Source organism: Hyperolius riggenbachi, chromosome 10 (genome assembly GCF_040937935.1).
Source record: "Hyperolius riggenbachi isolate aHypRig1 chromosome 10, aHypRig1.pri, whole genome shotgun sequence".
Classification (NCBI taxonomy): domain Eukaryota; kingdom Metazoa; phylum Chordata; class Amphibia; order Anura; family Hyperoliidae; genus Hyperolius; species Hyperolius riggenbachi.
This window is the reverse complement of record NC_090655.1, coordinates 183,138,861-183,260,756: the sequence shown is the minus strand read 5'-3', so window position 1 is coordinate 183,260,756 and position 121,896 is coordinate 183,138,861. Positions and strand designations below refer to the sequence as shown.

General features: G+C 43.6%; 2 protein-coding genes across 2 annotated transcripts; both read right to left on the bottom strand.

Moving 5' to 3' along the window:
• Positions 1-1,213: 1,213 nt before the first annotated feature.
• On the bottom strand, positions 1,214-71,826 carry ADAM8 (ADAM metallopeptidase domain 8). Its single transcript, XM_068255359.1, has 25 exons — positions 71,763-71,826; positions 62,654-62,757; positions 57,928-58,004; positions 53,047-53,125; positions 42,127-42,203; positions 31,833-32,025; positions 30,952-31,017; positions 30,794-30,862; positions 29,786-29,955; positions 29,612-29,693; positions 25,398-25,546; positions 25,112-25,289; positions 24,815-24,904; positions 22,364-22,559; positions 20,532-20,634; positions 20,214-20,397; positions 19,874-19,951; positions 17,500-17,584; positions 16,355-16,472; positions 12,392-12,572; positions 9,323-9,385; positions 7,418-7,486; positions 6,075-6,122; positions 5,011-5,094; positions 1,214-3,602 (listed from the first exon to the last, which is right to left on the bottom strand). Exons 1-25 carry the CDS (start codon positions 71,803-71,805, stop codon positions 3,567-3,569), a joined length of 2,622 nt encoding a protein of 873 aa, XP_068111460.1. The 5' UTR covers positions 71,806-71,826; the 3' UTR covers positions 1,214-3,566.
• A 13,047-nt stretch (positions 71,827-84,873) lies between these two features.
• Positions 84,874-85,521, bottom strand: LOC137536162 (uncharacterized; the record flags this gene model as incomplete). The annotated part of the gene is made up of 1 exon (XM_068258249.1): positions 84,874-85,521. A coding segment is annotated over one exon (648 nt), but the record flags the coding sequence as incomplete, so codon positions are not given.
• Between the last annotated feature and the right edge of the window lie 36,375 nt (positions 85,522-121,896).

Genomic DNA, 121,896 nt, shown 5'->3' with positions numbered 1-121,896 from the left:
ATTAGGAGTACTCACTAAAGGCTCGTACAGACGTTTGCCTAAAGTCGGCTGATGTGACCGAAAACAACCCGTCAGCCGATTATCAAGCGTGTGTATGGTAGCCCCTGACCCCCAACCCATGAGTGATCCGCCTGGCAGATCCATTCACTCGACAAGCGACCAAATTCTTTGAAGACGCCGCTCCCCTGCCTGCTGCGTGATGTCATGCATGCGCCACTCCTTCGCCCCCCCCCCCCAGTAGCAAAACAGCTGACACACATCTGTATTGGCCCGCCCCTGCAATGTCTTCCATGGGAGTGGGATCCCGATCGACATACATCATAGGCATGTATGCACCTTTACTCCTAATCTCAGCTCATTACCTGCATACAGTAAAGACACCTGAGAGCCTGAAATCTTGATCTTTTGTTAAAGTGAACCTCTGGACTAAAAATCTACTCAGCAGAACTAAAAGGCCTGGTGTTTCTTTAACAATTTCACAACATCAGAACTTTGTTTTTCTTACCAAAACATCATTTTTAGCTGCATTTTAGATAAGCTCCACCCATCAAAGAAAACTGCCCAGGCTTTTTTTCCCTGATGCTGTGAAAAACATGATGGGATTTCCTATGTTGTTATTCGCGTTGCCTAGCAACTGGGAGGGGTGATCAGCACACAGGACAGTTGGAACTGTGTCTCACACTCCCTGTCACCTTCTTTCAACCAAAAAGATAGCTGCCCTCATGAAATCAAACATTTGCCTGTTTTTTTTAAAACAGGGTGGTTAAGAGATTATATTACCTATCTATTTTAATTAACATAACTAATGTAACTTAATGACAGTATGTTTGTTTAGGCTGAAGTTCCTCTTTAAGGTAACAAATACCTATTTCACTCATTACAATGCACATCAAGCTCTGACTTTGGGGCCTTGTATTTTTGAATTTTTTCTTTTGTTTATCTGTCTCTCACAGCTACAATAAACCTACCATTACAGTTATGGACTGGTCATTTCATGGTCAGAGGGCAAACACGCAAAATCAGCAGGGGATCAAATACTTCTTTCCCTCGCTGTACACATGTTTAGATACTGTGCATTACTTCAGCACACAGTCGTAGCTGCTCCAGAAGTAACTTCTACTTTCAACTCACAACGACTCACACAAATTACCAAACTTTGTACAGTTTTATTTTTTGAAACAGAATAATAAAATACTGCAATAATATTACCAGTAATTCCAACATCCCCAAATTATTTGAAAAGTTTATATAATGAGTGTCATTATTTTATCTGCGCAAAAACCTTCCAGTTTGGTGCTTTAACATTCACTGAGAGATTCTTTGCAGCGAAAGAAAAAAACAAACAACTAAATGCAGCAGCATATAAACAGTTCACATAAGAGAAAAGGAGTGTCTTCACTCCAGCTACAGAAAGTAAATGTGCGTGTTAATAAATTAACCCTTCCTGAGCTGGTCCACACGACACTGCAGCAGGAGTGAGATGTCACATGGATTTATGGAGAAAGCACCATTGTGTTTGCACTAGGCGATAACCCAGTCTAAACACGTTTTTAGGCTGTGTGTCTGAACTCCAAACACTTTTGTGTAAGCAAACTTCTGAGTCGCAGAGTTACAATGCTAGAATCATGACTATGAGTCATAAGAAATCCTGTGACTTCAGTTTTTCATGGTACTTATGCGTTTCTAATTACATCCTGCAGTGGAAACGTTAGACACAGTCTGGCTTTGAGATGAAAGGCAATGGTGTGTCTTTAATTCCAAATGCCAGCTACAATGTATGACATGTATAATCGTGGCAAAATGCTGCAAGGTCATATTAAAAAGTAGTTTATGATTTTAAAGGCACCCAGGATGAGGCACGTGCCAGCACAGCAGTTTGGATCTGCATAGAATCTGTACCTGTAACCCAGTGCCCAGGAATGATTGGGATAGTGATTTACCTCGATTCCTCCAACCTGAAGAACACCAGAGACTATAAGCAATTCTGCTTGGATTTATTTAAACCGATTCCCAGACAGGGATCTAAACATATCATCTACTACCTCAGTAATCAGCGAGGTAACATGCTACCTTTTTGTGTGAAATTAGGCTTATGCAAATACATAATAATAAAAAAAATATGCATCTGTCTTAAAACTGATAACATGACCAGAAGCAGAAAAGCTCTATGAGTCAGTTTTAATGTTCTTCTGGTGGAACTGCTGCTGATGTCTGGAATACATCAATCCTACTGTTCAGACTGCAAGGAGGAAGGCACAGACTAAATCTGTCTGAGAAGAGCACTGCCTACAGTACTAAAAGTTTGGCATGCAGCGAGTTGGCAGTGTCTGAGCACCTTACCAGCTATGTTTCAAGTGACTTATTTTACATCAGCTTATGCACAGATGAAAACAAGCTCTGCAGGGCCTACACGAATCTAGGAAAACACTGCACCACTAACATGGCTTTAACAGTTGTCAACTATTAGCTGGCACAAGTTTTGTAAGCCTAACCTGGGTCATATCAGACTGTAGAGAAGGTCGCTGTAAGGTAGATGACGGCTGAAAAAACCTGATGCCTGACATCAGCTGCCATGAATAAATACAGGACAGATTTGCTGGATCAGTAATAATTTTCTGATGCTCTCCAGTTTAGGAGAATCTTAGTAAATCAGACCCTTAGTAATGTACCGGTACATACACATGTACCAAACATTGTAAACAAATGCCTCCTCCAATATGGTGATTAGCACAATTTATAAATATCAATACAATAATAAAAATACTAGTACAGTACACTTTTAGTAATCGTCATAAAGCAGCTCAGAACATAAAGCATTGTCATTTCTCAAATCTGTCTTATTAATTACACTGAGTTCACATTGCCGAAGTCACGTAAAGTTTAGCAGACTCCATATTCAAATGAAGTTTCCAAATAATTGCTTGATTTGAATGATGAACATTATGGAAAATGTGCAGACAGAAAATACCAAGGTTGGTACTTTGATGATCGGAATCCCTTTTTCCCCTAGAATACAACCAGTCAATGTGTGCAAGAGGCAGTGCAAGTAAGCCGATACATCTCTGCTGTACCATGCAGGAGGATTTCTCCCGGATGTGCACACATTGTAGTGCAAATTGTGCTGGTCGGCAAAACCACAGGTCCAATGACAAACTGAAAGGTAGCTTGTTGTAGTTCCTTTCTCTCTCTGTCTTCGTCTTGTAGCTCCAGTCATGGCACAAAAAAATTCCAGATGCTGGCAATTACTCTCCACAGGTAATCTCCATGACAGTTTTGGAATCACTAGTTGGTTTGAGATAAATTTTCTTGCAAAATGCATATTTTCCTTCCTCTGGATGAGATTGTGGAAAAAGGAGGTGTGCAGCCATTGCTCTTTGTACTTCATTAACAATGAGCTCTGTCATGCTTATCAATAGTATCCTTTATCCATCTTCATGTTATATGCAATAAGGCACGTCCAACATTGCAATGGCAGTGTGGTCACTGTTACCGAATCAGCTATAAATGCCAATGTAACCATGACTGATGCAATCTCCATATATTTGGCTGGTAAGCCACGAGTATCATCATCTTTGTGGAATAGGAGGTCTCAAAGCAATTTTCTGAAAAAATAAATAAATAAAGCAAATTTAGTGTTAAAGCAATTGAGAAAAGGTTGCCATTAAAGTGGGACAACATTTAAGTAAGTTCTCTTAGTTACATTAAAAAAAAAATTGAAAGCATTCCCACACTCCCAATGTAAAAACCTTTATTTTCCCTGCAGAGAGCAGCTTATAAGCTTGCTTATCTCTGGCTATCTGCAAATGTAGTCATTGCCAGCTTAAGCTCTCTGAGACACGTGTCTTCACTCTGCTTCTGAAGTGACTCAGCTGTTGCCAGGGTGATGTGTCTGTGCAGCAGAGGGAGGGGGACAGAGCGAAGACACATGCCTCTGAAGATTCAGCCGGCAATGATTACATTTGCCTTTGCAGATGACAAGAGAAAAACAAGCATTTCCTGCTCTCTGCAGTGAAAATGAAGGTTTTTACACACAGGGAATATATGGGAATGCATTCATTTTTTTGTGTGTTACTAAGAATAGTTGCTGAAATACTTTTGGGAGTATAATCGCACTTTATTTACTTATGTATGATGCATAGCTGGCCTGTTCAATTTTTATTTATCTGTTACTCATTGCCTTGTAACTGTCTGTAATGTGCATTCACTATAGTAATTAACTACAGAAGATGAAAAATAATGATAATAATTTATTGGACTGCAAAAACGCAATCTCTACTGGACTCCAGACAGGAAATGACGTACCGCAATAAAGTTGTTGGTGTGGAGGGGGGTTAACACGTCCTCACTTTTGTTTATTAGTGTTTCTGTTTGTTTTGTAGGGATTATACACTTCCTGTAAGGACAGGAAAGTTCTCTCAAAGAAAAAAAGACAATGTTTACTGCATTACTCCGTTTCAGTTCACTTAACGTAATTGAATCTGAGATGCTGACTGCAAAAAGGCCAGCACAGATATATTTTTTTTTAATGGAAAAGAGCCAGGAGACCAGACACAGGCTGCTTCATGGTATCATATGGTTTGAGAACATAATCTTGTGCCTCCTTTTAATCCTTTGTTTGACTTTTCTAAGCCATGCAGACTAAAAGAATTTTCCTTTGCAGGATAAACACAATTACATCTCACATCAAACTAGCAGTGAACTATAAAAAAACAGCACTAGCAAGGGAGAGTTGTAAGCCTGTAGGCAAGTAAGCAGAACTGTCAGCATGGGGTCTTTAATCTTTTTAAGGTCTAGTTAAAGAGTTTAGCATGCATGTGTTACAGAGCCTGCTGAGTTTCCAGGCTCATCCCTACTGCATAAAGCAATAGGCCACTTTTAATACACACCATGTGGGTTGAAATCAGGGCTCTGATAGTAAAGTGTATTTTTCAAATTATGGACATTGTTAAGCACAATACGATTGTCTGGGTCTCATAAACCTTTATAACAGACTGTACTTTTAATACTCACTTGCAATGGATGAGGGTTGGCTTTCAGTTCTGATGGTTTAAGTGGTCGTATAGGAGCAGTAGGGGCTGGCTTCTGTTTAATTTCCTAAAATTGTATTGTAGCATTAGCATTATTTGAGAAATGATACATGCCATCTAAAAAAACTCCCTTCCCCCTATTGGCAACTAACATCTTATTCCACCACAGAATAGATATTTCAGGCGGTATAAATAATACATATGTATGCAGTTTAGAGACCTGCAGCATAGCAATATATATGGAAGGTTAAACATGAGATATCAGGTGCGATATGAACAATGGTGGCATAATCCAGCAGCTAGCTCTTGGTGTATGAAGTCCTAAGAGATGCATTTAGAAACTCATATCCAAACTATGGATAGTTGTGTTGTCGGAGAGGCCTGCTCCTGTACTTAATGCAGAGCAGCAGCAAAATATTATACTTTACCTGCTTCTCTGGTCGGGAAGATCCTCCTTAGGGCCTTTTTCCACTAGCCTGCGATTTGCGATTTGCTTCTGATCGCAAATCGCAAGGTACATTAAACTAATGGAAACTGCAGCAGCAATTTCCATTAGTGCGATCCGATTGCGATGCGATTTTGGTCAAAGCGCAATCGTCGTCCTGTCGCGTTTTGTATGCGATTGAGCTGTACTATAATGAGTATAGTAGCTCAATCGCATGGTGGAAATTGAAACGCGATTGCAATCGCGATCGGAATCACGATCGCAATCGCGATCGCATTTCATAGTGGAAAAGAGCCCTTACTCCTCTTCAGAGTACAAGCGTCGTACAGCCAATCACCATGCGGCTAAGGTAGCTGCATGATGATTAGCTGTATGCCGCTTGTACATAAAAGAGGAGTGAGGAGGTCCTTCCTGCTGCTAGAAGCAGGTAATGTATAACGCTCTTCTGCCGCTCTGCATCAGGTACAGGAGTGCCCCCAACCCCAGTCCCCCCCTTTGATGGAGGTTAGGTAAATGGAGGAGGGGAGGGACCGTACAGGCATGTAGATATACTATATAGGTACATAAGAATCTCGTATAAGGTTTGCAGAAGAGATAGTTACCGGTTTAGGTTTCAGCACTGGCAACGGTTTGTTTGGAGGTGTGGGTTTCTGAAAAGAAAAGAATTACAAAACTTAAGTTTTATATATTGTCCTAGTAATTCTCTTTTCAGATGAATGAGAGCTTTCAAAGAAACTGAGAGAAGATAAAGAGGACTTCTTTTCTGCGCCTCTGAGCAATCTCATGACTGCAGTGTTCACGCCAAAGGGCGCCTAAGCACTGGCAAAGGAGAGGGACTAGAACTCTGATGATATGCCCCAGCAGGAAAAAGGAACTTGATCTTCTGCTGTTAAGCTATAATTGCAAAACGATCTAACAAACAATTTCTTTAAACTATTTAATTTAATCAGATCTAAAATTTCTCGCTCTCCGATTTGATAAAATCATGCCACAGGATCTATAAAACCTGCAAGTAATGTAGTGGTCTGAGACTTCCGGTTCCGTGGCCTTGCAAATGTAGCTGCAAACCGCAGCACTACGTCTTATGCTGGGGATACACGGTACGTTTCTGTACCGTATATTGAGCCGCTGATGCTGGGAGCTGATAATTTCCATCCTGTTCGATACCCGCGCGGATCGATTCCCCGCTCGATCCCCGCGGGCGGACAATAGCGGGGAATCGAGCGGCTGATAAGGAAGCGCCCGCGGGGACGAGCAGGAATCGATCTGGGTGGCCGCGGGGATGCAGCGGGAGTCGATCCGGCGGCTAATCGAGCCGCCGGATTGCTCTGTGTATGCCCAGCATAAGGCTTTCTCTGACCAGCTTAGTGCTACAAAGTCACCTAGGACTACTGATCTTCCTCACTCCCCAACCACTACTATCAGTTTGATTTTGAATAGATACTTTTAGATACTTGAATAGAATGCTTTTATTGGATTTTAAGTTGCCATGGGTTGCTAGTTTCCACTACTGCCGCGCGATTTCGACAAGAAAATCGCGGCAACGAATCTGCATGCGGTTTCGTTGGCATTCTATGTGGATTTTCACGTGGAATTGCTCGCAGTTTGCGCAACACGATTTTAACCATGTCAATGCTGGCATGCATTGACATGGGTTTGTAAGCGAAAACGCATGCGGAAACACCGGGAATACCGCAAGACTAAAATGCTTGCAGTTTTCCTACTTAGTTACATTACCGAGGAATCGCGTGCGGGTGTGCGAATTCTGATGGGTCTGTCATGCAGATTTTTTCTGCACGACAAACTGCACAGAATCCTGTACAAGTGGAAACAGGCCCATCCATTTCTATTGCTTGTGCGAATCTGCATGCAGAAAACGCATGCAGATTCGCTGTAGTGGAAACGGGCCTTAACATCTACACTGATATAAGAAGCTTTCTCTAACCTGTGGTCTGGCTGGTGCTGATACTGCTCTGCGTGGAGGCCCAGGTGGAGCTACTTGAGGTTTTGCCACCTGAAACAAGAGAAGAGAATGGTCAAAATGCATAGTATTTCTATCATCATTAATTTCTACATTTCTTTCTACTGCTAAATTCTAGGCAAAAATTATTTCATAGCATTTTATTTAGAGCAGCAAATACCTCGCAACTACTCATCAGGCTGAAATCTTATGTGAAAGTTGCAGCCTTGCTCTTAAAACCACTTAACGACTGGAAACGGAGGTCGTAAGTGGTTTTCCATGTCAGTTCACGGAGGGTGTCTCCGTGAACAGCCTGCGAGCCTCCGATCGCAGCTCGCAGGCTAAATGTAAACATGCGGGGAAGAAATCCCCTGTGTTTACATCATACGGCACTGCTGCGCAGCAGCGCCGTAAAGGAGATCGGCGATCCCTGACCTCTGATTGGCCGGGGATCGCCGGCATCTGATAGGTTGAAGCCTATCAGAGGCGGCGCAGGACGGACCGCCCAGAGAGAGGAGGGGAGGGAGGGAAAGAGAGGGAGGGAGGGAAAGAGAGGGAGGCTGGGAATCGCTGTGGAGGGGGGCTTTGAGGAGCCCCTCCCCCTCGCAAAACACATACAGCCGGCGGCGATCAGACCCCCCCAGCAGGACATCCCCCTAGTGGGGAAAAAAGGGGGGAAGTCTGATCGCCCTGCGTGACTGCTGATCTGTGCTTTGGGCTGGAGAGCCCACGCAGCACATATTTCTCAAATACAGCCCAGTCCTTAAGTGGTTAACATCCTTTTTTCTGGACCACTGATACTTATAGAGCACCAGTATAGCTGCATGGTGGTCTGGGACATGCCTTCTTGATCCTCTAGGAATACTGAATATACTGATAGGATGCACTCAGCATAACACTGGTGTTACTTGGAGCATTGTGGTCACCTAGTAATGCTCACTAGAAATGAATGATGGCACTGTAATCAGCTGAAATTAAGCACCAAACATGGGCAAACAGTTCTCCTAAAGACTGCATCTCTCACTGCCTGGAGTTGTGCTCAACTCCCAGTGTGAGCATAGTGGCAATGGAGGTACCACCAGAAGTTACAGCTCTAAAGAGGCATGCTACATCACTAGATCATTAGGTACCAGTATTGTGTCTTACATCATCCTCTCGAGTGTGCAGTAATGATCTTGTGCATTTTTAACAAAGAAAGAAATTGAAGCTTTGGCTTCATTAAGTATTTGTCTTGATGAACATATGTGAGTTAGATTACTAATCGTATGTAAACTATACACAGTATGTACACCCAGAAATTTAATTTCATGATTTTCTCTTTCTGTGTTGAGAACATTGCAGTGATTCATGCTTAGCTAACTTTTAAACTGACGAGTATAGCCATATATGGGCAGATTTCACATTGAGTGAGGAACTGGAACCTGCTGCAATCTGGTTTAAGCTGAATCCACACAATTTTTCATAATGAAGAGAGCAGATGCAAAGCAGCTACATAGCTTTATGTTTGATATCTGTCCCTTCAATGTTTAGGACCATTCTTTCTATTCACTAGTTAACTTTTAAGTGGCCTGATTGCAATGCTATCCAGCTTTTATGTAGCCTTGTATTACCATCTTTAGCCAAGGCATACACACACTTAAAAGGCACAGTGATTGACCACATATGCAGATTGTTCACTAATGAGACAGGACAGGATCATTAGCACATACTTGTTGTTTGTTATGCTAACACACACACACAAACAGAAAACAATAGTGAAGGAAATCATTTCATTGCTTGTCTGGGAAATACAATCTACCAGGCAGAGGAAGACTTCTGGTAAAACACCTGCAGGTTGTGTATTGTTCCAGTAAATTAGCTTCCATTAAAATAAACAAAAGAGAAAGTTACCTGAGGGGATCTGGGGACTGGTATAGGTGATCTTGGCTGGGAAATGTGGATGAATGGGGTGGCCTGTTAGGACAAAAACAAAATATTTGTCAAGACAGGAAATAGTCTGAAGTGACAAAATCCCTTTTATTTAATCAGAAGTAATTTGTCAAGACAGCAAATACCGTATATTCCGGCGTATAAGACGACTGGGTGTATAAGACGACCCCCCCAACTTTTCCAGTTAAAATATAGAGTTTGGGATATACTCACCGTATAAGACTACTCCCCTCTTCCAACGCACACCAAATTAAAATTAAAATAAAAAAATCATGTACTGGTGCTATGTATGAACAGATACTGGTGCTGTACTGTATGTGTTACCCAGTATATAGTCAATTGACTTGTTGCATTGGTCAACTCTCCTTAAGTAGACTGGTCAGCTTTACCTGTTTATCAGAGCGGTATGGAAGAATAGATTGCGCTCCCTCAGCAAGGAGATCTGAGAGGTGGTAACAGGATAGGGTGTATCATCCGGCATCAATGACACCCGGCGTATAAGACGACCCCCAACTTTTCAGAAGATTTTCAAGGGTTAAAAAGTAGTCTTATACGCAGGAATATACAGTAATCTGAAGTGACGAAATCCCTTTTATTTAATCAGAAGTAATTTGTCAAGACAGCAAATAATCTGAAGTGACGAAATCCCTTTTATTTAATCAGAAGTAACTAGAAGGTTCCACTCTAGAAGATCCATCCTAAGAAAGTACATGGGTCATTCTGAGGAAAGCATAAAGAACATTTGCATTTAAAGTGAGTACATTTAGGGCTTGCTTCCCTGTGCAGTGTCCCATATTAGGCCAATAAAGCTTTTTACATCCTCCCACTTACTGGTAGGTAAAACATATGGTTCCAAAACCAACTAAACAAACAACAAACAAACAAACACAGAACATTTATATCGCGCTTTTCTCCTGGCGGACTCAAAGCGCCAGAGCTGCAGCCACTAGGACGCGCTCTATAGGCAGTAACAGTGTTAGTGAGACTTGCCAAAGGTCTCCTACTGAATAGGTGCTGGCTTTCTGAATAGGCAGAGCCAAGATTCGAACCCTGGTCTCCCATGTCAGAGGCAGAGCCCTTAACCATTACACCATCCAGCCACTAGATTGTTTGTGACTATAGAATTATTTTCCTGTGCCTGAATTTAAATATCTGCATATGCATATTACACTACCATCAAAAATATTGCTAGAAAGGAACCTTGCTACTTTCATACTATATTTTACAGATACATGCCTAACATGGAATTCCCTTCCCTTATCAATAGCTGACCATTGCAAATTAATCAGAATGGTTTTGTTTCCTAAGTTACTGTATATTATGGAACATCTCCAAACTATTGCTCCAGATACATTTTCAAGGAAGTGAAAGTCACATTAACATTGTTTATCAGGGAGACATTCTATACGCAAGCAAAAGTTGTGTACGCCAGAGCTTCCCAAAGATGAAGACAGTTTGGTCATGGTCTAATTCATTCTAGTATTATTAAGTAGGCAACAGTAGGTACATAATGTATTAAGTTGCTGCCTGGATTTGGTTATCCTAAACTCTTTTTAGTATGCTACTCAAAGGTAGATTCCTTAATATCAGTCACTACTTATACATACATTAGCATTATCAATCTGGCCCCACCTTAAAGGGAACCTGAAGTGAGTAAAATTATTTAAAATAAACACATGACGTAGCTGCAAATGAATATTACATACTTACCTCACCATCAGTTCCCCTCAGAAGCTCACCATTTTCTTCTTACAGTGATCCCTTCCAGTTCTGACAATATTTTGTCAGAACTGAAATATACCAGTTGATGTCAGTTATATATCAGTTGCTGTCAGTTACAATTGAATGTGTAAGGTAATGTCCATATTTCCCTATGGCTCAAGTGGGTGATATTACAGTTTAACAGTGTGCTGACCAGGAAGCTTTTATGGCGTAATGGTCAATTTTAAAATGGAGGATGGAGAATTCCATTGATCACAGTGGACAAATGGGACACAGGAGAGGAGAAAGAGATTGAGGAGTAGAATACACAGGAGGTAAGTATGACCTGTGTATGGTTATTTTGGCTTTTTATTTTCAGTTCAGGTTCTCTTTAAAAAAGCTTTACCTGTTTTACTTATCTGGAGAAAGTCAAGTCTGCATGAAGTGCATTAAACAGTAAAAGTGTGACATCGTAGCTGATCAGTGCTCGGTTATATACATAGTCTGTTCAGGACCAGGGAACAAAAACAAGACAAGGTCTTTGCTGACCCCCCGCACACTTGTCTGCTGGTGGGGTGTAGCCATTTGCCAGTTTGGCTTTCTGACATCCCCCAAATCCTACCAGAACCTGTATGAGCCAAAACCAATTCTGGGTACCACCCCTATCCCCCCCCCCCTTCTTTTGCACTTGGCGAAATAAATTATTCTGATTCTGTTAAGCCGTATGTAGTCTTGTGTCCTGTAACACCTTAAATGTATGGTAATGTGGGGGCAGTGGGTGAATATCAGCATTGACTGCAATGCAAAGGTAAAGTGTGTCCAGAAAATGATGGACACAGCAAGGTAAAGTGCTTGAACCCAGCTGCAAGCCCCACTTCTTCACTGAAGGACTAATGGATAAACGTGCTGGAAACCAAACAAAGGGACGGAGTGCAGGATATTTACAAAGTGCTGTACATAAACTCTATCAAATATTTTGAGTGCTTGCTGGAGAAAGGCCCTGTTTTTTCCTGTTCCCAGTAACATTGTCACTGGAACATGAAGTGAGGAGAATCTCAGTGAGTATACTGCCAACAATAAAAACCTATCAGATGTTGTAACAATTGTATACATTACTACAAAAGTGTCTTTATTGCTGTCTGTGGCCTTGTCACTTGGATATAACGTGAAGAGAAATCTCCCCAGACAGCTATTTAAGCATAGCCAAGTATCAAACCCTTCCACGCTATACAAAAACTTAAAAGGAAAAAAAAAAAAAAGATTGTGGAAGGACTTCCACTCTGCCATACCGCTGAGCCAGTTTTAACTCATGCTTTTCCAATTTCTCACCTTCTCTGTGTCTTCACTGGGAACTATGGTAATAAATGCTGATCTGGAGTCTTGTAAGTTAGAGGTACTGGCAATGAGTTGTGGACGTCCAATCAAGTTATTTTTGGTGTGCAGTTTGCTGGCCATACTTTCTTGAAACAGAGGATTGGATAACCCAGAGCCAGACCCAGGTGTGGTCATCCTAGAACAAACATCAGTGTTAACATGCAAGAGCAGAATAAGAACAAAACAAGTGGCCTTACAAATAAATGTCCTAAATAGGAAGACAAGCAGGCTGTTCATTTTTACTAGGAACATTTTCTTATATTTGATATGGCACTCAAAAACAGCAGCTTCAAAATTCACCATATTAAATGTTTAAAAATTTCAGCAATGTTTATCTACTTAAATGAATTATTTGTTACAGGCAACAGCAGTTTGTACTGTCATATACAGTACATACATTAAAGACAACTGTACTGAAATGTATAAAATTGCTTTTTTGCACCATTACTTTATTAGTATTAAGTATTAAGTCAGTGTTTGCCCATTGTGAAACCTCTGTTCACCCTGATTTACATTTGTAAATGTATCACGGGTGGTGACATTTTTAGTGCAGCTCTGTGGAATGTTTGTATAATCAGTGTTCCGAAGCCAGTAGGAAAAATACCTGGTCTTCCAGAATGCTCTGGGAGGAGAATTCCACATAGCTAAACAGCCTAGGCTGTGACATCACTGGGAAGAAAAGGCTACATACCAATATATCGATATAGTAAGTGTTTCTGATGCTGAAACCAGGATAATGAATGTAAAAGTGACAAGACAAAATTATGCTAAGTGGAAGAAACAGGGAGCTTGATTTAACTGCAAGTGAAAAAAAACTTGCTTTAGGCAATGAAATGCACTCAATTTTGCGTTTAAAGGACAACTATTGCAAAATATTGTAAAATTTAAACTACATACATATAAATGTAGATCTCTCTCAGAGTAAAACGCAGGGGCGTAGCAATAGGGGTTGCAGAGGTAGCCACCGCATCAGGGCCCTTGGGCCAGAGGGGCCCCGAAGGGCCCTCCTCAACTTCAGTATTAGCTCTCTATTGGTCAGGTGCTCATAATAATCACTTCTATTGATGCTTTAAATAGTGGTAATCATTAACAAACTGTTCCCCATCCCCTTTTTTGCACCTCTGACACTGTAGTTGCCATTGGCAGGTTTTGGTGCGCCGTATCAATTGTTATGTATAGAGTGCTTGGGGGGGGGGGGGGCATTGTAAAACTTGCATCGGGGCCCACAGCTCCTTAGCTACGCCACTGGTAAAACGCACTCTAAATTACCTTTATCCTATGTCAATTACAGTAGGTAGAGAAAATCTGACAGGTTTTGGACAAATCCATCTCCACATGGGGGATTCTCAGCTATTGGTTTATTTACAAAGGCACTTACTGAATGGCAGTTTGTCAGTCCAACTGCCAAAATAGTGTGCAAATGAGTAGGAACGGTGGCCTGCTTCTTTGTATAGATCTTTTTCAGGGAGTGCTTTTGTTAATAATAAAAATAATACTGAGAATATCACATAAAGAGATGGTCTAGTCCAAAATCTGTCAACTTTTTCCTACCTATTGTAAGTGACAGCAAAATAGGAAAAATTAGAAGTCAGGAAACAGTTTCTACCATAAATATTTATTCACTATACACCTGTAGATAAATCTTGCATTTGTATCTACGCAAACAAGCTTTATACGCCAGGCCGGATTTATTATAAGGCACTGTAGGCACATGCCTACGGCGCCTGATGGAAAGGCGGCTCACACCCCTCCCTTAGCGCCTCTCTCCTTTCCTATGCATGAGTCCCGAGCAGAGCATAAATGTGAAGTTACTAACCCAGCTCTTGGCATTCTACTGATGAGATCTCAGTTTAGTTGGGGGCACCTCTAGCTACTTAAAGGAATTCTATGAAAGTTGTACTATTTTCTGGCACCAGCATGAATCAATATGGCAAAAACAGTATGAATGGTTTCAGCATATGTTTTTACTGTTCAGTGCTGTTTTTTTTTTAATCTACCTTCCTGACGCCGTCCCCTTAAGAAACTGACGGCGACGGATCATGGGCCAGTTCATTATTTGAGGTGATTCCTCTTTTTTAGTGAGGCAGTGAAATCACCAGAGCGCGTTATACAGCGCGTGTCCCTCCGAACTAATAAGTTGCTATGAGGAGCTCTCGCTCTTAATCCTTGTTGTGAAAGGAACTTCTGTGTGCCGCTGCTTCATTGGTTAAGCAACGGCAAACGAATGAGCTGGAGGTGGGCGCGTTATTGCTCCGAATGGAGCAGAATGAAGCAGCGGGCCAGCGGCACACAGAAGTTCCTTTCACAACAAAGAGCGAGAGCTCCTCATAGCAACTTATTAATTCGGAGGGACACGCGCTGTATAACGCGCTCTGGTGATTTCACTGCCTCACTAAAAAAGAGGAATCACCTCAAATAATGAACTCGCCCGTGCTCCGTCGCCGTTAGTTTCTTAAGGGGACGGCGTCAGGAAGGTAGATTAAAAAAAAACTGCACTGCACCGTAAAAACATATGCTGCAACCATTCATACTGTTTTTGCCATATTGATTCATGCTGGTGCCAGAAAATAGTACAACTTTCATAGAATTCCTTTAATACTTAAGCTACCTCTGGCTACCTAATGCTAAGGGACATCTGTAGTTACCTATGATGGGCAAGAGAAGTAAGGGAGAAGTAACAGCTGGGCCAGCTAGAACACCTGCGGTGCAGTTCAGCGGGGGTTTGTAGATTCATGGAGGGCGAAGTCTGGGGTGCCAGGACATCTGTACCTATAGGCTCCAGTGATGTAAATCTGGGCCTGTTTATACTCCTACTGATGAGTTAATTTGGCAGTTCCCCATTCTCTGGAATCCAACAGCCATGCTGCATTAGTGTAGCATACATCTGTATATAACCATACAAATAATTCTCCTGTAAGGAGGAAGTAATACTGCACATCTGCAGGATGTGGCCAGGGAAGGGAAACGGATGTCGGTCAGAAAAGATAGTGAAAAAGCACTTTTCCCTTACTGGACAATTAAATCAGTGCTGTATTTTACATTTCCTTTTTCATTTATACAAGTTTTCAACATCAGGCACTCCTATATAGATACTCCTTCATACAGTACATTGTGAAAACATTAATCAAATATTTTACTTTCAGATTAAGATTTATTTTTTTGCAGTATAACCTAAGTGATGGAAGGTGTGATCACTGTTCACATATGACAGAGCAGCTATGGAAGAGGTGATGGGGTACAATGACTCAGTGGATGAGAGGGGAAGGAGCTTAAAACAAAAAACCCGACTTTTCATGATGTTATTAACCTGAAGAAGTTCAGCTCCAAATACCAGGGGAGATTCTACAGCCCTATGATTGTTGCCCCACTTAACCATAAACAATCCTATCGGGCAGCAATGCCTTTCTCTGCACATGGAATGGAATAGCAGAAAACAAAAACATCCACAACAGTAGACAGAATCCGATAGCTTTCATTATGCATCAGAAAGAACTAGGATGATAATGATAACAGCTGCCACAATGACTCATACAACTGTATAAGCAGCTGATTACCACTGGTGGATCATCTGCTATGACGTAGGCTCTAATCAATAAATGGTCACAAAGCAACAACATAAAAGACAGCTTGTCCTCAGCTTCATAATTGTGTTGTTGTTTTAGTGCTTTTTATAGAAACAGATGCGGCAGAACATTTTCATGTCCCTGCTTTCAATTCAATTTGCAATCTAGCGCTGCTTACATCTGATTTTCAGCATACTGATTAACGGGATGTTCAGTTCTTCAAAAAGACACATCAGGTCAATGCGATGAACCTCCACATAGAAGGATTGCTAGATTGCTTCTCTCACACCGTAAACCGTGGGATTACTATACACACTTTTTTTTTTTAATTTCTAAGAAACTCTGATCTGCTCACCTTTTCTGTGGAAACTTTCTTTGCCTCTTCTTGTAATAGAACATTGCTCCGGCAGTAAGGACAGCAAACAGGCAAACTGTGACCAGGATTCCAACAATCAGAACTCCTCTGGCTTGGTCTTTAAAATACAAAGAAAAACAAAAAAGTGACATCATTTATTTCTTTTAGCTCAAAATTCCGAGTTAGGAATTTTACATACAACAGAAAAATGTCATTCTGCTGATTACTAACAAGAATGCTATTATGGCTTGCTGAAGAGCTTTTGGAGCTCAATTGAAAAGGGGTGCTGCTTACGGGCTTTTTTTCACATGTACAGCATATCGCATCTAATGAAGGGCTAAGTTCAAATCATGTAGTGTGGTTTTTACTTTCATGCAGTAGCTCAGTAGCATAGCCTGTGGTGTGCGGCCTCCTGTTTGTGAGATTGACCAGGTGTGGTAAACCAGGTTGGGAGGCTGGCACTGTCACCACCTATTGAGAATAGTAGGTACGGAAATATCGTACATAATGAACTGAGTTACTCGTATCACAGTTTCCCATTCACATCTATAGACCTTATATTCCATATTACTTAAATAAAAGCAATCTTTGAGCAACATATAGCTGCCAGTTAAAAAGTACAACATAGTGGATAATAGGGAAACTAATATCTTAGAGAAGTAACGAGTAATAAATCCAGCACATGGAGAGATGTATGTTGTCAAGGCTGCCAATCTTCTAAATCTAATGGTGCCAATACATGGTACAATAAAAACATTTGATTTTCACGTTTATTTGACCAAAACAATCGAATCAAATGAAAGTCAAAAAGAGTCAAGAAAAACAAACAATTATCCAGTTTTGTGAATAAAAATCTGACACGTTGGAAAAATCTTTATATTCGATCTAACGAATAATCAAAAGAAATTATCTAATCGGAAAAAAAAAAAATTGTACCATGAATGGGCACTGTAAGAAATGAACAGGACTTGAGCAAGATCACATACAGTATACAATGTATACACACATTTCAGGGCAAAGTGTCTATAGAGGGTAAAGGGAGCCAATTTGCTACTAATATTAAAGTTTAAAGTCACATTTCTGATTATATCAGGTAGTTTGGTAACTACTTGTACGTAACTGAAATGACTATACTAGACCGATACCTGCAGTGTTCTCTGTAAACTTGTGGTCACAGTAAGGAGGAGCCCATCCAGGGTCACAATGGCACTGTCGCTTGTGGTTACAACCCTGTGAAAAGAGAAGGTGTCTTTATTTGAACTGTCAAAGTCAGTTGAAATGGATACTAAAAAGTGTATCATATAACCATTACATATGATGTCATATAACCATATTACAGGCAAAAAAAAATTGTTATCATTTGTACATTTTATATTTGTAAGGCTAACTGACAACCCAGAAAGCTGTGGATAAATTATGACTCATTTGTGCTGTAAACTTCCTGCATCTGATAAATAATAAAGGAAGCACAATAACAACACAAAAGGACCTGCTTTATATACATTCACTTTATATATACTGTAGTCGTATTCCTAAAATAACTCTAAAATAGCTCTAAGGTAACAACGATTTACATCATTCACCAATCGCTGAAGGGTATCACTGTCCTAGTGGCTCTATCAGAGGTGTAACTATGGCTAATGATGCCACCCTGCGAAACTCGCATGGGGCTCTTCTTAGTATATTTAAACTACCCTTATTGTGCATCCTGGTGTGGGGGGAGGAGAGCTGGACTTCTTCATTCTGCCTCCACCAGGGCCCCCCTCCTATGCTCCCCTGGCTCTGTCCACTCATCCACACCCACAAAGTAGCAAGGCGGCAGTGACGGACAAACTTACCTCTTCCACTATCGGCTCCCATTGCAGCCACAAGGTGTCCTCTGGTCTCTACCTGCCTCTTATGGTGCCCATACATGGTACACATCTTTTCATCCAATCTTACCATTTCCATGTAATATAAGGGAACTGCCTAAATTATCCTTTGAGTATATTCACTTAATTTACCCTTATACTATATAGAAATGGTAAGATTGGATGAAAAAATTGTACCATGTATGGGCACCATAATTCAGAGTATCTGCAGATTATGCGAAAATACTGAGAGGAGGACAGAGCGGCAGTAAGGCAGCAGGAGCACCGGAGAGACCCAACGGTAAAAGAGATAAACCCCATCACTGTCGTCGCACTGATCTATGGGTCTGGATGAGTGGAGAGAACCAGGGGAGCATGGGAGAGGACCCCCTCTGCACCGGACCCCTCCTGCAACCGCAGGGGTTGCTTCCCTATAGTTACTGGTATCTATCACATTCAGTGGACAATTTGGGGCAAAGGCAATTCATTTATGTATGTTTTATGGTTTTCGGAGGACTCTGGAGCCCCACAGAAAAACAGGTTAGAATATAGCCTCAAACCATCCTTTGTGAGATACAAATTCAGAAATCAAGATTTGCCAAGCAAGAGCATTTACAGCATGACTGGACAAAGCTCAGGTAGCTAGGGCAACATAATAATTACAGTTTGTTCCTAACTTTTGAGTTTTACTCTTTTATTGTTATTGTGGAGCGGTCTCTGTAGCTTCTGGATTGGAGAGGCCTGATCCTGAATTCCATATTAGTTCGTCCACCTCTGAGTTAGCCATCATGATGCTTAAAGAGGAGCTGTTAGGTATAAGGTCTCAGAGAAAATAAACACATATATCAGTAGCTAAATATAGGCTGTACTGCATTACATATGCATTTCACTGTCCACGTTTGGATTTCACAGAATTTTTATATAGTATATGCAGAGAATGATGCTCCTGACAGCTCATGGCAGGCTCCATGTTTGTCTGTCTCCTATGAAGCCAAATGTGTCGTCATTTCCTCCCTGCTTCCTGATCACAGAAAAGTTTGTACTGAATAACACTAGTGTGCAGTGAATATTAATTAGCCATGTGGCTAGGAACAATAGCGGACTCCTGCAGTGTACTCTGCCGGGAGATTTATCAGTGCTGTGCGCTGGACTGAGTTACATGCTATTGTTACTTGACCCTGTGACTTCTCATTAGCAGCCGAGGGGAGAGCCCCAGAATGCTTTGCAGTATGGTATGCGTCTTGCGTCTTCTTAAGAGCTTGGGAATAACAGCTTTGCTGATAAGCACACATCAAATGTAAGAGAGATTTTTATCTTCAGTAATGCCTTTTTGGCTTCCTTCTAAACTGTTTAACACAGGAGAATAGAGGTTTAAATTAGCTTTTGTAGCCTGACAGTTACTCTTTAATAAACCTACCCACTATATCATCCATGTCCACTGTAGTATTCATACCATAGCTAACAGCCACATAAAAATATATGCTGGTCCAGGCATATGTATTTGACAGGGAAGCAACATTCTAATTTCTTCACTGAAATGTAGAATACTGGAATGTCAATTTAACATTTTGAACCATGAGGAAAAAGTACCCCACCTCTCCACCTGTCTGAAGAATAGTTTTGTGCATTTCTATTTATGTACACTGTTAATGGTAACATATTTACGTACCCCTCTATTGTTGCACTTTGCAGAACAGTTCTTCTCTCCATAGACTGATAAATTCTGACACTCCCCTTCAAAACACACCTGCAACAGCAAACATTAATATTAATATTAGTTTTCCTGGTTGAACTTGATGGACAGATGTCTTTTTCCAACCAAACTACTGTATATACTGTATGTAACTATGTAATTCAGCTATTATTGATAGTATAATTAACAGAGCTTGTGAAATATACAGTAAGTTGCATTTTTCCAGATCATCGAGAGCAGAAAATGGGGGCTGTGTTTTATGCTCAGGTGGAATGATATAAGGTTATTACAAGCGGAATAGGTGCATGTCTCTTACCATGCCCATGCCACACTTTGTGCCAGTTGGTACCATGCCGGGGTCAGCTGATATTTCCATTTCTTGGTCAGAGAGCTCAGCCACCTTACACTCCTGTCCACCAAGTAGTTTGATCATGTACTTGTTGTTAGTAATTGGGAATTCATTTCCCTTTACACAGTGAATTCGGCCACATTTGACATCTCTGTTATAAAAGACAAAAATAAATTGTTAATCCATGTAAAAAAAAAAATCCAAATAACAGCTGCAAAATAGCCATTTGATTTATTTGTAAATCATTTTTCACTACTAATGGCACCCCTCTTCCGTTTCACTTACTTTGTTCTGCAGCCACTATATCCTTGTGTAGTCTTTTTACAGTGCAGGTGTTTATTGCCTTGAACATTGCTTTTAAAGCACACATCAGGTGCAACCTGAGCATCTAAGAACAAAGAAAACACAATGTCTAAACAAGTGCTGCCAACACATTTATATGTTTCTAAACACAAACCTTTTATCAACACAGAAAGATGTACTAAATGATGTCATCTTGCATGCTAAAATATAATCTCCCTTGCCTGTCATGATTTGAAACACACAGTAGTTTGACATTACAAGGGAGACACAATCCACCTTCTGTAGTATTTTGACTGAAGCAGAGAAGGATCTTGGAGCTAAACTGCAATAGTATCTGCTGCCATGACTGTATTGTACCCAACTGAATTCTTCTGATATATGCCAAAGAAACATCATGCAGTGATAGTGTCAATCAGCAGGCCCTCAAATGAGCATTAAAGTTAGTCTAGCCCCAAATGAGCACCTCAGTACTATTGGCAACAACTACTTAGGCACTTTTATTGGCCTGATGAAGTGGGCTTACACCTGCGAAACGTGTGGCCTGTTCATAACACAGTTTGACGCACATGACTATAGTTATTGAGGTAAGCCACTTCATTTATTCAAATTTTATTGGTTTTTAACCTAATTTTATTCTATCTGTGCACTTCTTTACCCCACTTCTTTACCCCTGCTTTGTGTTTGATACCCCACACCCCTGTTGAGAGTGGAGGAGACACCTCTGATTATGTATGGTTGATATTGATTTTGCGATACTTTTTTGGTTTTTTTTTATCGTGAGAGTGACTACATCCAGGCCCATTGGGACACGCTGAGTGAAGTCTGGTCTATTGTCTCCACCTGCCTCAAGTGATTGGTTGCCCCCACTGCAACCCACCTTTGTGATTGGTTTTATTTACTCTAAATACCATATTTGAGCTACAAACGTGCTACACTATCTGGTCTTCCATTGTCTCTGTGTAATTTTTCTCTCTAGAGTGTTCAGACAACCCACCCCCTTACATTGTTACCCAAGTGTTCTTCAGTAAAGATGATCAATGAATTATACAGTTTTATAACTTGATGCAAATTTGACCTTAACTATGTACAGCTTGAAACTGGACCAATCCAAATTAGCATATGATTGATCCAACTCTCAGCTGCATACAAATTGCAAAGAAATTTGCATGAAGTCTGAAAAATTAGCACCTCTTAGACCACTGATCTGCATACTTGGCTCTCCAGCTGTTAAGGAACTACAAGTCCCACAATGCATTTGCCTTTATGAATCATGACTTTGGCTGTCAGACTTCTGCAATGCATTGTGGGACTTATAGTTCCTTAAAGGGACTCCGAGCTCAAAAAATAAATGAAGTTGGTACTTACCTGGGGCTTTCTGCAGCCCACCGTAGGTCGGGAGGTCCCCCGGCGTGGTCCTAGCTCCTCTCCCGTTCCCTCCACCGCATACCTCACCGCCGGGCTCCCACTTCCTGAACTGGGACGCTCTTCGTCATCACGTCGGCCGCTGTGCTGACGAAGAGTGTCCCGGTTCAGGAAGTGGCGGTGCGGTATGCGGCAGAGGGACCGGGAGAGGAGCCAGGACCACGCCGGGGGACCTCCTGACCTACAGTGAGCTGCAGAAAGCCCCAGGTAAGTACCAATTTTATTTTTAGAGGTCAGGGTCCCTTTAACAGCTGGAGAGCCAAGTTTGCAGATAACTGTCTTAGACCATCTCTATTCTTCAGATGTAGATGACCTTGGAAATGTAGACTCCATGCAATCCAAATGGAATATTTCATATTTGTCTTTAGGCAGTTTAAAGTTTTTGATGGTACCTGATCCCCAAAGTGTCTTGCAGTGCTGACCAAGGGATGGACATGCTCCATTAAAACAGTATCCACTGTTGGAAGCACAGGAAAGGCCATTCTCCTGAAAAGCATCCTCAGGGCACTCAGCTGAAACTCCTGTACAGTATTCTGGTAGATCACATTCTCCTTTTCTTCTCCGGCACATTTCACCAACTGCACGTAACTAAAGGAAGGCAATAGATGGAATCATCTGTATACATGTCATTGACTATCATAGAAGCGTTAAGTGTAGTTCTAGTTCATGCTTATTTGAATGCATGTTGCGTAGAACATATCATTTGCAATGCATATACTGTACTTTTGGTTACTGCACATGAAAAAATGTTTATTACTTGGTTAGCTGGGTTTACAATGCAGACTTTCAATGTTAATTTTAGATACTGCTTAGCAGTGTTTGTCCAAACTCCTCCCCTTCCCTATCATCACCCACATGAGCTAATCAGAGAGAAGCTGGGAGGTGGCACTAGTCCGTCCTTTACTGGATAGTGTACTGGTTAAAGGCTCTGCCTTTGACATGGGAGACCAGGGTTCGAATCCTGGCTAGGTCAAGTACCTATTCAGTAGGGAGTTCAAGGCAAGACTCCCTAACACTGCAGGGTGGCCTCCTGAGCGCGACCCAGTGGCTGTAGCTCTTGAGCGCTTTGAGTCCGACAGGAGAAAAGCGCTATACAAATGTACGGATTATTATATTATTATACTGTAAGCTGTCACTGCCCAACTTTTCTGCTGCTGAAAGAATAAATATCTGTGGCAGAGATCATCAATGCGAAGCAAATTCCTCCTTACATTCAAATTTCATGTAAATTATGAGCAGTTTCAAATTGGACCAATCAGAATAACCTCCTGTCAATTTTGATTGGTTCAAGTTTAAAGAGACTCTGTAACAAATTGTTTATCTTTATTTCTTCTATGCTATAAGTTCCTATGCCTTTTCTAATGTGGTCTGGCTTACTGCAGCTTTTCCTAATTGCACAGTAGCTGTGTTATCTCTGTTATATGATCTAATCTTCTCTCTATAGTCGGCACAGTCAGGCTGAGGCAGTCAGACTGGAATGTGCAGGGCTGCTTGTGATTAGCTAGAAGCTGTACACACCCCCTGCAGGCTCTGTGTGACTAACACACTCTGCTTAGCTGAGCCTATTAGAAGCTGGTTAGTTTGTTTGTAAACACTGCCTAAAACTGGCAATTACAAGCCAGGTTTGCAGCAGAGAATGGCAGAAACAGCACAGAGGGGACCAGGAGCACATAATGAATAGAATGGTATGCTTTTTATTGTAAGAATTTCAGAGTACAGATTCTCTTTAAGCTGCACAACATTTAAATGCAGGGAGAAATAATTTGCATCTAATTGATCATCCCCAATCTGTGGCCAGCACTGCAGCACAGATGAACCTATCATCAGTTCCTAACTAGTTCATCTCGGCTCAATGTGTAACAAAGAATTTACATTTATAAATTTACCCTTCACACACCCTCTATAAAAGGCCATATCCTATTAATGATAGAATACTCATGTGTGTGTATATATATATATATATATATATATATATATATATATATCAGTAATGAAATACTATTTAGTACTTTTTCAATTGCTAAGTACTGAAAAAAATATTTTTTTTTTTTACATAAAATGAAATCAGGAGAAAAGTTAGTAGGATGTGGCCCATGGTATCTTTATGAAAAGGTTTAACTAGATGAGTGAAAACTGGTTTCCTACTGCAGGCAAAGCTACATGTGGCTTTTATAAACACAACTGAGGTAAGTGGATATAGGGTTAGGTGCATTATTACACAGTAGGCTGAGAGGAACTCTGCAGAGTTGTAGGTGCGGCACTGGCCACAACGAGCTACTGTATGTGTTAGTAGGAAGAGAAGGCAGGCATGGACCCTTATTCAATTCTTCTTTTCTTCTGAGTTCTCTCATAGAAGATCATTTTTCATCTTCACTACAAACTAACTTTTCAGCAATTTGCAATGGATAAAGTACCAACAAGTAGGTAAAAAAAGTTGTACTAAACTTATTTTGGGCACATTATTAATTGCTTTGTCAGCTAAACGAGTATTTCATTAATAGAGTATGAAAATATCTCCTGTGAAAAAAACAATCAAAAAACGTGTGTGTGTGTGTGTGTGTGTGTGTGGGGGGGGGGGGGTGATGGCTCTGAGGATAGTAAGATACGCTCACTTTGTTGGCAACTGTGTACTTAGTGCACAGAACTCTGGGTCATGTGACTGACTTTTCAAGAGAGAATTCCCCTGTAACAGCTGTATCAAATATTAAAATTGTGTGAATAATTGCACAGTCCCTTATTTCACTAAACATTAAAAATCCCTGAGGGTAAACTAGTGCTTTGAGATGATAGAATCAGTGATACCAATACTGCTATAACCATTTACACTGACATAGTAGGAGTACCTTGCACTGGCGGCAGCATTCTCCTTGTGCACACTCTGCGCCTTCCTTCAGTTTGCATATTGTGGCATTACAGCATTGGTTTGTGCATTCCTGAAATTTTACAGAAAATAATTGGTGCAAAGTACATTATAAAGGTCAAGATTTATGAATTTGCATTAACTATCATTAAATAATATTGTAAATTAAAGACAAAGTGAATGGCATATGGTTTATTCCCTGCCTACAGCCTCCTGTGTGAAAGATGCCTAACAGACTTTACTTTCACCTAGTCATTTTAACATATATTTAGATTTTTACCTCTGGTGTTCCGCAGTCACACTCCTCTCCTTTTTCAACAAACTGGTTTCCACATACTGGACCCCCATATAGCTGAGTACTGTCAGGGACATTGAGAAGACATGTAGGGCTGGCATCACTTAGGAAAGTTTGCAGGTCTTGTCGACTACAGCTGCTGAAAATCTTTGGGTAAATTATGCTGCACAACACAGAACATGAGGACGGTTTTAGACATTAAAGACATTAGAGTACATGTGTAGACACTCTGTACAATAAAAATGCATGAATCTAATATACTGGCACTCACCCAACACTCTTTGACATGACACAGCCTCCTTTCTCCCGGGTAACTGAGCAGCTACATTTGGCTACATCTTCATCGTGGGACATGCCAAGGTTGTGTCCCATCTCATGCGCCATGGTGGAAGCGGCACCAATGGGGTTTGGGCTGTGGTCCTGAATTTTGAATACAATAGGATTCCAGTTTTAAATTGACGACAGAAACAGTATTGATTTCAAAGCAATGTATCAAACTACTGTATATACAGTCAAGCTTTTGAAGAGGTAAGTAGTTGCTTAGGTAGATGATGGCTGTAGTAGCAGTGTTTACAGTATATACTTTGCAAAAGCATTTGGAGCAACTACTTACAGAAGGGAAATGTATAACTATTAGGGCTTATGTACGTGAGCATCCAACCACATTTGAGCATAGGGTGAACTACACTTGCATTGAGTTTTTCTTGACACAGCTTTTTCTATTCTGCTGAGCTGGGAGAACTGTAAATGCTATATAACAGCATTATGAATGCAGTACAATTGTGGTTTGCAGTTGGGGTGAGTTTGTACTGCAGATCTTGTACACTTGCTCTTAAAGAGGCACAGTCATAATATACAATAGAATGCAGTAAATGATTCAAAATACCAATTTTTATGTTCAATTTCCCGGGTTGAGCATCATAAACACTTCTTATAGCTATATATTGCTGTATATTGTATGTAACACAGCCATCTCAGTGATGCTTAGCCTAGGTTTATTAGGTATGCAGAATTCTCAGCCTCAGAGTATTTTGGGAGACCGGAATTCTCAGAAACAAATATTCTGAAGAGATCACCAGTCAGTACTAAAGATGTTGTCCCCTGTGATAAATTTCAGAGTATAAATCAGGGAGAGGAAAGATTTACAGTAGGACAACCTGAACTAAATCATTTTTAAAATATATATATATAAAAAAAAAAAAGTAATTTTATTCATTACATTATTTTAACTACAGTTCCTCTTTAAGGTCTGTTGATTTAGAAAATACAGAATAGAACACTGGCTTATAGGCTTTGTTCAGAGAATTTCATTGAATCATTCATACTCTGATTGGGCTAAGAGTGAAAATGAATACTAGAGATGGGCCGAATGGTTCATACGCGAACGGTTCCAGGCGAACTTTGGGTGGTTCGCGTTCACCAGCGAAGGCGAACTTTTACGGAAATTCGATTTGCCCCATAATGCTCCATTACGGTCACCTTTGACCCTCTACATCACAGTCAGCAGGCACATTGTCACCAATCAGACTACACTCACTGCTGGAGCCCCCCCTCTCAAGCCGTTTTACTCACTCGTCTGCCTACAGTAATTGGTAAGGGACAGCTGCTGACAGACTCTGCTAGGGAGAGTTTAGTTAGGCTTGTTAGCTTGCTCCTAGGCTGATTGTTATTCCTTATATTGCACCCCACAACAGCTCCCTCTCTCCCTCCTCCCTCTTCCTCCTCCTCCAGAGGAGGGTCTTGTCTTCCAGGGAATTGTAGGATTTCAAAAGCCGGGAATCGAACCCAGGTCTAGTGTTTGGTAGGCAGTTCTCCTCACCACTATACCACCACCAACACTACATGCTAAAGCAAGCCTAGCATGTACCATTATGATATATCCAAGAGAAAAATTACCCTCCTCCTCCCTTAAATCCAGATTTTTTTCCGGGACTTTTGATGTCTATTCCACTTAACCATGTCTCCCTCCAGGTATTTGTCCCCTTGAAACATCTTTTCCATCACTTTTGTGGCCAGGATAATTTTTACTAAGTTTCCAAGTTCGCATCTCCATTGAAGTCTGTTGCGGTTCGCGAACTTTCGCGGTAGGATCGCGAACCTAAAATCGGAGGCTCGGCCCATCTCTAATGAATACCACTAGATTTGTTTTTCATACCTTAGCGATTTAATTTGTATATACAGTAAGTGGTACTGAGGCTGACATTAAAGTACTGTCTGTTTTTGCAGATAACCCAAAATTGGTATTGTAACATCATCCAAAGAAGATGTTTTCAGTTTACCTGGGAAGTCTCACAAACTAAATGATTGGGATATTACATTGCAAATTATATTTATTGTGGATAATTTCCACGGTACACACTTATGAAAACTTGCATGCTGTAGACCAAGGGTGTCAAACTCAAGTACAAAGTGGGCCAAAATGAAACACTAGTACTAAGACTCGGGCCAACCTCAATGTCTAGTGGCCACTTCCCTCCCTTGTAAAGTTACCTGGGCCCATATGCAATTCACTTTTTCACCAGGGTTTTCTCCTAGGAGATAATTTTCCAAAGTCTGTTTAAAATAGATTTTCAGCATTTTGTAATAAAAAAAAGTACCAAAAAGTAGGTGAAAACTACTATCAAAATTATTTTGAGTATTTTCTTGCTTGCTGGTGGCTTAAAAGGCATGTTATTGACAAGTTTAAAAATATTACCTTGCAGAAAACTCAGGAGAAAAAGTTAATTGCATATGGGCCCTGGTGTCTAATGGCACCCTACCTCCCCATACAGTTCCCTGTTGTCTAGTGGCCCACCTCCCTACCCTATACAGTTCCCTGGTGTCAAGTGACCCCACTCCCTCCCTTATACAGTTCCCTGGTGACTGCTTTCATCCCTCACTCCTCCATATGGCTTCCCTGGTGATCTAGGGCTTTACCCCCAGTATAGCTTCCCTGGTGGTCTAGAGTGGGCCAAACATAATGCAAAGTGGGGAAATCACTTGAGGGCCAACTTAGATGAGTCTGTGGGTCAGATTTGGCCCACGGGCCAGAGTTTGACATGTATGCTGTAGATTAGTTAGAGTGATGGAAATGGATCTGGGTGTCCTGGTGGAGTAGAAAGTCAATAACAGCATACAATGCTTATCTGCCGCATATAAGGTAAGCAAAATTATTGCATGTTTTAAGAGAGGCAATAAACGCAAGGAAAAAATTAAGCACACTATTTGTAAGAGCACATCTTGGTTATGCTGATTAGTCATGGGCAGCTGGTCACAAAAAGAATATTCTGGAACTGGAGATTGAAATCAATTGATCAATGCTTTTTACGTATTTTTGTATGTTCATAGGATAATATACTGTACTTTTGAGAAGTTTACCCCTGTGGAAGAGCATGCCCTCATACAGGATTTTTTTTTCTTTTAGTAGAAATGAATAGACATTTGTCTTCATATCTTTTTCAGCCAAACAATGTAGCTATATATCACTGGTAGATCTACAAAGGATTGACATCCCTCTAAAGTTTCACATAAATTATACAATTTTGACTGTAAATTCTTACTACTTCTATGTAATATGAGTGACTATCTAAAACAGTGCTTCCCAACCCTTGTGTTGCAACACAACACTCCCCAACAATAGGGGCATCATTGAAACCAAAAAACAACCAGATTTCTGCAGTATTAACTTATTGTGTATCGTCTTTGCTGTTGGCAACAGCTCCGAGGCATGCGCCATGCATTGCTGTATTGCGTTTATATCATTAGGTGATGGATCATAAAGATCAGAATGTTTGGTGTGACGTGTTATTACTTGAAAAAGTTTAGGAACCACTGACCTAAAGTATCCATCCAAAATAGATTTACTCAGTTTACCTTTCTGCTATATAGGTTTGATAAGATTGTACAAACAAGATTGTATCATCTATGGGCTCCTTAAAGAGGAACTGTCGCTAAAATCTTACAATGTAAAACACATACAAATAAGAAGTACATTTCTCCCAGAGTAAAATGAGCCATAAATTACTTCTCTCCTATGTTGCTGTCACTCACAGTAGGTAGTAGAAATATGACATTACCGACAGGTTTTGGGCTAGTCCATCTCTTCATAGGGGATTCTCAGCATGGCCTTTATTCTTTATAAAGACATTCCCTGAAAAAGACTACTACAAAGATGCTGACCAGCCTCCCTGCTTACTGTACACTTTTTTTACAGTTAGACAGAGCAACTGCCATTCACTAAGTGCTTTTAAAAATAAAGAAAACCCTGAGAACCCCCCTATGAGAAGATGGTCTGGTCCAAAATCTGTCGGTAATGACAGATTTAGACTTCTTATTGTAAGTGACAGGAACATAGTAGAAAGGTAATTTATGGCTCATTTTACTCTGGGAGAAATGTACTTCTTATTTGTATGTGTTATAAATTTGATGATTTTCGCGACAGTTCCTCTTTAAGCAGCCAAATAATAAATAAGATGACAAAAGTCTAATTTTACTAATTTTACTCACTTGGTTGACAGCTCCAGAATCTCCTGTACACATTGCAAGTTTGGTGGCCAGACCTACAGTGCTCCCTTCAAAGTCCACTCCGCTATATAGTTAAAAAAAAAACAGTAAGGAAGTAGAAATATATAAAATGGTTTCACTGTAGAAAGAGAAGAAGCAAGAATAGCCTAATCTTACGTGATAAACTGGGCATTGTCATGTATTTTCTTTCGAAGAAGGTCACTCTTGCGCCAGTTCAGGAAATTATCTAAGGTCACGCCAGCATTGGAGCTCACTACTATTTTGTCTCGGTTTGTCCAAACCTCCATACCGATAAGAGCAACTCGGAAATTTAAAGATCGGTAAAGCTGTTAAGAAAAAAAAGATGATTTTAAATTATGTAATGTTCTTTTAAATTATAAGGGATATATCCCAACCAATGCAGTGGTGCTAGGGAGCATTGCTTTTTCCCTGCCATAAAAGTAGAGTTTCCCTTTAAAGAGACTCCGTAACAAAAATTGCATCCTGTTTTTTTATCATCCTACAAGTTCCAAAAGCTATTCTAATGTGTTCTGGCTTACTGCAGCACTTTGTACTATCACAGTCTCTGTAATAAATCAACTTATCTCTCTCTTGTCAGACTTGTCAGCCTGTGTCTGGAAGGCTGCCAAGTTTTTCAGTGTTGTGGTTCTGCTATGAACTCACCCTTCCAGGCCCCTCTCTGCGCACTGCCTATGTGTTATTTAGATTAGAGCAGCTTCTCTCTTCTCTCTTACAAGCTGGATAAATCGTCCTCTGAGCTGGCTGGGCTTTCACATAGTGAGGAATTACAGACAAGGGCAAAGCTGTTTGCAGGAAGAAACGAGCAGCCTGAAACTTTAGTGCATGAGAACAGGGGGAAAAAAACACACAAATGATCTCTTGAGATTCAAAAGGAAGGCTGTATACAGCCTGCTTGTGTATGGATGTATTTTCTATGTGTGGACATACTGTACATCAACCTACTTCCTGTTTTGGTGGCCATTTTGTTTGTTTATAAACAAACTTTTTAAAACTGTTTTTAACCACTTTTAATGCGGCGGGGAGCGGCGAAATTGTGTCAGAGGGTAATAGGAGATGTCCCCTAATGCACTGGTATGTTTACTTTTGTGTGCTTTTAACAATACAGATTCTCTTTAATGCTGCTTGAGGTGCCAAAACTCTCACCTTGTCCACATGGTTGACAATTTCCTTCATGCGGTGCTGGACTGTAGACATATCTTTGTAATTTAAATACTGCAACAACATAATAACAGATGGTATAAAAACCTGCTCTGCCAAGCAATATGATAGTGACATTTCTTTGTCTGAAATCAGATACATACCTCAGTGTTGTCAACCACCAGGAACAGTTCCACATATCTAGTACCAGTCTGTAGTGGAGCAGATCGCTACAAGAGATTTAAAATATAATTTATTTTTCCATACAATTTGAGTAGCTATAGAAGTCTTATTTCCTTTCTTTTAAAATTAATATTGCAGCTGCCTTTGTTTACACCTTCCTTGAAATACTGTCTAATATCTGCCTTATGTTAACATAACAACCTTCAATTGTTGACATGTCAGAACTGCTCTGTATTTTACAGCCCATCTTTATGCACAAAAATTGTAGCCCTCACTAAGCACATCTAATTAACTTGCACTTTTCTAATAGTTAGTAGCAAAATACCAAGCTACATTCTGTTTTTGGTTTAAAATGGTATATTCAAGTCTTTCTCATTTGTAGCCTCTATCTTCTCAGTCATGCTCAACCTTCCAAGGCAACACAGCTGAACAAAACTCACCCCTCCAGCAAAAAAAGTACCAAAATTCTTCAGACAGCGGAACAAGGCTGGTTCACATGGACGGCTGCCAGCGGCTCATTTCACTGATGTCAAATGCTTTTCTGCTGCTGAGCATAAAAGAGTTTGGCATCCAGACATGGAACCACAAACACAGCCAATGCTGGACACAACATGCAGCGTCTTGAAAAATGTAATCGACTGCAGTTCTAAGGCAATCGACGGTAACGCTTTCATTCATCTCAATGCAGGACATTGAGGAGCCCAGTGGTAAATGATGAGGAAAGACGCTGGAAGTCGCCTGTTTAAAGCAGCCCAAAACCTCACTAAAATGATCACCAACAGTTAAAGATTTTGGTTATGTGTTGGTCTTATACCATTGTGAGAATTGCCACCATCAGATGCACTGTAAAGCATGTACTCACCCACGGCTGGGGCTTCAGCACTGTTGCTACTTTTGGTCCATAGTCATACACAGTACTTGTATTGTTGTCTTGGCAGGTTCCTCTCTTCATCCTCAGATGTTCATGTCTGTAGATGGCGTGTGCTCCCTGGTCATCATCAGATCCTGGGAGAGGTTCTATCAAGTACATCTGTCCATCAACCTGTAAAAACCCACTGAAAATATACAAACCAATGTAAATGCTGCAGCTGATAGCTGAACATATATTTATCCAGAATAGAGTATTGTATGCGAACAAAATTGCTTTATTGATGAAAGGTGGACAATTATCATATAGGACTAATATTAATAAACCTACACATGAAAGATAATAAGAAAACATCACCAAGCTTACTTGTGACTAACAGTGATTTACTAAGCTGGGAAAGTTGTCCTTCCGAGGACTACCTAAAACATGCTTGAAATGTAATATTAGTGCCACTGCTATATACCGTATATACTGTGCAGATAAAGAAAGCCCCGTTTCCGCTGAGTGCAATGTTCGTTTACCGAGACAGACACGGCACTCATGCTGATGCGAATCCGAATCCCCCTGACCTTCCAATGCGTGGTAATGGGAATTCAGATGTACGAACAAATGCAGCAAGTTGCTGAAAGGTTGTAATAATGTGCTGCTTAAATCACCCCGATATTAAAATATATACAGCACATCACAATTTCTTAAAAATGACATCATTGCTTCAACTAGTCAGCAGCACATTCCTCCAGACAGTGCTTTACAGATACATTAATAATTAACACTCTAGAAGTTCCAGGCACCTAAATACAAAACCTGTATTTCAATACCCAGTTGGTATATTACCATACAAGCCACTGTGACAGAGATCTGAAGACTCAGACCTATTCATGCATTGTTGTTAAAAAAACCTGGTCTATTGAGAAATTAACACATGTAACAAAGTCTACCTCTGCCAGTTGTTTACAGAATAACAAATCCTATTGTCTCTGCTGTCTGTACCATGTCTATGCTATTGTTTCAAATATTTTCTATGTGCACTCCGGTCTAATCTGGTTTTTCCCTAACATCAGGGTGTATATAAGATTGACCTGTAAATAAAGATTTCAGATGCTGTTCCACCAATTTAAGTGTTTGTGGTTCTGTATCTCCCAGCTGGAAGAGAGGGTATTCACTTGGATTGGGGGAGAACTTTAACCTGGGTTGCAGATTATTCTGCTAAGTCATCTTGTAGCTGCCTCCGCTGAAATTGAGCTAACAGTTTGGTGTCGAGAAGTTGGATCCGCCATATACAGTATCGGGTGAGTAATTCTATTTTTTGATTACCACCCTATACTGTCAGAGCGGATTAATAGAACCCGGAGGGAAAGTGCTTCTGTAGCGCCTCTCCCAGGAATCTGATATTCCTAAAGTAAATAGCGGGTCTGATGCCCCAATTAAGAAAGCAGTACTGTGTGTCTAAGTGAATATTCTCTCTAAACCTTGTATATTGTTGTATAGTCGCTTAAGTGAATTTTAGTTATATAAGATTGCATGTTACTGTATAGATTTGTGTAGATTGTATGTGAGGTTAAGCTGAGATTGAAGGTATAAACTTGTCCACAGAGGATAGTTAAAATTCAAACCATAAATCGGGTGTAGATAAACCTATAGAAACTATAGAAGAATCACATAAGCTGGAGACCAGGTTTGCCAGTAAAGTCTAATACTGACGTCACCATCCCTAGATAAACCTTCAAACTCAGCTAATCTCACTCAAAGTCTCAAAGGTAAGGGGACTCCCAAGGGTTATTTTTGATTTATGATGTATCATATTCTGTGATGCTGTTTAATGCGGATATATAGATTTGTAAGTTTTAGAAAAAATCATGTTCCACAATTTGCTTTGAATCTTATTTCTGACTAACTCTATTTAGGAGTTTCATTTTTTTTTCTCGGAGACACTCAGCAGTTGCAGGTGTCTCTCTGGACCAGGACATTTTGAATGGGCATTGCGGCCGCAGGATAACTTTTTTTATCAGTCCCTCCAAAATGTTCTGGCCTGGCTACTAGATGTTTCTGAGCCTTTTCTTCTAATTACTATAAATGTGTTTGTCTATCTCCTCTCACTGTAGTTTCTGTGGAACTGTGATTTAAATTGCTTGTGTATGACTGGTTGCACTTTTTCAGCTAGGTTGTACTTTAAATATGCATCTCTGGACATCTGCTCAGAGTTGTTGCAGGTTTCTACCCCCTCCCTCCATGTATTGGGAGAGACTTGTGTTAATGCTTTTGTTTTTTCTCTTTCCTCTTCCCTGAAAAGACTGGGGGCAATGAGGAGAGTGTCAGGAAACAGAAACAAAAGAAGATCCCAGCTATATGTTGTTTGTCTGTTTGTGTATGTGTCTGTGCACAGAGAGTATCCAAATATTTTTTTTAGAGTTAGGAATAAACCTCTAAATTTAATTGATCATTTTTTTCTACAGTCAGAAAAGTCAAAAGCTAAATTATTGTTGGAGTCTAAGGTATGCGGACTGTGGTTATGTAAATGTGCATGTGTTGTCTTTCTTTGTCTACTATAGGAGAGGGTTTGTAAATTGTCTTGAGGCAAGGCAGGTGAGATTGAATGTGTAATTGGTTTTCACCTCATATAATGAATGACCCATGCACAAAGTTGCTGGCCATTGTGATGCTTTGAATTTAGTGTTTTGCAAAGGAAACAATTTATTTCGGGTGAACCAGATGTAACATGTCTTAAAATTTGTAATTTAAAGTTGGTTATAAAAAATTAACATACGGAAAGGCATGTTCCATCTGAAGTTTTTTGTTTTTCATGTGGGTTTTTTTTTTTGTCAGGTATTTTTGCATATACCTGAGAATTCAAAGCACACAACAGTTTTGCTGTCAATGGGTGAATTAGGTTTGTAAATCTTCCAGTAGGAATTAAGTTGCTGTGAATGAAATGTAATCATTTTAACTTGAGCTTGCACTCATGCCGATATGAATGTAATGTAGAGATTGTGTCCAAAATCATATTGCTCAAATTACTAGAAGTTATGCTCATGCCAGGTTTTCTGTTCATATTGCCAAGAATAATGCAAACAATTGTGTGAATGTTTGGGTACATGTATAATATTAATGGTGATGAGTCCCTTAAGCAAAGTGACATACTTATATTTTTTCACTTGTAATTGTGTAAAATTCTAACAAATGCTTTTACAGCAATTTCTTTGTTGGTTTCTGGTCTGTCTCTGGTTACAATCTGAGGGGTGTGGGAAACAAACCCTGGTGTTGGTGCATTTGGGGAGGGTTTTGAACAGCAGACGTTGACCCCCTGTACCACCTACTGTGCACAGGGTGAGATGGGGGGCCAACTAAACCTGCAAGTGGCTGAATCACACAGCCTCATAACCCGGCCCACATCAGTGTTCTAACATGCCTGGAGAGGGTGGAGACAAATATGTCATGTAAAATACTTATTGGTTGATTTGATTGTAATTGTCTCCATATGTCTGTTTGTATTGATACTGTGCTGTATAAAGCAAGGTCAGAGAAATGTGTTTAAGTGTCAGAACTCTATAGTACTAGGATTTACAGACAGTATGATGTTAGTAAAAGAAATTTGAATAGAGAGAGTAACCTTTGTCAAAAATATTGTTACATAGCTACGCATGTGGTAAATAGGTTGCACACACCCACTAAGCTGTTTAACTTCTTATTACCATTGAGGACCTCTACATAACTGCTTTGATTGAGACTGAGCTATCAATTACTTGGCTCATGCAGTTTGACAAACCTTGAACTCTTGTCTGATTCATCTTTACTAATTTGCCTGCACAAGTGTTCTTTATTACCTGTTCACTTGGAGACCTGCCTGTGATATCACCTGATTATGGAATACTTTGGAGATCATCTGATATGATTCTCCTGCACTGATGCAGCCCTAGAAGGATGACCCTCTGCTGTAAGGATGAGCCCTTCCTGCACCTGCCCTCCTCCTGTGTTGGTGATGGCTGCTTCAAGCCTTTCTTTTGTGTCATCCTTTGGGAAGAACTCCGCCTCTGCTGTTGCAACTGTGAGGTTTCTCAACTGGGATGAGAAGTTGAGTCTGCCCTTCCCTGCCTTCTACAACCTGGCTGCAATTGCTACATCCTTGTTATAAATCTGTTTCCATTTCTTTTGTGGGTGCCCAATGCCATACAATGAAACTGCTAACAAAAAGGCACTGGGTGTAGCCACGGTGATTACACGGCCAGCTCTCAGCCGCCACTGTCTGTTTGCCCCGAGACAGTGAGAGCTTGGCAGAAAAACATCTGCATTCATCATGAGGGCTTGTGGTGATGAATTCACCGTCCTCCTTCACCCTTCAAATGAACAATATTCTACTCTGCAATAATGAACTGACATTTCCTGGACCCACTCGAGGATCATTTTTTTTCCAAAATGCATTAAGGAGTTCTAACCTTATGGGTGAGGTGTGGCTTTAGGCAACCTGTTACAGTTTACCACATTCAGTTTTCCATTAAGTTATGCAGGGCTAGATTAGGATGATATACTAGCAAAGCTAACTACTGTTAATTCATCGTGTAGTTGTGTAACCCTTTAAACTGTATATTGTATTTGTGTACCAATGACAACACTAACTCATTGATCTCTAACATACATAGAGCTGTGCATAGTATCTAAGTGATCCCGCCCTTTCCTTTAGAAAAGGTTGGGATCAAAGGTTGGGTTGAAAGGTTGTAATAATGTGCTGCTTAAATCACCCCGATATTAAAATATATACAGCACATCACAATTTCTTAAAAATGACATCATTGCTTCAACTAGTCAGCAGCACATTCCTCCAGACAGTGCTTTACAGATACATTAATAATTAACACTCTAGAAGTTCCAGGCACCTAAATACAAAACCTGTATTTCAATACCCAGTTGGTATATTACCATACAAGCCACTGTGACAGAGATCTGAAGACTCAGACCTATTCATGCATTGTTGTTAAAAAAAACCTGGTCTATTGAGAAATTAACACATGTAACAAAGTCTACCTCTGCCAGTTGTTTACAGAATAACAAATCCTATTGTCTCTGCTGTCTGTACCATGTCTATGCTATTGTTTCAAATATTTTCTATGTGCACTCCGGTCTAATCTGGTTTTTCCCTAACATCAGGGTGTATATAAGATTGACCTGTAAATAAAGATTTCAGATGCTGTTCCACCAATTTAAGTGTTTGTGGTTCTGTATCTCCCAGCTGGAAGAGAGGGTATTCACTTGGATTGGGGGAGAACTTTAACCTGGGTTGCAGATTATTCTGCTAAGTCATCTTGTAGCTGCCTCCGCTGAAATTGAGCTAACAGTTGCAATACCCCCCTTTCAATGTGGCATAATGGGGTCTAAGTTGTAATGTACGAGAAAATGCAGCAAGTTGCATTAATCCCAACCCCATATGCGAGTCATAATCAGCCTATTCATTTCAATAGGCTGCAATTGCACTTCAGAATGCGGCGAATTGGAGGAGATAGCGGCCAGTGGAAACAGGCCCCAATATGAAGCCAGGTTTTCCTCTCTCTAGATACCTCTGGGCTCCCACAATGTATCATGAGATTTGTAGATCCATTCAGATGGATGGAATGGGTAACAGCAGTGAGATCAATGTCTAGTAACCTCTTCCATGGCATTTGCACATAGGTCCTTAAAATCATTTTCCAAGAGACTTTAAAGAGGAGCTGTTAGGTATAAGGTCTCAGAGAAAATAAACACATATATCAGTAGCTAAAGATTGGCTGTACTTACATTACATATGCATTTCACTGTCCACGTTTGTACTTCACAGAATTTGCATATAGTATATGCAGAGAACGATGCTCCTGACAGCTCATGGCAGGTTCCATGTTTGTCTGTCTCCTATGAAGCCAAATGTGTCGTCATGTCCTGCCTGCTTCCTGATCACAGAAAAGCTCCTACTGAATAACACTAGTGTGCAGTGAATATTAATTAGCCATGTGGCTAGGAACAATAGCGGACTCCTGCAGTGTACTCTGCCCGGAGATTTATCAGTGCTGTGCGCTGGACTGAGTTACAAGCTGCTGAAACTTGATACTGTAACTTCTCCTTAGCAGCCGAGGGGAGGGCCCCAGAATGCTTTGCAGTATGGTATGCGGCTTGCGTCCTGCTTGGGTCTAACAGCTTTGCTGATAAGCACACATCAAATGTAAGAGAGATTTTTATCTTCACTATTGCCTTTTTGGCTTCCGTCTAAACTGTTTAGCACAGGAGAATAGAGGTTTAAATTAGCTTCTGCAGCCTGACAGTTACTCTTTAAGCCTTTAATGTTCTCTAGACCAACCAGGGGATCTCTGTTCTTTTATCTAGATTTATGGTTGTGAAATTTAAAGTACCTTTGTATTATTAAATACATTTCACAAGATTTTAAACTTTAATTTGATCAGTGGCACCTACCAAGGTCACTCTTGAATTCTAGTTTATGGCTGCTTTTTAATTCTAGTTTATGGCTACAATATATATCTTCATGGACTAAACAAAAGAATCATAATACAGTACATTTCCCGTCTTAATAAAGTCATATACGTTAAAATAAAAATAGTTGAAGTGGTGAATATTGTTTTCAAATATAATACCAATCTACAAAATACAGAGTTGGTACAAAATACAGAATCAGTACAAAGTACAGAGTCGGTAATAACAGTGACAGGATTAACATGAATAAATGTGTAACAAATCCAAAACACAAAAGGGTGAGAGAGCACTGCCCTTGCGAGCTTACAATCTATAGGAATGGGGTCATAATGTGGTTCATAGCCATTACAAATAGGGAAGTGTAAGAGACTTTGCCGTAATTCATTTACAGAATTGAGTGCTCTCTTTAAATGTTGCATTTTTTGGCTTATATTAATATAAAATCTGAGCCAGGACATACTTTGCATGGAGTTTATTGGTCCTCCCCATGTTTGGATGGGTTTCCCCCATGTGCTCCAAATTCCTCCCAAATTCCAGAAACATACTGATAAATTAAGTTGTACCCCTTAAAAATTGGCCTAAGGGCCCGTTTCCACTCTTGCGGAAACGGCCGCGAATCCGCAGTTTCCCCGCAGGCAAATCGCGTGGGGAAACTTTGCCATAGGGGATAACTGCGCCGCCAGCCCAATCGCTTGCAGTAGCTATTCGGCCGGAACCCCCTACAGAATTTGCGGTGGAGGCTGCGATTCCCATAGCCGTGCAGGGCACGGCTCATGGGATTCGCCTGCGATCCCGCCCACCCGCTCAGTGCCGGCGTGCGTCTACGAGACGCACGCCGCACTAGTGGAAACGAGCCCTTAGACTAAGAGCGGGTCATATGAGTGTGGTAGGAATTAGATAGTGAGCTCCTCTATGAGAGAATGATATGACTATATGTACTAAAGCATTGCTGAAGATGTCAGCACTATATACCGTAATTACAAAAATGATAATATTATGAAAAGATGATTAATGTCTTCAAATGTTTTTAGGTACTGTTTAAATTACATTTGACAGCTTTGTAGCCTGAAATAAAAAAAAACAAAAACACACATACACAAAAAAAACATCCTCAAGTTTTGCAGATTGTAGGCTCTAAATAAAACACAGTGACATTACACTACAGTGCAATGTATGGACATTTCCTTCCTACCAATGCAGATACATGTGTTCTATGAATAGATATGATTATCTGTGACTATACATTCCTGCACATCACTAACTATATATATATCTCTGTTTTCCAAAGAACCAGTAGACAGATTAATGCCTCAGGACAGGAAATAGGCAATGAGAAATTACCTCCGTACTGCACATTTCCTGTATGCTATGAGTTTCCCAGTTTGGGAGTTAATAAACCGCAGACAGGAAGTCCTATTTACTTGCTGTGATATTTTCTCGAAAGCAATGTCGTCTATTCACAATACCATCTCATGATAATACATTTAAAATGTTAACTAAAAAAATAAATAAAATCGAAAGCTATATTAAATATAATTGTTTTTTCTTAGGTAAGTGCTGTGCTTTAAAAAGGCACTGTATGAATGTATGAGTAGAATGCAGTAAATTATTCAGGATATCCACTTTTACGACAATTTTCCTGGTTTCAGCATCAGAAACACTTCCAATAGCCTTGCCCTCCCAGGGATTCTAAGCCTAGGCCGATTAGATATGCAGAATTCTCACCAATCCCCTACTCCAGAGCATTCTGGGAAACATTTTTTTTTTCTACTAGCTATGGAGCTCTCAGTAAACAAACATTACATAGAAATCACCTGACAGGACTGTGTTAAAGGGGCACTACGTCGAAAAATTGTAACATTTAAAATATGTACAAACATAGACAAATAAGAAGTACGTTTTTTCCAGAGTAAAATGAGCCATAAATTACTTTTCTCCTATGTTGCTGTCACTTACAGTAGGCAGTCGAAATCTGACATAAGTGACAGGTTTTGGACTAGTCCATCTCTTCATAGGGGTGTAACGATCGGTGTCAGCACGCAGAGAGAATCTGATTGTTGGTGATCTACAGTATCACCAAGAATACAGATATATACCTGATTATTGATGATCTGCAGAATCACCGATAATACAGATATATTGCTAACCTCTGGACACCTGGATAATGTGAGTGTTTGGTGTAACGGTAGTACTTTGAGTATAGCACAGGAAATTAGAGACAGTATGGGCAATACTGCTCTAAAGATAAGGAAACCTTCCAGTAGCCTGAGACTCCCCAAGGGACGGAGTCTGGCTGGAAGAAGGAAGGTCCAGAGAGTGAGTGACAATAAAGACAAATGTCACTGAGTGATCTGGAAACTATCTCTTAATAGTAGAGATAGCTCTCGAGGTCGGGCAAGCCAGGTCGGCAACACACGGTCAGATAAAGTACATAGACAGAAGGCTGATTCGGTATCCAAGGCAAGCAGGGTTTGGCAACAGAGTATCAGATGTGCGATGTACCGAATCAGAGATCAGAGGAGTAGTCAGGAAAGCAATAAGTCATAACAGATATCAAACAATGCCTAGTCTGGGTGTGAGGTCCTTGGTCTCTACATCCTGGAACTAGTCTGATGTATAACAAAATGGTAACACAAGTTCCCTAGTCTGGGTGTGAGGTCCGTGGTCTCTACACCCTGGAACTAGTCTGATGTATAGCAGATTGATAACACAGGTTCCCTCGTCTGGGTGTGAGGTCCGTGGTCTCTACACCCTGGAACTGGTCTAAGCATAAACAGATTGATAACACAGGTTCCCTAGTCTGGGTGTGAGGTCCGTGGTCTCTACACCCTGGAACTGGTCTAAGCATAAATAGAATACAATACAAGTAATCTGGCACAGTGTGAATCCCCAGGTCCACCTGGTTCAAACACACTGCAGGATCTGACTAAGGTCTGAGTGCTTCCACGTAGTGTTCGCAACGGCAGACAACTTGTGACTGGCCAGCAGCAACTATATATAGTGTAGCGCTCTCTGGCACCACCTCTAAGTGATGGACCAATAGAAACTTGCTCTGGCGTCAGCTGACCAGCCTGGTCAGCTGGTCCCCTCTTGGCCGTCACAAAAGTTGTGCCTCTCAGCGCGCGCGCGCGTATTTCTAAACCTGTGTGAACTAACAGACTCAGCCACACCAGAGGCATGCTGCTGCGTGCTAACCGCCGCGCTGGACGCGGAACCAGCCGCCCCGCTGTCAGTACATGCGGCGGCTTTTCCGCGTTCTGCCATGTTACCAGACGCACGCCTCCGTGTGCAAACCGCCGCGTTGGACGAGGAATCAGCCGCCTTGCTGTCAGAACGCGCGGCGGCTTTTCTGCGTTTTCTCACAAGGGGATTCTCAGCAAGGCTTTTATTCTTTATAAAGATATTCCCTAAAAAGGATTTATACAAAGATACTGGCCAGCTTTCCTGCTCGCTACACAGTATTTTGGCAGTTGGACGGAGCAACTGCCATTCACTAAGTGCTTTTGAAAATAAATATATCCCTGAGAATCCCCTATAAAGAGATGGACTAGTCCAAAACCTGTCACTTCTGTCAGATTTCTACAACCTACTGTAAGTGACAGCAATATAGGAAAAAAGTAATGTATGGCTCATTTTACTCTGGAAAAATGTAATTCTTATTTGTATATGTTTGTACATATTTTAGATTTTACAGTTTTTCGCTGTAGTGCCTCTTTAATGACTTTAAGACTACTGAAGCTTACCCAGAAATTAATAATCGATTTTTGATATTATTACATGTGCATTGTTTTCTGTGGGGTTTTTTTATGATTATTATTGTATGCAGACAGGCAGTTCTTACTTTATTCCTTTGCAGATGTTGATGCTGGCTGATGAGTCATTTTCTCCTACAATATGCCCATGGTAAAAACAGTGATCCTAATAGGCAAAAAAGTACAAACATAAAGATATATCAGTCACACAAAACTACAATGATCTATTTTACATACTATCCATTATTTAATGCCTTGAAATGAATTTGAATAAAAATACTTGATGCAATAACCTTGTAAATCAAGTGAATACATGTTATTATTAAGTATCTATTTCAATTTTCGACAGGATATAGATAGTTAAAGGGGGCTGTTTTTTGGCACATTCTCTAAGCTATATTGTGCCCAGTAGAGATGGTCAATGAAATGCAAATTCATTCAGCTTTCATTTGGACCATTAAAATCATCTACTGCATTTGATTGGCGCCGGAAATCGCTAGCTATAGTGATCTCTGGAGGGCGCTTGGCCTTAAGTTTGCTTGAATTCAGAATTATTAGCCCAGCAATGCTCTAGTTAACCCCTACTGTCCTGTTAGTGAATAGACCGACTGCGCTGAGTGAAAGGTGTTTGATTTCAAATTTAATAATGACCTGTTTTTGGTCTCTGTTAAAAAGATATAATCTTACTATGATTAAATCACAAGTATAGAGCAAAGGATCTATGATGGTAGACCCAAACACTTCAGTATAAAATGTGAAGTTTATCACTTTAATAAATCTTAAGATACAAAATAAAATTGGTTGATTCAACCTATATAAGATATTTAGCAATGATACTGAGCTATAAAATGCATAAAAGGAAGCTACAAATCAATTAAATGCTAATGCAATAATAATGAGAAAGAGGTATATTCTCAAACTGTGCTGTACATAGCAAGTAACTTCAGCTCCTAATTAAGGATGGTAACACTGTTAATTTAAATGGTGACTGGTGTTATTGCTGTTATTGCACTGTTCCTTCAGTATAATACTCCAGAAATGTCCTATGATGCTGCTCCTGAGATGGATTTCAAAAGTTTAAAAGTACACTTGCGTCTGTTGTTGAAAAAATTATTTGCAGACGCGTCATCACGGCGGCCGGGGTGAAAGTACTGCGCATGCGCGCTTTAATCGCGCATGCGCAGTACTTTCACGCCGGCCGCCGTGATGACGCGAGGCGGCCGGCGTGTGACGTAATCCGCGTCATATGCGGAAGAAGCAGCCTGACACTCGGGAGAGTGTCGCCCGGGCTGCGGCCTGTCAGCCATTCCGGAGCGGGGAGAAGGAGAGGAGCCAGGAGGCCGGCGTGGGACCTCCCGACCAGCACTGGGCTGGAGAAAGCCCCTGGTGAGTACAACTTTTATTTTTTAGATGAGTTTGGAGTCACTTTAACGCCAAGCCCCGAACGCTGGCGGCAAATGCTCCGCAAGCGTCCGTCTGAACCAGCCCTAAGTCTTTTATGACATTGTCAGCACATCACATAAAACTATACTCAATGAACGTGACTGAAGAACATATTTTTCGGTACAGTATGTGCTTAAGAACGAGGAACATTTTTATTAGCCATGTGTAGGAAGAGCAGAGCCATACAGGTCTCACCCAGCCTTCCAGGAAAGACAGATTGCAGATTAGAATGAAGGAGAAAACAGCAGAAGGATCTTAATGCATAACCACTTCTCTCTATACCTCCTGCTCTGCTGCGTTGCACAGTTATGTGGGAAAGAGGTGGGAGGACTTCATCGTCTTACTAACCAAATTCCTCCTATTATTGTTCTGTTTAAACGGAACACATTTCAAGTTATATTTATTATATTTGCCAGATGCTATCACTTATTGAAGACTATGCAGCCACATAGTTTTGGGCTTCTTGTTCCGCAGAACCTCATAGCAGGACAATAGTTTGTTATGGCTGTACATAAGTGGGAAGCTGTGCTAATACAAGCCAAACGTAGATACTCAGCACATATGTATTGCCTTTCATAGAAACAAGCATGCTAGTGTGGAATGGCTAGGACTTCTGAGTTGCACATAACAACAATAACATGAATCTCCCTATATAACCACACAAATATTAAAGTTAGATTTTCTGCACACTTCGCATTCAATTCAGATGCAAATCATATGCAAATCTGCTACTACTTATCATGCAAACAGGAAACTCAGAAGGAGGGGCTGGGAGCAGCTAACCTGACAGTTACATAGTTACAAAGTTAAGGAAAGGTGGGGGGAAAGGCTGCGCATCCCTAAACACATGCTGCAATTGAATGGTTAATCGCACAGGCATACACCGCCTCTGCCAGACTGAAAAATGCATGCCCTGCATCCAAGACAAGTGCTAACATTTATTAAACTAGGAGGAACTTTAGCTTCCAATATGGTTTGCATGCAAATTATAATGTACTAGACACTTAATAAATGTTAGCACTTGTCTTGGATGCAGGGCATGCATTTTTCAGTCTGGCAGAGGCCATGTATGCCTGTGCGATTAACCGTTCAATTGCAGCATGCCTTTCCCCCCACCTTTCCTTAACTTTGTAACTATGTAACTGTCAGGTTAGCTGCTCCCAGCCCCTCCTTCTGAGCTTCCTGTTTGCTTGATAAGTAGTAGCAGATTTGCATATGATTTGCATCTGAATTGAATGCGAAGTGTGCAGAAAATCTATTTAGGTGCCACACACTGAGCTGGTGGTCATTTCAGATGCAGCCTTAGTGGTATGCGCTGGCGTTCTCCTCGCTGTTCTACCAAATGTAAGTTACACATTTTTTTGCTTAGCTGCTCCCAAGGTTTTAAATTTAGGTTAGGTCACTTGCCCGGAGGTCTGCCTCACCGTGGCGCAAGTGTCTAGTATAATATACTTTGCATGCAAACCATATTGGAAGCTAAAGTTCCTCCTAGTTTAATAAATGTTAGCACTTGTCTTGGATGCAGGGCATGCATTTTTCAGTCTGGCAGAGGCGGTGTATGCCTGTGCGATTAACCATTCAATTGCAGCATGTGTTTAGGGATGTGCAGCCTTTCCCCCCACCTTTCCTTAACTTTGTAACTATGTAACTGTCAGGTTAGCTGCTCCCAGCCCCTCCTTCTGAGTTTCCTGTTTGCATGATAAGTAGTAGCAGATTTGCATATGATTTGCATCTGAATTGAATGCAAAGTGTGCAGAAAATCTATTTAGGTGCTACACACTGAGCTGGTGGTCATTTCAGATGCAGCCTTAGTGGTATGTGCTGGCGTTCTCCTCGCTGTTCTACCAAATGTAAGTTACACATTTTTTTGCTTAGCTGCTCCCAAGGTTTTAAATTTAGGTTAGGTCACTTGCCCGGAGGTCTGCCTCACCGTGGCGCAAGTGTCTAGTATAATATTGTAACGGTCTTGTGTCGTTGCTCTGATGTCTGATTATATGGTGATCTGCAGAATCCCCAATAATACTAGTATAGCAGACAAGGAGCAGAGAGTGTAGTGATTGGTGTAACCGTAACTTTAATGCTTTAATGAGGCCTCACCAGAGGGGCTGATGAGGTCTAAACCGTACACTGAGTGTGCACTAACGTATAACCTCCAGCAAGCTGGAGAAACAATACTGAAGGGGCTGAATCTCCCGAGGAGCGGGTGATTCAGAATATACTGCAGGCAAATGAACACCCGAGGGGCAGGTGGGTCGGATTGTACTGCAGTCTACGAGATACAGTAATACTAAAATGACAGGTACCTAATGAGCAGGTAATTAAGGCTGAACTATAGCCTAGCAGAACTGCTTCACCAGCGGAGCTGGCGTAGTAACACCTCACCAGTGGCGAGGGCCCACTGGTGAGTAGAATGGTCAGGCAGACAAGGTTCGGCAACAGCGAGGTAAGTATCGGTACAGGATCGTGAGACAAGAGTGTAAACGGTAATCAGGCAGAGGTTCAGCAACAGGAAGGTACGTATCGGTACAGAATCGTGAGACAAGAGAGTAATCGGGAATCAGGCAGAGGTTCAGCAACAGGTAGACAGATAGGCAAAAGTACAGGATCAGAAAGCAGGATCAGAGTCAGGGTAATTGCACCAGGGAACTAGCCTAAGGTCTGAGCGCTAACACTCAAGTATTCACGACAGCAGACAATGTGATAATGAAGCCCGGAGGCTTATGAAGCAGAGGAGACCTCACTGGCACGCCCCCTGCTCATCAGCCAATCCTGGGCGCCGCGGGTCTCCGACGTCAGCCGACCAGCAGGTCAGCTGACGGGCTTCCTCCCCGCATAAAGGTCCCGTCTGTGCGCACGCCCGCGCGCTAAGGCAACCCCCTGCACGGAAGGACGTTCCGTCCTCGGCGTCCTGGACACCGAACGGACGGATGGCCGCATGGAGGCAGCTGCGGCGGCGGTGCTGTTCGCCGCAGCTGCCTCGTTTCTTACAAATATACTTTGCATGCAAACCATATTGGAAGCTAAAGTTCCTCCTAGTTTAATAAATGTTAGCACTTGTCTTGGATGCAGGGCATGCATTTTTCAGTCTGGCAGAGGCGGTGTATGCCTGTGCGATCACCATTCAACCATTCAATTGCAGCATGTGTTTAGGGATGCGCAGCCTTTCCCCCTACCTTTCCTTAAATATTAAAGTTAACCTAAATGAAAAATAAAACTGCTAACTGTAATACATATTTGGTACCATTTACAGTACAGTATCATAAAATGTACTTATTTTGTTGTACTTTGCTATACCCAAGAGTCCACTACTTCTTTCTGATTATGCAAGGTAAGGCATTATATTAACAGACAGCCCATAAAAGCATTGGTAAAACCACTATGATAATTGTAATAAAAATAGATAAATAAGTAATATGTTGGCAAAGTTGCTGATCCACATTTTATTCATTGATTGGTGTGTGCAATATATATAATTATTTATCTATGCATGTGTGTGTATATATTTTTACGTTTACGTATTGAGCTTTGTTTTCCAAGCATACAGCTATGAGCTTTTTCCTGTAATTTATTTGTAGACACTATGTATTGACCTGAGGAAGCGGGTTGATAATCATGAAACGTGTTGTCAAACTGAATTAGTTTTTTGGGGGCAAATCCGCATCAATGAGGTAAGTTATTTTACCTTTAAAAGCTGTTTTTAGCCATTTTATACTTTTTTAGGGGGTGCATCCTTCCCAGTACTAACTAAGAACAACCCCTACAGGAGTTGTATTTTGTATTAGGATATTTTGTTTATACAATTTTTCTTTGCAAAAAAACCTTTTTATCATTGGAGAGTGCACAAATCTACCAAAGAGTGGACAGACTATCGTTGGTCCGGCAGACCATATTTAAGCGCTCTATCATGGTTGGCGATTGAGCAAACCTGGGATTGTGAGTACCATTTTTATATACTACTACTCTCCATTGTTTGACATACTACACTTTATGGTGCTCCCAGTCTTCTTTTTCTGGAAAACCTGAAGGTTGTCCCAGACTTTCCCTTTCTGGAGGTACAGAGAGGCCTTATGCAGGGTATACATGATGTGTTTTTACGGTCGATTTTCCATCCGATCGATTTTCGATTCCTTTTTTTGCTCGATTTTCTTATCTATTTCCATTCATTTCTATGAGAAATGGATCAGAAAAACAATCGAAAATATGATCGAACATGTGGGAAATTATCGATCGAACCATCTATCTGCCGAAAAAATGTATGTGGTATTCCTAGCATTAGAGGTTAAACTCAATGGAAATACGGTATGCCCTTTTCACAAAAGATTGCTGGGAGCTGAAGACATCTACAGTGCAGGCGAAGAACTGAGTTTATCTTCTGGACATTTCATTTCACCAATTATCTCATATCATTATATCATGAGAACATCTATTCTTGTACATACACAGCTGAATTAGCCAGATCACAATGCAACTTCCAAATTGCATTTCCATTTTATTTTTATCCCTCTTTCTAAGAAATTAACTGGTCCAAATGAGGTGTGTGTAGTATCTGGATCCTTATTGCCCAACATACAGCTAAAGCAGAAATGTAAAAGACATTCTTATGATATAATGTGATTAAATGTGAAATTAAGATGGCCAAGATGATGTATTCTGTACAAATATTGCACAAGTCATCATCACAAAGCTGAGAGAAGCTTTCTACCCACTTATGAGATTAATATTCTGGCTAAAGTGTAATGTCATTGCCATTTAGCAATTCAAATTCTTAAAGCACTTTTTTGCTCAAAGGCACACATTCTGATTATCATCTGATTAGACTTTTCTAATGTATGTAACAGCATAGGCGGCTTGGTCAGCAGCGCATCAATATCACTGCATGACAGCTGTCAGGACAATGCAGGGTTATATTTAGCCTCCCTGTACAGCAGAGTTCTTTGCTTGGCCACTTCTATAGGAACTGGTGCCACCTGATGATCATACGGTAACCACATAAATGGATCTAATTAGTTTCAGCAGGAACTGCATAATCATCTATTTAGGAATGCAAACAGTATAGGAGTCTGTTTGTGGTGCAGACACTGTGTATTTTAAGCGCATCATGAGACCAATGTAATCTACTGTAACTGCAACTGTCACAGAAGTGTCTATGCAATCCTAGTAATTTAGCAAAGCTGCAGTTAGGACGTTGTGGTATGATTTTATTATATTACTAGTAAAAAGGCCCGCCTGTTAAAGAAAACCTGAACTGAAAATTAAAAGTGAAAACAACATACACAGGTCATACGCACCTCCCATGTAGTCTACTCCTCAATCTCTTTCTCCTCTCCTGCGTCCTGTTTGTCCACTGTGATCAAGAGAATTCTCTGTCCTCCATTTTGAAAAAAATGGCCGTTACCCCATAACAGCTTCCTGGTCAGCACACAGTTAAACTGTAACATCGCCCACTTGAGCCATAGGGAAACATGAACACATCAGCTCTCCTCTCCGCTGTAACTGACAGCAACTGATATATTTCAGTTCTGACAAGATGTTGTCAGAACTGGAAGGGATCATTGTCAGAAGAAAATGGTGAGCTTCTGAGAGGAACTGATGGCAAGGTAACTATGTAATGTTCAATTGAAGTTACCTCATGTGTTTATTTAAAATAATTTTACTCAGTACAGGTTCTCTTTAAAAAATGGGCGCTAGGTCACAGCCGCTACCTCCCACAATGCGCGCACATACGTGTCCCGCTTGCTCGTTCCCCACCACTGTCTGAAGTATATGCACACAGGGAGCTGCTTGCTTGGCAGTTGGAAAAAGCTGTTATTTCCCACAATGTAATGAGAACCTCTGTGAACCACACTGCAAACTGTCAGATCCGGCCCTGTGTCCTAACTGCCCTGGTTGCGCACATGCTCAGTACAAAAAAAAGCCAGGGACACACAACCATTCAGTTGATGACGCAGGTACACTTGCAGTTTATTATATAAGACGAATACAAATTTGTTTATGCTTAAAAATATGCGTACATAAGCAGAACAGTTCAGTAATTGGAAGAAAGGATTTCTACCACATAAACTGCACATATGGAAGCATTCACTATACATCAAAATCAGAGCAAGACGTTAACCTGACAAAGGATCAAAACTACATAAAGTCAGTGTCAGGAATTTCAACACACTTATAGCTTCTATTAGTTTAAGGGGAAAACGGTAAAAGAGAACAAGAATCCTAGCATTAAGCAGCTAATTTCTTTTTGATTAAAATATCTGATTTACCACCAACATGGCTGTAACTAGATGGGAGTCTCCTACCAAAATCATTAAATGATCACTGTGACGATAGAGCTATGGAGGCTGCCATGTTTATTTCCTTTTAAACAATACCAGTTGCCTGGCTGCTGATACTTGGCTGCAGTATTTGAATCACACCAGAAACAAGCTAATCTTGTCAGATCTCAGATGTCAGAAACATCTGATATGCTGCATGCTTGTTCAGGGTCTATGTCTAAAAGTATTAGAGGCAGCGGATCAGCAGGACAGCCTGGCAACTGGTATTGTTGAAAGGAAATAAATATGGCAGCCTCCATATCCCTCTCGTTACAGTTGTCCTTTAAGCATCCCCAATCATCCATTTTATTAGTAATCTCATGACTGAGTTTTACCCAATGCTTAAACAGCTAACTCTAAAGGATGCAAACGGAAAGCCAGGTGTTCACCACAATTGTGCTTTCATTCATTCCATTGATAATTACTATGATAGAAAGTTCCCCCCTGTGTTTCTGGCCCTGTAGCAGTGGCACAGTTTGCCAAGGTTAGCTATGGCGGTAGTTACTTTCTTCACCAGAAAACACGATAGTTGCTGAATGCTATTGTCTTTCTCTACTGGATGATCCTTCCACTGTTCTGGGAGGCATCTGCACTACAGTCACCAGGTGGAACCACTTGGCATGCTTCATTTACCTTCTGTGAAAGAAACTGTGGTTTTCTGGAAGCTTTCTTATTTGTTCCTCATTTAGCTGGCTATTTCAGTAGAAGCCATTTTCGGTACATAGTTAACATAATCACAGTAATTTACTCCTGCTTCCTAAGGAAATCGTTTTCCATGCACAGCAAATATCTTTCCTTGATAAAACTTGGGAGATAGTAATAAATGTTGATGAGGTACCTGCGCCACTAGGACTTGTCAGCAGCTGTGTGGGTCAAAGTATTCCTTAATACTCAGAATTAAAACAAATGTAAAAATATACCTACAGAACTATTGTATAAAAGTAGTCACAACTCAAGTCAAGTCAATATATAGATGTGTAGTGAAATTCTTTGGATCTCTAACCATTTGGCACCTCACCCTCCTCAAACTTTTATGCCACCTGGGTCACAGTCACACAGACACACCTCACACACACTCTCACTGCAGTGAGTTGGGAACAATAGTCCATGGATTCGACTCAGTACAACACTAAAAATATTCCACCTTTCAGCTCAAGCTAAAAATTAGCATAAAAGTTGCGACATGTTCAAACATCTGTTAAGTTTTTATTGTTGATTTGGTCATCACTACAGTTGTTCCTGCATCAGTGACGTTTTATATTGGAACAGAAAGTGAAGTGAATTCTAGTGTTTGTCACTACAGCAAGAGTTGGGATAAATCTGCCAACAAGAACAACTGTTCTAAGGTGCATTTTATATCCTGTGGGAGAGTTCTTATAACTGGCTGTCATATCTCTGGGAGGAAAAGGAATACAATTGAAACTCCTCACGTGGAAAGCACTGCTACATCTCCAGGATGAGGAAAAACAGGGGTGAAGTACAGTCTGACAATACCTCTGTGATTGTCAGGATGATATTGGACTTAAAAGTGTCAGTGTAAATTGCTCAAGTCTCTCATCTCATTAAGTGGCTTGGCACCACTTTCATAGACACAACAGTTAGTGCCAGTAATGGGCTCTATTCTCCTAGCTGTGTTTGTGAAGTCCAGACGTGCATCCTTAACTACTTCAGGATCCTTGTTACGCATATCTACGCCCCTGTATACTTCCCTTGTGGTTCAGGGGCGTAGATATGCGTATTGTATACTTACTGCTGCATTTGTGATCCCCACGCCGTTTCCATTTGGCCCACCATCGCAATCCCCTCCTTCTGTGATCGGGGTATGAGAATCAGCTGTTCCCAACCCCCTTCACCATGCCTGTGTTGACTCAGAGCGTGCAGCAACGAGACGCAAGCGCTCAGTAAAAAAGCCCAGACACTTCCGTGTTTCTATTAATAGCACACAGTTAGTGTAGCACCATCTTGTAGTCAAAAAGTAAAAATACATCCAAATACAACATTATACACTTTTACATAGAAAAAATTATTATTATTTTTATTTTATTTTATTATTTTTAACCCTTCCTACCCCTGCCCCATAGTTACCAAAATAAAACACTAGTTAAAAAAAAATACATTTTTTTTAAATTACATAAATAGTTACTTTAGGGACTTTTTAATATGTATGTCATGAGGGTATATTACTGGTAATTATGCAAAGAAAGTTTTGTTAGATCTGATATAGTATCAAAAAAAAAATCACTAAACGGAAAAAATATGCACCTTTATTTCCAGATAAAATATTGTCGCTGTGCATTGTACTAGGGGACACAATTTAAACATTGTAATAACCAGGACAAATAAAGCTTTTGTGTTGAAAGCCTAATTTGTGGCAAAAAAAATAAATATATATGCAGATCATTTTAGTGTGATAAGTAACAATAAATTTATCTGTGAATGAATGGGAGGAGCAATGAAAATTGTTCTGGTTTTAAAGGGAAAAAACTGTGATCCTGAGGTGGTTAAGGAACGATACAACAATAAAAAATGCTTAATTTCCCTTTCTGGTTGTCGTGATGATTCATGGCTTAGAAATTCTGTTAGCCCTGACTGCTGAACTCATTGAAGGCACTGTGTGAGCTGCCATGTCTAAAAAGTGGTGTGGGACTTTAAAGCAGCATTTTTGAATGATATTCAAACCATCTGAACACTTTGGGGCTTTTTCTTCTTCTTTTGTATTACAAATATCTCAAGGCCAGGAAGCGAGAGGAAATATCACCAACAGGAACACAGACATCACCCCCAGCTAAGATTCTCACTCTTTCTTAAAAAAGGGTTTTGATTCTTCTGTGCTTTTCCTAAGCATGAAAAACTTGCACTTTTACATGACCACTAAATTCAAAAGGAAAATGAACTCTCTAATGTATTGTACAGCCAACAATACAAGATGGTGGTTGGAACATTGACTTGCCCTTGCTGCAGGCGTAGGCTGCTGCACCATTTCCTGGCTATGCATAGCAACACCTATACTTCAGCATATAGCTTGCCCAACCAGTAGGCCCAATCTTGGCCAAGTGGGAAGGGGATGTGTACGTTTCCCAATTAAAAAATCCAAAGATTTACCATAGGAGAATAGAATAGTCCTGGATTGGGACAATACACTGAGTCTGTTATAAGGTGCTGGATGTATAATGCAGGCCGACATTTTTTTTTTTAAGAATTCACGGTTTCTGTAAATAGAGTGCATTAGTAAATACCATCTGTATAGTCACCTACTTGTCCTTCCTGAGTTTCTGTCACCTCTGTCCCATCATTCAAATAATAGGTTAAAGTAAATTGCTTCGCCAGAAGTTCCCTAAAAATAAAGTATATTACTGAGTTTTGTTCAAAAATATGTTGCATACAGTATTACCAGTAAAATGTGTACATTAGCATTTAGCATAATTTAAAGAGACACAAACGTTGGTCCTGTAATGTAAAGGTGGACATTCTCACAAACAAAAAAAAAAGACATGGGGTAAGGGAAAAAACAAATTATTGTATATCTATATATGCTATATATGCTTATATGCTGCATTGTCAAGCCTTACAGCAGTAAAGGATAGTCCTTTCAGTTAGGGGTGAAACTGCAAAGCATGGGACCCACAGAAAATCCTTAATGGGACAGTCCAATGTTCACCCCCCCCCATACACTTTCTTACCATGGTAGCCCCTATGGTATGGGGCCCATCTAAAAGGTCTGTACAACAAGCATGACTACTTTGGAGGGGACATCTCTGTATCAGAGTGATTGGAGTCCCCTGAGTTATAATTATTATATACCCTGTGAAGCATACATTTTGGGCCTGATTCACAAAGCGGTGCTAACAGTTAGCACGCTGGTGAAAAGCCCTGTATCACACCTAAACTCAGTTTAGGCATGATAAGTTTAGGTGTGATAAGTTTAGGCATGTTAAGTTTATGTGTGATAAGTTTAGGCATGATAAGTTTAAGCACCAACTGGGTTAGCAACGCAGTGCACAGCTGATCAAAAGTTTTGCGCTAGCAAAGTCTGGTGTACTTCGCATAAAGTTTAATGGCGCTGCTTCGCGTGTGGGACTTTGCGTGTGATCTAAACTTATCTAAACTTAGCATGCCTAAACTTATCATGCCTAAACTTAACACGCCCAAACTTATCACGCCTAAAATGGCTTTTCACCAGCATGGTGCAATGGTTATCATGCCTAAAGTCTTTTAGGCGTGCTAACTGGGTTAGCACCGCTTTGTGAATCAGGCCCTTTGTGTCTAAATAAGGGTTACAGATAATCAAGCCTTTTGATCTCACGTTGCATTGCTTATGGCAAGGCAAAAATATGCTGAACAATTCTGCTTTATGAAAAAGCTCCCAGGCCATGACATCATGATGCACATATTCGAGATAAAGACTGCATAAAGATGGAGATGCACAAAGAGCACAAAGGTGGAAAATGCACTGTAAGCAGTGCTCAGCTACATTAACCTGCTCTGACGAATGGTTCAGCTAACTTAACCTGGGCTGAGGTCTTTCCCAAGAGAAATGCTCTCCCTTTCCCCTGCTTATAACACTCATGCACTTAGCATTTCCAGGAGGAGGTCAGCAGTGCAGCATTCACATCTCACACACATTTGCTTCAAAGTAATCCAGTCATGACAGAAGTATGGGAGCAGACATTGCTAATGCTCTGCTAGTAACTGATGATTTTCTGCTTGCCATGCTTATCCCACAGCTGCATCTATTTTATGAGTCACAACCTCACAGCAAGCAGGGAGGTATACTAATCTTCTCTGGCTGCAGACTTATCTCTGGCCACTGACCCTTTAACCACTTAAGGACCAGCGGTCTCTGGGCACTTAAAGACCAGAGACCGCTGGTCCAATCCCGACGAAATCCCGACAGATCGCCGCACATACCCGCCACAACCGCCGTCATCGCCGCTCGCCGAGACCCTCAGGACATAGACTATACCGTCTCTATGACGGCAGAGTCATGTGAGCAGGACAGGAGCCGCTTTCATTGGCTCCTGACCCTGTTTTTCAATGTAAGCCAATGGGAACGGCTTACATTGAAAGACAAGGTCAGGAGCCAATGAAATCGGCTCCTGACCGGCTCACATGACTCTGCCGTCATAGAGACAGGCAGAGCCTGTGAGATGCGGCGAGAATCGTCGGGTTCGAGCGGCACGATCGGCGGGTAGCGGCGGAAACGGCGGATGCGCGCTGCGGACAGTGATTGAGATCTACGCCTTGCCAGCCAGGAGCCCACCAAAACAGGGCGTAGATCTCAATCACTGCGGTCCGAAAATGGTTAAATAGCGAAGCTAAGGTATAAGCAAGGGAGTGACAGAACCAGCAACTTATAGTGTCAGGAATTGCAGTTTTTTTTCATATTAATATCACAACATATGTATTTTATGTGGTTCTTCTTTAATTCATGTTTAGGTATTACCAGTTGTTCAATCATTCTATTATCTACAGAGAGATGAACCACAAGGTATAAAAAAGAGGTTAGCTAAACTGTAAGTATTTTATGTTCAATACTTTACTATTAGGCCTCTGTGCTCTGCCACATGCCCAATGCAAGTGATAAGAGATTGATCTGCCTATGTGTCGTGCCATCTGATACAAAACAGTGCCCATAATATGCAATCAACAAGGAGATGAAAAAGTCTGCATGCAGGATAATGCTGCCCCTGCACAGTGGCCATGCACAGCTTTATAATATACAGCCTGCTGCCATTCATGGTGCAAGTTTTATCGCTTCTAGCACCTTATTGCTACAAATACTTTTTGAAAGCGAGCAGTCTAATCTAAGCATTTGTTGCATCAAGTCACAAGAAAGAAGCGATCTGTATCAGTAATTTATGGCTGGTGTTTTGCCAGTTGTCTGACATATGCCTTACTCCTCCCCAGGGGAGAACTGGCCCAGGGGGACGGGGGGCAATTGGCCCCCGGGCCGCCCGAATCTTAAGTAATTAGGGCCAGCCGCTGCTATACGCAGCGGCCGCAGACATACCACAGGTGACAGGTTCGCAGTGGGGATCGCAACCTCGCGCAATATTTCCCGGCAAGTTGAAGTATCCAATCAGAGAAGGGGCTGAGGCGGCCGGCCGTGGTGTGCCCTTGTGCGTGGCTGCGCCTGCGGTGTATGTGAGCAGCACAAGGACACAAATAGCTTAGGTCCTCTCCAGCCCGGTGGGTTGACCCTGCTTGACTCCGCCCCCCGCCTGGAGCCATTGCCGCCCGCAACGTGCTGCTGTGCCTACGGTGTCTGGCTGATGGTGTAATGGTTAAGGGCTCTGCCTCTGACACAGGCTACCAGGGTTCGAATCTCGGCTCTGCCTGTTCAGTAAGCCAGCACTAATTCAGTAGGAGACCTTTGGCAAGTCTCCCTTACACTGCTACTGCCAATAGAGCGCGCCCTAGTGGCTGCTGCTCTGCTCTGGCGCTTTGAGTCCGCAAGGAGAAATGCGCAATATAAATGTTATTTGTCTTGTCTTGTCTTGTCTTGTCATCGGAGTGAGCTGTCTCACTCTTCAGCTTTCTGTGCTGGGGGGGCTGGGGGCCTGGAGATGCGGCTACGTGTGGCTGGCCTGGATGGAGGAGTCTGACACAGTCCTCCCCTGTGCTGCTGTGCCTGAGGTGTCGTTGGAGTGAGCTGTATCACTCTTCAGCTTTCTGTGCTTTAAGGGGCTGGGGGCCTGGAGCTGCGGCTACGAGTGGCTGGCTGTCCTGGCTGGAGGAGTCGGACACTCGGGGGGGCTGGGAGTCGGAGATGCCACCAATAGCTGCTTGCTGCTGTGGAGGAGGAGGAGGTGTAGGACTGAGGAGACAGGAGGATAGAGGAGGACGGGTCCAGGTCGCCAGAGGAGAAGGTGGTTTTTTATAAATTTTGATTCTGTACTTCTTCTCCCTTCTTGTCACTGAGTTACTCACACTTTGCTGCCTGCCTGCTACTGCTGTCAAATTCAATTCTCTGCCCAGGCCAGTGCCCTCTGAGGTTTTTTTTGTGTGATAATCATCCCCATTCTGACCCTGGCCTGAGGGGGAATGTTTTTTCTTCTTGTGGTGTGATTGGCGGCTGGGGAGGGGGGAGGCAGGCAGTTAGGCACTGTCAAACAGGTAGTTGGAGGGGGGGGGGGGGGGGGGTAGGTGTCAAACAAGTAGTTTGTATGGTGGGTGGGCAGGAGTGGGGTTAGGCATCAGCAGCATCACGAGGTAGGTAGGTTTGTTTGTGTGTGTGTGTGTGTGTGTGTGTGTGTGTGTGTGTGTGTGTGGGGGGTTGTTTAAAGGAGTTATCAGGCATTTTTAATGAAATAAGTGCTACTTACCCGGGGCTTCCTCCAGCCCCACGCTCCCAGCATGTCCCCCGCCGCAGCTCTGCAGTCAGCCATTCGCTGCCGTTGCCTCCCAGTCCCCGGCAATGGCACCAGTCCGACCTGGATGTCGGCCTGTACTGCGCCTGTGTGAGCAGCACTGTCAATCACCGCCACGTGGACCGGAGTGTACTGCGCAGGCGCAGTAGTTCTGCGTCTGCACAGTACGCTCTGGTCCATGTGGCGGTGATTGACAGCGCCGCTCGCACAGGCGCAGTCGGCCTGGCGTCATCGCCGGGGGCTGGGAGGCAGCGGCAGCGAACAGCTGCCTGCAGAGCTGCGGCTGGGAGCTTGGGGCTGGACGAGCCCTGGATTAGTAGCACTTGTTTTCATAAAAGAAAAAAAGCCTGATAACTCCTTTAAGGTTAGGCATCAGAGACAGACAGGTAGATTGTGCGGAGAAATGGGGTTAGGCATCAGGTACATAGTGTCTGTGTGTGTGTGTGTCTGTGGCTGGGGCTGTTAGTCATCACAATTTGAAGATTTGCACACAAGAAAGATATGGCTTTGGGCTGGGGATGCCGTGAAACGGGCCTCTAGTTTGTGTTGTCCCCCCAGGCCAAAAGGTCCCAGTCCTCCCCTGCTCCTCCCAAAACAATGGCCATCTCAACTATGAATCTAGTATGAGTATAGCTGCCCCCACCAGACACTCTTTGGTCATGGCAGTTTTCATTTTCTAGCTGTTATGTACAGATCTGCTCCCGACTATGTTTGGTTCTAAGAGGTAGCTCCCATCAGTAACAATTTAACTCATCAGCTTCAGTACCTGTTTTTTAGCAGCTTCAATGTATAATTCTTGCCTCCCACAGTCAGTGCGTACTGGGCATGCTCTGGATAGTGTTTCTGCAAACATAAGATTCAGCAACAGTTAATATCTTTGGTGTGGTAACAGTTATTCCTGAATTGTGTCATAATCATTATATCAATTATAAGAACAGTCACAACTGCTAAACATAGTGGTGCTGAAACGAAAAGGGGTTAATCATAGCCTAATGAAGCATGGCTTAGGAAAGAGATATTAGTCTTCTCTGAGCTTCACAGAGCTGTCACTAGCCTATGTGTGTAGTAGGAGGCTGGTTTCAATCAAGAGCATAGGAATGCATGTCAAACAATGCTGGGTCACATGAGAATAAGCAAGAAGACCGCAGCAGACTATACAATCCATTTGTAGCCATTCAAATAGTATAATAAGTCCCGGCTAGTTTTATCTATGTTAAGGGGAGATTCCACTTAACGGTATGTTAAATAAATACTATAAAACATATTTTAATACTGCACAAGCCTTATTTTAATGTAATGCTATTAAGCATTTTCATCCCATTTCTATTTACAGACAGCTATAGATGTCCAAAACTGACTGCAATCAGACTGCAATATTTACAGTTAACGAGTTGAAAAAGCCCAATAAAGGAAGATATCATTTTTTTTCTTCTTGTGCCAACTGTAAAATACAAGTGATCCTATCTACTGATGATTTTTTTCTCTCTTTAGATCAGGGCTGGGCCTAGGCAGAGGCGAGAGAGGCTTCAGCCTCAGGGCACAGTGTAGGAGGGGGAGCACAACTCACTCAGCACTCATTACCATATTGTGTTTTAGCAAAGAGACATAAGAAACAGGGATACATAGCAGTGACTGTAAGCCAGATAACTAGAGATTAAGGTGTGTGTGTGTGTGTGTGTGTGTGTGTGTGTGTGCGTGTGAGGGGGGGGGGGGGGGGAGTTGGGGGCCCTGGGGTGCCTCTAACTCTAATAGTAATCAGTGTGTAATAGCCGTGTTGTGAGAGATCGGGCAAAGGGACACTGATTCTACTAAAAAGGAGAATATCGCTTTACATGTATGCTATTTTGCCAATGTATGCTGGTTTGTTGGTGCAGGGGGGAGGGGCAAGGAGCTGCGCATGACCAATCAGTTTTCAGGCGGCAAGTGAGGGGGCGAACAATACATTGGTTGCTTGTGTATGTAGCTTTAAACACTTTTTTTTTTAAACAATTTTTTTGGGTTGAAAAATTACTTGGCTTCCCTGATATGCCAAAGAACTTTATGTGAGTAGTCAATAAGATCTAAAACATTAAAGTGCTACAAGTGTTACCCTGAGCCTATCAATTTGTTTCCCATACGGGGCCATATGCAATTAACTTTTTCACCTGGGTTTTCTCCTTGGTAATATTTTCAAAATTGTCAATAAAATCCCTTTTAACCACTTCCCAACTGAGGGGTTTTACCCCCTGACCACCAGAGCAATTTTCACCTTTCAGCGCTCCTTCCATTCATTCGTCTATAATTTTATTATTACTTATCGCAATGAAATGAACTATATCTTGTTTTTTTCGCAACCAATTAGGCTTTCTTTAGGTGGGACATTATGCCAAGAATAATTTTATTCTAAATGTGTTTTAATGGGAAAATAGGAAAAAATGTGGGAAAAAATTTATTATTTTTCAGTTTTCGGCCTTTATAGTTTTTAAATAATGCATGCTACTGTAATTAAAACCTATTAAATGTATATGCCTATTTATCCCGGTTATAAAACCGTTTAAATTATGTCCCTATCACAATGTTTGCCGCCAATATTTTAGTTGGAAATAAAGGTGCATTTTTTTCAGTTTTGCGTCCATCCTTAATTACAAGCCCATAGTTTATAAAGTAACAGTGTTATACCCTCTTGACATAAATATTTAAAAAGTTCAGTCCCTAAGGTAACTATTTATGTATTTTTTTAAATTGTAAATTTTTTTTTTTTATTTTTTTTTTAATTACAAAAAAAAAAAATTGGGGAGTGTGGGAGGTAAGGAGTTAATTTTTTGTGTAAAACAAGTTTATTTGTGTGTAAAAAATGGTTAGGGTGTAGTTTTACTATTTGGCCACAAGATGGCAACATTACAAATTTGTTTCATGCGACCTGCAAGCGTCCTTCCGGACGCTTGCAGGAAGTAGAAAGAGGCTGGGACTTTGTTATTTTTTCACAATGATCGCGCTGCTCAGCCGATTTTCCCGTTCGTTGATCTCTGGGCGAGCGGGCGGCGGCGTGTTTACTAGCGGCGGGCGGCGTGTTTACGAGCGGGAACGCGGACAGCGGCGGGAGTGCGCAGAGTACGGATTTCTCCGTCCCTGGGGGTGAAAGGATGGAAAAAGGAGAAATCCGTACGCGCGGGGGTAAAGTGGTTAAATCACCAGCATGCAAGAAAATACTCAAAATTAATTTGATAGTACTTTTTCATAAACTTTTGGGTACTTTTTCAATTGTAAAATACTTAAAAGTTATTTTAAACAGAATATGAAAATTATATCATAGGTGATAACTCAGGTGAAAAAAATAATTGCATATGGGCCACTGTGTAAATATGCTTTCTCCATGAATGTCACACTGTTATGGAAGTCACCAAATTGAAGGTTCAATATTACTGATTCAAGGATGGCATGAAACGTATTTACTTTCTAGGGCCGTAAATTCAGTATATCCAAAATATTTGTTTGTCACTCAGAAACCAGTACTACATTTTGTTCTGGGAAACCAAAGTAAATTATTGACAACATTTGGCATGATGCATCTAAGCATAACATTTGCTTCTTTGGCTCTTTAAGCTAGGTACACACCTTCAACTTTGATTGGTCAACAACTGGCCAATTTTACCACCACTATGAAGTATGAGGAACAACAGATTTTTGAATACTGGGAGGTAAACCCTCATACTGCATGGAGGTGGTAAAATACGGCAGCGATTGACCAATCAAAGTTTAAGGTGTGTACCAGGCTTTAGTCTCATGTTGTCTATGACTGCCACAATATAGCATCTCCTTAAATAAGGGGCATGTCATGTACTTTACAGAGCCACACATTTATAAGATCTCAGATATGTTTTATTGTATAACAATACAAATCAAAGTGCTTCCTTTGAAATCTCTTTAATATTCAAAGTAAACAATGTCGTTTTTCGGGAGGGAGTAACCGGGCTTATGACCAGACGGCTTGCATTATCTGTTGGCTGGACACCCCTCCTTTACAGTATGAGTCAAGTCCCAAGGAGCCCAAGTTATCTCAGTGACATGAAATATGCTGTGAGTGAGAAGTAAGGGGAGGGGGCTGAGCCAGATCACAGGATGAACTTTGTCTCCACAGAATGGTTTATGGGTTAGGTTATGGGTAGGCTACTTCATTTGTTATTTCTGTAGACAGAAAGTTCTCTTGCCGTACCATTTTTAGAATTAACTCATACAGTCCCATGACTAGACTTCTGCAGCTTGCCAATACATACTGGTGGTACAAAGATTTTGTGTGAACATTAAAGTCAAATCGTGCTAAATTTCAAATACATAAAAAGCCAAAACTGAGTGCGTAACATTACACACCTGTGGTGGGCCGAAATTGCGCATGTGCAAAATTTCTCATCGAAATTCGCAATTACACACCGTAATCGTAATGCAAAATTTCAGAGAAAAATGTAATATCGTATCTAATAGTAATATTTCATAATTTTGCGTAATTTTTGCGCAATTTCGCAAACTTTTATGCTGACTGGCAGTTAATAGCAAAGCCCCCATACTTGCTATTGCTACCAAAATTGCTACATCTGTTAAGAAGAATAGTGGGTACAAGTGGAAAAATGTGAAATTTTTCAAAAAGACCTTGTTGTTTTTGAGAAAATTGATTTTAACCATTTAAGGACCAGCGGTCTCTGGGCACTTAAAGACCAGAGACCGCTGGTCCAATCCCAACGGAATCCCGACGAATCGCCGCACATACCCGCCGCAACCGCCATCATCGCCTCTCGCCGAGACCCTTAGGACATAGACTCTACTGTCTCTATGACGGCAGAGTCATGTGAGCCGGTCAGGAGCCACTTTCATTGGCTCCTGACCCTGTTTTTCAATGTAAGCCAATGGGAGCGGCTTACATTGAAAGACAGGGCCAGGAGCCAATGAAATCGTCTCCTGACCGGCTCACATGACTCTGCCGTCATAGAGACAGGCAGAGCCTGTGAGATGCGGCGAGAATCGTCGGGTTTGAGCGGCGCGATCGGCAGGTAGCGGCGGAAACGCGCTGCGGACAGTGATTGAGATCTACGCCCTGCCAGCCAGGAGCCCACCAAAACAGGGCGTAGATCTCAATCACTGCGGTCCTTATCTAGTTAAAAGTGCAAAGAAAAATGTTTTTTAAACTGTAATTTTTCAGTTTTAAATACGATTTTCTCTTTGCATTTTTAAAATCAATTTTCTCAAAAACTACAAGGTCTTTTTGGAAAATTATTTTTTTGACTTGTACCCACTATTCTCCTTAACATATGTATCATTTTGGTGTCAATAGCGTGTATGGGGGCTGTATTACGCAAAACTACGAATTACTATGCGAAATCAATTGAATTTACAAATCGTGATTACGTATAGGTGTAATTGCGAAAATGTACGTAATGTAATTTTGCGTAATCGAAATTTGCGAAATTACGATCATCACTATTACACACAGCTCTGTGAGGAACTAAGACATAAACAACTACCTGAGTCCCATGCAAGTCCCTCTTTTCCAAGACTTGATGTAATCTTTGGGGTGTCACCGTCTCATATGTCTTAACATGGGGGAGTTGGACCACTTCTGAACATCCTACATAAAAACAAACATCAATGCATACACAAAGAAAACAGCTACTTAAATAACTGCATTACAATTGTCCAGTTTCTCCCATATAAATTCTCCTAGGAAAGAATCATGTTACTAATAAGTTTATGACTGGATGGTAAAGATCACATTATCACTTCTTTCCTCTTATTTTATCCTACGCAAAAAGTGATGCGTTATCACATGACCATGATCAGCTAAAGGCAAACGGATTACATTTGCTGATTTATTATAGGTAAAGATCTGAGACTTGAATCTATGTTTACTGCAGACATCTAATGATATACAATAGGTTGTATTTTTTTACTCACTGCAGGGATGCAAAAATTACTGTAATTTAGAATTTAGGAGCCACTCTATTCAATCCAGTAGCTGACAGGATATTTTAGGAGCCTGCTCTTTAGACGAAAGTTATTAGAGAATACAGCAGATGTTAGGGGTCAGCTATGATTTTTGAAGAAGCCCTGGAAGCCTACTTTGTGGAACTTGCCCAGCCCTACATGTTTGTACTTGGGTATATATATTGGTTTATAGTGATTTTAAGCCCCACAGAAATGAGTTTTATTTTATGAATAGTGTGGTAAGCTGTCAGAAGATATTCTAGATCTTCACTGCTCTCGTGTCCTTATAATTATATCCATCACTCCCTGCACAGAGAGGAAGTTGGAAAATGACTTTATAGTGACAAACACAGAAACAAATAAAGCATTTCCGTAAAGTGGAAAAGAGTTACAAACCGTAACCAGTATTTACTGCTTTCCCTCATTTCCTGTCTCCACCCTGGTATAATGCCTCTGGCTCCAACAATGCCAACATATTTTTCAGCATCTGCTGTAGGGGCAAAGAACCCATGCCAAGTACACTGTTACTTATAAAATGATTTGATTTAGCTGCTGGTAACACGAGGGAAGCGATGCAATACAATTGAGGGGCAAAAAGTTCAGAGTATACATAAAATGCTTCCCAGCCCAGTTATATAACTCCGCAATTGGCACCAACACCTGACCATAAGCAGATCATAACAATGATATAGCAGGTTCTCTTGCAAGCTCACAAAGGCAGGGCTCTCTCACCTTTTTGCGTCTTGATTTTGTTACACATTTATTCATATTCATTTTGTCACTGTTATTACCAATTCTGTACTTTGTACCGATTCAGTATTTTTTACGAAAACCATATTTTATATATTGGTGTATACCACTGTCTGTATTATTTTGTACCCCATGTTTGTTTCTAACTTAGTACAGCACAACTGAATATGAAGGTGCTTTAAAAATCAATAATAATAATAATAATATCAATAATAATGTGCTAATTAAGCTCAAAATTCCTTTAGGTTTGCTCTCTGTTTATTTCTGTCCAAGTTTCCAGTTATGGACATTGCATTTTCAAAATCAGAAGTTCTTTCAGTCCCTATATTCGATTGGATGGATTATTCCAATATGAACTTTTCTAGTAAGAAGGGAGAGCAGGTATCTTCCCCTTGCCACCAGATCGCAACAAATTGCCTGTCTTTAGTTATCATAACTCAGCCAAATAACTTTTTACAATGGGTGAACATATTTCAGCATTTCTAAATATTTCACCTCCCTAGGTAACTACAGTGTTCTCCCTAGAATTTTTTTTCCAGCCGGGTGGCATGAAAAAGTAGCTTGGTGGGGCGATATGAGAGAATGAAGGGCCAGAACTTCTTGGCTGAACTCTGCTTACAGCAGAGGAGGAGGTGAGCCGATGACAGCCGGGTGCTCACCAAAACCAGCCGGGTGGAGCACCCGGCTAAAAGTGCCTGGGGAGAACACTGAACTATAAGTGGGTATAAAAGTAACCCTAGCACCTTCTCACACATAACAAAATCAGCTCAGATAGCTAAAACAAGAAAAACATTGTAGCTTCTTTTTTTGCACTACTCAGGCCAAAGGCACAGGCCTGATTATCTATAGCTCTCCCAGGCTGGAGAACACTAGATAACTACCATACTAGTGATCCTGCAAAACCGGTCCAGACTCCTTAAAACTTTTTCTGCTATTAGTTGGCAAAACTCCACCTGATTCAATTGGCCTATAATGAAAGTTGCCAAAAGGTTTGTGAAATAACATACCCACACTTTTAGGACCTTGCATAGAAGTTGAACATTTTTCGGCAGGTGCATAGAGATACTGTTGTATAAAGAAGCAAAGAAGCGTGCACCTTCCGTCTCTGGGTTTATTTCCGCATTGGTGACAATTCCGTAATACAGTGATTCATCATATTCATTAAATGGTCAGTGGTCTGCAGCGTGACCAAGCGTCAGGAGACGCGAAACGGCCGTCACTATACCACCTACTACCCACCACCCACCTCCACTATGACGACCCACTCACTATAGGATACGTAAGATCTATCATGCACGATGTTTATACGCAATATTTAATGAATATTATGAATCACTGTATTACGGAATTGTCACCAATGCGGAAATAAACCCAGAGACGGAAGGTGCACGCTTCTTTGCTTCTTTATACATATGTGATTGGACTCTTTCTTCAGGTGTTTATGCGGAGCACACGCCTCGTGACATATAAATGAAGTGCATATAGTGCGGCTCATAGGAAGTTGTTTGTGCAATTCATGCTGAGGACCATCATCCTATATATGTGGGAAGTGCCACACAACAGCTTCTTTTCCTTCAAGTGACTGCATAGAGCAGGGGTCTCAAACTCAATTTACCCGGGGGCCGCAGGAGGCAAAGTCAGGATGAGGCTGGGCCGCATAAGGGAGTTCACGTGTCCCCGCCGCAAAACGAGGGCTGCAGAGCCCCCAAATTGCCCCGGGGGCAATCCGCCGGCATTTCCTGGAAGGGGCAGAGCTTTCAGCTTCAGCTCTGCCCCTCCTGACGTCAATCGCGGCGGATCGCCGCCTCTGCCCGCCCACTCTAAACATAAAAAAAAAAATTGGGAAAATAGGAAAAAATGCCAGGAATCTTCATACAGCCATATTACGGCTGTATAGCGATACCTGGCCAAAGCGCTGCGGCTGCGTATGGACCCCCTGGAAACTCTGTCAGGAAATGTATTGCTCTTTCTTTTGATACATGTAAAATTACACTACCGTTAGGCTTGCTACTAAAAGTGACATTTACCGCATTTAAAAGTATACTATTTTCCTTCGAAACTTTAAAATCGATTTTCTCAAAAACTATAAGGTCTTTTTGAAAAATTGTTTTTTCCTCTTATTCCTAATGATCTCCTTAACATATCCTGCAAATTTAGGGTTTCTAGCATTTAAGGTGGATTTGCTATTAACCATTAAAGTCGGCGGGTTTTTAAATGTGTATTTTTTTCCTTTGCAACTTTAAAATCGATTTTCTCAAAAACTATAAGGCCGATTTGAAAAATTTTTTTTTCCTCTTGTAGCCACTGGGGGCCCCTACAAGCTCTGGGGCCTTGGGGCCACAAAATATTGTATCGCGGGCCGCAAATGGCCCGCGGGCCGCGAGTTTGAGACCCCTGGCATAGAGATACTGACCTCATGAGTGTCACTATTCTATCAGTAATCCTCATTATGGTTTAATATGATCCTAGAAAGAAGTTAACAAATGTGACCTAAGAAGCAGATACTTTGAAACAAAACTTGAGTTGTGGCTGGTTTCACAATAGCGACACGCAGCACCATAAAACATGGAATCTATCCATACCAGTGTTTCCACAGTTTCATTGCAACATTAGTGTGGTGTCAAGATTGCATAGTAATTCTGCATTTGGAGAAATTACTATTTTGCTCAAGGACACTCAAGGAGCACAATGCCGAACAAACGTGAAGCATGATTGTCAGTGTGAATACAGTCATTGAACCTTATGTGTTCATTTTTACTGACTTTACCCGATTGTTCTCCTGGCAATAGCAATGGGAGGGGGGATGCAGGTTTTAAACCAACCTAGCCAACTACACACATGCAATTATTGTTGCTCATTGGGGATCAGGGAAACAATCCCTTCAGTATAGTATTGTTATTTATAGAACACCAACATATTCTGTAGCACTGTGCAACGTGCAACACATACATAAAAAGGGAGCATAGATACATGAGCAGTTCAGCATACTGTACAATCAGGACAATCAGGGACACTAGTTCAGATACATATAATTGTTGTGTAGTTTGAATAACATCACCAATACTGATAGATCTTCAATTGATAAATTGCACAGAAACAGGAAACAAAGGGGAGGGGGTCCCTGCCATTACGAGCTTGCAATCTAGAGGGTGGTGGATTTGAGACACTGGGTAGTAGACTAACGGGTTAGCAGATGAGGCAGTGTGTGCTTGGAGCATGAAGGATAGGCTGTAGGAGAGGGTTCTGAAGGAGAGGTAACACTTGTGAGAGGAGGTGACCAAGCTGGACACAAAGAGGGTCTCTTAGGAGGAGTGAAGGTACCAGGATGGATAATATCTGGATATTAATAAGGAAATGTATGGAGGGGATAGCCTACATAGAGCTGTGTATGATAGTGTTAGGAGTTTGAACTGGTTCCTTTGGGTGATTGGTAGCCAATAGAGGGATTGGCAAAGAGGGGCAGTATCAGAGGAGATGGAGGAGAGGTGGATGAGACAAGCAGCAGATTTCAGTAGGGACTGGAGAAGTGTTTGGAGAGGAGTTTTTGGTAGGCCACAGAGTAGGGTGTTGCAGTAATCAAGATGAGACTGTACAAGCATTTTAGTAGCCTCTTGTGTAAGGAAGGGAGGAATTCTGGAGTTATTTTGGAGAGCAGCAGAAAGAAGTTCATGTGTTAATATATCGTTGAAATGAGAGCTCAAATTCCAAATTACCCCCCAGACAGCAAGCTTTAGGAGTTCAGGTTATTGTGGTGTTTTCTACATTATTTGTAACTATAGGTGGGGGAGCAGAGAGAGAGACAGAGGAATATCACAATCTCTGATTTGTTCATGTTAACTTTGAGGAAACATAATAACATGAATGCAGAAATAGCAGATAGAAAGTCTGGTACTAGAGATAATAGTGTACAGTGATACATTTAAGTGTCATCAACAAAGGGATGATACTGGAAACCAAAAGAGCGTATTAATTGTCCAAGGCCTTAACCACTTCAGCCTTTAGTATTTTTTCACCTTATGCATCCAAGCAATTTTCACCTCCCATTCATTCGCTAATAACTTTATCACTACTAATCACAATGACATGATCTATATCTTGTTTTTCCACCACCAATCAGACTTTCTTTGAGCGGTACATTTTGCTAAGAACTATTTTATTCTAAATGCATTTTAACGGGAATATTAAGAAAAAAAATGGACAAATTCTTTATTTGTCAGTTTTCAGCCATTATAGCTTTAAATAATACATGCTACCATAATTCAAACCCACGTACTTTATTTGCCCATTTATCCCGTTTATTACACCATTTAAATTATGTCCCTATCACAATGTATGGCGCCAATATTTTATTTGGAAATAAAGGTGCATTTTTTCAGTTTTGCATCCAACACTATTTACAAGCTTATAATTTAAAAAATATTAGTAATGTACCCTCTTGACAAGCATATTAAAAAAGTTCAGACCCATAACTATTTAGGTTTTAATTGTAATTTTTTTTTTTTTATTAAAATTTTTATTTAAGTATTTTTGGGTGTGTAGGAGGTAAACAGTTAATTTTAAAATGTAAAAATGTCTATTCATTTTAAAAAAAAATGAATGTAGATGTAGTTTTACTATTTGGCCACAAGATGGCCACAGTCAATTTTTTTTTTTTTTTTTTTTTTGCTTCTTGTAAGCATACTTACAGGAAGTGAAGAGGGGATGTGAAACAGAATGATCTCATCTTCTCCATAGAAGCCAGTAACAGGAACTTAGATCAATGTGTAGGGATTTGGTGAATTAGTGGACACACACAGATGCAGAGGGGATAACAGGTAACAATTTGGTACATATATGAGCTATGAGACTTCCTGCTAGTGCACTGTATATTACATGGCATGTGTATGTTGTCACAACCATGGCAGAGGAAGTAGGGGGTGTGTCATTGCATCAGTGTACCTAGTCCTGTGGGTTCCATCAGAATTTTAAAGTAGGGTCCTATGATGCCTATAGTCACCCTTTTGGCTATCACAGCAAAGCTGTACAAATATATGTGAAATTTAGAAGCCAACAGGACATTTTTGAATGCAGTTTCATCAACAACAAACAGCAAAAAACATGAATGTTAAAGGACCACTATCGCGAAAATTATAAAAATGTAGAAAAAAAATGTAAACACATACAAATACGAAGTACATGTCTTTGAGAGTAAAATGAGACATAAATTACTTTTCTCTTTGGTTGCTGTCACTTAAGTAGGTAGTAGAAATCTGACAGAACCAACAACTAGCCCAGTTCCTTATGGGGGATTCTCAGGGTTTTTCTTTATTTTCAAATGGCAGTTACTGTGCCCAACTGCCAAAAAAGTGTGCAAACAGGTAGGGGGGAGGTCTGCATCTTTATATAAATCAGAGGTTGTCTTTTTAGAAATAATAAAGGCCATGCAGAGAATCCCCCATGAAGAGATGGACTAGTCCAAAACATGTCGGTTTTGTCAGATTCTACTGCTTACTGTAAGTAACAGCAAAATAGGAGAAAAGTAATTTATGGCTCATTTTACTCAGCAAGAAACATACTCCTTATTTGTACGTGTTTACGTGTATTTTAAATTTTGTTTATGTGTTTACGTGTATTTTTCGCAATAGTGGTCCTTTAAGCACTAGCAGTAAATTTAAAGGACACCTAAAATGAGAGTGATATGGAAGCGGCCATATTAATTTCCTTTTAAACAATGTGAATTGCCTAGTTGTCTTTTGGTTCTTTGGAGGTTGCCATATTTATTTCCGTTTAAACAACGCAAATTATCTGTCTGTCCTGCTGATCAATAGGCATTCAGATCAAATGTTTGACTGAAAGGGCAGCACGGTGGCGTAGTGGTTAGCGATCTTGCCTTGCAAGGGGTGGGTCCCCGGTTCGTATCCCAGCCAGGTCAACATCTGCAAGGAGTTTGGATGTTCTCCCCGTGTCTGCATGGGTTTCCTCCGGGTACTCCGGTTTCCTCCCATACCCCAAAAAACATATAGATCGGTTAATTGGCTTCCCCCAAAATTGGCCCTAGATACATACACTACACTAGACATATGACTATGGTAGGGATTAGATTGTGATCTCCTCTGAGGGACAGTTAGTGACAAGACAATATACTCTGTACAGCGCTGCGGAAGATGTTGGCGCTATATAAATACTAAAATAATAATAAAAAGTTTTACTGGATTTACAGCATGCTTGTTTCAGGTAGGTGATTCAGTCCACAATGATCAACAGGATACCAGGCAACTGGTATTGTATAAAAGGAAAAAAAATGGCAGCCTCCATTGCGCTCTCAATTCATGTGTCCTTTAAGAGCACACCGGCTTTCTGACTTCCAGGATTTGCTAGTGTTTGTTGTTTTGTCACCATCTATTAAGTGACATTATTGCCACAACTAGTAATGGACTAACACAAAGCTCTAATGTCACCGTTCACTATAAAGTTGGCTGCATCTGGTGACTCCTTGCTGGTGATGTGTCACAGGCTGATGAGGAAATCACCCATGAGCCACAGCATCCTCCATCCTGAAACATTAAAGATATTCAGCAAAGCTGAAGAGATCCAGCTGATAGAATATATTCCCAATCCACCATAATGGGCATGCTTCATTAGTCTTCTTGTCCACATAGTCACCAAATCTCTTTAATAACCTCATATATATTATTTTTTATGGACTCCGTAGAAAAAAAACCCTTTGTGTCACAGGCTGAACAATAACAGGTACAGCTCTTTGATCATGACCATTCCCCCACTCTCATGGCATCTTACCAGTCAATATAAATCAAGTGAAAATAGCAGAATATTGCAGTTGTGGGAGGAGGAGAGAGCATTATACATTGAAAGTACAGAACACAGAGATAAAGTCTACAGATACAGAGAAAGTCTCTTGCACAACACTCCAGCAGGAAGTGATGTGAGGCTAAATTGTTCATCCAAAATAGGAAACATAATCCAAAATATAGAACACAAGTTAATGAATGTTATCCTGTCAATCATCTTCAGTACCCAAACTATACTTGCCAGGGATTAATGACATTGTATTGATGTAAATTCAATAAGGGAATGTGATATGGCTTTGCCTTCGGACCCTAAAATAAAGAAAAATGACAGAGATAGGACTCAGGAGAGAAATAGCAGAAGTTGGGGTGGAGTGAACAGACACAGCTCAACACAGAACTTGAGACAGAAAAGAAGGGAGAGAGACATGGAAGACATGACAGGGGTGATAAGATGGATAAAATTCGAATATATTCATTCTGGTCTGAAAATGTGGAACAGTCAGGTACCAAATTACCCTCTGCCCCGTTCACCCATAGTCCATACAAAGGCATGAAATCACTAAAAGCAAATAGACACCAAAATGCATATGTGTATTTTTTACAAACAAAAACTCCAGTAAACATATCAAATAAACCTAGATAGAGGAACTTTCATACTAGTAACAAAATAATCAGTGAAAGAGGGAAATTATATTTTACAGGAAAACAAGAAAGAATGTAGCGACTAGAGACAAAAATCCAGATATTACAGAATAATCGCCATTCCATGTACTAATCTGTACTGATACTGCCATCCCCATTGTATAGAGAATAAATGCATATTTATAGAGGAAAACGATCCCCCTAGAACGCAGCGAAACATAAATGTTTCTGAAAAAGCAATTCCTCTACACTATATTCCACAAGATATACAGATGGGCAGCACACAGTGGAAGAGTTAAAAAACGGGAAGGACAAAATGCATATTTCCCACTGTAGCTCCAGGCATGGGACTTGCAGAATGCAATGTATATTTAGGCACAGTGAAGACGAACAGCTCCGAGGCTGCTCCTGTAAAAGTTTGCCATAGCAGGAAGAAAAGCTATAACATGCCGAATAGAGATCCACTCACCCTGCGCAGCCCACAGAGCTAGTAACAAAAGCACGCATCCCATCCTTCCAGCGAATCCAGCCTGCTCCCGACACCCACTGAAAGGACCGCTGACTATATCAGCCCTCATTTGCATTCATGCATATGTTAATTAAGGATGCCCCTGATTGGATGCTGCTTGGATCAGATAGCGGCGCACCTCCCTGCGTGAGTCATGCTGCTGTTGAATCATCATTTTGAGGAAATGAGGTTTGAGGAAAGTAGATTGCTCTCAGCACGGGAGCAGGGTCACTGCCAGTCATCCATATATTATTGTTAGGTAGCGGCTGCAGTTATGACCTGTCCGGGAACCGGTGTATGTGTGTGTGTCACAGCCAGGGGGAGAGAATAGAATTACATATTGAGGAATATATATCCTATTGGTAAAATGATACACATGCTGCAAACGCAGGTGCAAATGCGTGTATCTATTCAAGGCGAAATTTTACATAGTTACAGTGCTGCCCACAATTATTCATACCCCTGGCAAATTTTGACTTAAAGGGATACTTAAGTCTGATGAAAAAAAATACTTTTACTCACCCTGGGCTCCCCTAAGCCCCCTGCAGCTGAACGGTGCCCTCGCCGTGTCCCCCCGATGCACCTGGTCTCGCCGGCAGCCACTTCCGGTTTGGCCGTCACCGGCCGACAGGCTGGCAGCCGCGTCCCCGGCCGCAATAGCGCCCTCTATAATGCTATTGCGGCCGGGGACGCGGATAATCAGCCGCGTTCCCAGCCTGTCGGCCGGTGACGGCCAAATCGGAAGTGGCCGCCGGCGAGACCAGATGCATCGGAGGGACACGGCGAGGGCACCGTTCAGCTGCAGGGGGCTGAGGGGAGCCCCGGGTGAGTAAAAGTATTTTTTTTTTCATCAGACTAAAGCTGGCCACTAACGGTCCAATTTCTAGCGAAAAATCGTTCGAGTGATCAGAAATACTGATCGGACGAAAAATCGTTCACTACACCATCAACTAACCAATCATTGCTTCCTATCTATCACGAACACCAAGAAAATCCAAATTTTCGTTCGACGAAAATTCATTCGGGCGACATTTTTTTCACTCGTTCATAATCGATTGTGTCCACCAATGGAGATTATTTACAACCAATCAGATCAGAATTTCTGATCGCTCGAACGATTTTTCGCTAGAAATTGGACCGTTAGTGGCCAGCTTTAAGTATTCCTTTAAAGTTACTTTTATTCAACCAGCAAGTAATTTTTTAATGGGAAACGACATAGGTGGCTCCCAAAAGATAATAAGATGATGTACAAGAGGCGTTATGGTGGAAAAAAAATAGTTGTCAGTTTTTATTAAAATTTGAGCAAAAGTGTCCAGTCCAAAATTATTCATACTCTTTACAAACTGTAACAGTTAATTTGGAACAGCTGTTTTAATCAATTCAACAGGTTAAAAACTGCAGCTCTTTGCAGTTGGTTTGTGGACAGTCATGGCTAAGACAAAGGAGCTCATTGAGGACCAGGGCCGGCCTTAGGTTTCACTGCGCCCTGAGCGTAACCAGATTTATAGGCAGATCCCCCCTTGGTGTATATAGGCTACTAGTCTTGCAGGCAGATCCCCCTTTAGTGTATATACAGAGGACAGATCCCCCCTTAGTCAGTGGCGTAGCTAAGGAGCTGTAGGCCCTAGTGCAAGTTTTATATTGGGCCCCCCCCCCCAGCACTCTATGCATGACAATTGATACGGTGCACCAAAACCTGCCAATGGCTACTACAGTGTCAGAGGTGCAAGAAGGGGATGGGGAACAGTTTGTTAATGATTACCACTATTCAAAGTATCTATAGAAGTAATTATTACCAGCACAATACCAATAGAGATACTGTGGTTGAGGGAGGGCCTCTAGGGGCCCCTCTGGCCCAAGGACCCCGATGCGGTCGCTACCTTTGCAACCCCTATTGCTACGCCACTGCCCTTAGTGTATATACTATATACACTAAGGGGGATCTGCCTATATACACTAAAGAGGGGATCTGCCTACAAGACTAGTAGCCTATATACACTAAGGGGGGATCTGCCTATAATAGGCAGATCCCCCCTTAGTGTATATAGGCTACTAGTCTTGTAGGCAGATCCCCTCTTTAGTGTATATAGGCAGATCCCCCTTAGTGTATATATAGGCTTAGGCTAGGCTACTACTACTAGTTGCATATCACCCCCCAAGCTTAAAATAGGATAACAAGCATATACTTCCCCTTAGTGTAGGTAGTTTGGGGAGCCTTACGTTTGCTGGTCACTTAGATGGAATTTCTGGCACAAGAGGAGATGATGGCCAGCAGCCAAGTCTCATCGTCTCTCACTTAGGGGGAGAGTCACACAGGGCAGGGCAGCTGGCACACGTGCTGCGCGCTTCAGCGCTCCATGCCTGCTCCATCCATCCTATCACGGGATTCCAATAGTCAGCGCTGCCCGCAGCCGTTGCTGGTCTTCGCCCCCATCAACCCCAGCGGCACCAGGGGGCGGAGTCGGAGCCAGATGCAATGGACCAAGCCAGAGCCCGCAGCCACAGCAGCACAAATTAACATATGCGGCCGGGTGGCAGGAGCGCCCCCTGGAAGCTGGCGTTCCGGCGCCCTGAGCGATCGCTCCGGTCGCTCAGGGCGAAGGCCGGCCCTGGTGAGGACCTGCAGCTGCGCATTGTGGCTGCTCACAAGTCAGGAAAGGGCTACAAGGCCATTTCTAAATGTTTTCAAGTTCCAGTAGCTACAGTGCAAAGTATTATTAAAAATACAACATGTTCTGCACTGTGGAAAATCGACGAGTTTGGAAACCAAAAGTGACACCTGTGCTGGCCAGGAGGATAGTGAGAGAGGCGATAAATAGAGATGGCCCGAACGTTCGCAGGCGAACGGTTCCCCGCGAACTCCGTGGTTCGCGATCGCGGCGAACTGGGAACTTTTCCGGAAGTTCGGTTCGCCCCCATAGTGCATCATGAGGGTCAACTTTGACCCTCTACATCACAGTCAGCAGGCACATTGAAGCCAATCAGACTACACTCCCTCCTGGAGCTCCCCCCCCCCCCCCCCCTTATAAAAGGCAGGCAGGATCAGGCAGTGGACTCACTCGTGTACCTGCAGTAATTAGTGAAGGGATTGCTGCAGACTCTCATAGGGAAAGCTTAGTTAGGCTCTTGTAGGCTTGTTAGCTTGCTCCTGGCTGATTGTCATTGCTAAAAAAGCACCCCTCAACAGCTCTTTTGAGAGCCAATTTTGTTCTTATGATCTTTTTTTTTTTTTTTTGTGTGGCCCACTTGCATTATATACAGCCCTGTCAGTCAGTGTCACTGTGCCTGTCTGTGTGTGACAGGTGCACATGTAACACCTATCACTGCATATACCTACTACCTGTTGTTCACTTCAGTGCACCCACCTACCTACGTGAGCGCATGCAGTGTCACTGTGCCTATCCGGTACCTGTCTGTGTTTTGACAGGTGCACATGTAATACCCATCCCTGCATATACCTACTACTTGTTGTTCACTTCAGTGCACCCACCCACCTACATGAGCGCACGCAGTGTCACTGTGCCTATCCGGTGAGAGCACAAAGTGTGATATACCACTCCGTGCATACCTGTTAACTGCACCTGTGTGACTGACTGCACATTGTATTAGTCAAGTCAGTGCATACCTTTCACTTCATCCCCCCCAAAATGGACAAAACAAAAGGCAGAGGCAGGCCACCTGGCAGGTCTGTTCGAGATCGCGCTGTCATGATTTCGTGCGGCCCGCCACCAAAGTACAGTGTTCAGAAGAAGGCACGTGCCATCAACCCCCAATATTGTCAGGACGTAGTTGACTATTTAACACAGAACACCTCATCTTTCTCAGCTTCCGCACGGAAGCGTGACATATCATCCTCCTCCTGCTCTGATTCTGGCACTCCACTTAACACTCAGTTGGCCGCCACCACCAAAGTGCCATCACCCCAGGGCTCAGCGGTGTGGAAATTTTTTTGTGTGTCTGCCTCAGATGAGAGCAATGCCATCTGTACTCTCTGCCACCGAAAATTGAGCCATGGAAAAACCAAGACCCGCTTAGGGACAACTACCTTACGAAGGCACGTGATTACAAAGCACAAACTGCAATGGGATGACCACCTGAGGGAAAGCAGCACACAAAAGCAAATCCCCACACCGCAGTGGAAGATATGCAATTATTTCTCAAAAAAGGCGATACCCAAACTGTGCCGTGATGTTGAAAGGCAAGTGGTGTCATCTCATTTCGGCCCTTAAAACACTGCTTTGCATCAAATCCAGATTTTTCCCTGGGACTTTTGGCGTCTATCCCACTCCGCCATGCCCCCCTCCAAGTGTTAGAACCCTTGAAACACCTTTTCCATCACTTGTGGCCAGCATACATTTTTCTAGTTTTCCAATTTCGCCTCCCCATTGAAGTCTATTGTGGTTCGCGAAAGTACGCACAAACAGAACTTTCACGGGAGGTTCGCGAACCGAAAATCGGAGGTTCGGGCCATCTCTAGTGATAAAGAATCCAAGGATCACCACCAAGGCCATCCTGGTGAATCTGGGCTCTGCTGGTGGCAATGTCTCAAGGCAGACAATCCAACGGACACTGCACACTGCTGGGTTCCATGGATGGAAAACAAGGAGGACACCACTTCTTCAGATAAGGCACACAAAAGCTCGCTTGGCCTTGGCAAATGCTCATCTGGACAAGAAAGAAGACTTCTGGTCTTCTGTGAAACAAAAATGGAATTGTTTAGTCACAATTTCCTTCATTTGGCATAAAAAAGGAGAAGCCTTCAACCCAAAGAACACCATCCCCACTGTCAAACATGGTGGTACGAACCTAATGCTTTGGGGTTGTTTTTTTAATCACTGAACCAGGGAATCTAATCATAGTAAACGGCACTATGAAAAAAAGAGTAATACATGAGGATTCTCAACGACAACATCAGGTAGTCTGCAGAGAAACTTGGCCTTGGCCACCAATGGACATTTTTTCAGCATGACTACGACCCAAAACACACAACAAAAGTTGTGAAGAAAATGTTAGCAGACAACAACATTAACGTTTTGGAGTGGTCCAGACAGAGTCCTGACTTGAATCTAATTGAGAATCTTGGGAAATAAATTAGAGTGATGGCAAGAAGACCCTCCAACCTGAAAGATTTGGAGCTCATTGCTAAAGATGAATGGGCAAAAATACCTGTGGAGACATGCAAAAAGCTGGTCTGCAATTATAGGAAGGGTTTGATTGTTGTAATAGCTAATTAAGGCGTTTCTATTGATTTTTGAGAAGGGTATGAATAATTTTGGACGGGACACTTTTTGCTCAAATATAAATGAAACCTGAGAAATGTTTTTTTCCACAATAATGAGTCTTGTACATCGTCTTATTATCTTTTGGGATACACCTATGTAATTTTCCGTCAAAAAATTACTTGCTGGTTGAATAAAAGTAACTTTAAGTCAAAATTTATCAGGGATATGAATAATTATGGGCAGCAATGTACATAGTTATTTAGGTTGAAAAAAAGACATATGTCAACCGAGTACAACCAGAAAATAAAGTATAACACCAGCCTGCACCCTCACATATCCTTGTTGATCCAGAGGAAAGCGAAAAACCCTTACAAAGCATGGTCCAATTAGCCCCAAAAGGGAAAAAAAATCCTTCTTGATTCCAGATGGCAATCAGATGAAAACCCTGGATCAACACTACCGGGCATTACCTAGTAATTATAGCCATGGAAGTCTTTCAATGCAAGGAAAGCATCTAAGCCCCCTTTAAAGAGACTCTGAAGTGAGTCTAAATTCACTTTTTTAAAATGCAGTCATGTTAACCACTTGCCGACCGCGCACTCATACCGCGCGTCGGCAAAGTGGCAGCTGCAGGACCAGCGACGCAGTTCTGCGTCGCCGGCTGCAGGCTAATCAATCAGGAAGCAGACGCTCGCGCGAGCGGCTGCTTCCTGTCAATTCACGGCGGGGGGCTCCGTGATTAGCCTGCGGGCCGCCGATCGCGGCTCGCAGGCTAAATGTAAACACAAGCGGAAATAATCCGCTTTGTTTACATTCGTACAACGCTGCTAACAGTAGCAGCGTTGTACCAGATCAGCGATCCCCGGCCAATCAGCGGCCGGGGATTGCTGTCACACAGTGGTGCTCAGCAGAGCTCGAATATTCGAGTAGCTCGAATATTCGAGCTCTTTTCCAGCTATTCGAGCTCGGTATTCGAGCTCCGAATAGCTGCAGCTATTCGAATGGGCTATTCGCGTACACTCGAATAGCCCATTCACTACTCGAGCTATTCGAGCAAACGGCGCTATTCGAGCTCGGTACCGAGCTCGAATAGCGTCATAGCCCAGATTGATGTCCTTAGAGCCAATCAGAGGGCTCCCAGGCCCTCTGACGGCAGCCAATCACAGAGGGGGACCCTGGCCAGCCCCTACCCTATAAATAGCGGCCGCCATGTTACGTTTCTCCGTCCTTGCCTGAGACTTGCATAGAGAGAGAGTTGCTCCTTTGTGCTTTGGCTTAGCAAGAGCTTTATTGTGGTCATTTACCTAGCGTTTTTGCTCACATACACCTCCTATACACACCTATATTGTTGTTAGTTAGTTAGACATTGTATTTTAGTTAGTAGCTTTTGTGTTACATAGAGACAGGCCAGCTGCTGCAGGCTTACAGCTTTAGGCCTCAGGGCCTGCCTGTGTGGGCAGCTGTCCTCCTGTCCTCTGTTTATTTCTCTCATCTATACCAGTATTTCTGCTGTCCTTTACTACTGATTGTATTAGTATTGTAGTTATATACTGTAACTGTACTAGGACACTCACTGTCACTGTTCATAGGCTACTAGCTGCTCCTGCGTGTGTGCACTCACTGTCTGTGTACACACTACACACACTCTATTTCCAAGTTCTGATAACTGATTGATTATTGTAATTGAATATTGTAATTAGTTAGTTGTACTCACTGTTACTACTTACTGTACTAGGAGTCTCGGACACTCAGTCACTGTTCATAGGCTACTAGCTCCTGCGTGTGTGCACTCACTGTCTGTGTACACACTACACACACTCTATTTCCTTCTGATAACTGATTGATTATTGTAATTAGTTAGTTGTACTTACTGTTACTACTTACTGTACTAGGAGTCTAGGACACTCAGTCACTGTTCATAGGCTACTAGCTCCTGCGTGTGTGCACTCACTGTCTGTGTACACACTACACACACTCTATTTCCTTCTGATAACTGATTGATTATTGTAATTAGTTAGTTGTACTTACTGTTACTACTTACTGTACTAGGAGTCTAGGACACTCAGTCACTGTTCATAGGCTACTAGCTCCTGCGTGTGTGCACTCACTGTCTGTGTACACACTACACACACTCTATTTCCTTCTGATAACTGATTGATTATTGTAATTAGTTAGTTGTACTTACTGTTACTACTTACTGTACTAGGAGTCTCGGACACTCAGTCACTGTTCATAGGCTACTAGCTCCTGCGTGTGTGCACTCACTGTCTGTGTACACACTACACACACTCTATTTCCTTCTGATAACTGATTGATTATTGTAATTAGTTGTACTTACTGTTGCTACTTACTGTACTAGGAGTCTAGGACACTCAGTCACTGTTCATAGGCTACTAGCTCCTGCGTGTGTGCACTCACTGTCTGTGTACACACTACACACACTCTATTTCCTTCTGATAACTGATTGATTATTGTAATTAGTTAGTTGTACTTACTGACTGTTACTACTTACTTACTTACTGTACTAGGGACACTCACTCAGTCACTGTTCATAGGCTAGCTCCTGCGCGTGTTTGCGCGTGCGTGCACTCACTGTCTGCAGTGTACACACACTAAATTTACTTGTGATTACTACTGATTATTGTAAGTTGTAACTGGTAGTTGTACTTCCTGACTGTTACTACTTACTTACTGTACTAGGGACACTCACTCAGTCACCTCACCCACCAACCCACTCCATTAAAGTACCCCACTTTTCACCCGCCCTTTTAAAAAACTTTTGTCTATACGCCCAAAACATCGAAGATGTCTGGAAGTGGCAGCCAGCGCGGTTTGGGCAAGGGGAAGGGCAGCAAGGGAATCAGGAGGAGAGGGAGCAGCATTGTGGCAAGCCGCGGGCGCGGGCGCGCCACCATGCACAGTTCCGCAGCAGCAGCAGCAGCGTCAGTGGCTAACATTCCTCCCATAGCCACTGGCCGTGGACGCCTTGGGCGCCGCCCAGCAGGAGCATCTGCAACTCACGCTGCAGAGACACAGCAGCAGCAGCGTGTAGCACCTGCTCCGATTTTCCTCCAGCCGGGTCGGAAACGTCCCATTGAGGAAAAGCATGCAGACACTGTGGTGCAACTCATGACGGAGGATGAGCAGCCCGCCATCAGCTCTGCATCTGAGGCCTCCACCCTCACCACCACCACCACCACCCCTGTTCGCAGCAGCCGCCCAGCAGGGTCTGGGGAGGAGGCCAGTTCACCGTCACTCGCCGACCTGTCATTCAGCAGTCTTTTGACCCCAGGCATCATGAGTAAATTGTCTGCTGTTGTTGGCGATCTTGAGGAGGAGATGCTGATGGGCACTTTGGGGGATGAGGGATTGGACAGCAAGACTGTGGCGACAGTCAAGCAGCCCATCCATGCATCAGGAGAGGAGTTTGGGGGGTCCTCATCCCAGCAGGACATGTTTCAGGAGGGGGAGGATGTTGATGACCCGGTGACAGACAGAGACTGGGTGCCACCACCTCCAGGGGATGTCGTCCTCAGCAGCTCTGAGGAGGAGGAGGAGGATGCTCTTGTGGGCCTTGCAAGGAGGCGCATCATTGCAAGCATTGGCAGCAGCAGTAGGCAGGTCCCACAGCCTGCTGGTGTCTCAGGCTCAGCAGCAGCAGCAGCAGCATCTGCCAGTACCACCACCAGCCGCACCCAAGCCCCCCAAGCCCCCCCCCAAACCACCACAGGGAGACAGGCAGCAGCGCTTCCATGCCGTAGGGGGATGTTTCTGTCACCAATCTGGCGCTTTTTCACCATGCCCACAGTGTACAGCAAGTACGCCACTTGCAACCACTGTCAGCGGAAGTTGAGCAGAGGTGCAGACCCCTTAAAGTTCTGCACCAGCTCGCTCATCAACCACCTTGCTGCGAAACATTTCCACCAGCATCAGGAGTTCCAGAGGCTGAAGGCATCTGGTGCTGGCAGTGGCACCACACCCATCACTGCACAGCCTTCAGCAGCAGCAGCAACAGCAGCCACCCGCCCTCCTGCTCCTCCAGCAGCACCAGCAGGAGTGCGGAAACGCACTGCTCCTCCCCCCTCTGCAACTCCTGCCGCCGACACTGAGGCCTGTTCTGGCAGCCAGTCCTCAGTGGCCTCCTCCGCTGTGTCTGCTGATTCCCGTGCCAGCAAAAGGCCACGCCAGAGCCTTTTGAGCGAGTCCTTCCAGGGGGTGGTTAGGGCTCTGCCTCCCAGCAGCCGTCGCGTGCGGCAGCTGAACGGCTTGCTGGCACGGGCCATGTGCTCCCAACTCCTGCCGTACACGCTCGTGCAGGAGGGGAGCGACATTCGTGCGCTGCTTGCTTGCGCAGCCCCAGACTGGCAGCTCCCCAGCAGACACTTTTTCTCCCGCAAGGCCATTCCTGCACTGCACCGCTTTGTGATGGCCAATGTGGAGCGAGGGCTGGAGCACGCGGTTGGTGAAAGGGTCCACGTCACCATGGACTCCTGGAGCAGCCGCTTCGGGACAGGCCGCTACCTGTCCTTCACTGTCCACTGGGTCAGCTTGGTGGAAGGGGGTGAGGATGGGAGAGCAGCAGCGGGCACAGCAGCAGCAGCAACACAGTGGGTGGTGCCACCCCGCAGGGTCAGGGGAACTGCAGCAGGTTCCTCCGATCCTCTGCCATCCTCCGGCACACCTGGCCAAACCCCCCGCCTCAGCAGCAGCGTGAAGGCCCGCCACTGCCAAGCGCTGCTGCACTTGGTCAGCCTTGGGAAGACCAAGCTGACGGCAACCCATGTGTTGGCCAAACTCCAGGAGCAGGAGAGGATTTGGCTGACCCCCAGAGGCCTCAGAGTCGGAGAGGTGGTGGCCGACAATGGGGCCAATCTGGTTGCCGCAATAGACAGGGGAAACCTGACCCACATCCCCTGTCTTGCCCACGTGCTGAACCTGGTGGTGCAGAAGTTCTTGCGCACCTACCAGGGGATGGGCGAACTGCTGGAAACGGCAAGGAACGTTGTGCGTCACTTCCGGCGCTCGGCTGCAGCCTGTGCGAGCCTGGAAGACGTGCAAAAGGAGCTGGATCTGCCACGCCATCGGCTGATCCTTGACGTTCCGACTCGCTGGAACTCCACCCTGGCGATGTTGGAGCGTCTGGTTGAACAGAAGCGCGCTGTCAAACAGTACCTTGCCCTGGCCACTGTTTCCGCCGCTCAGAGAAGGGACAAGACCAGCAACATCCCATCCATCGTCCCCGATGATGACTGGAGGCACATGCAGCAGGTGTGCTTAGTGCTGGCTCCCTTTCTGCAGGCCACTAACATGGTGAGCAGGGACCATGCTATGGTCTGCGAGTGGGTGCCCCTGGTTTGTCTGCTGAACAGGGCCCTCGATGCTTTGCTGGAACAGGGAGCGGCAGCCTTGGACCAGCAGGAGCGGCAAGCAGCTGCACAGTCCACCTCTGAGGGGGAGGAGGAGGAGGACTTGGTGGAGGTCCCTGACCTTGCTGCTGATGAGGGGGATCAGCACAGTGCAGCTGAGTTGGTGCGGGGGTGGAGAGAGGATGAGGCTGACGAGGCAGAGGAGGAGGATGAGGACAGCAGCACTGCCGTCGATGTGCCAGCAGACGTGGCCCGCCTCTTCCCAATGGCAGCGCACATGCTGACGTGCCTGCGCAGAGACCCCAGGGTGATCCAGATGAAGCAGAGGGAGGACATCTGGATCAGCATGATGTTGGACCCACGCCTCAAGGGGAAGTTGAGCCAGTTCCTGCCGCCTGCAGGAGGAGACCCAGCGCAACAAATAAGGAGCTTGCAGCAGGCCCTTGTTGAGCGCTTGGAGGAAGCCTTCCCCCAGCCTTCCACCCCCACTGTCCAGCAGCCAGCACAGAGGCAGCAGCAGGTGCCTGCATCCAGCAGCAAACGCCCCACAGACCTGCTGTCTCTCAGCCACGAGCTCTACAGGACTGTAGAGGCTCCGGCAGCAGTGACTAGAGAGGAGGTGCATGCAGCAGCATCCTCCACCGGTCACAGCCAGCGCCTGACCCGCATGGTGGCTGACTACATGGGGTCCTACAGCGGGCTTGACAGCGATGCCCCTGTTGATCCCATGGAGTATTGGGTCAAGCGCCTGGAGATCTGGAGCAAGCTGGCGCAGTACGCCCTGGAAGTGCTGTCCTGCCCCCCTTCCAGCGTGCTGTCCGAGCGCTGCTTCAGTGCAGCTGGTGGTGTGGTCACCGAGAAACGCTCACGTCTGTCTCACAAGTCTGTGGACAGACTGACGTTTCTCAAGATGAACCAGGCGTGGGTGGAAGGCGAGTTCCTGGCCCCTGTTGTCGGCGAGAGGGGGACATGAACTGGCTAAGAACCATCGTTAATGTGCCTTACCACCCTTTACCACCTCCTGGCTCCTGCTCACTAAGCCAGCCTGGTTCACTTTGACTATTACGTCGCCTGCAGCCACACATTTTACACCTACAGTGGGCTGCTGTGTACTGCCCTTCTGCTGTCTGTCTGTGTTTCCCACTGCCAGGGTACACAGATTTACCTTCTGCTGCCACTCTGCCACCAGCTATTACGTCAAAAAATAGCTATATCTGTGTAATTGGTTGTAAAACCAAAACTACAAAACCATAAAAAAAAAAAAGGTTTAATTTTTCTGAGGTGCCCGGGTTGAAAACTGTGTTGTCCTAGTTGTGTATTGGACACGATGTGGGCTGCACGACCGCTGTCTGGGACCTCCTGTTGTGTTCATTTACGGCCTGGTATCACCGCTAGGTACCAGGGCTATTATGTCACGCTGCCTGCCTGCTGCCACACTCACACTACTCCTCCATTCCTCCTGCTGATGCTGCTGTCTGTCTGTGTTTCCCAACGCCAGGGTACACAGATTTACCTTCTGCTGCCACTCTGCCACCAGCTATTACGTCAAAAAAATAGCTATATCTGTGTAATTGGTTGTAAAACCAAAACTACAAAACCATAAAAAAAAAAAAAAGGTTTAATTTTTCTGAGGTGCCCGGGTTGAAAACTGTGTTGTCCCAGTTGTGTATTGGACACAATGTGGGCTACACGACCGCTGTCTGGGACCTCCTGCCTGCTGTGTTTATTTACAGCCCTGGTATCACCGCTAGGTACCAGGGCTATTATGTCACGCTGCCTGCCTGCTGCCACACTCACACTACTCCTCCATTCCTCCTGCTGATGCTGCTGTCTGTCTGTGTTTCCCAACGCCAGGGTACACAGATTTACCTTCTGCTGCCACTCTGCCACCAGCTATTACGTCAAACAATAGCTGCTCACATTACTCCTCCATTCCTCCTGCTGCTGCTGCTGTCTGTCTGTCTGTGTTTGCCAACGCCAGGGTACACAGATTTACCTTCTGCTGCCACTCTGCCACCAGCTATTACGTCAAAAAATAGCTATATCTGTGTAATTGGTTGTAAAACCAAAACTACAAAACCATAAAAAAAAAAAAAAAAAAAGGTTTAGTTTTTCTGAGGTGCCCGGGTTGAAAACTGTGTTGTCCCAGTTGTGTATTGGACACAATGTGGGCTGCACGACCGCTGTCTGGGACCTCCTGCCTGCTGTGTTTATTTACAGCCCTGGTATCACCGCTAGGTACCAGGGCTATTATGTCACGCTGCCTGCCTCATTGACTGCCTGCTGCCACACACTCATCCTCCTCCTCCTGCTGCTGAATTTACCTCCTGCTGTCTGTGTGTTTCCACTGCCAGGGAGCACATACAATGGCGCTTCCAACATGCGTGCGCCACCAGCTATTTGTTACGCTCAAAAATAGCTGCATTTCTTTAAAAAAAAAAATTTGAAAAGAGAAATAAGTGAAGAAGAAGACGATATAGAAGAAGATGAAGAAGATGAAGAAGAAGAAGATGATGAAGAAGAAGAAGATGAAGAAGAAGAAGATGAAGATGATGAAGAAGAAGAAGATGAAGAAGAAGATAAGGATGATGAAGAAGATGAAGAAGATGAAGAAGATGAAGATGAAGAAGATGAAGAAGAAGAAGAAGATGAAGAAGAAGAAGAAGATGAAGAAGAAGATGAAGAAGATGAAGAAGAAGAAGAAGAAGATGATGAAGAAGATGAAGATGAAGAAGATGAAGAAGAAGAAGATGAAGATGATGAAGAAGAAGAAGATGAAGAAGAAGATGAAGATGATGAAGAAGAAGAAGATGAAGAAGATGAAGAAGATGAAGATGATGAAGAAGATGATGAAGAAGAAGAAGATGAAGAAGTTGAAGATGAAGTAGATGTAGAAGAAGAAGAAGAAGAAGAAGATGAAGAAGATGAAGAAGATGAAGAAGAAGATGAAGAAGATGAAGAAAAAGAAGATGAAGAAGATGAAGAAAAAGAAGATGAAGAAGAAGAAGATGATGATGAAGAAGATGAAGAAGAAGAAGACAATATAAAAGAAGAAGATATAGAAGAAGAAGATATAGAAGAAGAAGAAGAAGATATAGAAGATAAAGAAGAAGAAGAAGAAGTATATACAGTACTGAACAAATTTCTGGACACAACTTCTCTTTTCAACTTTTTTTTTTTAAAGGAACATCCCCACATAATCACTTGCTGTTGTTACTTGGAAAAAAAGAGGTTTCTTGCATCATTCACCCTCAAAACAAGTGTTGGAAGCTATTTAAGGCCATTTCGAATAGTCAGCTCGAATAATGAGCTCGAATACCGACTCGAATAGTGAGCTCGAATTACGAGGTCGAATCGAATAGTAAAAATTATTCGACTCGAATATTCGACTGATCTCGAATAATTTACTATTCGAATTCGACCTAACTCGAATTTTGAAAAGGGGTATTTGAGCACCACTACTGTCACATGACAGGCAGGAGCCTGTTAGAGGCTGCACAGGACAGATCCGTTCCTGGGCAGCCTCGGATCTCCGGGGAAGGGAGGGAGGAGAGGGAGGGGGGAATTTCGCCGCGGAGGGGGGCTTTGAGGTGCCCCCCCCCGCAACACCCAGGCAGGCAGGAGCGATCAGACCCCCCCAGCACATCATCCCCCTAGTGGGGAAAAAAGAGGGGCGATCTGGTCGCTCTGCCTGCACCCTGATCTGTGCTGGGGGCTGCACAGCCCACCCAGCACAGATCAGCTAAAACAGTGCTGGTCCTTAAGGGGGGGTAAAGGGTGGGTCCTCAAGTGGTTAAGAACTATAACCCCTGCTACATTCAGCATGATCGAACCTGAGACGTCACTAATTTACAAAGCAAATGCTAAGGAGAGGGAAACCTCTGGATCCTCCAGAGGCTTCCTATGCTGTTCTCTGGGTCCCCCGCCGCTCATGAGCCCCCTTAATATCGGGTTGTGCGATCATGGCTGCAACTGCACAGTAGCATTGAGTACTAGGGACACAATTTAAATATTGTGATAATATTGTGATAACCAGGATAATTAGGCAAATAAAATGTGTGGGTTTATCTACAGGAAAACTGTTTATTTTATTAATCATGAAAATGGAGAAATAATGTATTTTTTTATTTTTTTCCTTACCATTCCCTTTAAAATGCATAGATCACAAAAAAAAATATATCACCCAATAAGTAATCTATAGATCATCCAGGTTTGATAAGTAGTGATGAAATTATGGCCGAATAAACGGGAGCTGCACTGAAATTTGAAAATTGCTCTGGTCCGTAAAGTGAAAATAAACCTGCGGTCAGAAGAGGTTAAGGCTGCTTCCACACTAAGACGTTACAGGCGCACGTTAGTGCAGCCTGTAACGCTCCCCCAACGCACAGCAATGTAACACAAGTGGGCTGTTCACACTGCCCACGTTGCGTTATATGTAACGCTGCACGTTCTTCCGAAAGTGCACCATACTATAGCGTTACAGCGGCTTAAGCCGCGTTAGACTGTTAACACATGCTCAGTCATGTTGGGGAGGAGCGGAGAGCGGCCAGGCACATGGCTAATTAATATTTACTGCACTTTGTGACGTGCAGTGTTTACTTCCTGGTGCGGCCGCTCTGTGCGGCGATTGGCCGTCGGGACCACGTGATGCCGCATGCGTCCAAGAGTACGCATCACGGCATCACGGACGCCAGAGTGAGCTGCACAACGCGGCTCACTCTGACGTCCACATCGAAGAGCACCAGGCCTTGCGTTAGGTGCACGTTATGCGACCTTAACCTAGCACCTAACGCAACGTCTTGGTGTGCAAGTAGCCTAAGGGTGTGTTCACACTATGTACATTGTTTGTGTTGCGTTTCATATCATATAAATAAGCAGTGTCACCACTTCAGCACCAAAGGGTTTTTTGCTTAAAAACCAGAGCAATTTTAACATTTCAGCGCTCCTCCCATTCATTCACCAATAACTTTATTGCTACTCATCAGATGTAAATGATCTAAATCTTGTTTTTTTGCCACAAATTATGCTTTGTGAGGGTGATATTTGCTTTTAGTAATTATGTTATTATCTGTGCATTTTAAAGGGAAAAATGAGGAAAAAAAAGAAAAAATACACTATTTCTCCATTTCCATCCACTATAGTTTTCAAATAAACAATGTTACCATAGGTAAAACCCACACATTGTATTTGCTAATTTGTCCTGGTTATCTCAACATTTAAATAATGTTCCTAGTACAATGTATGGCGATAATATATTAGTTTCTGGTTTGTGTTTTTTGTTTTCTCATTGGACTCTATCAGTAATTAAACGCCCTTATCTTCATGATTTACAGTAATACACTCTCATGGCATACATATTTTAAAAGCTAAGTCCCTAGGGTAACTATGTATTCTCTTTTCAATGCTGTCACTTTTGTTTTTTTTTTACAAGTATTTATTTAGGGGTATAGAGTACATGAAAATAACAGTTTTATTGCTTTTCATTCAGTTTTCCGGTAAAAAAAAAATCACATGACTTAGCCCTCAGTTGTCAAACAACACAAAATCTATTTTCTCACTTGTCACGGTTAAAATGATACCCTATATACATAATCAGATAGCTTATTGGGCATACAGCACACTGTTTACCACAAGTACGCCTATCTACTCCCCTGAGCTTCAGATGAAGTTTTGTGGGGAGTAGATAAGCGTAGCAAGGGATTCAAAGTGGTTAAACTTAACTAGGTACAGCTACCTGGCTTCTGTGCTGGCTGGTCTGGCTTTCTGCCAGGTTATCTGTCCACCCCCTATAACAATCCCTGACCTTCTAGTGGACCCCCTCCCATGCTCCCACGGGCCTCCCATTGAGGCACCACAACTCCCAGCATGCCACATATAGAATAACCACAGCTCCCTGCATGCTGCATAAAGGCATCACAGTGCCCAGCATAGCACCACAGCACCCAACATGCCCCCATAGAGGCACGACAACACCCAGCATACCCCCATTGATGACTCAAAGCTCCCACCATGCCCACATAGAGGCACCACAACTCCCAGCATGCCCCCACAGAAGACCCACAGTTCCCTTCATTCCCCCATAAAAGCACCACAACTCCCAGCATGCCCCCACAGAAGACCCACAGTTCCCTTCATTCCCCCATAAAAGCATCACAGCGCCCAGCATGGCACCACTGCACCCAGTATGCACACATCGGGCTTGATTCACAAAGCGGCGCTAACCCAGTTAACACGCCTAAAAGACTTTGGGAGTGATACCTAGGGTGCTAACTGGGTTAACACCGTTTTGCAAATCTGATCACACGCAAAGTCCCAAGCGCAAAACTTTGCGCTCGCAATGGCTGGTGCGCACGAAACGTCGCATCATGGTGTGACAAAAACGGGGCACCGGATGCGCCTATAATGTTGCGTTTTCATCGCACCGCGATGCAACGTTTCGCGCAAACCGGCCTTTGCTTTGCGCGCAATCTGTACTTATCACGCCCAAACTGACTTTAGGCGTGATAAGGGGCTTTTCACAAGCGTGCTAACAGTTAGCACTGCTTTGTGAATCATGCCCATAGAGGCACCACAGCACCCAGCATAGCCCCAATTGATGCACCACAGCTTCCAGCATGCCCGCCATTGAGGCACCACAGCTGACTCTGCCTGGGGGACATCTGGGGCACCCCAGAACAGATCCGGGGCATGTGCCACTGATCTTTGGGGCTATCAATGCCCCTGATTGATGTATATAAACACACTGCCAAACAATTGTGTCAGCAGGTTCACATCTTGTAATATACATACTGTCAGTCCTTGTATTGGTTTTGTTTGTGTTTGTTCCCGCGGCTGAATGCTAACTACGCAGAAAGAAAGTGACAGGAGTTTATTTAAAAAGACATTTCAGCATTACTCAGAAATATTCCCTAATAGTAAGAACACACAAAAAAATCAGACGGTACTTATCCGTTAGCGGGGCGCATCCGGCAGGTGGCGCTACTTACATGATAACTTAACATTAACACAAAAGTGTTAATGTAACCGCTTCTCGGCACTACAGTGAGTGAATTGAATGACAAATAAGCCGGCGGCAATGTAACAGATCACGCCGCCGGCTTCGTGTCTCGCTCTTCTCCCCCTACCCTCTCCTATAGAACACTGGCAGCCCTGGGAGGGGGGGGGGGGGGGGGACACAGAGTCGTTCGTCGCAATAAAACAAGCAGGATTCCGCGACGAACGACTCTGGGGGATACACATGTCCCCGCCGGCTGCTAGTATTGTATAGGAGAGAGAGGGCAAGGGGGAGGAGAGCGCCAAAGCCGGGGGCTTATTTGTCATTCAATTCACTTACTGTTTTAATATAGCGAGCCACCACTTCAAACAGTGCCGACAAGCGGTTACATTAACACTTTTGTGTTAATGTGAAGTTTTCATGTAATTATCGCCACCTGCCGGATGCGCCCAGCTAACGGATAAGTACCAATCAGACTATCAAACCAAGTCAGCTGAAACTGCTTCTTCTAAATTCTCTACAGTTTAGGTGATTGTGCTAATATCAGCTGATATATACAGTGTGTGTGTGTGAGGGAAAAAAAAAGAAACGTCTTCATAGCAGCACCAGTGTACTGTATATTGTTTTTTTTTTTTTTTTTTGTGAACCAACGACTGTGTGATTTCTTTTTCTACCTGGCACAACAGAGATGATCAGTGAGAGAAGTTGTGTGTGCACTCCCTTGTTCTGCTGAAACTGTTCTCCACAGTAAAGCCAATAAGCCTGTGTTTGAATGCAATTGATCTGCACATTGGCTGTGTCTATGCCTCAAGAATAATCCCCAGACGTTGCGTTTTAGGGGACGTTAAGGTCGCATAACGTACCCCTAATGCAACGCCTGGTGGTGTTGGAGGTGGACGCCAGAGTGAGCCGCGTTGTGCGGCTGTTGGCAGGGCTGTGGAGTCGGTCCAAAAATCCACCGACTCCGACTCCTCAGTTTAGGATTCCACCGACTCCGACTCCACGACTCCGACTCCTCTAATTTGCATATTACAATTTTGTTTTTTAAAAGTATGTAATATGAAATTCGTCTCTTAACTGCCAACGCTTAGGAATTTTACAAGACAACTGAAGTGAGAAGGATATGTAGACTACTATATTTATTCCCTTTAGACTAAAACTAGTCCTTGGTAAGAGTACTTGTAAAAGGTACAACCGGAACAAAGAACATCTATCAAGTGTGGGTGCATGTAAGAATGTGAGGAGATTGTAAACAGACAACACCTCTGTGTTCAATGTGCACAGCATTCTCAGTGGATTCCCTGCAGCTCTGTGGGGAGTGCATATGTAGAGTATAGTACTACTGTGTAAGAAAGTAAACCTGAGACAGATGAAATTAAAGTTTTATACATACCTGGGGCTTCCTCCAGCCGCCTTCAGGATAATCAGTCCCTCGTTGTCCTCCTCCACCACCTGGATCTTCTGCTATGAGTCCAGGTACTTGAGCCAGTCAAGTGTAGTGCGCATGCACACACTCCGCCGCCAGGAGCATACTACACCTGTGCAGCACTATTGCGCAGGTGCAGAATGTTCCTGGCTGTGGGAGCGGCATGCGGCCAGACAGCGCTGACTGGCTGAATTACCAGGACTCATAGCAGAAGATCCAGGTGGTGGAGGTGGACAGCGAGGGACTGATTAGCCTGAAGGGGGCTGGAGGAAGCCCCAGGTATGTATAAAACTTTACTTTTCATCCGTCTCAGTTACCCTTTAATTTGTAATCACCAAACCAAATTTTAATAACATATCAAATTATTTTATTTCAACAGCAAAGGGAGTGCATACATTTGCATAAATCAGCATCAATGCAGAATTATTTCCATCTCGTTGACCATCTCTATTAGTGACATAGCTACACATCAGGCTTTATTCTTACAGCATAGATGTTATTTAGTATATATAAGAGATTCCTGTGTACACATCATATATACAGTCACAATCAGATATGTATATCTGACCTTAAAAATACGGGGACTGCTTTATTGAAGCAGCACAAGTAACTAATTTTGATTGGTTTATTTCATTTTTGTGGACTAAGCACAACTATTACTGTATATATACTGTATATATACATTATTTTTAATGACTATTATCTGAGAAATAGAACATTTTATCATATTTTCTATTTTAATTACAGTTACAAATTCATTAGGAGTCGGTGCATTTTTTCCCGACTCCGACTCCAGGCACCCAAAATTGCCCGACTCCGACTCCCCGACTCCGACTCCGACTCCACAGCCCTGGCTGTTGGTGCGCCTTTTTTGTCTGATACTCTGCGGGGATCACGTGATCAGAACACTCCGCATCACGTGGTCCCGCCAGCCAATCAGCGGCTGCTCCAGGAAGTAAACACTGCAGTAGTAATGGGAAGTCCGGCTCTTTTCAATGAATCGATTTTTTGAAAACAGCCGGACTTCCTATCTCTACTGTTCAGAATCGATTCAGAGGCAGAGCAGCAGGACTGAACTTAGTAATAGGAAGTCCGACTCTTTTCAATGAATCGATTCTGAACAGTAGCGATAGAAAGTCCGTCTCTTTTCAATGAATCGAGCCGAACTTCCCATCACTACACTGCAGTGCAGTGAATATTAATTAGCCATGTGGCTAACAATAGCAGACTCTCCCCTCCTCCTCTCCGGCTCAAAATAAAAAAAAAACACACAATACTGAGCATGTGCAAACAGACTAACGTAGAACGCACAGCTTGCTGCACTTTCAAATAACATGCAGCGTTACAATGTAACGCAACGTGGGCACTGTGAACAGCCCATTGATTTTTCATTACTGTGAGTTGGGCTGCGTTACAGGATGCTCTAAGGTGCGCCTGTAACGTCCCAATGTGAAAGTAGCCTTACCTGCCAATATTTTTGGAGTGTTAATTTTCTGTGAGGAGAAAAGAGAATAACACATTAGGAAAGAAATGTATCGATTCATGGAGAGAAAAATAGGAACTTACCTGTGAGGAAATCTTTTGCTGTGTTCTGTGTGTTCTGCAAGTGAAGTAATTGCATTTAGAGCCTAAACCGACCTGTAGTGAGAAGTAATAAAAGGAGAGAATTGATACTTACATATGTGACATACAGGAAAAAAAAAACTTTGATAACTAAAAGAAAAAGAAAGAAAAAAAAAGAATGTCAGATATTTGTTGAGTTTAACCGTTAAAAGAAACAATAAGGGAAGAAACTCACTTCAGAGTTACTGAACCGGCGACTTGGAGTGTGTTACATATAAAGAAAAGGAAAGTTAGTACAAGCTATCACCCGTTTCGGAAAAGATCTTTAATCAGCAACTCAACATCAGTTCTTTTAAAAGGGTACCCCTGCTCCATGGTCATAAGTGGCTTTAGTGTGAATATGAACTCATAGCCACTGTATGGTTAGATAAGACTTTTGCAAGGAACTGAAGACTGTTAGAGTCATTTCCATACAGTAAGGGCCCTTTTCCACTAGCAATCGCTAGCGTTCGCGCTGAACGCTAGCGTTTGCGAATCAGCAAAGTTAACAAATTTCCCCGGCGTTTGCGATCACGATTTTGCTATGCTACGCACTGCATAGCAAAATAGCTGCAATAATCGCTCCGTGGCGCGATCGCGATTAAGTAAAAAACTAATTGCGGTAGTGGAAATGACCTACCGCGATTCCTATGTTAAAAAGCAAACCGTAGCGATTTGAAAATCATTAGTGGTTTGCGATTTTGCGATTCAGCATCGCAATCACTGCTAGTGGAAAAGGGCCCTTAGGACTACTTAGAGTCAGTCACCACTTATCTACCCCACCAGGAGCATTATTCCATTTTCTATTTGGTTTCTCTCAGGTGTTTTTGGCCACATATATGTATGCATACATATTTAGATAGGAAAGAGAAAACTGTATCGCTATAGACTTATAGAGAGTGAGATAAAGAAAAAGATCTGGGGAAGGATTGTGAATTGTGTATTTGCTGTGTGATGTGCTATGTTTTTCTTACAGGTGCAAGAATTTTAGGCAAGGTCCAAGTGTAGTAGTCTCTATCGTTATTTCAGGAAGTAACCTTTTTCTTTTCAGGTGCGAGATCTTCAAGCAAGAAACAAGAAGTGTTTAACTCTGTATCTGTTGATTATTTTACTTCATTAATTCAGTGATCTCTATTGTAAGGGTGGTCTTGACAGTGAGGGCTTCAATTGGGGGTTTGTGTCCTCTTTATGTCGGAAGGTCTGCATGTCAGCGGACATTATTTCTTTGTTTGCCAAATAAAAATAATTGTTATTTTTCACCAATTTCTCCTCCTGGTCCGTCATTGTCCTTCCGCTTTAAGAGTTGTAAGGGAACTCACTCTTTGTGATAGTAATCGTTTGGTCAGTTACACAAACACAATTTTGTGGTTGAAATCATTTCTGGTTCTGGTAATTGCCAGACCCCAAATTACTTCTCCCTCCATGGTGTTACGACTCAGAGGGGGAATAGCATTTAACGCCGCCGGGACTTTGAGCAGCAGCAGGGTGAGCCATCATTCGCCCAACTAACTGTACCCGTAAGGGGACCATGCTCCTCTTCTCTGGGTGTTCCTACATGTCAAGTGATATCCATTGGGAGCTGTACATATGTATCAACACAGGGTCCAACTGCAGTGATAAGAAGAGGCGCATAGACTCAACCAGCCCTTGAGCAAGGAATCTACTGTGCTCCACTGTGCTACTCTGCAAGTTGGCCGTGGGGGTGGGACCTGTTACGCCCATTCTGCAACAGGCATCTAGAACAGTACAGCATATCCATGTTATTTTGATACTGGCATGATGTGAACTGAGCCTAATGCCATACAGGCACTGGTCAAAGCTGGCTAAAGCAACCATTCATGATTGTTTTGCCCTACTGTCAGTCAGTGACAGTCCATGCACACTTGGCTGAATAACACACTTCCCTATGGAGAGGGGAGAGTGAAGTGAGGCAAGAAGCTTCCAGTTGTGAGGGAGGATAAGGCTGAAAAATTCCCTTACATCTTGTCACTGATGGTTTCACAAAAGGAGAAGATGTTGGAGGCCTGTGAAAATATCAGACTTATGACCAAAACAGCTAAAAACAATAATTTTGCCTCTCGGATGTCTAATGTCTGTACATTTATTTAGTGTTTGTGCTGTTAGTTACATGCATGCAGCACAGTAAGAACTTATCTTCCACAAATGCTGAATACAGTGGATTTATTAAATAATGTTAATTTCTCATTGATGGTTCACTCATATGACTGCAGTCATGCAACCGTAATAAAAAAAAGCTTGTCATACTATTACACAAATGTGGAATGCAAATATTGCCACATATTGCCATAGTGGCCACACAATAGCAGATCATTAAAATCTATACATTGAGGCAGGGAACACACTTGACTTTCAGTTTTCCGCGCGCGTTTTTCTGCATACTTTTTCTGCACACTTTAGTGTGTTTCCATGCAGGAAAACGCGCGCGTTTTTTCACAGCAGCTGATGTAATTGATACAGAAAACTGCCAAAATGTGCAGAATCATGATGCAGAATTTCAGTTTTTTTTTTGCGCACGAACAACACAGTAAGTGTGTACTAGCACATTGATTAACATGAGTTCTCAGTTTTTCTGTGCAGAAAACGCGCAGGAAAACAATCAAGTGTGTTCCCTGCCTCAACATTTTTTATTCCTGGTTGTTACTCTTAAACAAACATCCAAAGCAGTGTAAAGGCCCATACACACATTTTTGCAAACGACGGGTCGTTTGAATGTCCCGTCGTTCAGTCGTCCGCACGCCAAATCAGGCGGATCGCTCAAAAGCAGGCTTATCACCCGAACAACAGTCTGTACACATGCCCGATTTGGCATGCGGACGGCTGAACGACGAGACGTTCAAACGACCCGTCGTTCGCAAAAATCTGCCGTGTGTATGGGCCTTAAGTTTACCCTGAATTGTGGTAACAATAATAAAGCTTTTAGGAAGAGATAGTAAATAATGAAGATTATTAGTTACAATAGGCAGTAGGAGATTGGTCACTGGCCTCTTTAAAGTGTACCTGAGATGGCGGTGGGGGTAAAATTCATACATACCCTGGGCTTTCTTCACCCTCCTTCAGACCTTTGGCTCCCTTGCCATCCTACCGGCCCACATTTATCCACCAATAGGGTTCTCTGAAGTTTCTGTAGTTGGGGCATACTGCGTATGCGTGGTTTGGCCATGCACACGCTCCCCCATTGTGCTCCTGTCGTCAGGAGTATACTGCACCTGCGCAAAGCACTCCTGATGACGGGAACAAGATGCTGGCGAAAATGTGCCGCCAAACTGCCCTTACACCAACTGGCCCCAACTGGAGAAACTTAAGAGGACCCTATCAGAAAATCAAGGAAGCACATGAGGATGCCAACTGAGCCAAAAGTCTGAAGGGGGCTGGAGGAAGCCGCAGGTATGTAGCAATTTTTTCCCCACCCCTGTCTCAAGTACACTTTATAAAGGCCAGTGACCAATCAGCTACTGCCTACAATAACCAATTATCTTCATTATTTACTACCTCTTCCCAAACACAATACCACCATGTTTCAAGGGCTGCTCCCATGGGAGTTTTTCTGCCCATTCTGTGTCTTTTCTCTACCATTAGTACATTCATAAAGGCTGTATAAACCCACCTGTTAAAGCTCTAGTTCACCATCTTTCATTGCTTGCAAAGGTGAATAGGGGACTGTGCCTTATGTGACTCACATAATTTTAATATTTGACGCAGCTGTTCCAGAGAAACTCCCTTTGGAAATGTCTGTCACATGACCTAGAACCCTGTGTGTGAATGTAGAGCTGTTGGTACGGGAGTTTCTTCCTCTGCACAAAGACATCACCTGACCACACCCACCTCCTCCCTCTGCTCCCTCCTGTGGCGCACAGAGATGAAGTGGGTGGGGTTAGCTCTGTGCTCAGAGGGAAAGATGAATGGTGCACCCTTCCAGCTCCTTCCTGAAAATCTTATGAGGGTGATGATAGGATGGGGAGGAATAAGGAAAGAACACAGACTACGTCTAACATTAGGACAAATAGTAAGCAATGCAAATCCAGCCAGATAATAATCAAGCAATCAATCATCATTGTTATAATAATGATACAAGAATGGTTTACATGGAGTTCACAATTTTTTCTTCACTGCAAATTTTTGTGTATTCCACATTATATGCATTAAAAACCATTTAACGACCGCCTAACGCCGATAGGCGGCGGCAGGTCGTTAGTGGTTTTCCATGGAAATCTTTCCATGTCAGTTCACGGAGAGTGTCTCCGTGAACAGTCTGCAAAGAAATCCCCGCTGTTTACATCATACGGCGCTGCTGCGCAGCAGCGCCGTAAAGGAGATCGGCGATCCCCGGCCTCTGATTGGCAAGGGATCACTCCGTCCTGTGCCGCCCATAACAAGAGGGAGAGGGAGGTAAGGAGAGGGAGAGCGGAAAACGCTGCGGAGGGGGGCTTTGAGGAGCCCCCCCCCCCCCGCTGAACCACAATAGCCGGCGGCGATCAGACCCCCCCTGCAGGACATTCCCCTAGTGGGGAAAAAAGGGGGGAAGTCTGGCCGCCCTGGCTCAAACACGATCTGTGCTGTGGGCTGGAGAGCCCACTCAGCACAGATCTCTGAAAGTGAGCCCGGTCCTTAAGTGGACAGGAACTAGGGCTTTTAAACTTGAATATCTGTCTTTCCCTATGTCGTGGCCTCAATTACTAATTAAGCTACTGTATTCTATACAGCCATCATTTTTAGGTCAACTGGGCAGTCTCTTCTTCGCCTGTGTCATAGTTTGCACATATAAGAAGAATAGTAATTGCCTCCTGTGACATGAAGATAGAGCTACAGTCCATAAAAAAAGGAATTGTGTGACAATGACTTAACCAACTAAGATATTCTTATTGGATTTGTCTGCCATATATAGAATACCAACAGGAACATACCGGTAATCCCCAAAACTTTGCATGTGTGTATCACCAGCACAGCATGTGTTTATTAGATGTGATATGCAGGTTTTTGCCTTTTCTCCTGTATTTCCTCTTAGCATAGCCTGGAGGCTGCACAAGGCCAGTATAAGGACAGAGATAGGGACTTCAGTAATGACTCCCTCACTTTCCTGCACATACCAGATCTGTAATTAACACTCTTCTGACAAGTACTTTGATCTCAGTTATCCTGCAGGAGGCCAAATTGTGCCATGCTGATTCAATCAATGTCAGCTGGCTACAGCCTACCTATTGTGCTCTCTAGCACCACTGATATGTGGTGAAGGGATCTCAATTACTGAGGAGTGTGTCTGGCTTAATTGATGTTCCTCCTCCCAGCCTACAGCCCACCCGGGTAGGGGGGCCAACAATGGTGTCTGTATTGTTAATTGTATAAAAACTGACAAATGTAAAAAACATCCAGTGAAAAACAAACAGCTGAAAACACTGATTAGTTTCTTATTTTCCTCAGCCCAGGACCAATCTGTTTTTAAAGAAATTCACAGAAAAAAAAAAGACACAAAACCTTTATTTATGCACAAAACATCACACCATTGTGACATGAAAAGTCATGACACACAACAGTGGCATCTGGTCTCTCCTTTTATTGGGTTTGGCATGTAATATAATGCTAGAAGTTTTAAATCAGGATGATACCATTTATTGGCTAACTAAAAATGAATAAGAATAAGCAAGCTTTTGGCCTAATGGCAGACATGCCACTCTCCTTGGCAAGTCTATGAGCATTGCATGTTATGCCTGGTACACACCATGCAATTTTCCGTCCGTAATAAATTATCACAGATAAAGATTGGTTAGATCTTCCATTACAGCTCTGCAGCACCAAGATGGCATTTATGGTGCAGCACTGCTCAGAGGAAACATAACTGCCACGTGTACTATTGTACCTTATAGCAGTATTCTATTACTACTTAGTTATTTATTCCCCATGCTGCCAATCTGCCATCATTCTCCATGTTTGCTTTATCAGAAAAGCAGCTTGTCAGCTGTAATGAGTGAATGATGAGGCCAGACGAGGTTGTCTTTGAGAGTGCATATTTCTGGAGTGTAGACCTCATCCAGTGTACAGCAATCAATTTTTTTTTGCGGCAGTTACATTCTTGTACACATATTTATAGTGAATACTCCTAAAGCCTTGTATACATGTATGAGGCATGAAGCCCGGCAAGGATCAGGACTCAACTCTTTGAGCGACATTGCAGGGCAGACACTGTACAGACACTTCGCTAGTCTGCAGGATGAGGGCTAATGGATCTCTGCGTGAGTGACGTCATGTGGCAGGTAGGGCGAGTGGTGAAAGTTTTCTTGGCCAAGTCAATACACCAGGCTAATTGCTGGCAGAGGCATCAGGGGACGCTGTGTATACAAGCTGGATTCTCAGCAGAGGTGGTCTTTATCTGTAGTTGTTTTACAATGGCCTGTGGCGGGAGGAATCAGGGCTGCTGTACACACGATAGATTCTTGGCAGAAGCAGTTGTTTTTAGCCACCTTTGTCGAGTTAAAGTGTACCAGATGTAATAAAAAAAGAGAGATACTGTACATAGAGAGCGCACTTCCTCTTGCGCAGACTGGTCGCGACTGCCAGAATTAATAGGACCCGATACCGGAGCTGCAGGCAGCGGAGGACGGCGGCTTGAGAGCGATCTGTGTGCATGGGGCTTGAGGAAGCCCCAGGTATGTATAAAACTTTTTTTTGGTATTTTGTCTGATTTCCTGGAATCTAGCATAAGCACAAGTTTAGACTGCCCACCTTTCCACCTGACAAGTCTGCATGTCTGCCATCCATTGTCTTTAATTAATTCATAATAATAAAAATAAAGATAATATGGTAAATTCAGATGCTGACACAAAACATTTGCAGAACTGGAAGCCCAGGTGAAAATTAGGAATACTTGCAAATAAATGATCATCTTCCAAAGGCAACAAACAGAAGAAGATTAAATCACTTATTCAGCATGAGGTTAAATTAGGTTATGCTCAGTTCATATCCTGTCTGAACACCCAGCCATAGCCATATAAACAGACACTTTTAGCCTTCTTTGTTACATCTTGTTACCTGATACGCTTTGAAGATAACTGGGGTGAAGTGAGAGAGGCATGACCAAGCTGTGAGCATTAAGCTTTTCTGACCTTGTGGGCTACAAACAACATGGATGCTGTCTTCACCTATTCCCTCAAATGTTTAATGGTGTCAAAAGAGACCACATGCTAATGTAAATAAATAAACACAAACTAGTCATTATAAACAATTAACACCTTCTTTCTTCTATCCCATTAGTGGTTATCAGTTACATAATAAAGGCATCTCTTTGTTTAATTATTAATGACATTTGCACATTTTATCTTACTTTCACAGAGATGCTTTGCAGTTTGGCTGCTTTGTAATGCAGTTTGCCACACTGCAATGCATCACTTCTGCAAAGTTCATAGTGAAATGAGTGTGTTGCAAAAAAACAGTGTGCGACATCGTAAAGCACTGCATACAGTGCATTACGCAACATGCATGCATTGACAGTGAGGCATACTTTTCTGCTTTTTCATGCTTCATTGTATGCGACGCAATGTGCGGATAACCTGTTTTCCCATTACGGTCCTGCTATTACAGGGAATGCAGTGGGCACTGAAAACATAGCCTAAGAATTTTTCTTCAAGTAATGATCTGTGGGAAATGTCCTGTAAACCCAGAACACACACACAATTGAGGTCCCCATACATTATTTGGTTGACATTGTCAATATGTGGCATACGTGATCATAATGATTTATCGAAAATGCCAAAGATCAATGCTGCAACAAGGCTGACCAATCATAATTTTGATCGATTGCTAGACAAAATCGATCAAAACGATTTACCCAGCATACTGGAAAGATCTTGCATGAAAGCTCTAGCTCGGGTGGCAGTGACAATCAATTTGCAGACAATTGATGGGTCCCTGGCTGGTCTACCCCTGTGTAATGTGTTCCTCCTGTGCCTGTGGTGAATGTTGGCAGTGTAGCTTAAGCTCAACTGTCTGCTGGTACACTCCTCCTGCTGTGTCCAGTGTCTCCTCCCCATTGTTGCCACCCGCATCTAGCCCCTTACCTGGCAGCACAAGGGCCATCGGATCACGGGGTATAGGAGTCCTTGTAGTGAAAAAGAGAAGACACAGGAGGAGCACCAGTGGACAGGTGAGCTTCAGGCACCGCTTCAACACTTATCATGGGCACAATCTAGTGGCCACCTGCCAGCGTATGGGCACTTTTGCTGTTGCCCTCAGGGATTGGGATTCAGTCCTTCAGATGGCAGTTTGGGTCTGAGTACATTCTGTATAGATGCGTTCTATAGCTATGGAAGGGGGCAGAGGGATGACAGAGCAGTGCACGATTAGGAGTGGGAGTGAAAGGGGTGAGGAGGAGAACAATGGCCTCAGCCTGCCTTTAGCAATCCAAATAATTCACCGTCACATCAGGGCCACTGTACACATGCTAGTTTCTTGGCAGAGACAGCCCACACTGGCCCCCTCAGCTGACGAGAACCATATGGAGTGTGTACAAGGCTTTAGGCTCAGTTCGCACTATGCTGGAGTGACAATGCATCACAGCACTGATACATTGTACCACTCCAGAGGTCTGTAATAGTGTTCAATGCAATGTTCAATGGAGCAGATGCGTGCCAGGGGCGTAGCAATAGGGGGTGCAGAGGTAGCGGCCGCATCGGGGCCCTTGGGCCAGAGGGGCCCCGAAGGGCCCTTCCTCAATTGCAATATTAGCTCTTTATTGGTCCTGAGCTCATAATAATCACTTCTACATATACTTTGAATAGTGGTAATATCTAACAAACTGTTCCCCATCCCCTTCTTGCACCTCTAATATTGTAGTTGCCATTGGCAGGTTTTGGTGCGCCGTATCAATTGTTATGTATAGAGTGCTTGGGGGCACCATTGTAAAACTTACATCTGGGCCCACAGCTCTTTAGCTACGCCACTGATGTGTGCCATTCTGTGTGATGAACAGCAATGCATCCCCATTCCAAAAAGCCAAGCAGGGCGGGTTTGTGTGTAAAAACAATGCAAAAGACAGGGGCATAACTACAAATGCTGCAGCTATCCCCCAAAATTGTGAGCAAGTGATCCTCATGGCTCTTTCTGATACAGATATCCAATAAAAAATCATCAGCCACCAATCTGTATGTTTTCTACTGCCTTGTTTATCCCTCAAGTCTCCACCGGCTGTCCTGCTGTTTAATCAGTGCAGATTTACTGCAACTCCCGATCCTGCTACTGGAAATGGTTATTCATCAACTGGAGTCAGTGAATAGATTTAAAGCAGATTTGTATCAGTGAATAGATTTAAAGCAGATTTTATCTTGATGCTCATTTTTGCCTGAACTATTAAGTCATGTCTAGAGAACTTTAAACAAAATTAAAAAAAGAGGGCATTTTCCCAGTCCAGCTGTTTCTCACTGAATTAAATGATGATCTTATGGGTGTGGGTAGGACTCAACATGGAAGCATTTGGAACATTTTCTTATCCTGAATTTTAATGCTAATATATGTAAATATACAGTACACATAGACAGCATCAGATTAAGAGTACTGTTTTTGTGCAAGTAGACGTTATTTAGCGTAAACATTAAATACAGTGTGGTTGGAGTAGCACTGCCTTAAAGTGGACCTGAACTTTTGCACAGGACAGAAGGAAGATAGAGAGAAATGCACCCTGTATGTATTTAGAGAGTTTAGCCCTTTTAAATTCCCCCTCATTTGTGTCTAATCACAAGTTGTAATTTGATCTCTCCCCTGTGTCACTCACCTGACTGCCACGGCAGATAAGGCAGATAAGCTCATTTGAAAGCACAGGATGTTAACAATATGTCTGCTTCCATGAAAGCAGTAAGTAGACACACTGCAAATTTATTTTAGGATTTGTATCAGTTGTAACAAAGAAATGTTTCCCTTTAAAGGTTATTATGCTGTTGTGTATCTTTTAGAGCAGAGAGGAAGTTCAGAGTTCATGGACATTGGATCCCCCAATATCACCAGAGACACAAGAATATAGCAACCTCACTGGCAGCAAACACACGTTGTTATTATTTAGTATTTATAGCAGTACAGTGCTTTACATGGTATATAGTCTTGTCACCAACTGTCCCTCATAGAGGCTCACAATCTAATCCCTACCATAGTCCTATATCCAACGTAGTCTAGGACTTACATATCCTAAATAGGTAGATTTTCCATTCGAGAATACACCCCCATGGCCCCTGGTCTCCTTATTGGCTTCAGAATGCTCACGGCATCAGGACCCTCCCCGAGATTGGGTGGGGCCAAACTCTGTCTACCCTGGGATGATGGACATAGCAAGGGCAGTTGCCAAGGTGATACAAGTAAATAAACAAAATGGTACAGTGGGTGTTGTGAAACATGGAGCAATTGTACTGTATTAAAAACAAACACTAAGTGCAAAAACAGAGAATACCATGCTTTTGAGGACACTTCCCACTATTATGCCAAGAAAAATGGTGAAAACCTGTATGATAAGGACACTAGTGTAACAAGAAAGAGACTAGAGCGGTAAAGGAGCAAAGAAGAGCATGACAGAGAAAATAAGAAAGGAAAACTGTGAAACGAGAAGAAAACAGTGAGAAAGATAAGAGGAGGATGGACAGTTGGTGCACATATCTACTGTAGGGATTACTTAAAGTAGCCAGAGGTAATTTGTAAGGATTGTGAAAAAAGTAATTCACCAGCATCTGATGTCTATTGGTGCATAATGCTACCCTGTTGTTTAGAGACATGTGATCATGTGGTTTATTCTAATTGTACTGGCCAGTATGATGCTAGGATACTGTCCAGCTGGGCAAGAACTTTGCTGAATTTCTTCAGTGTGTCCACACTGGTTATGCAACAAACTGTCGTCATATATTGCCCAATCGATGCAAGTGAAGCACCCACTTTGAGTAACAGCACTTAAAATGGCTGGGCAAGAATGAGATAAGAATAAGAATTAATGCATTTTAGTATGCAGTCTTCAAGGGTCTTGATTTTTTTTTTACCACTGTAGCAATGGGGAATTGCACTATAAACTACTCACAAATTGTTTTGAAAATCCCTTAGCTAAGCATATCCTTTCATTTCAATAGTAGGAATGACATAACGGCACAACTATTGCCACTTGGGGACCTATGCAGTCTTCTGAAAGGCAGTTATAGTGAAAGTATCAGCTGCTTCTCAATCACTTATGTCTGCACTGCACCATGAATTGGCATGGCAAAAACAATTGCACATTCAGCTGCATAACAACTACCTGCCGTCTATCAACGGGTACATGGACCCGTTATGCCAGCAAAGCCAATCAATCACTCTTGGAATTGTAAATCCATGAGATAGTGGGTGATTCCTACACCAGACTACTCATTCTCAATAGATTTCAGCAGAAATCTATCAAGATTTCGGTGAACGAACGGCAAGTATTGTACCACACGATGCAGTGCTATAATAATTATATTTTTATAGCGCTTTTGTCCCTGGGGACTCAAAGTGCTGTGACCCTGCATTATGCAGTCTCAAAGGCTAGGGAGAATAGATGGGTTTTTAGGGCTCGTTCCCACTGTTGCGACGCGATTTCGGCCGCATTCCGACGCTTGTAAAAACGCATGCGGATGCGTTTCCACATGCGTTTTTACCCGCGATTTCGCATGGCAGGGTGCCATGCGAAATTAACCATGACACTGCCAGGGCTAAATAAAATTGAAAAAGGTGCGAAATCGCACGCGAAATCGCGGGTAAAAACGCATGTAACAAACGCATGCATTTTTACTATTAAATACATTAGCGGCGATTCGCACGGATTCCCGACGCAGGCGAAATCGTTGACTCTTTTGTGCGTTTTTTTCACGCTGAAAAAAACGCACCTCAACAACGCTACAGTGGAAACAGGCCCATCCACTTGCATTACATGTGCGGATCTGCATGCATTGGACGCATGCAGATTCGCGATAGTGGAAACGAGCCCTAAGCCTTTTCTTAAAGCTGTCCAGAAAAGGAACCTCTCGCACTGATTGAGGAAGCTATGGGCGTTTCATAGAGTAGGGGCTGCATAGGAAAATGCCTGAGTACAAAATGTTTTTAAGTGAATCCTGGGAATAATCAAATTCATCTTGTTGGCAGAGCGGAGAGTGCGTGGAGGGATATATAGTTCCAATACATCCGCTTTGTACTTGGGTCCCATGTGGTGCAGAGCCTTGAATGTCAGCAGGCAGATATTAAAATGGATTCTCCATTGTACTGGCAACCAGTGAAGAGTTTGCAGTACTGGGGAGATGTGTGAGCTGCGGGGGGCATTGGCTAGGAGTCTGGCTGCTGCATTTTTGTACTGGGCGCAGACCCTTATCAGGGGATCTGACGAACATGGCATTGCAGTAGTCCAGGCTGGAGGATACAAATGCATGAACCAGGACAGGTAGGTCTTCAACTTTTATATGGTGTTTAATTCTCACTATATTTCTCAGACACTGTTCCCCACAAAAGTCTGGTGCAAAAGTTGAGGATGCAAGGACTGGGGAAGAATCTGTGTGAATGGACAGAAAACAAAGAGTTGTGGTCAATAAATCTTATTCAAAATAGGTGACTGTTAGCAGTGGCGTCCCACAGGGTTCAGTACTGGGTCCAGTGATCTTTAATTTATTTATTAATGACCTAGTCAATACAGTAGAAAGCAATGTTGCTATTTTTGCAGATGACACAAAATTGTGCAGAATCATCAACTCTCAGGATGATAGTGACATATTGCAACAGGCTCGGGATAGGATGGCTATATGGGCACATAAGTGGCAGATTAAATTCAATGTTGAAAAATGTAAAGTCATGCATTTTGGTCGTACCAATGGTCTAGCACCATACAAAATAAATGGGATACAAATGGGGACATCAAACTTGGAGAAAGACCTAGGAGTACTCATTATTATTATTATTATTATTATTATTTAGTATTTATATAGCGCCAACATATTACGCAGCGCTGTACAGTGTATATATATATTGTCTTGTCACTAACTGTCCCTCAAAGGAGCTCACAATCTAATCCCTACCATTGCCATATGTCTATATTATGTAGTGTAAGTACTGTAGTCTAGGGCCAATTTTTTTTTTTTTTAGGGGGAGCCAATTAACTTATCTGTATGTTTTTGGAATGTGGGAGGAAACCGGAGTGCCCGGAGGAAACCCACACAGTCACAGAGAGAACATACAAACTCTTTGCAGATAGTGCCCCGGCTGGGATTCTAACCAGGGACCCAGCGCTGCAAGGAGAGAGAGCTAACCACTACGCCACCGTGCTGCCCGTGCTATTCATCTGCAACAAGTTAAATAACCGTATTCAATGCCAAGCCGCTGCAGCTAAAGCTAATAAAATTTTGGGATGCATTAAAAGGGAAATAAAAACTTGAGATGCTAGCATAATATTGCCCGTTTATCTCTCTAGTTAGGCCACATCTGGAATATGGATATCCGGTTCTGGGCACCACATTACAGGAAACATATTGCAGTTTTAGAGCAGGTGCAGAGATGAGCAAAACAATTGATATGAGGGATGGAAGGTCTCACTTACCAAGAAAGGTTAGATAAAGTGGGTTTATTTGGTTTGGAGAAAAAACACCTTAGAGGAAATCTAATTAACATGTATGAATAAGTCAGAAGGCAATATAAAAGCTGAGCTTTTTGTCACTAAGCTTTTACAAAGGACTAGGGGACATAAACTGTGCATGGAGGAAAAACGTTTTAGCCATTTATTTAGGAAAGGGTTCTTTACAGTAAGAGTGATTAAAATGTGAAATATATTTCCACAGGAAATAGTTGTGGCAAATTCTATATCTGCATTTAAAGGAGGCTTAGATGCTTTCCTTTCGTTTAAAGACATCCATGGCTATAATTACTAGGTAATGCCCTAAACAATGAGGGCTACTGTCCAGTATTAGGCAGCTCTCTTCCCCAGTATAGATAGCTGGATATGACCCCAGCATTAGGCTGCCCTCTTCCCCTGTATAGATAGATAGATATGACCCCAGTATTAGGCAGCCCCCTTCTCTAGAATAGGTAGCCAGATGTTCCCCCAGTATAAGGCAGTCCCCTTCCCTAGTATAGAAAAACAGATGTGCCCCCCTTTCCCGTTAGGCAGCTCCCTTTCCCAGTATAGATAGCTAGATGTGCCCCCAGCATTAGGTAGCCTCCCCAACATATGCAGAGTCAAGAGAGTGTAGCATGCTTGTAGCGGCAGGGACAAGGTCCTCCAGCACCCAAGGCTGAGACACCAAAGTGCCCCTCCATCCCTGCCACCCCAGCCGTCACACACTGATTGCTATTAGACTAAGAGGGCCACAGGGCCCACAACCTCCCCAACACCTTAATATCTAGTTATCTGGCTTGCAGTCACTGCCATGTATCCCCTTTTCTTATTTATTTCTGCTTCATACACAATTAGGAATTACAGCTGAATGAATTGTGCGCCCCCTCCTACACTGCACCCTGAGGCTGGAGCCTCTCCAGCCTATGTCTCGGCCCGGCCCTGTGGCTGCTCACCTGTCAGTGCCACCGGGATCCCTCTTCAACCCTGTCACAGCGTCACATCTCTATGACTTCATCTAGTGACATCAAGTAATGAGACTATAGGGAGTCATAGAGATGAGAATCTGCGAACATGCTTAAGAGGGATCCCGGCAGCACTGACAAGTAACAGCTACATGCATGCTCCGCTCGCAAATACTCTGCAATGGCCGGGCGATGGGGGCAATCAGGAGGGAGGGGGGATAGGGCGAGCCAGAGGCTGGTGCCTCTCGCACCTCTGCTTTGGACTGGCCCTGATATCAATAAGGGGACATATGCCATTGGTACTGGGCAGTATTGTTGTATGACCAGAAATCTCATATAGCTGTACCATTATTCTGATAGCTGGACTTCAGGGGAAAATATGCAATTCAAGCCCAATTGTATTTTTTATCTATGCCATAACCAAATGTGATTTTGTAGATCCTAAAACACTATAATGATTAGACCAATAGCAACAAACATACGTTCAACAAAGGAGGAGAACTTTCAGCGAAAGGCCGACAGTCACTATAATAACTTGCAGCTAATCAAAGGACCACTATTATAAATGAATTACCTGGTGCAGAATAACATGGAAAGTAAAGTTAAAGTAACTATAGTGTGTATTTTTTTTTAAATCTTTCATATTTAAAATACATGTCTTATTAACTTCCGATTTGCAAGCCCTTACGTCGGTCTTGGACTGTACTAACAGGCTAGAAGGGAGCAGTATCCCCATCTCCCCCAGCGTCACATAGTTCATCCCCGTAGTGTGGGATGAACTATTGATTACAAGCAGAGATGCTCGGATGTGCCTCATCCACGAATTCGGAAATCCGCGTGGTTGCAAAAAAAAATCCGCATTCGGCCCCGCCGCATGCAGATTTTCGTCCGCGTCCATGCAACCACGCGGATTTTCTGCCGTGAATGGCGTAATCACGCGTGGATTCCCGCCCGGAGGCAGATTTTCTTTTAACGTTAATAACAAAGCCCCCATACATGCTACATTCCCCCAAATTGCATGGATTATCGAGGTGATAAGGGGCAACATAACTTCAACATAAAAAATTCCCCCAAAAATTTTTTTCTAGAGAAAATGGATTTTAAAGTGAAATCAACACTTTAAATGGGGCTATTAATTGGTAATAAGTGGTTTTAAAAAGGGATATACGCGTTAAGCAGTCAAAGAGGTGAAGGCGAGTTCCAATGGCACTTGGCGGCGAAGGTACCGCTGGAGGAGGATGAGTGGCTGACGCCAAAAAGGCCCCAGAGAGGTTTTTGTAATTTTTTTTTTTTTTTTTGCAGCAATTAGCAATGACATCACAGCAGAGTTGTCAGTGGACACGGGCAGTGTGAACGCAGAGTGCAGTGGTGGTAGGGACTGAGTCAGGAGAAGGACTATGCGGGCGGTCAGTTCAGCAGCACAGAAGGACCACGGCAACATACTGGTAGTAGTAGTAGCAGCACAGCGTCATAGTGCTGGCCAAAAAATTAAATGCACCCGGTGACCCGGGCAGTGTGAACGCAGAGTACATTGGTGGAAGCGACTGAGTCAGGAGGAGTAGGACAATGCGGGCGGTCAGTTCAGCAGCACAGAAGGACCATGGCAACATACTGGTGGTAGTAGTAGCAGCACAGCGTCATAGTGCTGGCCAAAAAATTAAATGCACCCGGTGACCCGGGCAGTGATAACGCAGACAGAGTACATTGGTGGAAGCGAGTGAGTCAGGAGGAGGAGGACAATGCGGGCGGTCAATTCAGCAGCACAGAAGGACCATGGCAACATACTGGTGGTAGTAGTAGCAGCACAGCGTCATAGTGCTGGCCAAAAAATTAAATGCACCCGGTGACCCGGGCAGTGTGAACGCAGACAGAGTACATTGGTGGAAGCGACTGAGTCAGGAGGAGGAGGACAATGCGGGCGGTCAGTTCAGCAGCAGCAGCACAGAAGGACCATGGCAACATACTGGTGGTAGTAGTAGCAGCACAGCGTCATAGTGCTGGCCAAAAAATTAAATGCACCCGGTGACCCGGGCAGTGATAACGCAGACAGAGTACATTGGTGGAAGCGACTGAGTCAGGAGGAGGAGGACAATGCGGGCGGTCAGTTCAGCAGCACAGAAGGACCATGGCAACATACTGGTGGTAGTAGTAGCAGCACAGCGTCATAGTGCTGGCCAAAAAATTAAATGCACCCGGTGACCCGGGCAGTGTGAACGCAGACAGAGTACATTGGTGGAAGCGACTGAGTCAGGAGGAGGAGGACAATGCGGGCGGTCAGTTCAGCAGCAGCAGCACAGAAGGACCATGGCAACATACTGGTGGTAGTAGTAGCAGCACAGCGTCATAGTGCTGGCCAAAAAATTAAATGCACCCGGTGACCCGGGCAGTGATAACACAGACAGAGTGCATTGGTGGTACCGTGGTAGCGACTGAGTCAGGAGGAGGAGGAGGACAAAGCGGGCGTTCAGTTCAGCAGCAGCACAGAAGGACCATGGCAACATACTGGTGGTAGTAGTAGCAGCACAGCGTCATAGTGCTGGCCAAAAAATTAAATGCACCCGGTGACCCGGGCAGTGTGAACGCAGACAGAGTGCACTGGTGGTACCGTGGTAGCGAGTCAGGAGGAGGAGGACAATGCGGGCGGTCAGTTCAGCAGCAGCAGCACAGAAGGACCATGCCAACATACTGGTGGTAGTAGTAGCAGCACAGCGTCATAGTGCTGGCCAAAAAATGAAATGCACCCGGTGACCCGGGCAGTGATAACGCAGACAGAGTACATTGGTGGAAGCGACTGAGTCAGGAGGAGGAGGACAATGCGGGCGGTCAGTTCAGCAGCACAGAAGGACCATGGCAACATACTGGTGGTAGTAGTAGTAGCACAGCGTCATAGTGCTGGCCAAAAAATTAAATGCACCCAGCGACCCGGGCAGTGTGAATGCAGAGTGTAGTAGCGACTGAGTCAGGAGGACAAAGCGGGCGGTCAGTTCAGCAGCTCAGAAGGAGGACCATGGCAACTTACTGGTAGTAGTACCATAACACCAAAAAATTAACCAAGGTATGCACTAGGCAGGTAGTAACTGTCTTTATAAAGGCAGGCATAGTTAACAACAGCACATGCAGCAGCCACTTCATGTCCCCCTGTGTCCGACAATAGGGGCCAGGAACTCACCTTCCACCCAAGCCTGGTTGATTTTCAGGAAGGTGAGTTTGTCCACAGAGCGCTTCTCTGTGACCACGCCACCGGCCGCACTAAAGCATCTCTCTGAGAGGACACTGGAAGGAGGGCAGGATAGGAGTTCCAGGGCGTACTGGGAAAGCTCGCTCCAGATGTCCAGTCTCTTGACCCAGTACTCCAGGGGGTCCACGGGGCTGTCGGTGTCATTGAGCCCACTGGATGACCCCATATAGTCAGACACCATGGTGGTCAGTCGTTGCTTGTGCTGGTTGGTGGTGGATGCTGTGGCGGGCACCTTTGTTCTGGGCTGCTGCACTGCATACAGGCTCTTGCTTAGGCTCTTCAGGTCTCCGGGGCGCCAGTTGCTGCTGCTGCTGCTGCTGGTGGTTGTTGTTGTGCTGCTAGTGGCAATGGCAGGCACCTCTTGCTGGCTTGGCAGAGCAGTTACAGTGGGGGTGGAAGGCTGGGGGAATGCTTCCAGTAGTCTGCGCACAAGGGCCTCCTTCAACTCCCTTGTGCGTTGCTCGGTGGTGGATGGCGTCATTAAGTCTCCCAGGCCAGCTTCCCCTTCAGACGGGGATCAAGCATCAAGGTAATCCAGATGTCCTCCCTTGAACGCATCTGGATCACCCGGGGGTCCCTGCGAAGGCAGCGCAACATGTGCACAGCCATGGGAAACAAGTGGGCCCTGCCAGCAAGATCTTCCTCGTCCTCGCCATTGTCCCATAACGCATGCCTGTCCTCTTCCTGTGCCATGTCGTTGTCCTCCTCAAACCGCCATCCACGTACAACGCCTGCTGCACTCTGCTCCTCCTCCTCCTCCTCATTCAGGTTAGGGACCTCCAACTCTTCCACTACCTGCTGTGAGCCCTCCTCTGAGCTGGACTGTGCTGACATCTGCTCCTGTTCTTCCAACTGCCTCAGGGCTTCATCCCCACGCTCAATTAAATTGTCCATTGCCTGCTCCAGTAGACAAACCAAGGGCACCCACTGGCACACAGAGGCCCGCTCCTCACTGACCATCTTGGTTGCCTCCAGGAAGGGACTCAGCACCAGGCATACTTGCTGCATCAGTGTCCACTGAGTGGCAGTAATCATGGGGACTTGCTGGTTGCTGGGGACACTTGGGTCTAGCATGTAGGCCCTAAGAGCCAGCCTGTGCTGACACAGCCGCTCCAACATGGCCAGAGTCGAATTCCAGCGAACTGGCATGTCGATGATCATCCGGTGTTGTGGCCTTCCATACTGCTGCTGTAAGGTGGACAAGAGTGCAGAGGCAGTGGCTGACAGGCGGAAAAAGTGTACCACCGCCCGGGCATCCTGCAGCAGCTCGCTCATCCCCTGGTAGGTGCGCAAGAAGCGCTGCACCACAAGATTGAGCACGTGGGCCAAGCAGGGGATGCGCTGGAGGTTTCCCTGCTGCACTGCTGCCACCAGGTTGGCCCCGTTATCGGCTGCCACATACCCCACTTCCAGGCCTCTGGGGATCAGCCACCTCCGCTCCTGCTTCCTGAGGGCGGCCAGGACGTTGGTGGCCGTAAGCCTCTCCTTCCCCAGGGTCACCAATTTTAAAAGGGCTTGGCAGTGCCGAGGCTTGGCGCTGCTGCTGCCGAGGCGGGCTTGCTTTCCGGGTGCAGAGGGAGTGTCGTGACAGGACCCTTCTGCATCCCCCCTGATCCCGCGTGGTGGCACCACTAGCTGGGCTGATGCGCTCTTGTCCTCCCTCCCTTCCATCAGTGTCACCCAGTGGGCCGTAAAGGACAGGTAGCGACCTGTCCCAAATCTGCTACTCCACGAGTCCATGGTCACGTGGACCCGCTTGCCCACAGAGTAGTCCAGGGAACGGGCCACGTTTTCCACCGCAAACTTGTGGAGTGCTGGGATCGCGCTCCTGCTGAAATAGTGGCGACTGGGGACTTGCCACTCGGGGATGCCAAATTGGAGCAGCGTCCGCATGGCGCTCCCCTCCTGCACCAGGGAGTAGGGAAGCAGCTGTGATGCCATGGCCCGGGCCAGCAAGCCATTTAGTTTGCGGATCCGCCTGTGGCTTGGAGGCAGAGGCTTGGTCAGACCCTGAAAGGTGTCGCTGAGCAGGGTCTGACGACGCTGGGATGCAGGGGAGACAGAGGAGAGAGACGAACACTGGCTGCCAGCGTCAATGTCTGTGTCCTGAGTAGCCGAGGTGGAAGAGCGCTTGCGTGCTACTACTGCTGCTGCTGTGGGGGATTCACGACCCTGAGGGAGGGATGATGCTGCTGCGCTGGTGGGCCTTCTGCTCTCAGGAACCCCTGCCAGCAGTGCCTGCTTCCTCTTAAAGTCCGCATACTCGCGGCAGTGGCGGCTTCTCAGGTGGCCTTGGAGGGATGAGGTACCCATCTTGCTCAGACTTTTCTCACGGCTCAGTCTTTTGCTGCATAACCTGCACACAGCATACCTTTTGTCATCAGTACATTCCTCAAAGCAATCCCACACTGGTGACTTTAATTTACTGCGGCCCCCACTAGCAGAGGGTGCAGCGGAACAATGTGTGGTAGTAGTTGCCGGGGGTTGCATGGTGGAGGTGCCGGCTGAAGCAGTGTCCTGTCTACTTCCTCCACGCCCACTGCTGCCGATGCCCCTGCCCCTGCCTGACATATGGCGATATCCTTGCCTAGGCCGAGGTGACTCGTCATCCTGCTCTGCCTCTGACCATTCTTCCACGGACTCAGCAGGCTGCACATAGTTAGGGTCCACAACGTCGTCATCATCAGCAGCATCATCATAATCCAGCTCTTCCTCTGACTCCCCCGCCTCCTCTTCTGTCCCTACATTCCCAGACACAGACCCCTCTTCTTCTTTACCAGAATTCAACAACGCTTGTGATTGTGGCCCGATCTCAATCTCTGCCACATCAGTCCCCAGTAAGTCCTGAGCTTCTTGCATCAGCAGGTTCCCAGAAGCCGGACTGAGGGACAGAACGCTGTCATCCTGGGAGGGCTGCTGACCAGTGGGTGCTGGGGTGGATGTCACAACAAGCGTGGGACGTTGGCTGCTGCTGCTGCTGCTGCTTGGAGTGGTGCTCACAGTAGAGGTCTGGGAGGAAGTCATGATGTCCATGAGTATGTCAGGTTCCATTTGCTCAACCACCACACGGGGACCAGAAACTTTAAAATATTTGGACAATGGCGTCCGCTGACTCGGCCCAGGCTTTGCTGCCCCCCTTTCTGCTGCATCACGACCACGTACAGCTGGGCGTCCTCTCCCTGGACGTGGAGCAGTCCCAGAAGTGGCTGAGGCAATTGAACTCCCTTTCCTCTCACCCCGCGAAACCCTGCCAGACATGTTGCTAGTAATGAATCACTGGATGCAGTGGGCACAGTACAAGGTCACTGAAGGATGCACCAGGCACAGTACAACGGCACTGAAGGATGCAGTGGGCACAGTACAAGGTCACTGAAGGATGCAGTGGGCACAGCAGTGGGCACTGGATATACAACTAGGTCACTGAAGGATGCAGTGGGCACAGTACAAGGTCACTGAGGGATGCAGTGGGCACAGCAGTGGGCACTGGATATACAACTAGGTCACTGAAGGATGCAGTGGGCACAGTACAAGGTCACTGAAGGATGCAGTGGGCACAGTACAAGGTCACTGAAGGATGCAGTGGGCACAGTACAAGGTCACTGAAGGATGCAGTGGGCACAGCAGTGGGCACTGGATATACAACTAGGTCACTGAAGAATGCAGTGGGCACAGTACAAGGTCACTGAAGGATGCAGTGGGCACAGCAGTGGGCACTGGATATACCACTAGGTCACTGAAGGATGCAGTGGGCACAGTACAAGGTCACTGAAGGATGCAGTGGGCACAGCAGTGGGCACTGGATATACAACTAGGTCACTGAAGGATGCAGTGGGCACAGTACAAGGTCACTGAAGGATGCAGTGGGCACAGCAGTGGGCACTGGATATACAACTAGGTCACTGAAGGATGCAGTGGGCACAGTACAAGGTCACTGAAGGATGCAGTGGGCACAGTACAAGGTCACTGAAGGATGCAGTGGGCACAGTACAAGGTCACTGAAGGATGCAGTGGGCACAGCAGTGGGCACTGGATATACAACTAGGTCACTGAAGGATGCAGTGGGCACAGTACAAGGTCACTGAAGGATGCAGTGGGCACAGCAGTGGGCACTGGATATACCACTAGGTCACTGAAGGATGCAGTGGGCACAGTACAAGGTCACTGAAGGATGCAGTGGGCACAGCAGTGGGCACTGGATATACAACTAGGTCACTGAAGGATGCAGTGGGCACAGTACAAGGTCACTGAAGGATGCAGTGGGCACAGCAGTGGGCACTGAATATACAACTAGGTCACTGAAGGATGCAGTGGGCACAGTACAAGGTCACTGAAGGATGCAGTGGGCACAGCAGTGGGCGCTGGATATACAACTAGGTCACTGAAGGATGCAGTGGGCACACAAGGATGTCACACTGTGTAATGAGATGCTCAAATGCCAGCGAGCGAGCAGTGGGCACTGGGCACAGCACAAGGTCACTGACAGAATGAATGAACAGCGCTGGCAGAGAGTGGCGGCGCCGGCGGTGTGACTGGCTGCCTGCAAATAGTACAAGTGTATAACTGTCACTGGAATATGCAAGTGAACACTGCAGCTGCACTAACCTGCCTGCCTGCACTACACACAGATAATCCCCACTCCCACTACACTGACTACACTGCAGCACTGAACCTGCCTGCACTACACACAGTTAAATAATCACTAGACTCCCACACTCCCACTACACTACACTCAGGGGCGTCTCACCCACCAGGCAAGTATAGGCGGTTGCCTGGGGCGCCATGAGGTGGTGAGGCGCATCCCCCCACCGCTGCTACTGTGACCATGTTTTTTTTTTATATTATATTACATTTATATTATATTACCTCCCGAGTCCCCGGTGCTCGGCACGCTACCATGTGCTCAGCAGTGCCTCCACCTCCACTTCTCCCCAGCCAATAGAGCAATCAATACTGCTCTTCTCTGCCAGGCTCCTTCTTTAAAGCCGTGCCCCTTCTTCTCAGTAGCCACACAGGTAAAGTGTTTATCCCGTGTGGCCCAGCCTTTAACTCCGCCCCACGCCAGTCAAACCAGGAGCCAGCGGCCAGCCAGCTTATGCCCCCGACAGTCTGACCCCTCACCTGTGTCACTGGCTGCACACAGACACTGGAGAGAGACAGCCAGGGGACAGATGCAGTCACAGAGAGAAGAATGTGATGTGTCCCTGTTGGAGCCCCGCCCCCGCACAAGACAGCAACACAGCCCGGGAGAGGGGAAGTTTCTGCTCCAGAGTAGTGATGGGAATTCCGGCTCTTTTCAGAGAATCGACTCTTCTGAATCGGCTCCCATTAAAATGCCGGCTCTTACGGCTCTGAATCGCCTCTTCATTAAATATCACTAAACACCACTCAAAATCGGAGTAAAAGCCCCGCCCCCGTCTCCATGACAATTCCAGACTGCTTCTCTGACTGGGGCAATCCCTCCTGCTACTGCTCTGCTCCACCCCATACACTTCTACAAGCTGCAAGAGGAGGACTACATCTCCCAACATGCCTCAGCGCCCTTTATTGCAGAGCAAAGCAGAGGTCTGTGGGGCGGCTGAGGCATCGGCTCTTTCAAAACTGAGAACCGGCTTTTGTCGTTCGCAGAAAAGAGCCGGCTCGTTCGCGAACGACCCATCACTACTCCAGAGATGATAAGCTGCATGCACAGGCAGAAGAGAAGGTATGCAGGCAGGCTGCTAAGAACACTTCCTGTCCTGTGTGCAGACTCCCAGTACTGTTATAACTTCTAGAATGTGCCCTGCTCTTTTGATACTAGAGTTTTCTTTGAAAGCTGGTTAGGCTGTAGGCTTGTCAAGCTGTAAACCTGTGCTTTAGTGCTGTGCTGTCTCTCCCTCTCCCCTCTCTGTTCCTCTGCCCCCTCTTCCATCTTATGCTGTCTCTACCCCTCTCTGTTCCTCTGCACTCTCTTCCATCTTATGCTGTCTCTCCCTCTCCCCTCTGTTTCTCTGCACCCTCTTCCATCTTATGCTGTCTATCCCTCCCCCTCTCTGTTCCTCTACCCCCCTCTTACATCTTATGCTGCCCTCTCCCTCTCTACTCTTTCCCTCTGCTCGGATTACGTGTATTTTCTGGCTAAACGCTTCCACGTTACGATTATTTTCTGACAACGCGGCCCCATTACGATTATTTTCTGGTGAAACGCTGCTGCCCTATGATTAATTTCTGGTGAAATGCTGCTGCAATAAGTGTATTTTCTGGTGAAACGCTGCCACCTTACGAATATTTTCCGGTGAACTGCTGCTGCAATAAGTGTATTTTCTGGTGAAACACTGCCACATTACGATTATTTTCTGGTAAATTACGATTCTGAATTACGATAATTACTATTATTTTCTGATGAAACACTGCCGCATTATGATTATTTTCTGGTGAAACAATGCTGCATTATGATTATTTTCCTGGGGGGGGGGGGCTGGGGGGGGGGCGCCACAGGTTTTCTCGCCTGGAGTGACAAAATGACTAGAGGCACCCCTGACTACACTGACTACAACTAACTACAGCAATCACTCACTGACTAGCTAACTGTGTACAGTATAAGAGCAGTGTTAGCAAAAAAAACGCTTTGTTTTTAACACAATAAATGCACTTGCTCAAACAACAATGGCCTGGAGATAATCCTCTCAGCACCACAGTCTAGCAAGGACAGAGCTTTTCCATCATGGCCGCCGCTTTATATTCAGGAGGGGAGGGCATAGCTCCCCTCCTGTGATTGGTTGCTAGGGCCTGGCTGGGGCACTCTGATTGGCCTGCAATGTGTCACTTCCGCATAGTTTGACGCATTTCCGCAAACCACGACTTCAGCGCCGGGTTTCACGAGCGTGAATGCGGATTTCTGTCCGCATTCACGCGTAGCCGAAGCGGATTTTCGTGGTTGAAAATCTATTCACGGATTTTCGCGTCTGAGGCGGAATGCGTCAAAATGGTCGTGAATCCACGCGTAAGCGTGATCACGACCTGGCGGTGAGCACCACTGATTACAAGCTCTGTTGGCGCCACCTGTCACCATGATAAGAGCTCCCACAGTTTCCTTGAGCGCATGTTCAGCACGTGCTACAGGGATAACCTTTGTGATGCTGGGGGAGATGGGAACATGCAGCTGTGTGGCAAGCTGCGGATGCTCCCCTCCAGCTAGAGGCATAACAACACCCCTCCAGGCCTACAAGCAAAGAGATCATGAAGGGACCCCGGGCAGCTCTGCACAGCCCCCCCTCCTTTCACACATAACAGAACTGTGTGCGATTACCACTTTTACAAATTCACGTTAGCCGCACAGATAATCCAAGCCCCCACAAAAAATTGTCTGGCAAGTATGCTTTTTTTTTATTTCTTTTTGCAAAATGTAAAAATTCACATGCAAATAATGCATATAATTTCATGTACAGTAAATTAACTTTGGTATGCACGGAAAATCGCATTCTGAAAAGTACATTTTGAAGTAAAATAAAAATAAAAAAAAACCCTCAGAATTGCAAATAGAAAAACCACGGAAAGAAGCAGCCAAAAATCACTGGGATGAGTGTGAAGGCTGCCTAACTTTACTTTGTATGTGCCAGCTTCAAAAAGATTCTGCACCATATAAGCTATCATGATAGTAGTCCTTCATAAGACCCACCAGGGATGACAGTACTGGAGTAGACTATGTTTAGTGAATGGAGGCTTTAAAGGGCCTCTTGATTCGCTGCAAGATATGCTGAGCCTGTTCCATCCATCATCTTATGTGGGAGAGTTCACTCTGCTGACATGATGTGACACTGCTGAATGTGAAGCTATAAACCTTCATGCTCCTTTTACATCATCACCAGTGAATGCAGTCACCCCTTTTCTATATTTTCCTGAGGGGGGGGGGGGGACATGTTGGGGTTCCCTTATTAAAGGGGTTTCCCAATTCCACAAATCCACCCTCCCCACATACTATTACCTCCATCTTCTCCTGGGCACTGAAGGTGGGTGCTTTGCAATTGGAGGCTTCACAGCTTACTTTTTGCAGATTATCTCCTGATGTAGGCTGGTATTACTCATGGGTCCTACATTTGTTTGCAATGATAGGGGCAGCACGGTGGCGTAGTGGTTAGCTCTCTCGCCTTGCAGCGCTGGGTCCCTGGTTCGAATCCCAGCCAGGGCACTATCTGCAAAGAGTTTGTATGTTCTCTCCGTGTCTGCGTGGGTTTCCTCCGGGCACTCCGGTTTCCTCCTACATTCCAAAAACATACGGATAAGTTAATTGGCTCCCCCTAAAATTGGCCCTAGACTACAGTACTTACACTACATAATATAGACATATGACAATGGTAGGGATTAGATTGTGAGCTCCTTTGAGGGACAGTTAGTGACAATATATATACACTGTACAGCGCTGCGTAATATGTCGGCGCTATATAAATACTAAATAATAATAATAATAATAATAATAAAGCCTGTGCAGGAGGGGCGGCGGGGACTTTTAAAATAAAAATATTTAAAAAAACTGACATTTTTTCTGCTCCCCTTTTGACACACTGTGCATTTGCATATGCATGAACTTGCACAGTGCTGTCAAAAATGGCATTTCCTGCCCTCACAAGGCATGGCTGCTGCTTATTTATCTGATAATTGTGCAAGTGGTGTGTCCCTAAGCAATGCAGTTGCTGATGATAAATAGAATGGAAATGTGCAAGCATATGTACTCTTTCCCTATTTATTTCAATGGAGCCGGCCCGCACATGGCTGCAATTGCAATTGGGCCCAGTACCTTTTATACAGAATAGAGATATAGCTGGCTACTTCAGTATACCATTGCAGGGCCATGCAGAGGATCCTTAAGTGGGGGGTGTTCAAATGTATAAAAAAGGCCACTTTCACAAACCGCCCCTTCCATGTCAAACAATGCGTCACTGGGCTGCAGGTGGAAGGATGATTTAGAGGAATAAATAATACACCCCAAACCAAGATAGCAGCATGGTCCCGATTCCAACCCCCCCCCCCCCCCCCCCCTCCTGCTATTCAAACCTTGGAAAAAAAATTGTTTGCCTTCTTCCACCCCCTTCCTTGACATGTGGCCTCTTACCGCCCCCCCCCCCCCCCCCCCAAAGCTCACTACCAGGCCAAGTATTAAGTCAGGAAGGGGGCCTTCCACTCCCACACTATCATCCCCTGCGCCCCTCTGCCGGCTGCTAGTTATGCACAGAACACAATCATTCACAGTGTAAAGCCCCATCTACACGATACAATTTTTGTGCAATTTGATCGGATCGAATTCGATTGATCGATGAAATCCGGCATGTCCGATCGGGATTCGATTCGATCAGTAGTGTGATCAATTTGCCATTGTTTTGCAATTACATTCGACCACACTATCGAATCGGCCAGATTCAAAAGACAGATCCATTTCTGATAAAATCTGATCAGAGAGAGATCTGCTGGCTGCCCATACACTCACTTACGCTCCCCATGCTCTATATGCATGAAGCTGTATTTTGGTGGTCTTTAAATCATATATGCCATGTATATTTTCAGATGCTTGAGCATAGGTTGCCGAATAATATTTGGGTTATTTTCAGTAGCGTAGTTAAGGAGCTATGGGCCCCGATACAAGTTTTACATTGGGGCCCCCCATGCACACTATACATAACAATTTATATGACGCACCAAAACCTGCCAATGGCAACTACAGTGTCAGAGGTGCAAGAAGGGGATGGGGAACAGTTTGTTAATGATTACCACTAATCAAAGTATCTATAGAAGTGATTATTATGAGCTCAGTACCAATAGAAAGCTAATACTGCAGTTTAGGGAAGGCCCCTTGGGGCCCCTCTGGCCCAAGGGCCCTGATGTGGTCGCAACCTCTGCACCCCCTATTGCTATGCCCCCGGTCATTTTAGTCTGGGCATACTAGTAGTTGGGAGAAAGTTTGCAAAATATTTTATGTTTTCATTATTTTGTTTCTTTTTCTTCAAACATTCCTGTGAAAGCAAACAGATATGTACACAATTCGAGTCCTGTTGGGAACGAAAATAAAATTCTTTAATTCAGATGAAAAGTGAATATACTTTAAATTGTTGCTAAGAGGCAAACATTTCTGCTTTTTGTTCTTTTTGAGATGATGATGAAAACTGCTGCAGAGTCCCACCCTGTTCACATAGCTAGAAAAAAAAAGAAAAATAAAAGCTTCCCTGCTTTTGTACAGAATATTTTTTCTTCAGAATTTGCCTAGAGGTTTTATACTCTAGATAGCTCAGATGAAAAAAATGCTAAGAATGTATGTGGTAGATGTCGGATGCTCCACGTATATCAGCAAAGACTTTTTGCAGCTAAATAATTGGTTGTTTTTCTATGTATTCTTGTGTATTCCTTCTTCATAGACCCAAATCTTTGTTATGTTTCTGATTTCTTGAGTCATGTAATCATAATGAGTATGTTAGCAGCCCTAATCCTTCCATGCATAGCTGATAGGATGGGCTTGAGATAACCATTGCCCAAAGGCTCCTGCTTATTTTATCTTGTCAGCAGAGGCCTAAGGTGAAAGTATTATGTATGATGCATTCATCATAGCCGGAAGAGTAGCATTGGTCATGTGCCAGGGGTTAATTATACTGTGGTGTATTCTTCAGCAGAAACCAACTTCCCCCTCCCCCCAATACATATATATTAGGGAAAAGCACAATGTTTATTATTTCAATGACATTGTGCTGTTCCCTATTTGACCTCTTGCCGATTGCGTCACGGCAATTGGGCGTGACCGTGGTGGCAGCCACAGGACCGCCTAATTCTGATCGGCGTAAAGTCCTGGGGCGGGGTTTGCAAGAGATCGCACGTGCCGAAGCTCGCATCTCCGCTTGGATGATGGAGCTCTGCTCTGCCATGCTCGGCGATCGTCGCTAGGAGACTGTTAGACGGCGAAACTGACGTCTATATAGTCTGTACAGCGCTACGATCTACAGCAGCGCTGTACTGGGGACAGCCGTGTGACACTGGCGGGGGAGGGAGGGCTAAAAAAATAAAGAAAAAAACACACATTTTATGATAAAATGGCCTGGTCACTACGGGAGTTTAAGCCCTGGTCCTTAAGTGGTTAAAAGGAACCCGAAGCGAGAGGTATATGGAGTATATGCTCTATTTATTTTCTGTTAAATGTTACAGTTGCCTGGCAGTCTTGCTGATCTATTTGGCTGAGGTAATGTCTGAATCACACACCTGAAACATTCATGCAGATAGATTTGCATCAGAAACGTATCTGCATGCTTGTTCAGGGTCTATGGCTAAACGTTTTATGCTGGATCCACACCATACAATTTTTCAGCTGATTTACATGCCCGATCGATTATTTCCAGCATGTCCGATCTGAGAATCGATCGATATTATGACCGATTTTATGACCGATTTCCATAGAAACTAATGGAAATCGGCCATAAAATCGCTCATAAAATCGATCGATCCTCAGATCGGACATGCTGGAACTAATTGATTGGTCATGTAAATCGCCCAAAAAATTGTATGGTGTGGATCCAGCATTAGAGGCAGTGGATCCGCAGGACAGCCAGGCATATCTGTTTCACTTCAGGTTCCCTTTAAGTGAACCTAAGGTAAAAATAAAATGATGAGATAAACAATTGTATTTATCCTCCTACTCCTAAAATTTACTTCTTATTTTTTTTAGATATCCCATGGTTTTATTTTATCTTT

Excerpts from the sequence above, each read along its gene's own strand:
- ADAM8 (XM_068255359.1), bottom strand. The coding sequence starts at position 71,805 with ATGGGATGCGTGCTTTTGTTACTAGCTCTGTGGGCTGCGCAGG. Across the intron at positions 29,694-29,785 it reads GACAATGCCCAGTTTATCAC|CGGAGTGGACTTTGAAGGGA; the intron begins GTAAGATTAGGC and ends TTAACTATATAG. Across the intron at positions 20,635-22,363 it reads CAAGACACTTTGGGGATCAG|ATGCTCAGGTTGCACCTGAT; the intron begins GTACCATCAAAA and ends CTTTGTTCTTAG.